General features: G+C 42.8%; 2 protein-coding genes across 2 annotated transcripts; one reads left to right on the top strand and one right to left on the bottom strand.

The window, feature by feature from the left end:
- Nucleotides 1-707: 707 nt before the first annotated feature.
- SYAP1 (synapse associated protein 1) lies at nucleotides 708-28,758 on the top strand. The gene is made up of 9 exons (XM_077482197.1): nucleotides 708-1,056; nucleotides 10,389-10,507; nucleotides 15,485-15,551; nucleotides 18,805-18,878; nucleotides 19,864-20,003; nucleotides 21,592-21,737; nucleotides 24,379-24,437; nucleotides 24,756-24,900; nucleotides 28,049-28,758. Exons 1-9 carry the CDS (start codon nucleotides 843-845, stop codon nucleotides 28,174-28,176), a joined length of 1,092 nt encoding a protein of 363 aa, XP_077338323.1. The 5' UTR covers nucleotides 708-842; the 3' UTR covers nucleotides 28,177-28,758.
- Nucleotides 28,759-40,248: 11,490 nt separating this feature from the next.
- LOC143982998 (ras GTPase-activating protein 4-like) lies at nucleotides 40,249-95,203 on the bottom strand (the record flags this gene model as incomplete). Its single annotated transcript, XM_077482196.1, has 13 exons — nucleotides 40,249-41,593; nucleotides 46,747-46,805; nucleotides 51,038-51,158; nucleotides 62,749-62,884; nucleotides 64,399-64,536; nucleotides 70,317-70,486; nucleotides 71,390-71,534; nucleotides 75,031-75,168; nucleotides 77,620-77,812; nucleotides 85,710-85,822; nucleotides 88,026-88,090; nucleotides 91,455-91,608; nucleotides 95,054-95,203. Coding segments are annotated over 13 exons (1,713 nt in total), but the record flags the coding sequence as incomplete, so codon positions are not given.
- Nucleotides 95,204-126,458: the final 31,255 nt, after the last annotated feature.

The raw sequence follows: 126,458 nt of genomic DNA, 5'->3' as shown, positions 1-126,458 counted from the left end.
TCATAGCATTTGATTGAGCAAAACATCTAAAATAGGGTGGAGCTCTGCTTTAAAGAAATTGTTTTCATTGGAGTGCGGCCATCCGATGCTTTTTGTTAAATTTTTGCATATTGGAGCAACGTCCCTCATTCCCCCTCATTTTTGGCTGATCTACATATATGTATATAAAATGCACTTTTTATCCATCAAAAACCTTTCACCTGATTTCTAAATTGCTGCATTTGTAAAGTCCGAAAGCCAATATAAAGGAATAAAAGTGGCAAAAAAAGCACTTGTGGGTTTAACCAATCTTGTTTTTTTTTTTGTACAATTCTCCTTTAAGGGGGCGTGGCAAGGGGTCCTACATACTTTTGCTTATGTGTCCCTCATTCCCATCCTAAAAAGTTGGGAGGTAAGGATTTTGCACTCTCCAGTTTTAGTAAACAACCCTGATATCTCAGTGCGCAGCATATTGTTTGTGGCTCAGTAGCTCCCAGTACACAAGGCAGAGGGTCAGCCTGACATTCAGGTAAACACAATAGACCTGTACTGGGAGCTCAGCTGTACGCAGCTGCCTGCTTGCGTCTTGTAGTCACGTGACACCTACCACTGCACAGCCGGGGGAAGGAGCCGGATGTTCCTGATCCCCGCCTTGTCATTGGACAGAGGGGCTGGACTTTGGCAGGCTTTAGACGATCATGTGACTTATACAGAATGTGCCATTGGTTGGCATATGTGCTGTTGACGTAAGGCTCATAGACGAGGAAGTTTTGACACTCCGGACAGGAAGATAAACACAACCATCGTCATTGTCGCCGAGCGGTGCTGGGACGTGTGCTGGGGGCTCGGGCCGTGCAGCCGACATGCTACGAGGGCTGGGCAGCTGGCTGGGCCTGGACCCTGAGCCGGACACAGAGTCTGCTGAGGAGAAGGAACGGCACAGAGCCGCCGAGCAGGAAGTGGTGACCGAACAGAGGGGAGAAGACAAGAGGGTCTGTGTACAGCCTGAGGAGGAAGAGGCACCCCCACACGACGAACCCGAGGATGTGCTCGTCAAACAAGCCAAAGGCTTCGGCAGTGAGTGTTCTCAGGAGAGGGAGTGACCCTGACATCTGCACTGGAGACAGCCCCTCTCTATGTAGTGTAGGGGAAGGTGTGGAGAATTGCCTTTACTTCCTGTCCTATAGACACAACAGGAAGTGAGAGATCCCCCCCAAAGTCGGTTGAAGAAGGCTTCCCTTCTGTTTTGGTGACCACTCAGAATGCAGGAATTTTCCATCATCGGTAAGGATGAGCTCAGGCGTGTTCGCATGCTCCACGTGCAGAGCCCGCCATGAAGTCGGTGCAGCACTGTGCTAATCACAGGCAGTGAGACATTGCCCCGATGTGCGGCTGCAGAGATCGGCAATGTCTCACTGCCTGTGATTAGTGCAGCGCTGCACCAACTTCATGGCGGGCTCTGCATGTGGAGCATGCAAACACGCCGGAGCTCATCCTTAATCATCAGTCACCAGGAGAAAAGGAATCTCCCTAGTAGGGGACACAGACTCAGTATATGTACCGGTCAATGTTCATATCGCACACATTCCTAGAAAAGGCCCAATAGTAATGGACATCAGGCATGACAAAGAGGTTCTGCACAGCTCTGACTTCTTTGCTCTGATTCTCTCTCTCTCGCTCTCTCTGCAATGAAAAAGTTCTGACTTTAAATGAAGATCTGTGTTGTGCTGGCAGATATTTACACAGACTCAGTATAAACCCAACAGGGGCTCGGAGTCCTCTTCTCTTGTCGTGATGTGCGATTTATTCCTCAATTACTATTTCCAGGTCTCGCGTCATCTCTCTTCAGCTATTGGGTGTCCATGGATGATGTCATCGCTACATATGTACACGGGAGTGACATCTTCTCTGGCACTCAAATCCATTCCGGACATCCCAGCTCCTGTTGGGTTTATACCGAGTCTGTGTAAATATCTGCCAGCACATCACAGATCTTCAGATAAAGCCAAAACTTTTTCACTGGAGAGAGAAGACATCACAGCAAAGAAGTCAGAGTGGTGCAGAACCCATTTGTCATGCCTGATGCCCATTACTATTGGGCCTTCTCCAGAAATGCATGCGATAGGAATATTGACTGGACATCTGACAGATTCCATAGATCAGTGGTCATCAGTCCTGTCCTCAGGGCCCACTAACAGGCCAGGTTAGCAAGATAACTGAAATATATCACAGGTGATATCATTTGCTGCTCAGTGATTGCAGTCTTCTAGTCTGCATCTCCCCAAGACAATACATAAAACCTGGCCTGTTAGTGGGCCCTGAGGACAGGGTTGATGATCACTGCCATAGATGATCTGGGAGTGTGCAGTGCACTGTTGATGTATGCTATATGAAGAATTGCCAGGAATAAAGGAAAGCATAGGCTTGCTTCTTCATTCAATACCGTATCACTGCTGGAGAAATGTATCAGTGCAGAATTAAAGCTGAACGCCAGCAAAAAATGTTTAATCCATAACAACTTATTATAAATAAATCTATAGCAAGGAACACACATTCCACATTAATAGTTCTGCTACCAAAATGAGTGTGTACTGTAAATTGCCTCCAGCATTGCTCCTGTTTCTTCATGCTGGAGGCTGCCATTTTCCCCAGGGCCTCTGAACAGCAGTAAATAATAAAACAGAACTAAACCCATCAATGAAACTGTTTAAAAAATGCAGAGTTTGCCAACTGTCATATGTGCTTGTGTCCTCAACCAAACTGTCAAATCATTAAAGCTGAGTTTCGCCCAAAAGTGGAACTTCCGCTGATCTGATTCCCCCTCTGGTGCCACATTTGGCACTTTTTTTGAGGGGGGGGGGGGGAGGAGGTTTAGCCTCCTTCCCCTTCCCCCAGGCCAATTAGAAAGTGCAGAGAGCTTCTCACATGCACAGCAGGGAATTGGCTGTGAAGCCAAAAGGCTTCACTGCCAGTTTCCCTTACGACGAATGGCGTTCCCCAAGCGGAACACTGCTTAACCCCCCTAGCGGTAATCCCGAGTCTGGCTCGGGTTAGGAATTTGCTGATAGAAGCGGTAACCCCGAGCCAGACTCGGGATGGCTTCGCTGGATGCAGGGGAGGACACAGGGAGTTACTTACCTTGTCCCCTGGATCCAGCGATGTCCCCCGCGCTGTGTGATCGAGCTGTCCTCCGCTCGATTCACAGTGCCGAATGCCGCCGAGCTCCGTTCCCTGCAACGTTACGGCGCACGGGAGCGGAGAACGGCGGCAAATTCAAAAAAGTAAAAATACACAAAACACACACAGCACTATAATCTTACAGATTACAGTGCTGTATTAAAAAATACACACCCCCTTTGTCCCTAGTGGTCTGTGCAGTGCCCTGCATGCACTTTTATATTATAAATACTGTTTTTTTCTGCCTGGAATTTGGAGATTGCCCATAGCAACCAAAAAGTGTCTCTTTTTCAGTGTTTTTGGATTTGATTACATTATTGAATAATTTTTATTATCCTTTATTATATTATAAACTTTATCATACCCGGGATGTCTGCTAGACTCTGCTTTGAACAGATTTAAGAGAGTTATTCCTAAGAATTTCAGGACTACAAAATAAAACGCCAAATTCCCATGCAAAATAATTGTACCGCTTTCAGCACCTAAAACCGGACTGAATCATACCGCCAGGGAGGTTAAATGTCTGGTGTCATAACTGATCACATGTGCAGCACCATGGCAGTTGCAGATCAAACAGAAGCAGCTTCCTTGGCTGTAATGCATAGGAGGGCTTAACCACTTGCTGACCACAATACGTGCATATACATTGCGGTTTGCAAGTGGTTTACCAGGATTTTGGCTGAAGAATTTTTTTTTGTTTTTTCAGCAGATGGCCGGCTTTCTCATGAAACCGGCCTGAGCCACTGCGCTGGTTGCCGCAGCATCTGGAGGGGATGTCTCTTTGATTGACTCTAAGGTCTTGGAGGACCAGCGTGATGTCATGACGTCACTTTTGGTCCAAGCTGGAAGAAAAAAAAAAAATTAAGCAAAATTTCAAACTTTTTTTTTTCTTTCCTGTTAAAGGTAAAGGAGAGATTTGAGGTCTTTTTGACCCCCAGATCTCTCTATAAAGACGACCTGTCATCCTTATTTATATTACAAGGGACGTTTACATTACTTGTAAGAGGACAAAAAGTGAGAAGGGGGAAAAAATAAATAAATGGACAGTGTAAAAATAAAAAGTATAATAAAAAAAAAATAATAATATTGAAAGTGCCCATTCCCTCCGTACTCACGTGCAGCAGAGAACACATCTGTAAGTCACACATATGTAAACAGTATTCGAACCACACATGAGGTATTGCAGCAAACGTTAGAGTGAGAGCAATAATTCTAGCACTATACCCCCCTCAGTAATTCTAAGCAGGTAATCTGTAAAGGCCTTTAAAGCATTTCCTATAGAAGTACCATAGTTTCTCGCCATTCCACAAGCATGTGCAGTTTTAAAGTGTGACATGTTGGGTATCCATTTACTTGACACATTATATGAAAAAAATGGGGTAACTATTGTGTTTGTTTTTTTTTTTTTTTTTTTTAGTGATGCACCGAAATTTCGGCCGCCGAAACATATCGGCCGAAAATGCCCTTTTCGGCATTTTGCCGAAAGAGAAAAACGGCCGATAATGGAGCCGAAAATGGGGCGTGGCCTGGGTGGGGGGGGGGGCTCCAACCCCCGCCCCTGGTGACGCCCATCATAGCGCAGGAGAGCCACCTCCGCCGCCTTTTTGATAACAGCGTCGGGAACATCACAGCTTTCATTTCAATAGCTGTGTGTTCCCGGCCGTGCGCCGTCACACGCAGCCCCTCCCCCTTGTCCAGGCACTTAGATAGAAAGATCATCCGCAGGATTGGACGGATGCTCTGTCTATCAAAGTGCCCGGACAAGGGGGAGGGGCTGCGTGTGACGGCGCACGGCCGGGAACACACAGCAATTGAAATGAAAGCTGTGATGTTCCCGGCGCTGTTATCAAACAGGCGACGGAGGCGGCTCTCTTCCCTGCACACAGTGCACAGGCTGGCTGCAAAATGGCACACTGGCTGCAATGGGGACACACTGGCTGCAATGGGGACACACTGGCTGCAATGGGGGATGCCTCCTGTACCACGTCCTCTGTCTCTGACCATCTCCTGTACCATGTCCCCAGTCTGACCATCTTCGGTACCACGTCCCCAGTCTCTGACCATCTCCTGTACCACGTCCCCAGTCTCTGACCATCTCCTATACCGTGTCCCCAGTCTGACCATCTCCTGTACCACGTCCCCAGTCTCTGACCATCTCCTATACCGTGTCCCCAGTCTGACCATCTCCTGTACCGTGTCCCCAGTCTCTGACCATCTCCTGTACCGTGTCCCCAGTCTCTGACCATCTCCTGTACCGTGTCCCCAGTCTCTGACCACCTCCTGTACCGTGTCCCCAGTCTCTGACCACCTCCTGTACCGTGTCCCCAGTCTCTGACCACCTCCTGTACCGTGTCCCCAGTCTCTGACCACCTCCTGTACCGTGTCCCCAGTCTCTGACCACCTCCTGTACCTTGTCCCCAGTCTCTGACCACCTCCTGTACCGTGTCCCCAGTCTCTGACCACCTCCTGTACCGTGTCCCCAGTCTCTGACCACCTCCTGTACCGTGTCCCCAGTCTCTGACCACCTCCTGTACCGTGTCCCCAGTCTCTGACCACCTCCTGTACCGTGTCCCCAGTCTCTGACCACCTCCTGTACCGTGTCCCCAGTCTCTGACCACCTCCTGGTACCGTGTCCCCAGTCTCTGACCACCTCCTGGTACCGTGTCCCCAGTCTCTGACCACCTCCTGGTACCGTGTCCCCAGTCTCTGACCACCTCCTGGTACCGTGTCCCCAGTCTCTGACCACCTCCTGGTACCGTGTCCCCAGTCTCTGACCACCTCCTGGTACCGTGTCCCCAGTCTCTGACCACCTCCTGGTACCGTGTCCCCAGTCTCTGACCACCTCCTGGTACCGTGTCCCCAGTCTCTGACCACCTCCTGGTACCGTGTCCCCAGTCTCTGACCACCTCCTGGTACCGTGTCCCCAGTCTCTGACCACCTCCTGGTACCGTGTCCCCAGTCTCTGACCACCTCCTGGTACCGTGTCCCCAGTCTCTGACCACCTCCTGGTACCGTGTCCCCAGTCTCTGACCACCTCCTGGTACCGTGTCCCCAGTCTCTGACCACCTCCTGGTACCGTGTCCCCAGTCTCTGACCACCTCCTGGTACCGTGTCCCCAGTCTCTGACCACCTCCTGGTACCGTGTCCCCAGTCTCTGACCACCTCCTGGTACCGTGTCCCCAGTCTCTGACCACCTCCTGGTACCGTGTCCCCAGTCTCTGACCACCTCCTGGTACCGTGTCCCCAGTCTCTGACCACCTCCTGGTACCGTGTCCCCAGTCTCTGACCACCTCCTGGTACCGTGTCCCCAGTCTCTGACCACCTCCTGGTACCGTGTCCCCAGTCTCTGACCACCTCCTGTATAAAAATATTTTTTAAAAACAGTCATTTTCGGTATCGGTGCTGTTTCGGTATCGGTTTCGGTTTTCGGCCTAGTGTATTTTTCATTTTCGGTATCGGTTTCGGCACCAAAAAACCCATTCGGTGCATCCCTAGTTTTTTTAATTCATTAAAGTGTATTTTTTCCAAAAGAATTGCGTATGCTAAACCGCTGCACAAATACCGTGTGACATAAATAAAAAGGCAACAATTGCCATTTTATTCCCTAGGTTCTCTGCTAAAGAAAAAAAAATTTATAATGTTTGACTTTTATAAGTAATTTTCTAGCAAACCATGCTGATTTAAACTTGTAAACAAAAAGTGCCAGAAAAGCTTGGTCTTCCACTTTAACCACTGGGCACTTAAACCCCCTTAATAACCAGACCAATTTTCAGCTTTCGGTGCTCTTACATTTTGAATGACAATTACTCAGTCTTGCAACATTTACTCACATGAAATGTATGTCCTTTTTTTCACACAAATAGAGCTTTCTTTTGGTGGTATTAAATCACCGCTGTTTTTTTTTTTTTTTTTTTTGTGCTATTAAAGAAAAAAGACCGAAAATTCTGTAAAAAATAAATAAAAATAAAAATGAATTTTTCTTCGTTTCTGTTATAAAATTTAGCAGACTAGTAATTTTTCTTCATAAATTTTGGCCAAAATTTATACTACTACATATCTTTGGTAAAAATAAGTACAAATTGGTGGATATTATTTGGTCTTTGTGAAAGTTATAGAGTCCACAAGCTATGGTGCCAATATCTGAAAATTGATCACACCTGAAGTACTGACGGCCTATTTCAATTCTTGAGACCCTAACATGCCAGAAAAGTACAAATACCCCCCAAATGATCCCTTTTTGGAAAGAAGACATTCCAAGGTATTCAGTAAGAGTCATGATGAGTTTTTTTAAGTTGTAATTTTTTTTCCCACAATTCTTTGCAAAATCAAGATTTTTCTTTTGTTTTTTTTTTGTTTTTTTTTCACAATATTGTCATATTATCAGTTTATTTCTCACACACAGCATATGCATACCACAAATTACACCCCAAAACACATTCTGCTATTACTCCCGAGTACGGTGATACCACATGTGTGAGACTTTTACACAGCGTGGCCACATACAGAGGCCTAACATGCAGGGAGCGCCATCAGGCGTTCTGGAGCACCCAGGACAATTCTGACATTTCTCTCCTACATGTAAAAATCATCATTTATTTGCTAGAAAATTACATAGATTTCCAAAACATTATATACGTTTTTTTTAGCAAAGACCCTAGAGAATACAATGGTGGTCGTTGCAACTTTTTATCTCGCACGGTATTTGCGCAGCAATTTTTCAAATGCGTTTAAAAAAAAAAAAAAAAAAAAAAGCAGTTTTGTGCTTTAAAAAAATAATAAAAAAAACCCAGTAAAGTTAGCCCAATTTTTGCATAATGTGAAAGATGAAGTTATGCTGACTAAATAGATACTTAACATGTCACTCTTCAAAATTGAACACGCCCGTGGCATGGTGCCAAACGTCGCTCCTTAAAGTGGAGGGCCACCCCGAAAAACAAAAGTACATTAAAAATTAGCATAATATTAGAAAAATTATTATTATTTTTTTTTAAACTTACCAGAAATGCCTGTTGCTAGGCATATCGTCCTAATCTGCCTCTTCCTCCTCCGCCGTGATGTTCTGTCTTCTCTCCTCCGTGCAGCGTCTTCTGGGTAATGGGTTGCGCTGTGTTCTGGGAACTGTGTGTCCCAGAACACAGAGTGCCCCATTCACAAAGCGCTGCCGCAAGGCTCCACTGCCTGTTTCCCTTAGTTGAAATGGTGGCCCCGGGAGCCGAGGGACGGATCAGCCTTGGGAGGCCGACAGCGCGGGCACCCTGGACAGGTAAGTCTGCTTATTAAAAGTCAGCAGCTACAGTGTTTGCAGCTGCTGACTTTTACATTTAAAAAAAAAAAAAAAAAAAAAACTGGCTCTTCTCTTTAAAAATCCCCATAGGCGACACTTTTAAATTATTATTTTTTTTTTTTACTGGTTACATGTTTTGAGTTACAGAGGAGGTCCAGGGCTAGAATTATTGCTCTCGCTCTAACGTTCACAGCAATACCTCACATGTGTGTTTTGAACACCGTTTTCATATGTGGGCGGGACTTAGGTATGCGTTCGCTTCTGCATGCGAGCACATGGGGACAGGGGCGCTTTAAAAAAATAAAATAATTTATTGTTCATTTTACTTTATTTTAGTTTGACATTTTTTTTTTTCCCCCAAAATAATTTTTTTGATCACTTTTATTCCTATTACAAGGAATGTGAACATCCCCTGTAATAGGAATATGGCATGACAGGTCCTCTTTACAGTGAGATATGGGGTCAATAAGACCCCGCATGTCACCTCTAAGCTGGGAAGCCTGAAATAAAAACAAAAAACAAATAGGGGGCCTCTATGGCTGGGTATTGCAGGGTATCACCGCGTATGGCTGAGTATTGCAGAATATCTCCAAGTATGGTTGGGTATGGCAATTTATGGCAGTCTTGGCGGGGTATTGCAGAGTCTTGGTGGGGTATTGAGGGGTTAAATTCGGTGAGCAGCGATGTGGGCACTGCAGATGCAGCCCACAGCGCTGCTGACACCGATCTCTTCCCCCTCCACTGTACCGATCGGTACAGAGATGGGAGGGAGGAACCGGCATCATAACATGACGCCGGTTTGCTTACAAGCGATCGTGTGGTAAACGGCTGCAATGAGCGGCCTTTTACCGTGATGCGCCGGGTTCACAGGTCACGGATGCTCTCAAGTGCGTGCCATTCTGGGAGGACATATGACGGCCTCCCAGAGTTAAGAAACCACCCTGTAGCCGTCACTCGGTTAAGGTTAAGGCTGTCAGCAGATTGGCCGCTACAAATTTAACAGTGCCTAAAAATGGAGAGTAACTGTGCATGTGCAAAGCAGGAACTGTGTATTACTGGATATTAAACAGTATAGACACTTATGTTAAATGATTTACATAGCTATACCTGCAAAAGGGGGCAGCCTGAAGGGATCTTGCAGGTCTTTGACCTGGACTAATGAGCATGTTCATATCCGTGGTCTGAAACTTTAAGCGCATGTCTTTGTTATTGGAATTTCACTTCTAAAGCCCCATTCACACTATCATTTTTCCTGCAGAGTTTTTCCTTCAGGTTTACCAAAACCATGTAGTGTAGGGCCTGCCTGATTGCATAAAAATTGAAACTCCTAAGGTATCGCCTCATATAATATGGTTTTGGTAAATCTGAAGGAAAAACTCAGCAGAAAACCTGATAGTGTGTATGGGGCTTAAGTAGTAAAGTAAGGCAAGAATGAAACCTGTATTATGTACCTTTAAATGCAAGTCAAGATCCATTCCCTGCAGCTTCCATTATTCTATCCCTAGCAAAATCTAACTGCTGAAGCCTTTTGTTTACTTTGCCAGGTGGCACTTGTGTTTGTGTACACTGTGCTGTCCTAGCATTACCATTTGTGGGAGAGCACATGATGAAGAACAATAGCTACCACATCAAAACTAAACATTGTTATAGCTTTGACATAAATACTTGATTTGGCTCAATAAACCCAGGCATCCCTTTGTGGTCACCAAGCCTGTGCAGCAGCTGATATATATACTCTCCATACCATTTTTCTATTATTATAAGATTCCACACCTTGCAGTGTAACTTTCCCCAGCGGTTGCTTGTTTTCCTTATACTGTAATAGTAAACAGAGCGAGGAAATCTATAACAAATTGACAACAAGATGTTTTGTAAATCGTACCATTTTTACATGTAATTTTAGTTACTATCTTGTTTATATTTTTTACTTTTACAATATTCCTTTTAGGTTATCTCCTGAATTTTGCTTCAGTTGCCACAAAAAAATTATCTGAATCCGTTGCTGAAACTGCCCACACCATTAAGAAGTCAGTCGAAGAAGGAAAAATTGATGGCATCATTGAGAAGGTGTTGTGTTGACTTTATAAAGTATAGTGCATATCTAAAAAAAAGCTCCATTAAGGCTGGGTATAGACATAAGGTGGTGGTCAACTTTCTGAGCTATATGTCCTTTAACCACCTTCAGACCGGACCATTTTGCTGGTAAATGACCAGAGGTCTTTTTACAATTTGGCACTGCGCTGCTTTAACTGGTAATTGCGCGGTCATGCAATGTTGTACCCAAACAAAATTTGCGTCCTTTTCTTCCCACAAATAGAGCTTTCTTTTGATGGTATTTGATTGCCTCTGCGATTTTTATTTTTTGCGATATAAACGTAAAAAGACCGCAAATTTTGAAAAAAAATGAACTCAATAAACTCAATTTTAGTCATACATTTAGGCCAAAATGTATTCAGCCACATGTCTTTGGTAAAAAAAAAGTCAATAATTGTATATTTATTGGTTTGCGCAAAAGTTGTCACATCTACAAACTAAGGTACGTTTTCTGGAATTTACGCAGCTTTTAGTTTACGACTGCCTATCTCATTTCTTGAGGTGCTAAAATGGCAGGGCAGTACAAAACCCCCCCAAATGACCCCATTTTGGAAAGTAGACACCCTAAGGAAATTGATAAGTGGCATGTTGAGCCCATTGAATATTTTATTTTTTTGCCTCAAGCGATTGAATAATGACAAAAAATAATTTTTTTTTTTTTTTTTTTTTTACACAAAGTTGTCACTAAATGATATATTGCTCACACATGCTATGGGCATATGTGAAATGACACCCCAAAATAAATTCTGCTGCTTCTCCTGAGTACGGGGATACCACATATGTGGGACTTTTTGGGAGCCTAGCCACATACGGGGCCCCGAAAACCAAGAACCGCCTTCAGGTTTTCTAAGGGCGTAAATATTTGACTTCACTCCTCACTACCTATTACAGTTTTGAAGGCCATAAAATGCCAAGATGGCACAAAACCCGCCCAAATGACCCCATTTTAGAAAGTAGACACCCCAAGCTATTTGCTGAGAGGCATGTTGAGTCCATGGAATATTTTATATTTTGCCACAAGTTGCGGGAAAATTACAAACTTTTTTTTTTTTTTTTTTTTTTTTTCACAAAGTTGTCACTAAATGATATATTGCTCACGCATGCCATGGGCATATGTGAAATGACACCCCAAAATAAATTCTGCTGCTTCTCCTGAGTACGGGGATACCACATATGTGGGACTTTTTGGGAGCCTAGCCGCGTACGGGGCCCCGAAAACCAAGCACCGCCTTCAGGCTTTCTAAGGGCGTTACAGTTTTGAAGGCCATAAAATGCCAAGATGGCACAAACCCCCCCCCAAATGACCCCATTTTGGAAAGTAGACACCCCTAAATTTAGGGGTACACTAGTGAGACTAGGTAATAAATGGCGGGTGCCCTGAAACTATAAAAAAAATAACTAACCAACCAGCGTCACCTGTAACAGTTATATGGTGATCACTGGTGAAAGGGTTAACTAGGGGGCAATTAGGGGGCTTTATGCGGTAGTATATGGGGGTCCCTGCCGCTATAAAAAGCTGCGGCGAACCTAAATACCTACCTGCCTAACTAGCGTCACCTGTGACACTAATACAGTGATCAGAAAAACGATCGCTTATTAGGCTGGGTTCACACTGGAGCGATGTGGGAGCGCCACGAATGCGCGGCGGGTTCCCGCATCACATGCCTCCCGGCGGCAGTTCACACTGCCCTATGCAAACTGCTGGGAGTGTCAGTGAAATGTTAATGACACCCCCAGATCAGTTCGCATATCGCAGTGCGATCTGCAAACTCGGATCGCATGGTGTGAACACCCATGCGATCCGATTCTGCTGCGGACCAAAAAAAGGGTCCCGTGCGAGTTTGCGGCGGGTGCGGCGGGTGCGACACGAATTCAGCCATACTATCTGTATGGCTGAACTCGAATCGCACAGAGATCGGATGTGATTTGCACTGCAGTGCGGTGCGAATCACATCCGTTCTCATAAACCGCTGCAATGTGAACCCAGCCTTAGTGACACTGGCGACGGGGGGTGATCACGGGGTTAAACCTTTATTGGGGGGGTTAGGGGGGTACCTTTAGAACTAAAGGGGGCTAACCCTAACTGCCCTAACAGTTATTACAGTCACAAATGACACCCGCCGGGTGATCAGGGGGTTAAACCTTTATTAGGTAATAAATGGCGGGTGCCCTGAAACTATAAAAAAATAACTAACCAACCAGCGTCACCTGTAACAGTTATATGGTGATCACTGGTGAAAGGGTTAACTAGGGGGAAATCAGGGGGCTTTATGCGGTAGTATATGGGGGTCCCTGGCGCTATAAAAAGCTGCGGCGAACCTAAATACCTACCTGCCTAACTAGCGTCACCTGTGACACTAATACAGCGATCAGAAAAATGATCGCTTATTAGGCTGGGTTCACACTGGAGCGATGCAGGAACGCCACAAATCCGCGGCGGGTTCCCGCATCGCATGCCTCCCGGCGGCAGTTCACACTGCCCTATGCGAACTGCTGGGAGTGTCAGTGAAATGTTAATGACACCCCCAGATCAGTTCGCATATCGCAGTGCGATCTGCAAACTCGGATCGCATGGTGTGAACACCCATGCGATCCGATTCTGCTGCGGGCCAAAAAAAGGGTCCAGTGCGAATTTGCGGCGGGTGCGGTGGGTGCGACACGAATTCAGCCATACTATCTGTATGGCTGAACTCGAATCGCACAGAGATCGGATGTGATTTGCACTGCAGTGCGGTGCGAATCACATTCGTTCTCATAAACCGCTGCAATGTGAACCCAGCCTTAGTGACACTGGCGAGGGGGGGTGATCACGGGGTTAAACCTTTATTGGGGGGGGTTAGGGGGGCACATTAGAACTAAAGGGGGCTAACCCTAACTGCCCTAACAGTTATTACAGTCACAAATGACACCAATGCAAAAAAAAAAAAAAAAAAAAAAAAAAGCAATTGGTGTCACTGTGACTGGGGGGGCAGGGGTAATTGGGGGGTGATCGGGGGGTAAAGGGGGGGTGTGAGTGTGCCTGGCATGTTCTACTGTGTAGTGTAGTGCTTGTGCAACTCACCGATGCTCTCTCCTCGGTGCCGGAACGAAAAATACCGACACGGAGGAGAGAATACATCACTTCCTCTCCTGTGTTTACATTACAGGAGAGGAAGTGATGTCACGGGACATTTTCATTCGTCGGGAGCGATCGGGAGGGGGTGGCCATGAATGAATGGCCGTCCCCTCGTCCGGGATCGCTCCCGAACGAATACCGACCGCCACAGGCACCGGGCGGGGGCCCGATCGGGCCCCCGACCGGCGGGCAGGCAAGGACGTACATGTAAGCCCTTATGCCTGCCCGTGCCATTCTGTCGACGTACATCGTCGTGCGGCGGTCGGCAAGTGGTTAAAGGAGATGCTTTCATTTTATATCAGCAAACAATAGTTCTTTTTGACAATCGAGTATAAGCTAACTTTTTTAAAGTGGATGTAAACCCTGAAATTATTATTCTTTTTTTTTTGATGATATAATTTAGAGTATAAGATTTCCTATCATTTGAGCCCAGACTTGCCACAAAGAGTTAATCCAGCTCCGAGCAATCTTCTTTTATTGTTCTGTGAGATAAATCTTGACAAACAGAGAAAATCTTTTGTCAAACCCTCCCCCTTGCAGTGAGTGGCAGGCAATTTACATATCTCGTGTACTAGCCTAAGAGACATGCATTATTTTTTAATTCCCTCCCACTCCTTTCTTCAGCAGCTCTGCCAGGATTGACTGTTCTACACCTCCGCATGATTTGGCATGCTGAATTCATGTGGGGACTTTTCTGAGTTTTGACTAGCTGGATATTGGTGATCATAGCAGAAGTTCAGTGTAAGATATACACAGGAGAAAATGCATGTTAAGGGGAGTGTAGAGGTGGGCGGGGAGTCTACTGACATCACGACTCCATCCACTGAGCCCTGTAAAACGGACCCACCCACAAAATCTGCATTTTTTTCGGGGTCTCATAGCAGACAGAGGGGAGACATTTGACAGATAAGTATACATCTAGAAGGATATACATGCCTCCTACATAACCAATATTGCAGTAGTTTAGAAAGGATGAGAGTGGGTTGTGAAAAAGTTGTCTATCTGTTGGCCATCTCTTTCCACAACTTTCTGGATTCCCTGCTTGCTTTGCTGCTTCTCTTCTAATGTTTTTGTATTCAATTTCTAAGGACTACATATCCCATGCTACTTTGCTGCCTGCAAGCGGTGATTCCGGACTACTCCTGAAACTCCTCTACACCCCCTGTAGTTCAGAAGCCAGCCCCTTATATTACACCACCATGCATGCATTTGCACCTCTGAGGCTGCCCCTTTCTCATGAAAAATATTGATCGTGGGGAAAAATTCATCCTAGCCAGTCATCTTTTTCTCATGACTGGTCAGATGTTGGAGAGGAGTCTGTTTGCATTTAAAGATGTGCAGAACTAATGCCATAGTCGCTCACTTCTGGAAGCCACAGGATAGAGACAATTATCTAATCTCCACCCACCTTGTGAATAAATTGGTGAACTAGGAGGTTGTTCATATAATATAATATTTGCTTTCACGATGTCCAATCCATGTCACATGTGTTGGATGTTACAGACATAGGGGTTGATTTACTAAAGGCAAATCCACTGTGCACTACAAGTGCAGTCATTGTAGATCTGAGGGGAAGCTCTGCTGATTTCTATCATCCAATCATGTACAAGCAAAAATGCTATTTTTTTTTTCTTGGCATGCCCCCTCAGATCTACATCAACTTTACTTCCAGTGCAAAGTGGAATTGCCTTTAGTAAATAAACCCCATAGTCTTCATTACACAAGTGAGTATTTTTGAATGAATTTTTGTTGTATTTTGTGAATGGAGAATGAGAATTGTTTAACATGTGCAAACTATAAAATCATTTCATGATTTTTTATTTTTTACATTTCAGACGATTATTGGGGATTTTCAGAAGGAACAGGAAAAGTTTGTACATGAGAAGAATGTGAAAAAGACAGGTATATTATGTGGCTTGTCCTGGACTACACTCCGTGCATGCAGCCAAAAGTCACCCTACATTTTATGTTTATGTTCATATTCTATTATAATATAACAAATTAAATTATATTTGACTCTGTTTTTGGGTGGCGGGGGATGGCGTAATACAGTTGTATACTGAATGTTCTTAAAAATGACCTTTCCTTTTCAATAAGCAGCCCTGTAATCTTCTGTAATATGCAGTGCTATATGGCAACCTGGAGGTGTTCTATACACAGATGGTGCACAGAACACCCCTACCAGATGTGTGATTGGCTGACTGATTTTCTAAGAAGTATGCATTAAGAAACAGGTCAGATTTTTGGCATCCCCCTACAACAAAAATGTCATTTTTGGTGAGATACTCCCAAAGGGAATTCACATCAAATGCAGCTTTGAAATCTAGCTACTTCAGTATGATTTCAAAGCCATGATCAGTGTTTCATGTGCGGCTTGATTACATATGTGCGACTTCATGCACAGATGCCAATGCAAATCACCAAATATAGTGTAGGAACCTTTTCAAAGTCAGTGCAAGTAGGAGTTGCATCAATTTTAAGGGTTCCATAGTCATCAATATGGTGCGACTTATGAGACTTTGATCTCTCAAATCACATAAGTCGCACCGGTGTAAATGGGGGCTAAAGGGACGCAGACCTTACCACTTTCCTCATTAGAGCCCTGCAAATGCAGCAGCTGATTGAGACTTAGACTTAGACTTGAGACAGGCAGCTATTTCTTCAAAATAACAAAAGGGAGAAATCTACAACAAAGTTTGGTAAAGTCCTTGCAATGTACATAGATCACCAGAGGGTGTGTGTGTGTGTGTGTGTGTGTGTGTGTGTGTGTGTGTGTGTGTGTGTGTTTTTGTTTGTTCCCCCAGCCCCCCCCCCTTCCACACAAGTCAAGTTGAATTACTAATTTTTAATACAGGTCTCAAGTGGTGTCTATGGTAAGCTCTTCATGCTGATATGACAGTATCCAAAAGGGCTAAAGTGTTAGAAAGTGTGTGTGTTTGTACTGTGGGCAGTTATGTCTTTCTGTTAAAGAGGAACTGTAGTGCAATTTTACACTTTTTCTTTAGAATACTGGACCAGAGTAATCGCATCATTGCTAGTAAGATGTTCACTGCAAATAAATGTACCGTGGGCTCGATTGTTGTCATTCCATATAATTTGGCTCACGTTTCCCTAAATTTTGTCCCCCTGTAATGTGTCAGAACTGCAAGCAGGTGCATTATTTTTAAGGGACATTAATGCTGTGTATTGGCTGCTGCTTTGGGACCAGGGCAACCAATACACAAACCAAGAAGCATGTGAACTTGTGGAAGTTCATCTAAATGCTGGATGAGTGACCACATGTCACCTTGGCATTCAATCTTTCAAGTTCCAGCATCTGAATAATGCAGAGTGAAGAACATGTGTAGAACATTCTGGAATGACTTTGAAGAATGCTATTTTACAACTGAAAACATGTCAGGGGGCGGGGTCAGAGCAGCCCTGGCTGAGGCTATACACAGCCATAGTCCCATCTGAAGCACTGGGTTGGTTTAAGGGGCGTCTTATCCCGCATGTGTCCACGCTTCTTGATCATATAAAAGTTCAGAATTACTCTGGCAGGAAGGGAATTGAACAATTTTGTCATGATATGTTTAGTGGGTCCCCAATATTGGTGTTACTACAATAAAGGTATAATAAGAATATATATATATATTATTATACTGCTTTCTAGTTTCACAAAACCTGAAGAAGTGGGGTATTCCACCTCCTCCCACCAGAGCCATTCTGAACTCTTTATATTTTCGAATTTCAGTAATAACAAAGGAGGCAAATGTTGTTTTTATAAATGGAATACACAAATTGATTTTTAAGTGTTGTATATCCATTGTATTTTAGGCACCTTTTTAAAGTCCCACATCTAAGGAAATTTTTGTTACACATTCGTAATTTTAAGGACTATGGTACCCACCCTGGATGGAGATACACAACACACACGTACTTTTATTTTTTATTTTCCTTTCAATCATATTAGTTTACAGTAAACTTATCAAATGTAATTTATCATTTATTCCTCTGCAGGTGGCTCTAAATTGTGTATTAAGCAGCAGTTAGCCTGGCTAGTTTTCCCAGTACAGCATGCCATTGTGAACCTTGTTGACTTTTCTTTTACATTGTTTGAACTGCCCGATTTATAGTGTTAATGGCATTATTGCAATTTACCCTTTCAAGGAACACATACAGCTGATATTATAATGCAATGATGCAACAGTTGCATTTTGGTTATTAATAATCTGTTTTGCATCTTGCATATTTTAGCTAAATTGCATCAAAGTTTACCATAAGGACAAAGAGTACATGGGGAGTGAATGTGAAGAAAGCCACAGTACGTCATCTGCAGAATTTTGTGCACCATTGGATCCATTATTCCCATTAATCCCCGGTTCAGACTGGCCATACAAAGGCAGTTCAGGCATTGTCAACTTTTTTTTTTTTTTTTTTTTTTAAACCAGCATTATATTGCTGATATGATGAAAGCTACAGAAAAACAAAAACAAAGTCAACCTACTATTAAGAAATATCGAAAGCTATGATTGATTGTGCAGGTTTAAATGGATCTAATGATTTGAAAGTGTAGCTACACTCGCATAAACCTAGATTGCAAACAAGAGCCCTGACAAAAGAAGTCTGGTGGAAAATATGAACATTTTCTATCGAATTCGTTCAGGGTTTCTGGAACTTTGTTGCCCTGTAGTTGATAAACAAAGTGGATTATTCACTTTATTTCTGTGTGACTGCATTGTTCTTACATTTTTAATTCTCTATTAGCCCTGGTTATAAATCTTCAGAGGTCTGGCATGTGTGATCCTGGCTACCAAAGACAGACCCATTGTTCAACGCTTTCCTAAATATGAATGTTCAGCTTGGCTGAGAATTTCTGCTAATTTAATGAAGAGTGGAGGCAGAAGAAGAGGAAAGATGCAGGCAGATGTTGCTCACACCACTTATCCTGGTGGCAACAACTGTGTTTGGAATAGGTCTGCCTGATCCAATTATTTTACCTAAGAAGTTGTGTAGAGGTCATGCTAGGGACTAATGAGCATGAAAACGGTTGCCCTCTTAAGTCTATGGGCAGCTGTACTGCCTGACTTTCTTCATTGCTGACCATCTGAATCTCTCTAGTTTATTTTGCCCTAGTACTAGAAGCTTAAACCATATATTTGTTTTATCTTATTAGACGCAGCAGTTCCTCCTTGGGTTGGATACAGCGAAGAGGAAACCATTCAGCAGCAGATCCTGGCCCTGTCTGCAGTAAGAACTTCTTTTGTCTGTGTAGTGTTCTGGTATCTAATCTTAGTTTCCTTTATCAGCTCCTGACAAGCAACTCCTCCAATTAGTGTCTTTTTGGAGTGAATACAGGTTCGGTATTAAAGGACACTAGTGAATGTGGATTCAATATTCAAGGACACAGTACTGAATGCTGGTTCCATTTTCAAGGACACTACACTAAATGTGGGTTTTGTATTTGGGGACACTATACTAAATGCTGGAATTACTTGTATTTTAGGAATAGTCATCTCAAAAAACAAACGTTATACTTACTTGCTCTGTCCAGGCCAGAATCCTCCTCTTCTGGTGTCGCCCACCTGTGCTCCTGGCCCCTCCCTCCTGCTGAGTAGCCCCAAAACAAGCGGCTTGCTCTGGGGGCACATAAGCAAGCTCACTCCCAAGCTGCTGCTCTGCGTGTTCATTTATACACAGAGCTGCTGCTCGACCTCACCCCTCTCTCCTCATTGGTTCACTGGCTGTAATTGACAGCATGCCAATAATTCCCGCTTTTGTCTCAGCCAATAAGGAGGGAGAGTCCCCAGAGGGCTTAGCCTCTCGTTCACATTGCTTGATCGTGATGGGGCTCAGGTAAGTATTTAGGCTGGGAGTGGCTGCACAGAGGTGTTTTTTTTACCATCATGCATAGAACGCCTGAAGGTAAAAAAAACCTTGAGCCTTTACTTTAAGATTTATGTGGAATAGTCTTGTGGAATTAGGTTGGAGCTTTCCACTGTCACATGTCTGCACTGCTCAAGATAATTCCAAATAAGCTGCACAGTGTACCTGCACCAATGCAGCATAGTATAGAGTAATTTTTTTCAACTGGACATTTAGGAAGTCTTGTTCATGTGAACACTGTGTTCCAAAGTTGGAAGATTTGGAATATGCACACATTTCCGTTATCTTAGCTGTATTTAGAATTTCTGTAATTTGCTCATGTTGCAATGTTTGTGATTTGTTATCATAGGATCGAAGAAACTTCCTCAGAGATCCTCCTGCCGGTGTCCATTTTAATTTTGACTTTGAGCAGATGTACCCTGTTGCTCTTGTAATGCTCCAGGAGGATGAGCTGCTTAATCGTATGAGATTTGATCTTGTACCCAAGCTGTAAGTGATGTGATTTTTGTTGTCATTTCTCAGAACAAAAACCCAATCTGTTTTCTGCTTCACTGGGACTCCCATTGCTCTTTATTATTGGCTGTATGTACATTGCAGTATTTTTATGAAAGACCTCAATAAGACCCCTACATGTAGCTGGTAATTAGGGATGAGCCCAATGTTCGGGGCAAATTTGAAAGCTGCCGGAACACCATTAAAGTCTATGGGACACTAACATGAAAAATCAAAAGTGCTAATTTTAAAGACTTGTATGCAAGTTATTGTCATAAAAAGTGTTTGGGGACCTGGGTCCTGCCCCAGGGACATGTATCAATGCAATTATTATTATTTTTTTTTAAACGGACGTTTTTTTGGGAACAGTGATATATATAATATTATTATTTTTATTTTTGTTTATGCTTGAAGTGAAACGATAAAAATGAAATATTCCTTTAAATATTGTGCCTGGGGGGTGTCTATAGTATGCATATAAAGTGGTGCATTTTTCCCATGTTTAGAACAGTACCACAGCAAAATGACATTTCTAAAGGAAAAATGCAGATCGTGGCTGTAATGAATTGTCGGGTCTTGGAAATATAGATACAACTCATTTGAAAAAAAGAACATGTGATTCTCCCCCCCAGTCCATTACCAGGCCCTTTGGGTCTGGTATGAATATTAAGGGGAACCCCAAACCAAAACGTAAAAAAAGTGAGTACGGGTCCCCCTAAAATCCATACCAGGCCCTTCGGATCTGATATGGAAATTAAGGGGCATTCTGCGCCAAATAAAAAAATGGTGTAGGCCCCCCCCCCCCCCTCCCTCAAAATCCATACCAGACCCTTATCCGAGCACGCAACTTGGTGGACCACATGAAAGGGTGGGGGGGAACAAGAGAGTGCCCCCTCCTGAGCCGTACCAGGCCACATGCCCTCAACATGGTGAGAGTGCTTTGGGGTAGCCCCCCAAAGCACCTTGTCCCCATATTGATGGGGACAAGGGCCTCATCCCCACAACCCTTGCCCGGTGATTGTGGGGGTCTGGGGGTTAACAAGAGGACCCACAGATACCGCCCCCCCCAACGGGGTAACAAAAAAAAAGTGTCAAAATGTTTAAAAAAAGACAGCTTAGGGCAAATCCTTTATTAAAAAATAAAAATGTCCCACAATGTCCATTCATCTTTTATCACGCCACGACGGACCAAAAAAAAAATCCGCAACCGATCCACCTCCATTGCATTGATGGAGGACTCAGGTCCCCAAACACTTTTTATGACAATAACTTGCATATAAGCCTTTAAAATGATCAATTTTGATTGTTCATGTCCCATAGACTTTAACGATGTTCATGTGTTCTGATAAATTGTTTGCCTGTTGGCATGTTCTGCTGCGAACTGAACAGGAGGGTGTTCGGCTCCTCCCTACTGGTGATCATAGGAGATAAGAATCGTATTACAAAGCATATGGTGAAAATTAGTTGTGCCTGTGTACAACATCCACATGACAAATTTCAAATACATAGACCCCAAAAAGTCAAATGCATTATCAGTCTGTGGTAATCTTCTTCTTTTCTTTTTTTTTTTTTTTTTTTTTCTAAGAGTGAAAGAAGAAGTCTTTTGGAGGAACTATTTTTACAGGGTATCACTAATAAAACAATCTGCACAACTAACTGCATTAGCAGCCCAGCAATCCACAGGCAAATCTGACAAGACAAATGGCAAGCCAGATGATGGTGGTTTAGAAGGTACTAGAAATATGGCTTTTGTAACACATTAGAAGGTTGTCTGTCTGGGAAAGTTATTATCTAGGTCATAGTAGTAGTCTGCCTGTGACTAGATACTTTTACCTACTTTTAGAGTTACTTCCTTCAATGGGTTTGATTTACTGAAACTGGTGTACACAGAATCTGGTGCAGCTGTGCATAGTAACCAATCAGCTTCCAGGTTTTAGGCCGGGTTCACACTGGTACGACATATGCTCCGACTTTAGGAGCACATTGCATATGACGCGTATAAATCAATTGTCCCCTTTGAGAACCGTCTTAACTGGTCCGACTTTGAAAAAGGTTCCTGTACTACTTTGGTCTGACTTTGGTCCCTTTTTTTTTTTTTTTTTTTTTTTTTTTAGCCCATTGAAGATCATCAAAGTATCCAAGTCGGAACATCATCTTAACTGATCCGACTTTGGCATGCAACTTGTACAGAAGCTTAGAGGGGAACCCCACATCAAAATAAAAAAAACGAAAAACGGCATATGGTTCTCTATGCTCCGCCCCCCCATCTTGAGGGGAAAACCCACGCCAAAATAAAAAAAAAAATCACGACATGGGGTCCCCCTCTGGACCATACCAGGCCACATGCCCTTAACAGGGGCCACCCCAAAGCACCTTATCCCCATGCTGATGGGGACAAGAGCTTTTTCCCCGACAACCCCTGGTGGTGGTTGTTGGGATCTGCGGGCAGGGGGTTTACTGAAATCTTAACAAGGGGGCCCCCCAGATCATGCCCCCCCCACCCTATGTGAATGAGTAGGGGTTACATTGTATCCCCTACCCATTCACCCAAAAAAAGTCCTTTATTAAAAAAGCTACAGCATCTCCTCTTCCTCCGGTGATGTCTTCTTCCTCTGGTTCTTCCTCCGGTTCTTCTTGCTGCGCTGTCTTCTTCCTTTGCAGGGATCTTCTCCCATCGTTAGCTTGTGGTGTGTGCCATTATTATTATTATTACCCCTTGTGACCTCACCGCCTCATCATGCCGCGGGCAGTGACGTCACAAGGGGCTGAGTCTCCGGATGACTTAATGGATGGCAACGCCCCATGGCTATATAAGCATGGTGACCAGGTGCTTTGGGTTATGCCCCCCCCCATTCATGACCTGTCAGGCCGCATGCTCGAATAAGGGTCTGGAATGGACATTGTTGGGGGGGGTTCCCCTTAAACACCATACTAGACCGAAGGGTCGTGTATGGTCCTGGGGCTTGACCCTATGCCGTGTGTGTGTGTGTGTGTGTGTGTATATATGTGTGTGTATATATATATATATATATATATATATATATATATATACATACACACACACACACACACACACACACACACACACACACACACACACACACACACACACACACACACACACACACACTGCTTTGGCAAGGGTTTTCCTCCTCAAGATTCATACCAGACTCAAAGGGCCTGGTATTTGTCAGGATCAAAGTTGGATCCCGTTCATTGAAGAGAAATGGAAGTCAGACATTAAGTCGCAGGGCAAAGTTGGATTCAGTCTTACCACTGTCGTATCATACCAGTTTAAACCTGGCCTTATTGTGAAAGCTTAATTGAGCAAGCTGAAGTTAGAAGCTGATTACTATGCAGAGCTTCTTCCCAGCAGCAGCACAAGCAGATTCTGTGTGCACCAGTTTTAGTAAATCTCCCCTACTGTGTGTAATCATGCATACTGGTTTTACCTTCCAGAATAGTGTGGCTGAAGGTATCTGGTATACAGTTATGTAACAATTATTTTAAGCAGTGTCTGGAAATCGTATAGGAAATAATTACTAATATATTCTGATAAGGTGGGAGAATCCTACTTGCCAGTTTATCATTGTAATAAATTAATGAAAACTGGAAAATGAGTGACCTGCATTCACCAGTTGTGCACCATATGCTATAAAACCTTTTGACCATGGACGATTTAAGTACAGTTGGGACTTCTGGAGTTTCCAGTGATGGAAAGTATCTTTGCAGTAGAGCAGTGGTCTCCAAACTGTGGTGGGGGGCCAGATGCAGCCCTTTGCTTTTATCTGGCCCTTTTGAACACGTTTCCTCCAGCGAGCACCATTCCTCCCACTGACACCATTGATGGGGCACTATTCCTCCCACTCATATCAAAAATGAAGCACTATTCCTCCGTCTAAAATTAAGGATGGAGCATTTTACTCCCACTGATGTTTTGGAGCATTTCTACTCCCGCTGGTCACAGTCCGGCCCCCCTAAAGCCCGATGGACAGTAAACGGCCCTTTGTTTAGAAATTTTGGAGGCTTCTACTGTAGCATTGGAAAATAATGGAAGGTAGGGGACTAGAACCCTGAGTTGACTTATGGGAGCTGGGGTAGTTGGCAAATTGGAGCTGCATTCACTGTAACATGTTGATTGGAAAAGCTGGCACACAAAGTGGGGAGTTTTGTAGACTGGTATCTAATGGTGCTGGGCAGTCAGAAACCCAGCTCTGCTGAGGTGACGATATGAAATCAATAGTTCATTGCTGCTTAAAACACAGGAAGGACACAATGAGTGTCAAAACAAAATGTAAGGGCCTGTGTGTTCAAATAATCTGTTTCTTACTGTCAAATACTGTATAGTGATTATCCTTCTGCTCTTGTTTAGAAACTGTCAGACCAAAGACTCCACCTGTTGCCATTAAAAATCAAATGAAAACTCAGGAGGTAACTCATTTTCTACTTTGTTAATCATTATGAAATACCATGCCATCATTCAAAACCTCATTCAAAATGATTCACTCAGGCTGCAATGTTTTAGGCAGTGGTTAGAAAACTGAAGCCATCATTTGCTATTACAATCATTTATTTATTTGCTAATCTTGGTACAAATGGTTTGAGAATTTATTGTACAATCTAGTAATCGCGGTTTTATCAGCTTTATCCTCAGCTTGTACTTATTTTGTTACTGCACAAGTACACAATTTTTCATGGAATTCCAAAGATCTGTTTCTTCCACCAATGTCATAACTTTCCCTTTCCCAGGAAGAAGAGGAGATTTCTACCAGCCCAGAAGTATCTGAATTTGTGAGTGAAGCATTTGATTCCTGTGACATAAACCAAGAAGACCTACGGAAAGAAATGGAACAGCTTGTGCTGGACAAAAAGGATGAGCTTGACACACCAGAAGGTAATCGCCTGAATGTGTTTATTGTTTTGGCATTAGATGGGAATATGTTATTTATTTATTTTTTGACACTTTGCCAATGTGTTAGTCTTGCTGATTTCATTCTGCCCTAAATCGGTTAAATTATTTCGATATGCTTTTGCCACTGCAAGGTGTTTGCTTTTATTGTAGAAACCCAACACCGGCAACCTGCTTGAAGAAAGGTTAAATAAATAAAATATACTTTGCGCAAATAAATGAATGGTATGACACAATACACACCATTATTTTATTTAACAAGCCTCCACATTTTATCATTAACTGCTTCAGCCCCGGAAAATTTGGCTGCTTAATGACCAGGCCATTTTTGGTGATTCAGCCCTACATCGATTTAACTGACAATTTACGTCTTCTTCTTTTTTTTTTTTTTTTCACTCAAATAGAGCTTTCTTTTGGTGGCATTTGATCGCCTCTGCAGTTTTTATTTTTGCACTATGAACAAAAGTGCAACAACTTTGAACAAAAACACTATCTTTTACTTTTTGCTATAATAAATATCCCACAGTTTAGGCCGATATGTATTCTACATATTTTTGGTAAAAAAATCACAATAAGCGTATATTGGTTTGCGTAAAAGTTATAGCGTCTACAAAATAGGGGATAGATTTATGGCATTTTTATTATTCTTCCTTTTTTTTTTATTGGGACTGCGACATTATGGTGGACACATCAGACACTTTTGACACATTTTTGAAACCATTGACCATTATACAGCGATCAGTGCTATAAAAATGCACTGATTACTGTGTAAATGTCACTGGCAAGGAAGGAGTTAACACTAGGGGGCAATCCCTAGTGTGTGTTCTAACTGTGGGGGGATGGGACTGACTAGGAAGAGACAGATCGGTGTTCATACTTGGTATGAACACACGATCTGTCTCCTCTCCCCTGAAACACACAGATTCCGGTTCTCACTCTGTCACGAGCAATTGCGGGAGCCCAGCGGTCATTGCGTCCGCTGGACACATGCTGCAGGCGGGCGCGTGCCCCTAGTGGCCAAAAGACGAACAGACGTAACATAGCGTTTTTTCGCCCAGCCGTTCTGCTGCAGTAAAACTGCGGTGGATGGTCGGCAAGAGGTTAAATAAAAATGAGTCCTGAGCTTCAGACAAGTGACCAGACTAAAAAGTCATCAGTATACTGCAGGCAGGATGAAGCATCTCCCTCAGCGTTCAACCTGCTACATCATAACTTTAAAGCGGACCTCCAGGCTCCTTCAAAGTACAAATACAGTAGCTGCTGACTTTGAATATTGGGACATTTACCTGTCCACAAATCCAGTGGTTTCTTTACCCAAACCAACTTTTCAATCTGCTCTTGTGTGCTGCCGCCACCACCTGGGCTAAGGGAAACCAACAGTAACACCTTGCATCTTCACAGCTGTTTCCCTATTGTGCATGTGTAAATCACACTGTACTTTGTTAATAGCCCGGTAGCAGGGGAAGGAGGAGGAGGGGTCGAACTTGTGTCAAAATCAGGTACCCACCCCACCCGGAAAGGTGCCAAATGTGGCAGCGGAGAGGGGGGGGGGGCGCAAAATAACTAAATATAGCCACAATGATAAAGTTGCTGTCCTGGTTAAAGTAGACCTGCCATTCTGTTTGTTTTAGTGTTGAAAATATTTTTATTGGTGCTTTTCAAGAAAAACAGTAAACATGAGATAAATGTATGCAAAGAACAGTAACAGAAATACAGTTACGGGAGGCCAGCCAATGACTATCGTCCACAGCTGGTCCCCGTCAGTAAGCTTTGAGAATTGGGAAGAGAACCTATTCTCTGGTCCACGAGGTCATGCCAATGAGAGATGCTCATGGGTTACTACATGAGGTAATTTGTAATGAATAACATAAAGGAGACAGAAAAAGAGAGAAGAGAGGAAAGAGAAGAACAAAACAAAGAAGGAACAAGGTGGTAGGGGGGTGAACAGAACAGTAGGGAGGAAAGAGAGTAGAGGGAGGGGGAGAGGGTTATGCACAGGGGGGTAGGGTAAAAGGGAGCCCAGAGTGTCCCTATGTGTCCGAGATTTTGTTCAACAAAGTATCAGAGGAGGCGAAGCGGAGCCAGATCGACCATTGGGTTATAAATTTGGTGTATGTGTCATTGTCCAATGCCAGCATCTCCTCCATTCTCATGGTGTCATTCATAATTGATACCCACCGTGACAATGGGGGAGTATTCTTTCTCTCTCAATGAGCGGGTATCAGTTGCCTAGCAGAGGACATAAAGAAACGAAGCAATCTTTGCCTCTGCGACTTTATAGACCCGGGCAGTATGGAGAGCAGTGCAATTTTCGGAGAGATAGGAACTGGTCTAACAACTATAAGATTATAACATTCGAAAACCTGCGTCCAGAAGGGGCAGATCCTCTCACAGTCCCAACAGACATGCATATATGTTCCGACTGAGGTTTCACAACGCCAGCAAGTGGCTGGTACAGACGGGAAGATTTTTTGCAAAGTTGCAGGGTCCCTGTACCATCTGGACAGGAGCTTGTAGTTCTTTTCTTGAGAGTAGCAGGAGATGGTTGACTTATGCGTGAAATAAAAAGATTTTTGCCATTCCGGCACAGAGATGTCTTCACCCAGGTCCGCAGTCCACATTCTAGTGTAGTGCGGGAGTTGATCTTGTGCTAAAGTCTGTAGTAGGTTATATAAGGAGGAAAGGAGGTGTTTGGGAATTTCTTGAAGCGAACATAGTTCCTCAAAGCTGGTATGCTTGTAATGTATTTGAGAGGAGGAGTGTAGGTGTTTGGTAAATGTGGACATATGTAAGGCTGTGAGCCAGTCTCCAGGGCCTGCTGGAGGGACCGGAGTCCCCTCCGATGAGTGTACAAATGTGTGAGGTTGTGGCCACTCAGTGCATTTAAAGGACCCTAGGGAGGCTGCCCCTATACCTTGTGGGAGAGCGGGATGGTCAAAAAGGGACGTCAGGGGGCCTGGGTCAGAGGAGCCATTCTGTTTGTTTTAAACATATGTTACATACAATCTTTTACAGTAAGCTGACCTCTTTCATGTGTACATCTAAAATTATCCTTCATTTTACAACTAACTTTTGCGGGCTTTATTTTAAATCCTTTATAATTTTGAATTATTTATTGGTTTCTGAATTTCAGAGGAGTCAGAAGACTGGATCCAGGAATTACAACAAGTGGTTCAAGAATACGAAGTAGTCTCTGGCTCCGACAAGATGAAGGATGAGAACTGGGACAAAGAGATAGAGGAACTCCTCCAGGAGGATTAATTGCACTCACTCTAAATACAGCCTGGACTAAAAAAAAAAATCTTTTCTTTTGTGTAACATTACTACAGTCATTCCAGCACAAAGGCAGAATGGCGTTTACTTGCTCAAGTGACCTTGTCAACATCATTTTTTTTTTTTTTCTTTCCTGATCATCACCAAATGTAGGAGCTCAAGGAATATGGTTGATGAACTTGCTGTCACTTGGAGGTGCATGGACCTATGAGATGCTTTCTCTGTTATGGTTTTATACTGTATTTTTTTCATAAGGAATAATTTCATGATGTAACAAACTAAAGTGATTTAAACTGTATGTATGGTATATGGGTTTATAAGTTATTCAATATTTTTCTTTTTTCTCATCATAATATATTCAAGACTAGTTCTGTAGAAAAATAAATGACACACAAAATCTAATCGATCTCTTGCACCCCTGGCCCAGGTGCCAAACATCTGTTTTGCTACTTTATGGTAATGAATTGTCTTATGCAGTTTTCTTTCACATTTAACATTTCAGAGTATAATTGCTTGGCCTTACACAATTTGTTGGTTAAGTTATGACAGTAAAGTTTTACATAATTTTAATATTAGTAGCGTCCTTCCTTTTTCAAACTTGGTATTCATTTGATTTTGACCACTTGACCTAAGCAGTAATTGTAGCATTTGCTGGCTTCCCTATTGGAAGACTCCAAAATATGATGGCAGGGTAACATTATTTACATTTTAATGGCCATGGTTTAAATGGCAAATACAAGGACAGACATTTCAAAACCCTGCTTCCTCTATGCCTGTTGCAAATGTACAAACCAGCACCAAACATGTTCTTGGAATACAGGGATACCTAGGTTCACAAACTTAATTAGTGAAACGACTCTGGTTGCGAACTGAGGAAAAATTTCCCATAGGGTTCAATGTAAATCGGGTTAATCCGTTCTGAACTTATTTATTTTTTTGTTTTATATATAAAATTATGAAATGTATGTACAGTACAAAAAAAAGGATTTTATACATATATTACATATGGTCTTTTACAGTAAGCTGACTTCTTTCATGTGTACATCTAAAAACAAAAAAAAACAAAAAACTACAGCTCCTCTTTAATCCTTGTTTGAAACAATCCCAAATCCCAATTTAAACTACTAATCTAGGTGTCAAAAAACAGCACTATACACGTTACAAGGTCATCTGAGGGCATAACTTTGTAGAATTCATATGAACTTTTTCCATGATTCTCAATCAAGTAAGCCCACCCTCATGGTAGTAAGGGGGCAGAAACCCCTATCTGGACTTGTTCACTCCTCTTTTCAAAATGAACAGGGAAGATGACCGTGGCTCGTGTTTGTGAACCGAAGTGGAGTTCACGTACCAAAGCAAATTTTTTGTTAACTGTTTTGTTCACAAACCGAGTTGTGAACAGAGATATCAATGTATATTCTTGTTTCTCTAGTATCAGGTGTAGATTAGCTGTGTACAGATCTCTCTTTAGCCTCAAGGGGTGCTACAGGTTATGCAAGTTGAAAGACCACATTTCTATTCTGCTCCTACACTGTCCAGACAGACTGGAATCGTGGAGGTAACTAAGGGGTTGATTTACTAAAACTGCAGAGTGCAAAATCGTGTGCAGCTCTACATAGAAACCAATTGTCTTCCAGGTGCAGTGTTTTTTTTTTTTTTTTTTTGTCAAAGCTTAAGGCCTCATGCACACTGGACGTTAAAATGACATTCTAAAAACGCCAGTAGCTTTGCAGTGAGTTTTTTAACATTTTTGCAATAGCGTTTATTTGCGTTTTTTGTTTTTGTTTTTGTTTTTTAGTGTTTTTCCATGTTGGCTTTTTTTTTTGTTTTTTCAATGGATCTTATTACATTTCTCGCACGATTCTCCCATCATTGATTAGGAAATCGTTTTTCAAAAAATTTCCAACATGTCCGATTACTCAAATTTGATTGCCGCACGAAAATTGTCTGTTGCTCCAGCCCACTAATGGTGCGAAATTTGTACGAGAATTCTTAGATATGATTTTCGAAAGAAAATTCTTTCGAAATTTGAACCGTGTATGGCCGGCATAACTGCAGTAAAGAAAAGTCAGACCACTGACCTTTCTGTTTTTAATTCTATCTGACAGGGCTGTGTAGATCTCAGGACTTTTTAAACAGAATGACCAATCTTATATCCCATATATTAAAATCTCTTATATGTATTTAAATGTTTTCCCAGAGTTATACACTACAAAAGGCAACATATTTATTTTCTGTTTCTATACTGATCTTGAGCCTTTTTTTCTTTTTGGTAATGTATTGCAATTTTTTCACCTGTAAAATCTGTTTAAAAAAAACATAATCATGTTGCTGTTCCTAGTGAAGTTCTGAATCTCACCTGATCCTTGCTGAGGCTTTAGCTACGGTACCTTTTATTCTATTTGTATGTTTGCTTGTAATGTTTTACATGCTGTAATTCCTGCTTCAGTATTGTAGTACAGCAACTGCTTCCCTTATTACAGGTAAGGTCAGAGACCCATAAAGATAATTGTATACAAAAGCTGTTTCTATTTAATGATTGTAGCTCAGTATGTGTTCATCTGTTTTAATACACTACAGCCAGGGCATGACATAATAAGTTATATATGGATAAGAGCATTGTCAGAAATGACAATTGTCAGTGTAAAATCTTCAGATGACTAGCGGGCTGGTGCCATCAGCGTGTGATGTGGCTGCTTATTATATCTTCTCATGGCAGGCCTGACGGAGGCATCCACTTTAGGCACTGTGGCGTTGTTGAATTCTACCAGTGTCTGCAGGACTGAGCTATCAGTTTGGATACAAGACCCAAGCTGTTATTTACAAATGACAGCTACTATTGTAGAATTTATTCATAAATTACTGTTGTTTGTAACTAAAAGAAAATACATTTTTTAAAGGCCAATTCCACTTTATACCAAAAAATAATCGCACCCACGTTCCTTTAAATAAAATGTGCGTTAAAGCGTAGTTCCGCCCAAAAGTGTGGAAGCTCCGCTTTTCAGCCCTCCCTCCAGTGCCACGTTTGGCGGCCTTTTGGGGGGGGGCGACTGGTACCTTCCAAGAGATTGCGGTGGTTTTCCTTAGTATGAATGGTGGCAGCAGCACCCGAGAGCCAGTGGAAACATTGCTGGATTCCAGCACAGCTAAGTGTCCTAATATTAAAAGTCAGCAGCTACAGTATGTGTAGAACCCTTCTTTAATTATTTTGTTTGCATTGGAGCCTGCAAGGTGTTGCCACCTCAATTAATGGATTGCAAGGACAACAATCAGGCTCCTGCAGACTATTTCTCTAGCCAGGTCCATACTAACCTTTTGATTATGGGTCTAAAGAAAGTATCCACGGACTTTAACCCCCCCTAGCGGTAATCCCGAGTCTGGCTCGGGTTAGGAATTTACTGATAGGATCGGTAACCTCGAGCCAGACTCGAGATCGCTTTGCTCGATGCAGGGGAGGACACAGGGAGACTTACTTACCTTGTCCCCTGGATCCAGCGATGTCCTCCGCGCTGTGTGATCGAGCTGTCCTCCACTCGATTCACAGTGCCGAATGCCGCCGAGCTCCGTTCCCTGCGACGTTATGGCGCACAGGAGCGGAGAACGGCGGCAAATTCAAAAAAGTAAAAGTACACAAAACACACACAGCACTGTATAATCTTACAGATTACAGTACTGTATTACAAAATTACACACCCCCTTTGTCCCTAGTGGTCTGTGCAGTGCCCTGCATGCACTTTTATATTATAAATACTGTTTTTTTTCTGCCTGGAATTTGGAGATTGTCCATAGCAACCAGAAAGTGTCCCTTTTTCAGTGGTTTAGGATTTGATTACATTATTGAATATTTTTTATTATTCTTTATTATATTATAAACTTTATCATACCCGGGATGTCTGCTAGACTCTGGTTTGAACAGATTTAAGAGAGTTATTCCTAAGAATTACAGGACTACAATATAAGACGCCAAATTTCCATGCAAAAATAATTGTACCGCTTTCAGCACCTAAATCCAGACTGAATCATACCACCAGGGAGGTTAATGCAGTGATTGTTACACTTGTGGTTCAGTGAAATCTTCTGCAGTAGAAGATGGGACTCGCAGTCATTTCATTCACAGATTCTGTGAATGATGTGGCTGTGCAGGCAAAGTCATTCAAAATTGTGCATAATTCAAAAATAAGATGCTTAAATGAGAAGAGTCTCCCTAAACCCCCCCCTCCCAAAATTTTTTTTTTTTTTTTTCACATAAGAGGGACAAGTGGTTTTTGTGGGGGGGGCGGTTGGGGCAGTGTGCAGACTGATCATGTTCCATCCTCAATATGTAACCTGAACAGAGAGGTAAAATTTATTTTGTGTGTGGTGGTGGTTTTTTTTTTTTTTTTTTGTATTCTTGTATGTAATTATTTTAACCACTTCAGCTCCGGACCAATAAACACCTTAAGGACCAGAGGTCTTTTTGCAATTTCGCACTGCGCTGCTTTAACTGGTAATTGCGCGGTCATGCAATATTGCACCCAAACGAAATTTGCATCCTTTTCTTCCCACAAATAGAGCTTTCTTTTGATGGTATTTGATTGCCTCTGCGATTTTTTTTTTTTTTTTTTTTTTTTTTTTTGCGATATAAATGGAAAAAGAGCGAAAATTTTGAAAAAAAAAAAGATATTTTCTTCTTTTTGTTATAAGAAAAATCGAATAAACTAAATTTTAGTCATACATTGAGGGCAAAATTTATTCAGCCACATGTCTTTAGTAAAAAAAATGTCAATAAGCGTATATTTTTTGGTTTGCGCAAAAGTTATAGCGTCTACAAACTAGAGTACATTTTCTGGAATTTACACAGCTTTTAATTTATGACTGCCGATCTCATTTCTTGAGGTGCTAAAATGGCAGGGCAGTACAAATCCCCCCCAAATGACCCCATTTTGGAAAGTAGACACCCCAAGGAAATTGCTGATGGGTATGTTGAGCCCATTGAATATTTATTTTTCTTGTCCTAAGGGATTGAATAATGACAAAAAAAAAAAAAAAAAAAAATTTTTTTTACAAAAAGTTGTCACTAAATGATATATTGCTCACACATGCCATGGTTATATGTGGAATTGTACCCCAAAATATATTCTGCTACTTCTCCCGAGTATGGGGATACCACATGTGTGGGACTTTTTGGGAGTCTAGTCGCGCACGGCACCCCGAAAACCAATCACCACCTTCAGGATTTCTAAGGGTGCAAATTTTTGATTTAACTCCTCACTACCTATCACAGTTTCGAAGGCCATAAAATGCCAAAATAGCACAAAACCCCCCAAAATGACCCCATTTTGGAAAGTAGACACCCCAAGCTATTTACTGAGAGGCATGTTGAGTCCATGGAATATTTTATATTTTGCCACAAGTTGCGGGAATATTACAAACTTTTTTTTTTTTTGCACCAAGTTGTCACTAAATTATATATTGCTCACACATGCTATGGGCATATGTGAAATGACACCCCAAAATAAATTCTGCTGCTTCTCCCGAGTACGGGAATACCACATGTGGGGGACTTTTTGGGAGCCTAGCCACGTACGGGACCCCGAAAACCAAGCACTGCCTTCCGGATTTGAATATAAAATGCTACCAAAAAACCTGTTAGCGATGGCAGGGATCAGGCCTGACTCTGCGATCGCTGCAGTTATGTGTTTAGTGTTTTGTAAGTGACAGTGATCGATCGATACTGCACTTGGGTGGGCTGGGCAGAGGGGCAAAACGCAGGTGCTAGCAGGTATTTGGGCTGATCCCGCTAACAATGCGTTTTTTTGGAACCCTAAACTGCTGGGGACGCTAGTATAGATCTGATCAGATCAGATATTGATCTGTTCAGATTCTATACCACTACGGGAGGTGTATGCTTTGCGTGTGGGTGTTAGCGGTACTGGCACTAACCTAGCGCTGCCTGGGGCGACGCAGACCCTGACCCTAAAACCTAATTGATATCACCCGCCGGGTGATCAGGGGGTTAAACCTTTATTGGGTAATAAATGGTGGGTGCCCTGATGCTATAAAAAACAAACTAACCAGAGTCACCCGTAACACTTATACGGTGATCAGTGGTGAAAGGGTTAACTAGGGGCAATCAGGGGGTTCAAATTTTTATTAGGTAGTATATGGGGGTCTCTGGCGCTATATAAAAACCTGATGGGGAACCTAAATAACTAACTGGCTAACCAGCGTCACCAGTGACACTTATACTGTGATCGCTGGTGAAAGGGGGTGAAAGGGTTAACTAGCAGCAATCAGGGGTTTAAAACCATTATTGGGTAGTATATCGGGGTACCTAGCGCTATAAAAACCTGGCGGTGAACCTAAAAAAATAACTAGCTACCTAGCGACACTAGCGACACTGATGCAGCGTTCAGAAAAATTATCGCTTGGTGGCACTGGCAAAAGGGGGTGAAAGGGTTAACTAGCGGCAATCAGGGGGTTAAAACCATTATTGGGTAGTATATCGGGGTACCTAGCGATATAAAAACCTGGCGGTGAACCTAAAAAAATAACTAGCTACCTAGCGACACATGCAGCGATCAGAAAAATGATCGCTTAGTGATACTGGCAAAAGGGGGTGAAAGGGTTAACTCTAGGGGCAATCAGGGGGTTAAATCTTTATTGGGGGGTGATAGGGGGCTACCCTGGACCTAACACTAACTGTCCTGACAGTTTTTACTGTCACAACTGACACTGAATGCATTGATCAGTAAAGAAATGATCAATGCAATCAGTGACACTGTGACTGGGGGGGGAGGGGGGGCGGGGGGCGATCGGGGGGGGGGGGGTTTGTGTGCCTGTGTGTACCTACATGTCAGTGTAGTGTTGGTGCACACTTACTATTAGTCTTCTCCTCGTAGTCCGGTCAAAAAGACCGCCCCGAGGAGAATGACATCACTTCCTCCTTCCTGTGTAAACAATACATAGTGGGAGGAAGCTTCTCATTGGCCAGGAGCGATCCAAAACCAACGGCCATCCCCTCATCACGGAGCGCTCCTGGAGCGAACCGGACCGCCGTAACCAGCGGGAGGGGGTCCGATCGGACCCCCCACCCGCTGGAAGGCAATCACGTACATCTACGTGATTGTGCCTGCCTGTGCCATTGTGTTGACGTACATTGGCAATACGGCGGTCCTGAAGTGGTTAAAACTGCATGCATTTGTGTTGATGCTGCCAAATTACTAATGTCAAAAACATGATTCTGTTTCTAGATATAGTTTTCTATAAACTTACAATTTTAGTTAACCCTTATTTTTATGAACTCCTTCACTCTCTCCCTTAACTTCTAATAGAGTGGAAAAAAAAAAGGAAAACCATGCCAGACCTTAGACTGACAAGTGCCCACATTGTAAAATGCAGGCGCCAGGGAACTAATAACTGCTAAGATGCAGGAGTTGCATGTGTGAATGTAATGTTCTGGAAGATTCTCTGTCCAAAAAACAAACGCTAAGGCATGTTTGACTACTGATACACCGAGGGCCTTTATAACATACGTTTCTTGACGTTAAAACTAAAGCCTTATTCACGCTAGGCACATTATAGAGTTTGCCCATGTGAGGCCTACAGTATGTATATAAGGATGTACAGATGTTCTGTGCATCTTTGTGCAGTGTGTCCAACCCTACTTGAATGAGACTGCCTGCACAGGGATGCATGAAAACTTCTGTGCATCCTTGTGCAGGTAAACGCAGACCTGGAACAAGCATAAGCTATAGTACGCCTTAAGTGAACAAGGCTTTATTGAACCATTTGCTCCACTGTTAAAGCATAGATCTGGGTGATATCCATGGTATGTGTTTCCTTGTCAGAAATGCCAGTGTAGATATGGCTTTCTTAGTAAATTTTGATTCTTAGAGTTAACAGGAATGGCTGCAGTTGAGCACCGTAATATTCCTCTATTAAGAGTTTTACTCCAGAATACATGCAGTTAGAATGGTATTAAAGGCCAAGGTCCCCCCCCCCCCAAATTCCAGCTTCTCTATATACCATGTACCTCTGTTGCAGAAAGGAAAAGGCTTTCTCTATATTCTAGGGCAGGTATTACCTCAGCTTCCAGTTTATTCTCCATTACTTCCTGCTACCCATCCCTTAGAACAGTGATTACAAACCCCAGATGTTTTGGAGTTACATTTCCCATGATGCTCATGTACTCTGTGGTATAGTTGTGCATCATGGGAAACGTAGTTCCAAAACATCTGGAGTGCTAAGGTTCACTATCACTGCCTTAGGACATAAACTTTTCGAAGGAAGTACTTAAGCAGCTGATCTTATTAACACACACCCTGACCTGCCTTCCCCTTCACAGAGATTGCTCCTTCCCATCTCTATAGTTACATGCAGACATTGTCAGTGAGCACCGTTCTCCCAGAATTCACAGCCAGGGTCTTCCTCTGCTAATCAATCGTTGTGTACCTTACCTTCTTCACACACAGATCGTTCATTTGGCAGAGTGTGCCGAAGCTAAGTGATCACATAGCCTATGTGCAGCAGAACTCTAGTATTGAAAACAGAAGCATGTCCCCGGAAGTCTAAATTTCACTATACAATCTTCTTTAGATCTGCCATCAACTATGTAGTGCAAGGGCCTCTCTGTGATTCAGTAAGGCAGTGCATGAAGGGATATGAAGTTTCCTGGATTGTCACATGATGCCACAGGAAGTGATGGGCTCAGAATGCATTTTTTAACAAGAGGTGCAGATTCATATCTGCCATGGACTAGGTAAGTGAGAGATATGCACATTCGGATGGCTTAAGCAGAAAAGACATTAGAAAAGGCTTCTATTTATTATGAAGAGTGAAATTGTGCCTGAAAAGGTGAACTTGGCTTTAAACCCAAATACAAAAATTTAATATATGGCTTACCAATTCTTAGATGTGGTGGATATATTTGTTTTCTTTTTTTTTTCCCCCCCCTTTATTTTTACATTCATGTTTACATTCCTTGTAATAGGAATTAAAATGATTATTTAAAAAAAATGTAAAGGGAAAGTGTAAAAATATAAAACAAAAAAAAGTTTTAATGTGCCCCTGTTCCTGGGTGCTCGCACTCAAATCACACCGTGCCCACATATGTAAACGCGGTTCAAACCACACATGTGAAGTATTGCCGCGTACATTAAAGTGAGGGCAACAATTTTAGCCCAAAGCGGTACAATTATTTTGCATGGAAATTTGCCGTTTTATATTGTAGTCCTGTAATTCTTAGGAATAACTCTCTTAAATCTGTTCAAACCAGAGTCTAGCAGACATCCCGGGTATGATAAAGTTTATAATATAATAAATAATAATACAAATTATTCAATAATGTAATCAAATCCTAAAACACTGAAAAAGGGACACTTTCTGGTTGCTATGGACAATCTCCAAATTCCAGGCAGAAAAAACAGTATTTATAATATAAAAGTGCATGCAGGGCATTGCACAGACCACTAGGGACAAAGGGTGTGTGTATTTTTTTATACAGTACTGTAATCTGTAAGATTACAGTACTGTGTGTGTTTTGTGTACTTTTACTTTTTTGCAATTGCCGCCGATCTCCGCTCCCGTGCACCGTAACGTCACAGGGAACGGAGCTCGGCTGCACTCGGGCACTGTGTGAATCGAGCGGAGGACGGCTCGATCACACAGCGTGGAGGACATCGCAGGATCCAGGGGACAAGGTAAGTAACTTCTCCGTGTCCTCCCTGTATCCAGGTTACCACTTGTGGAACTAAAATCCCAACCCAAGCCAGACTCAGGATCACCGCTGGGAGGTTAATAGGGTTCTAAAGTTCACACAAAGTTTAGGTCTGTTCGCAGGTTCTGGTGCGAACCGAACCGGGGGGGGGGGGGGGTGTTCGGTTCATCCTTAATCCAGATGAACAGGATATTTTCCTCTCCAGCAGGGGCAAATGGAGTCATGTGGGCATTAAAGTAAATCTCTCTTAAGCAAGCCATAAATGAATCAATCCACTACAAGTGGAAGAAAACAAAATTGCTGTTTCCCCCATCAACACAGGCAGGGTTGATGGTGGAATATCTCCCGCCATGCTATTGTGTTCTGCTGCCGGGGAGGGGGAGCATGTGACTGGCAGAGGTACCTTGTAAAAATAAAGGGAAATGCTAAAAAAAGACAGTTATTGCAGCCACCACATCTAAGAACATTTTGGGGGTTTGGATATGCTGTTTGATGAGATATCAGCCATACAGGAAGTGTATTGCTTAAGTGAGTCAGCTAGCTGGTCATTATAAATTATTCACAGTATATAGAATCAAGATTTATAAAGCATCGATAAGCTCAATTTAATTTTTTTACACTACTTTCTCAAAATCTTTGGAAAGCCTGTACATTTCCATTTCCATTATTGCCTTTTTAAACTGTTTAATCAACCAGGGTGTGTTTTAGATGAATGGTTATATAAGAAACACAAAGCAGAAAAACAGGTTAGGTATGCATAAATAAGCAAGGGATGGATTGAAAGCCAAAATATGTTTAATGTTCATATATACAATTTACATGGAGGCTGTTTAAAATAATATAAAATAAAAATAAAAAACAGAACTTTACTCTCCAGTGTGTGGCAGCACCCATCCAGTGGTGTCTTATCTACCATACTTAAAAATGGAACCAGTCTGATAGTTCTTAGATGCGCTGTCAAGTTTGCAAAAACAAATCTTTAACGTTATAAAGGATTGTTTCCCAAACGTTTGTCAGTCATGTATCACCATCCCAACCTTTACATCCTATACCCTTATGTAACATTGATTTAGCTGTCTCCAAATCTGTCTCCCTTTGGGTTAGAGTACATGCGCCTCAGAATCAGGAGCAGAATGCTTTCAGGGATAAAAGTAATGCATGGTAAAAACAGCAAATGTAAACACTGCTTAATATGATTCAGTTCAAATTAATGCATTGCAAACACCCATATGCACTTAACCTGGCCATTTACTGTACGAGTTTTGGCCACTTTCTGAAGAATCTGCCGAAACTTGCTCAGTGGGTGATCCTGTTGCTCGTCTCTTGGCCGGCATCCCTTGTTTAAAAAAAAAAATCAAAGACGCCGGCAGGAAATTATTGTCCAAAAAGTGCCTGCATCCAAAGTCAAAATGTTAACGTTACAGCGGAGGTTTGTTCATCCACACTGAACAGCGTGAATGGAATCATTTATTATTATCCATCTATGGCCAGCTTAAGCCTTTGCCTTTCGGGCATAGAAGGGGCAATGAAAGATGTTGCAGGCAAGTGTAAGCACCTATAAGTAAATGTACTCTTATACTTGTTAACATCTCATATAATTTAGTGATAGTCCCTTTAAAGCAGTGGTCATCAGCCCTGCCCTCAGGGCCCACTAACAGGCCAAGTTTTATGTATTACCTTGGGGAAATGCAGACTAGAAGACTGCAATCACTGAGCAGTAAATGATATCACCTGTCATGTATTTCAGTTATCTTGCAAACCTGGCCTGTTAGTGGACCCTGAGGACCACTGCTTTAAAAGACCCAGCTCAACTGGCCAAATTTAGATTCATGTATGGGCAGGCTGGTTGTACACAAGTTGATCTATTGACAGTCAGTTTTTTTATTTACTTTATTTAAGTAATTATTGTATGGATAAAATAATGTACAAAACATAAAGTTCTTATATTCATGTTAAATATAAGTAAAACATGTACATAGCCTTGCTTATAATTTTTTTCATTCATTCTTGATTTTCAGAAACATAGAAACCCTGTTCTTCTGAACAAGAGAGCAGTTTTTTGTTATCTCATAATGAAAATTTTTACATAATAAAAAAACACATAGAACCCTAATAAGTATATAACCCTAATAAGTATACATATATATTTTTTACTTTCAATTTGAATTTGATTTATAAATAAAAATTACCATCTGCTTTAAATATGTTTTTGGTTAAATATGTTATTACTTTCAGGTCACCATACATGTGACAGCATATGGTGCTGTTTGGTAATAATACATCTGTAGCACAGGTACATTAAACATTGCCCTCTGTTTATTCAAGAAAGCAATTCAAAGAACTATACTAATGTGGTGATAGCCATTACAACCAATGTGATTAAGCTGGTTATAGATGGTTCAAATCTCCCTGCTGAACTGGCCCAGATTTGAACCATCTATGGGCAGGCTGAATGTACCCAAGTTGATCCATCTTTCGACTTGGGTACAAACCAGCATGTCTGATTTTTGGCATGTGATTATTGACAGCAACTATAGCCGCTAGCAATAATCAGTGTGTTCTCCCAGCAGAGACGATACAATAGCTCCACAGGAAGGGATTACCCCCACCAACACTGACTGTGTCGATTAAGGAATTGAGCGTTTTTCTGTGAGAAAATCGCACCATCTATGGCCTGCCTTAGATGAGTACTTTGATATCAGGGAAATGTGGATGCTATGGGTTACTTAAATCTATGTAAATACCACAGTGCAGGGCTGGAAAATTTCAGCCAGAGAGGCAAATACTGCCTGTTTCCCTTCCAAGCAGGTTGAGACCAGTAATATCCTGACTGGTAACAACCCCTGTGTATTGATTACATTTTAATGGCTCACTATCAAAGTTGAAAAGGCTACTACTAACATATACATACACATTTTGGCTTCTAATGCCCACTTATTCTGTTCTGAGCCTGCCATAATATAGAGTAGCAACACCACCGTGAGTGAGGAGGAAGTAGAAGAAAGATGATAGTTACCCATTCTGGTTTCCAACTTGACCAGGCAATGACCATATCCACAGGGAAGGCAATTGCCCACCAGCCAACAGCAGGATTATTGATCAGAGAAAACTTATTTTGATTGTCATTTTCCTCCTAAAAATATGCAGCACCTTCAGCTTCTAATCCTGCAAGTTTCTGGAGCACTCTGTAGTGCTCAAAAGAATTGTTGTCATAAGCGCAGCTGGGCAAGCCTGCAGCCAAAGGACTCGTATAATGAGCCTAATGTCATTATACCTTGAGCAGTCTGGTTGATGCATCCAGGACTTATCTGAATAAATATTCAATGCAACTGCTTATGTGCTGTTGGGATATATTGATTCAAACATAATTAATGTTTTTAATTTAGCTTACTTGGCAAACAATATAAAGCTGGCAGTGCCCTGAGTCAACTCAGATCTCAATAGAGATAGGCTCAGAGCAGGAAGATTCAACTGTTCCCTTTCTCTTGGTTACACCTTTTGACTCTCTGTGGAGATCAGCCATAAAAAAAATGCCATCACCACTGCAGTTCCTCCTTACATTTTACAGTGATGCTATTTACAATTCCAACAGGTATTTCTTCTCTTGATCTGCTATACTTGGAAAGTCAGATAAAAAGGAATCATGGGCAGCTTCAAGATCTTGCAGTGTCTGGAAAAGCTGTGTAACGCTGTCTGTCTTTGCATGATCTAAAAGATAAACACAATTTGTAGGAATTATCATGAGGTAATTTTTTTTTTTCAAGACTTTTTAAAAGTGACAACTGGGTTAGGTGTTCACATAAATACACACTGTAACTGTAACAGTTATCATTCAAGGCATGCCTTGACTAACTATTTTGGGAAACAGTTAAATCGGTGGTGTTTCCATTAGGGCGATTGACCCCTCTGTACTGGTGATCACTGTCACCTAGAAAGTGAGAGGAAATATTTAAAGCTGTCCCCAGAACATGAGGTAAGAGGATATCTTCAAATAGAGACACCTGTTTTTGGGACAACTGTCTAAAGGGCTTCTCTGGGACAGGAAGTGGAAGGAAATTTTGCCAATGGTTCACACAATGCCAATAATCCCACAGGGTTTTGAACTCTTTTCTGCTCTATCCAAAATTGAAATAAGTTTTGACTATATACAATGCTTAGCATAAATGAGTATACCCCAACAGATTTGTCAGAAAACCTTTACTTTGCTTTCAGAATCAACATTTTACTACAATATACAATATACTACAAAATACTCCCACAAGTGCAGGTCATTGATTGCAACCAAGATTTGTTAATTTGCACACACTAAAAAGTATTTTTCCTAACAAATTAATTCAAGACCATGTTGCAAAAATGAATACACCCCAATGAAATCTTAGCAGCAAAGCTAAATTTTAGACAAATGTATCTACAGGTGAGTCTATTTCTTAAACAGGTGTCCAGCAGACAGTTGATTATAAAAGGGTGTCACTTAAAGAAAACCCCTTCCCATTTCATGCTGTCAGCAATGGCACCGCATGGAAGAAAAATGTCACAAGGCCTGAGAAAGAAAATAATTTCTTTACACAAGAAATGTGAAGGCTACAAGAAGACCAGCAAAGCTTTACTTATCAGTCAGAATACTGTAGCAAAAATGATACAAAAATGTAACAAAGATGACATCCAGGCTGTTCACGGAAGTTAACACCTCGACAGGAGCATCCTGATGAGAAGGGTTGAAGAAAATGACCATGCAAGTTCACTGCAGTTAGCTAAAGAAGTAGAAAACCAAACTGGGATGATTGATTCCCATGACACAATATGGCGTACACTGCAGAGGAATGGCATGGGTGTCATCCACGAAGGAAGCCTCTCTCAAAGCCTATGTACAAAAAAGCCTGCCTAGAATTTGCCAGGGCCCATGCTGAAAAAGAAGACTACTGGGACTCTGTACTGTGGAGTGATAAGACCAAGATAAATGTTTTTGGAACTGATGGCTTCAAAACTGTGTGGTGTCACAAAGGTGACATGTACAAAGAAAAATGCATGGTGCCTACAGTGAAACATGGTGGTAGCAGTGCCCCTCTGTGGGGCTTTTTGGGTACTGCTGGTGTCAGGGAGCTGCATTTCATTGATGGCATCATGAATTCACAGATGTACTGCTCTATATTGAAAGAGAAGATGCTACCAATACTTCGTGCCCCTGGTTGTTGTGCACTTATACAACATGAAAATTATCCAAAACACACATCTAAGGCCACTGTTGCATTTCTGAAGAACAGGGTGAACAGGATTCAGTGGCCAAGTATGTCTCCTGATCTGAACCCAATCAAACACCTATGAGGAATTCTGAAGAGACAAGTTGAGCATTAGGCCGCGTACACACGCGGGGACTGTTCGCCCAACTTTGTCCGTCAAACAGTTTCAGCAAACAGTCCGCTCAAAATTAGCATGGACGGACATGGCCACACACGACGAATGAACAGTTTGCTGAAACCGTGCGCGATGACGTGAACGGCACGTACGACGGGACGAAAAATACGACGTCCTATACACTGCATTATAACTTTCGGCGTGTAAATCCTTTCTGAGCATGCGCGGAACTTAGTTTGACGAACAAGCCTACACACGAGGGGACTGTTCGCTGAAACAAAGTTTCAGCGGACAGTTTTTCGGAATTTCCGAAAAACCTTGTTCAGCGGACTGTTCGCTGAAACTGTCCGCTGAAAGCCCACACACGAGCGGACTGTCCGCCGAAACACTGTTCAGCGGACAAAGTTGGGCGAACAGTCCCCGCGTGTGTACGCGGCCTTACTCTCTATACAGCATCCAGGCTATAAAACAGGTCGTTCTTGAAGAATGGAAAAACATAGATGTTGCAATATGTCACCAACTCTTTTATTCCATGCCTAGAAGACTTGGTGCCGTCCTTACAAATCATGGAGGTCATAAAAAAACACTAGATGTAGTAATTTTTGTTGTGGTGTGTGATATAATTTTTGCATCCACTAATTTGAGTAAAATGTGAAGATTTTGTTATATTATTAAACATACATTCGTGTAATGAAACTAAAAATATATTCTAGAAAACTCAGTTTTGTCATGTGTTCATTGAGATATTGATTAAAATCTTACTTTTCAAAAGGGGTGTACTCATTTATGTATAGCACTGTATACACTTTAAAAATAATGACCGGCAGACACTGGCACTTGCACATTATTGTAAAGCCCACCAACTCCCAAAAGAAAAGAATGATCCTTCATCCCATATGGCCTGGTTCACATTATTGCGTCTCAGAGATGTATTTGCACGGGCATGGCAGCCAATTAATTTGAATGTGCTGCTGTGCCTGTGATTTATGCAGGAAAAAGGTTCCTGCACCATTTGTAGAAACGCAGCAGCAAGGAATTTATGTGATTTCCTGGCGGTTTCTGTACCCGCAAACACACTACGGTTTTAGATGTTTTTAAAGAGCAGAGCGTTTTGGCTGTGGGTGGTTGCAAGTGCAGAAACAAGAGCAATTTCCCCACTCACAGGCACCCGCAACAGAGTGAACCTAGGCTAAAAGGCTGAGGCTGTGAAAAGCTACAAAAAACATGGTCTGTTGTCTGTGTATAAATAAGATATTTTCTGCATCAGTACTGAGAATGTGGCTGCCATTAAGAGCACTGACCCACTGGCATCCCTAGGATAGCAGACTCTAATATTTATTTATGACAGGTACTTATAGTTATATAGTAGTTATATAGTATAGTATATAGTATTTATTGTATATAGTAGTTATATAGTACTTATACTTATAGTGCTGTAAATGTATGCAGTGCTTTACATATATAGTATACTACAGTGGTGTGAAAAAGTGTTTGCCCCCTTCCTCATTTCCTGTTCCTTTGCATGTTTGTCACACTTAAGTGTTTCGGAACATCAAACCAATTTAAACAATAGTCAAGGACAACACAAGTAAACACAAAATGCAATTTGTAAATGAAGGTGTTTATTATTAAAGGTGAAAAAAAATCCAAACCATCATGGCCCTGTGTGAAAAAGTGATTGCCCCCTAAACCTAATAACTGGTTGGGCCACCCTTAGCAGCAACAACTGCAACCAAGCGTTTGCGATAACGTGCAATGAGGCTTTTACAGCGTCCTGGAGGAATTTTGGCCCACTCATCTTTGCAGAATTGTCCTAATTCAGTTACATTAGAGGGTTTTCGAGCATGAACGGCCTTTTTAAGGTCATACCACAACATCTCAATAGGATTCAGGTCAGGACTTTGGCTAGGCCACTCCAAAGTCTTCATTTTGTTTTTCTTCAGCCATTCGGTGGTGGACTTGCTGGTGTGTTTAGGATCATTGTCCTGCTGCAGAACCCAAGTTCGTTTCAGCTTGAGTACACGAACAGATGGTCGGACATTCTCCTTCAGGATCTCTTGGTAGACAGCAGAATTCATAGTTCCTTTTATCACGGCAAGTCTTCCAGGTCCTGAAGCAGCAAAACAGCCCCAGACCATCACACTACCACCACCATATTTTACTGTTGGTATAATGTTCTTTTTATGAAATGCAGTGTTCCTTCTACGCCAGATATACTTGGACACACACCTTCCAAAGAGTTCCACTTTTGTCTCATCGGTCCACAGAATGTTGTCCCAAAAGTCTTGGGGATCATCAAGATGTGTTGTGGAGAAATTGAGACGAGCTTTGATGTTCTTTTTGCTCAGCAGTGGTTTTCTCCTTGGAACTCTGCCATGCAGGCCATTTTTGCCCAGTCTTTTCCTGATGGTGGAGGCATGAACGCTGACCTTAACTGAGGCAAGTGAGGCCTGCAGTTCCTTGGACGTTGTTGTGGGGTCTTTTGTGATCTCTTGGATGAGTCGTCGCTGTGCTCTTGGGGTAATTTTGGGCGGCCGGCCACTCCTGGGAAGGTTCACCACTGTTCCATGTCTTCGCCATTTGTGGATAATGGCTCTCACTGTGGTTCGCTGGATTCCCAAAGCTTTGGAAATGGCTTTATAACCCTTTCCAGACTGATAGATCTCAATTACTTTCTTTCTCAATTGTTCCTGAATTTCTTTGGGTCTCGGCATGATGTGTAGCTTTTAAGGATCTTCTGGTGGACCTTACTGTGTCAAGCAGCTCCTATTTAAGTGATGCCTTGATTGTGAACAGGTGTGGCAATAATCAGGCCTGGGTGTGGCTAGAGAAATTGAACTCAGGTGTGGACAACCACAGTTATAGTATGTTTTAACAAGGGGGGCAATCACTTTTTCACACAGGGCCATGATGGTTTGGATTTTTTTTCACCTTTAATAATAAACACCTTCATTTACAAATTGCATTTTGTGTTTACTTGTGTTGTCCTTGACTATTGTTTAAATTGGTTTGATGTTCCGAAACACTTAAGTGTGACAAACATGCAAAGGAACAGGAAATGAGGAAGGGGGCAAACACTTTTTCACACCACTGTATATCTATTATATCATACATTCACATTAGTCCCTGCCCTCAAGGTGCTTACAATCTAAGGTCCCTAACTCACATTCGTACATATATATATACTAGGGACAATTTAGACGGGAGCCAATTAACCTACCAGCATGTCTTTAGAACAAAAGTCCACGCATGCTTGGAATCAAGTGCGAGCTAGAAGCACTCAGTCTTGTAAAACTTGCGGTCGTAATTTAGATATCACGTACGTCTTGTACGTCACTACGTTCATAATTGTTGGTCAACATTTGTGTGACTGTGTGTATGCAAGACAAGTTGGAACTAACATCCTTAGAACAAAAATCCATGGTTTTGTTGTCGGAAAGTCCCATCGTGTGTACGGGGCATAATCGTTGCATAATACTGTAAGTTTACACGGTACCTGAAAAACTTACCTGAACTGGAATGAGATTTGCCTGTATAATCACATTCTGTCAGCTCCACATATTTCTCCCTATACATGCAAAAAATGATATTATGTAAAGGATATTCAGTAGAAAGTTATACATTAAAGTAGAATGCTATCCTCAACCTAACGAGGTTTAAAAATCCCTCCCAACACCTACGCTGACTAACATGTAAAGAAAAGATGTTTATACTTACCTATTCCCCGGCTGTGCTTGACACTGGCTGGGAATGCCTGGCAGCAATGACGTCACTCATAGACTCCCATGTCCCAACTGTTGTCAGCGCTCTCTCCTCTTCTCTGCACCCACCACTGGCTAACATAGGGTAGCCAAATTACATGACCAGACCGTGGTTATTTACACTGGTATTTACCTAAAATGGGAACAATTTATCTAAAATAGGGCCAAAGGCCAAACTGAATAATGATTACTTTAATACATCTGGGTTGATTTACTAAAGCTTAAGCGTGCAAAACCCTGCTCTCTCCCCTCTCTTTCAAGCAAGGAAGACTGTCAGCCATCTTTTATCTGTGCACAGGTACCTTATATGCGTTTTCATGTATGACTACTTAAATGATCTAATTATAATTTGGTTTACAAGTGTGGTCATGACAATACATGTAACAGGTACATAACATTGTCCTTGTAATCCCGTAGGAAGTGAAGGGGAGAACCTAACTAAGGCCTCAAGCACACTGGGCACTTAGACCCGGTGCATGATATGCTGGCGTTTTGTTGTGAGCAGAAGGCACAGGTGCACCATCCAGCCCCACTGCCGGCAGCCTGTAAAACCCTATGAGAGACTGAAAGCAACTGCTGGATGGGGCTGAACAGTGAACCAAGTGGTGCTAATGGTTATGGCATTATACACTCGGGTGAATTCACAGGGATGACTGCCAAAATGTCGGGATCTCATGCACCAGGGCTAAACATCCTGTCTGCATGAGGCCTACGGTTCCTAACCATTCCCTGATCTGAAGACCAGCCCCTCTTGAGGCCATGAGGACCTCGGTTTCACATAGTTTCCTCAGGATAGTGAGTGTATTTTCTTCAGCTCTGCTGCTTTCTGTTAATTTAGAAGCTTTTTCTGAGGCCAGATTCTGAAAGCCTACAAGTCTTTCCAGTTAGCCAACTAGAGCAGGTTTGCTTGGTTCATAAAGTATACTGATGTTCTCTCTGCGACAGCCCTGAATTCTTGAAAATTTCTACAGTCAGCTAAGAAACACAAATTTTCCAGCTCATTAAGTATACTGCTATTCAATCTGTGATGGTTCTACAGTTGGCAGTGTCTACCTGTCTGTGCCCAGTTTGGAAGACAATTTACTTTCAGTTCAGGTCTAGGGATTTCTTGTAGAGTGACTGGGCCAGAGCTGTGGCAGCATTCCTGTCCCTGGAGTACCTAGCAGGCCTAAGCTGTGTTGGGGTTTTGTTTTCTGTGGAGCCATTTGTGGCCACAGAAGCAGCAGGGGCAGCCCATCCATGAAGGGCATTCCCTTTCAGGACACCGGAAGTATAGATTCCAATGGGGGGGGGGGGGTCAGTGTTTTTTTGAAGCACCAGATTAGAGCCAAAGGCTCTAATAGGCTTCAAAATAGGGTGGGCTCTTGCAGCGCAGAGAATGCAAACCGAGCCCGCCCAAGTGTGTTTAATAGCGAATAAATTGGCTGAAAAGACAGGTGATCCTATTGGATGTCTAGGAGGAGGGGAGAAGACACACGGCGGAAGCAAGGAGAAGGAGAGGACACAAGAGCCGCTGCCCACTGCCCACCACCTAGATGGGGTAAGTGCCGGACCGACCATCAGAGAGCAAGTGGGCGGGGAGGTTGAGGTGCCGCCAGGGTGGGGATTGTTTGCCGTGCCCTCCCTCCCAAAAAAAAAAAAAAAAACACTAGCCGCCACACTAGCCAGTTGTAACTTACTGACCAAGGAGTTAAAATTAAACCTTTACTTTTCGGCTTGATTTACAGTTTTATGTGATTCACTTGCTAGCCACATTGGGGGAGCCCTCCTTTTTATTTTCTACTAGGGCTACACAAGGGAAAAGTTAACACTTGTATTTGTCTTAGACAGCCGGACTCTGTTTAGGCTGAGCTGACTAATTTTCCTGCCTCCACCTTCTTCTAGCTCTAAAAGGGAGGGAATGTAAAGATGTGTTCATGTACACAAGGAACAATGCTGTAATGCATGCACACAATGGCCATTTTTCTTTTTGAAAGTCTCTTCCAGCACACAACTCAGCAGCTCTCCTAAAGCCCCATACACACTATCAGATTGTCTGCTGATTTTTTCCATCAGATTTACCAAAACCATATAATATGAGGTCAAACCTTAGGGGTTTCAATGTGTATGCAATCAGGCAGGCCCTTGTACTACATGGTTTTGGTAAACCTGAAGGAAAAAATCAGCAGACAATCTGATAGTGTGTATGGGGCTTAAGCAGCCAGTACATGCTACAGCCAGTGCATAGTGGCCTCCTCTGTAAAAACCTGTAACCCGTATGCATGATTTGAAAATCGGATGGAAAAATTCATACGACGAGCTGTTTGCCGATTTTCGGATCATTAGTACAGTGCTTTCGACAGCCAATTTGGCTTTTTCTGTGCAGACTATAACATTTTTGGCGGATGTGAACTCAACCTCCGATTTTCGTTTCATTAGTGCAGTTTTCGTATGAAAAAAAATGTAAGAGCTAGGCTACATAAAGAATACATACAAAACTATTCAACACATTACGTCACTTCTGATGTTGTATTTTGTTGTATGAAAATTTTTGTATTGTGAGCTACCTCTTCACTTTTTACACGAGACTAGCATGCCACAAAAAATGGACGTTCAGTTGTCCCAAAATCTAAGCATGTGTACAAGGCTTAAGCCAGCGTCTGGGACATGGCAGGCACAGGCCTAGAGGTTACTGCACTTCGCCTACTTGGGTTAATCAGCCAACCTCCATGTTCCCTCTAACAAACTTTAATGTCTGCTGGTCTGATGTTACAGAGGAGGGGCTGCCCTACTGCTACAGGAATCCCACAAATATGGTCCTCCCCAATGAAATATATGTCTCTCAGTTTGCCTCTTTGATATTTCAGAACAACCTAAAATAGGTATTCTAGCTCCAGATCCACAATTTATAGGTGGTTTCAACAGGTTGCTGTGTAGGCTTGTGAGTTGTAAGATGTGTCTTTTCTCATTTAAGCACACTTCACAAGTGCAGTGAGTGGTTATGTTTTTTTCATCACCAGACCTCTGTATCTCAGATATGCAAGCCTGCAACCTAGTCTTCTATACCCATTGTCTAAAGTCTTTCGGTCAATTCCTCTGCTTCGGAAGATGCTAGTTTTGGTAGAAAGATCCCTAAAGTGGCTGTTTAACGCGTAATCCGGAAACAGAATGAGGCTGCACACACCGCTTCAGGCAAAAAATGGACAAACCTGGGTCAAGGTGCTAATCCCGGCTCATCACCATAGGCAATATCAAGAAGAGAAGCAAAGATTGATCGCACACTTGAATCAAAAAGATGCTGTAGAAATTTCTTTATTGTCATGAGCCAGATTGCAATTGCAATGATGATCAGTTGATGTGAACAAGCACGGTTATTTTATATGAAAGGCGTCAACTGAAATGCTCAGATTACAAGCTATTTAAAGGTGTATATCAAATCAAACACCTTATGCCCCGTACACATGACCGGTTTTCCCGTCGTAATAAACGCTGAAGGTTTTTCCGATGGATTTCTGACGGAATTCCGCTGAAACTGTATTGCGTACACACGATCACAAGAACGCAGTGACGTACAACACGTATGACAGGACTAGAAAAAGGAAGTTCAGTAGCCAATAGCTTCCGTCTCGTACTTGCTTCAGAGCATGTGTCGTTTTTGGTCCGTCGGAACAGCATACAGACGAGCGGTTTTCCCAATAGGAATTGGTTCAGTCGGAAGTCCATTGAGGAACTCCACTCATATGTTATTGTTTTTTCTTTTTGAACTGTTAGCTACTACTACTAGTAGGTTGTGAGGGGTTAAAGCCTCAAAGGGTGCTGGCCTTCAGTTTCTTGTGTGTTTAGTATCCATGTAGTCAGCAATATAACCCTAGGTTGCTTAATTACCTTCAGGCTGTGTCCCTCGACAAACTTCAAGAAAAGGATTTTATGGGGAGTACAAAAATCCTATTATGTGATTCTATGCTCATTATGAATTACACTACCCTTCTGAACTCTTAAACCGAGGGAACATTTCAACATATATTAGGACAGATGTATATAAGTCTTTGACCCCTCTTACTTCATCTGTTCTCTCACTCCAATGAGGTGTTTGAAGATGAGCTGAGCTTCTAGATCGGGATTCAATAGATCATTCCATTCCTGTAATGTGACTTCATGTCGTGTTTTGTCACAGCCAGCACCTGAATTACATAAAGACCATATATAAAACAAACAGATCAGTATATTGTACTAAATCATGTATTAACTTCTAATTTACCCTAAATATTTGGCATTTTACCTACACTGTTTTGCAAAATCTAACGGGCCTTTTTGCTGTAAATTAGAATATATGCAGAATACTGTATGCATTTTTTTTTTCAAAAGAAGAGGCACCGTTAAAATTGATACCATTGGAACATAATGAAAGTATGCTGTATGCAGGGCTGAAACTAGGGGGGGCCTAGGCAGGGGGGATATGTGCCCTGGACGCCAACTTCAGAGGGGCGTCGCCCGCCCTGGGAGCCAAATTGATAGAAGACTGTCAGCACTTGCCAGCTGCCAGAAAGCTTACACTAGCAGGGAATGGGATATGACTATGGCGGCCGCCAGCCGGTTGTATCGGGCTGGAGTCTGACTGACTGTCAGTCAGACAGACTCACTGACCGTGGATCTGAGTGCTGCAGGCTGCACCTGAAGAGAGCCGCTGAGCTGGGCAGGCGGCTGTGCAATGTGACAGAGTTGAGCCCCAGAGCCCACACGGCACTGATGATTGCAGGGCAAGGAGAGCTGGAATCCAGACCTGCTGGCTGCAACATGGGGGAGCGAGTGAGAATCAGCTCGGTACCGGCGACTCTTTCACTGTTTCAAATCAGGTACTGGTCTCAGTCTGCAGCACTATTTTCTACTATTGTTATTTGTTTTCCGGTGTACTGCAAGGAAGGGGGGGGGGGGGGGTGCCTATGAGATCGCCAGACACCCGTGCCATCTCCCCCGCCGGCTGCAGCTTGTCGCCTCACTGTAACAGAGCCAGGCAGCTTTCCCTAGGCTGCTCTTCGACTCTGTTTTGTCTTAGGAGCCTGGGAGGAAGAACATGTCCTGCCCGCCTGGAGCTGCGCTGTGTTTGAGGTCTGTGTATGCAGGATGGGAGGGAAACAGAAGGATTTGTTTTTCCGTTTGTACAGCTAGGGGGAATGGGGGGGGGGGGTGGCTGTTCTAAAAGAGGGATGCCAAGGATGGGGATTTGGAGGTGACAAGTGATTTGGGGGGAGTCATTTGTGGCCAGTGAGATATGCGATCACCACAATCTGTACACCGCACACTCCTAATCACGGCACTCTGTACATTGCACGCTCTGGATCATCGCACTCTGTACACTACACGCTCCTGATCACTGCACTCTGTACACCGCACGCACCTGAGCACCGCACTCTGTACACCGCACGCTCCTGATCACTGCACTCTTTCCCCTGCGCACTCCTGATCACTGCACTTTGTACAGCGCGTGCTCCTGATCACCGCACTTTGTACACAGCGCGCTCCTGATCACCGCACTCTGTACACTGCGCACTCCTGATCACCGCACTCTGTACACTCCTGATCACCGCACTCTGTACACTGCACGCTCCTGATCACCGCACTCTGTACACTGCACGCTCCTGATCACCGCACTCTGTACACTGCACACTCCTGATCACCACACTCTGTACACCGCACGCTCTGGATCACCGCACTCTGTACACCGCACGCTCCTGATCACCGCACTCTGTACACCGCACGCTCCTGACCACCACACTCTGTACACCGCACGCTCCTGATCACCACACTCTGTACACCGCACGCTCTCGATCACCGCACTCTGTACACCGCACGCTCCTGATCACTGCACTCTGTACACCGCGTGCTCCTGATCACTGCACTTTGTACAATGCTTGCTTCTGATCACCGCACTTTGTACACCTCGTGCTCCTGATCACTGCACTTTGTACAATGCTTGCTTCTGATCACCGCACTTTGTACACCTCGCGCTCCTGATCACCGCCTGCTCCTGATCACCGCACTCTGTACACCGCACGCTCCTGATCACCACACTCTGTACACTGCACGCTCCTGATCACCGCACTCTGTACACCGCACGCTCCTGATCACTGCACTCTGTACACCGCATGCTCCTGATCACCGCACTCTGTACACCGCACGCTCCTGATCACCGCACTCTGTACACCGCACGCTCCTGACCACCACACTCTGTACACCGCACGCTCCTGATCACCACACTCTGTACACCGCACGCTCTCGATCACCGCACTCTGTACACCGCACGCTCCTGATCACTGCACTCTGTACACCGCGTGCTCCTGATCACTGCACTTTGTACAATGCTTGCTTCTGATCACCACACTTTGTACACCTCGCGCTCCTGATCACCGCCTGCTCCTGATCACCGCACTCTGTACACCGCACGCTCCTGATCACCACACTCTGTACTCCGCACGCTCCTGATCACCACACTCTGTACACCGCACGCTCTGGATCACCGCACTCTGTACACCGCACGCTCCTGATCACTGCACTCTGTACACCGCGTGCTCCTGACCACTGCACTTTGTACAATGCGTGCTCCTGATCACCGCACTTTGTACACCTCGCGCTCCTGATCACCGCCTGCTCCTGATCACCGCACTCTGTACACCGCGTGCTCCTGATCACCACACACTGTACACCGCACGCTCCTGATCACCACACTCTGTACACCGCACGCTCCTGATCACCACACTCTGTACACCGCACGCTCCTGATCACCACACTCTGTACACCGCACGCTCTGGATCACCGCACTCTGCACACCGCACGCTCCTGATCACTGCACTCTGTACACCGCGTGCTCCTGATCACTGCACTTTGTACAGTGCGTGCTCCTGATCACCGCACTTTGTACAGTGCGTGCTCCTGATCACCGCACTTTGTACACCTCGCGCTCCTGATCACAGCACTCTGTACACCGTGCGCTCCTGATCACAGCACTCTGTACACTGCACGCTCCTGATCACCGCACTCTGTACATCGCACGCTCCTGATCACCGCACTCTGTACACCGCACGCTCCTGATCACCGCACTCTGTACATCGCACGCTCCTGATCACCGCACTCTATACACAGCACGCTCCTGATCACCGCACTCTGTACACCGCACGCTCCTGATCACCACACTCTGTACACCGCACGCTCCTGATCACCACACTCTGTACACCGCACGCTCCTGATCACCACATTCTGTACACCGCACACTCCTGATCACCACATTCTGTACACCGCACACTCCTGATCACCACACTCTGTACACCGCACGCTTCTGATCACTGCACTCTGTACACCGCGTGCTCCTGATCACTGCACTTTGTACAGTGCGTGCTCCTGATCACCGCACTTTGTACACCGCACACTCCTGATCACCGCACTCTGTACACCGCACACTCCTGATCACCACATTCTGTACACCGCACACTCCTGATCACCACACTCTGTACACCGCACGCTCTGGATCACCGCACTCTGTACACCGCACGCTTCTGATCACTGCACTCTGTACACCGCGTGCTCCTGATCACTGCACTTTGTACAGTGCGTGCTCCTGATCACCGCACTTTGTACACCGCACACTCCTGATCACCGCACTCTGTACACCGCACGCTCCTGATCACTGCACTCTGTACACCGCACACGCTCCTGATCACCGCACTCTGTACACCGCATGCTCCTGATCACCGCACTCTGTACACCGCACGCTCCTGATCACCACACTCTGTACACCGCACGCTCCTGATCACCACACTCTGTACACCGCACGCTCCTGATCACCACATTCTGTACACCGCACACTCCTGATCACCACATTCTGTACACCGCACACTCCTGATCACCACACTCTGTACACCGCACGCTCTGGATCACCGCACTCTGTACACCGCACGCTTCTGATCACTGCACTCTGTACACCGCGTGCTCCTGATCACTGCACTTTGTACAGTGCGTGCTCCTGATCACCGCACTTTGTACACCGCACACTCCTGATCACCGCACTCTGTACACCGCACGCTCCTGATCACTGCACTCTGTACACCGCACACGCTCCTGATCACCGCACTCTGTACACCGCATGCTCCTGATCACCGCACTCTGTACACCGCACACTCCTGATCACCGCACTCTGTACACCGTACACTCCTGATCACCGCACTCTGTACACCGTACGCTCCTAATCACCGCACTCTGTACACCGTACGCTCCTGATCACCGCACTCTGTACACCGTACGCTCCTGATCACCGCACTCTGTACACCGTACGCTCCTGATCACCGCACTCTGTACACCGTACGCTCCTGATCACCGCACTCTGTACACCACATGCTCTTGATCACCGCACTCTGTACACCGCATATTCCTAAATCACTGCATTCTATACACCATGCATTCCTAATCACCGCATTCTATACACCATGCATTCCTAATCACCGCATTCTATACACCATGCATTCCTAATCACCGCATTCTATACACCATGCATTCCTCATCACTGCAATCTGTACACTATGCATTCCTCATCACCCTATTCTATATACTGCACATTCCTGATCAGCACCCACTCTGTACACCACCACTCCTAATCACTGCATTCCATACACCATGCACTCCTGAGCCTTGCACCCTGTATGTAGCACACTCCGGGTGTAAATAGGGATTCTAATGTGAAAGGAGGGCTCCTGATGTAAGCAGGGACTCCAGTAGTAAAGGGGGTCTCTGATGGTATAGAGGGATTCCTGTTGTAAAGAGGGCCCTTGATATAGAGGGGTTCCTGATTTTAGGGGCCATTGCTGATGTTATGAGGGACTCTTGATGTAACGGTGGCTTCTGGTTTAAAGGGCTCCTGCTGATGTGAAGAGGATCTTTGATATAAAGGAGGACTCTTGATAATAAGTAGGGAGCTCCTGATTAAGGGGGATGCCAGATGTGAAGGGAACTCTGATGTGGAAGGGGACACCTGATATAAAGGATGGCTCTTGGTGTAAAGGGAGACATCTTGAATAAAGAGGGGACTCCTGATGTAAAGGAGACTCTGATTAAAAACACATCCGATTCACATATATGTGAACCGAGCTTCAGGGGGCATTCACACCAGTGGCTGCATTGGAAATTACAGTGCATCACACCGTTTACTTTTTTTTTAACAAACTTTATTGAAATGTCAAACAGCGACATCTCATTACGTTTTATTGGCTGCAGCCATGGGCGTCCGCAGAACTTTTTCCAAGGGGGGGCATCATTTCAAGGCCACTCATGCTCCGCCCCTTTTCGACAATATCATGAAAATCTTTCCACTGGTAATACATATGTGTTATATAACAGATAATTCATCTTCACTTTGTATTGGAAGTTACTCTGGCGGCTGTGTTCTATGCCCATATAGCCTAAAGAATGTACATCTTTTTACATTGCAATACATCTGTTGTGGCCATATTTTGATCTCATACTGTCACTGTATAGGCTGTTTTCATCAAGATAAAAATATGGCAACAACGGATGTATTGCAATGTAAAAAGATGTACATTCTCTAGGCTATATGGGCATGGTACACAGCCACCTGAGTAACCTTGCGGACGCCCACGCTTTCAAAAACCAGCCCTGGAAAAAATTTCATACCAGCCTCACAGCATTATTATACCAGCCCAACAGCATAACGTAATTTTCTTGTTCATGAAAGGGAAAACCATACATTTTAAAGCACATTTGATGAAGAGAGTATTAGATATAGATATGAAATCACATAGGGCTTTATATATATATATATATATATATATATATATATATATTCAAATTCCAGTTAATAGTGGTAAGTGATCAATCATCAAGGAGGACCCCAGAAAATCAGAACGTGGGGGGGGGGGACCACCTTCTGCAGAAAGAATACTCTAAGGTAAGGGGGGTGGGTTACTAATATAAGGAGGAAACATTTTATATAAGTGCCCCTTACATTATCGCATTCACTCCCCCCTTACATCAGTGACCCCCGACTGGCCTGGCGGTGCTTTCACTGACCTCCTCTCAGGTGCACTGTGCAGGGCTCAGTCAGTCGGCTCCAGCTTGGAGGTTTTATCTTATACTCTCCTGTCCACAGTCCACACAAGTCTGACTTCTCCCATGACCCCCATCCCGGCGGTGCTCCCACTCTTGACTCCTCTCCAGACTCCCTCAGAGACTGCAGACATGCTACAGGAGATGGTCAGAGACTGCAGACTTGATGCAAGAGCTCAATGCAGCCTGACCAGTGCCCATCAAATTCAGCCTCACTGTGTCCACCAATGCAGCCTCACTTTGCCCACCAAATGCAGCCTCACTGTGCCCATCAAATGCAGCCTCACTGTGCCCACCAAATGCAGCCTCACTGTGCCCATCAAATGCAGCCTCACTGTGTCCATCAAATGCAGCCTCACTGTGCCCATCAAATTCAGCCTCACTGTGCCCACCAAATGCAGCCTCACTGTGCCCATAAAATGCAGCCTCACTGTGTCCATCAAATGCAAACTCACTGTGTCCATCAAATGCAGCCTCACTGTGTCCATCAAATGCAGCCTCACTGTGCCCATCAAATGCAGCCTCACTGTGCCCACCAAATTCAGCTTCACTGTGCCCATCAAATGCAGCCTCACTGTGCCCATAAAATGCAGCCTCACTGAGTCCATCAAATGCAGCCTCACTGTGTCCATCAAATGCAGCTTTACTGTGCCGTGAATGCAGTCTCACTGTGCCCATCATTGCAGCCCCTCCTGTGCCCCATGTCCCAGTCTGCAGTCCCTGTCTGTGGGAAGGTTTGTTGTTGATGCTCGGTATGGTACCTTGCATGCCAGCAGGATATCCATGACGGGCAGCAGCAGGCAGGGTCTGTTCTCGTTTTGGATGGGGACGGTGCTCCTTCCAGAGGATCTGTCTACTGTGAGATGGAGTGGTCCCTGGCCACCTGCACCTTCAGCCGTCCTAATTTTCCGGCCCCAGTCAGCCTGCCCTCTGGTCCTGGGGAAGTGGAGAGCACTGAGTGGGAGTTGGAGAGAAGGGGGAGTAAAGAGTACTGGCGGGGTTGGAGAACACATGGGTGGGGGCAAAGAGCGAGGGGGAGTGAAGATCACAGTGGTGGGGAGCGGAGAGCGCTGGGGGGGACTTGAGAGTACTGGGGGGGACTTGAGAGTACTGGGGGGGCCAACAAGAACAGGGGTAGAGAGCACGGTAGGCTGAGAGCACTGGGTGGGCTAAGAGTGTGGGGTGGTGGAGAGCACTGGGGGGCGGCTAAGAGTGTGGGGTGATTAAGAGCACTGGGGGGGGGCAGAAAAACAGGGGCGGAGAGCACTGGGGCTGGAGAGTACTGGGGGGGTACAAAGAGCAGGGGGGAGTGGAGAGCAATGGGGGGGAGCTTGAGAGCACCAGAAAGAACAGGGGTGGAAAGCACAGGGGACTGGAGAGCACATGGATGGGGGTAAAATGCAGGGGGGGTGGGAAGTGGAGAGTGCTGGGGGGGGAGCCAAAAAGAACAGGGGTGGATGGCACGGAGGGTAGAGAGCACTGGGGGGGGGGGCTGGAGAGCACCAGGGGGGCAGAAAGAACAGGAGTGGGGAGAATGGGGGGCTGGAGAGTGATGGGGAGAGCTGAAGAGCACTGGGGGGGAGAAAGAACAGAGGGGAGTGCACTGGGGGGAGTGGAGAGCACTGGGGGGGAAAGAACAGGGGGAGAGAGGAGAGTGCTGGGGGGGGGGAGGAGAGCACTGGGGGAGAGCACTGAGGGGAGTGGAGGGCACGGGGGGAGCACTGGAGGGAGTGGAGAGCACTGGGGTACGAAAGAACAGGGGGGAGAGCACTGGGGGGAGAACGGGGGGAGAGCACGGAGGGGAGAGGACTGGGGGGAGTGGAGAGCACTGAGGGGAGAGCACTGGGGGGGAAAGAACAGGGGGAGAGAGGAGAGTGCTGGGGGGGGGGGGAGGAGAGCACTGGGGGAGAGCACTGAGGGGAGTGGAGGGCACGGGGGGAGCACTGGAGGGAGTGGAGAGCACTGGGGTATGAAAGAACAGGGGGGAGAGCACTGGGGAGAACGGGGGGAGAGCACGGAGGGGAGAGGACTGGGGGGAGTGGAGAGCACTGTGGGGGGGGGGGGAGAACAGGGCGGGAGCACTGGGCGGAGTGGAGAGCACTGGGGGGGAACAGGAGGGGAGAGCACTGGTGGGGGAACAGAGGGGAGAGCACTGGGGGGGAGAGCACTTGGATGGTGGCTAGAGAAGGATGGGGAGAGCTGGAGAGCAGCAAGAACAGGGGAGGAGAAAACTGGGGGGGGGGGGGGGGCAGGAGAGTGTGGTGGTGGTGGAGATCACTGGAGGGGGTGGCAGGAGAGTGTGGTGGAGGAGAACACTGGAGGGGGTGGCAGGAGAGTGTGGTGGTGGAGGAGACCACTGGGGGGGGCAGGAGAGTGTGGTGGAGGAGAGCACTGGAGGGGGTGGCAGGAGAGTGTGGTGGTGGAGGAGACCACTGGGGGGGGGGGGGCAGGAGAGTGTGGTGGTGGAGGAGACCACTGGGGGGGGGGCAGGAGAGTGCGGTTGTGGAGGAGAGCACTGTGGGGGGGGGGGGCAGGAGAGTGTGGTGGTGGAGGAGACCACTGGGGGGGCAGGAGAGTGTGGTGGTGGAGGAGAGCACTGGGGGGCAGGAGAGTGCGGTGGTGGAAGAGAGCACTGTGGGGGGGGGCAGGAGAGTGGGGTGGTGGGGGAGAGCACTGGAGGGGATGGCAGGAGAGTGTGGTGGTGGAGGGGAGCACTGGAGGGGGGGGCAGGAGAGTGTGGTGGTGGAGGAGACCACTGGGGGGGCAGGAGAGTGTGGTGGTGGAGGAGGGCACTGGGGGGGCAGGAGAGTGTGGTGGTGGGGGAGAGCACTGGAGGGGGGGCAGGAGAGTGTGGTGGTGGAGGAGAGCACTGGGGGGGGGGGCAGGAGAGTGTGGTGGTTGAGGAGAGCACTGTGGGGGAGGGGGCAGGAGAGTGTGGTGGTGGAGGAGAGCACTGGAGGGGGTGGCAGGAGAGTGTGGTGGTGGAGGAGAGCACTGGGGTGGCAGGAGAGTGTGGTGGTGGAGGAGAGCACTGCAGCCCCCCCCCCGATCCTCCTATCCAGACACTGTGGCACGGATGGGCATCTACTCCTCTGGATCACAGCGCTGGATGGCTGTGTTCGGCGGCCGCTCTGTAACACAGTCCCGCCCCCCCCAGACCGGCTCATGTGATAGGCGGAATGTGATTCTCTCTACTATCACACAAGCTCGTCTGGGGGGGCGGGACTGTGTTACAGAGTGGCCATCGAACACAGCCATCCAGCGCTGTGATCCAGAGGAGAGAGCGGAGGATGTAGCATGGTGGCGGCGGCGGCGGCAACACCTTGGGGATTCCAGGGGGGGCACTTGACCCCCCTTGCCCCCTGCTGCGGACGCCCATGGCTGCAGCATGATGGGAGGCAGTAGATTGCCTTGCAGTGCCCTGTGCTGAAATAAAGTAGTGCTTGCAGTGCTTTTTATAGTGCACAACCACTGCAGCACGTGTGTGAATTGGCCAAATAGGAGAAATTGCATTTTTCCCTGTCTTGTGGTGGCACTGCGCTACCAAACACAGTCCTACCACATTTGGTGTGAATCTACCCAACAAATTGTTGCTTTTTTTATTATTTAAAAAAGTCCCAATAGCAACTTTTAAAATGTAAAGAGCTGTGCAGTGATTTTTCTACTGGGCCCTAGATGACCCTTTCATGGCCCTGCTGACTCAATCTTCGGGGGGTGCCTAACCGAGTCTTTGCCCAGGGTGTCTAGCTTTGCCACTGGCTGTGTGGAAAGCTGTTAGGAGGTCATACAGTAGAATAATCAGTAGTAGTAGATAAACCAGTGCAAGTTTGCAAAGGATGCTGTCCTGGAAATGTTTAGAAGAGTCTGTGATGGAAGCAATCATTTCATCATTGGTTTTAGAACACTAAAGCTACTTATTGTTGGCAATTTCCATGTAATTTTATGGCTATACATACATAAGTGCAGGATCTTCATTTTATAATTTAGTTACTAGTAACACAGTATCAGGAAAAAGAGTCATACTTGATCCATATTCATAATACGTTCTCCCCATAAACCCAAAGAAAGGTAAATGCATTAGCTATTCATCTGCTTTTGGACAAGCACAGAAGCATTAAAGATCATGCTCAAACTTTTTATTCATTGCGTTTATGAACAGAAAGTCATGCAAACTATGCCATTGTAAAAAAGAAAACAACAACATACACTGTATGGTACTGAAATTGCTGTGGACCCTGGGACCCAAGTAATTGTAAAAACAACTGCTGTGGAAAAACAAAAAAACAACTGACTAGGTCATTTGCACATGTCTAATGCCCCGTACACACGATTGGACTTTCCGCCAACAAAACCGTGTTTTTTTCCCCATTGTTGGCTCAAACTTGTCTTACATACACGCGGTCACACAAATGTTGGCCCAAAACTCAGAACGGTTTCCGAGAAAAAGGAAATTCAATAGCCAGTGTCCCTCCTTCTGCTTGATTCCAAGCATGCGTGAACTTTTGTGCAACGGACTTGTGTACACACGATCGGAAATTCCGACAACAAGCTTGTTGGTGGAAAATTTGAGAACCTGCTCTCAAACATTTGTGTGTGGAAATTCTGACAGCAAATGTCCGATGGGGCATGCACACGATCGGACATTCTGACAACAAGCTCACATCGAACATTTCCCGTCAGAAAGTCCGTGTGTACGTGGCATCAGATAGGTAGGTTTCCTTGATCCATTCAGATGTTTTTATGATTAAAAACCTGAAATCTGTTTTGGAAGTGTTTTAATATGCCCAAAAAATTCCCACATGTATGGCTTTGACTTTTCTTCCTCTGTCTTCTCTCAGCAGCATTGGTAAGTTACTGAGCTCTTTGGTGGGAATGGTGAAGTTGGTGAGTGTTTCTGGAACATATCACAGGTGTCTGCAGCTCTCAGCACCACAGTTCAACAACTCCATAATACTTTGAGCATTACAATTTGGGCATTACATTTTGTCCAAAAATAAATGGAGCAAGATTGTTAGATACCAGTATATTGGGAGCATCTAAAGAAATTCATAACTGTGGTAGTTCACGGCTCTTATTTCTGTATTATCATAAGAATTTGCACTCGCTTAAACAAAAGAAAGTGACAAGTTTGCTTAAACTCTAATGCCGCGTACACACACGAGAGGACTTTTTTCGACGCACTAGGTCCGACGGTCTTTCCAACGGACTTTCGGGCAGAGTTCCGATGGACTTTCCGAATGAACGGACTTGGCCACACACTATCACACCAAAGTTCGATGGATTCTAACGTGATGACGTACAACCGGACTAGAATAAGGAAGTTCATAGCCAGTAGCCAATAGCTGCCCTAGCGTCAGTTTTTGTCTGTCGGACTAGCATACACACGAGAGGATTTCTCAATAGGAACTGGGTACGGCGGAGTTCCGGTGAAAAAAAGTGAAACATGTTATATTTCTAAAGTCTGTCAGATTTTTGGACAGCAAAGGTCCGATGGAGCCCACACACGATCGAATTGTCCGCCGGATTCGTTCCGTCGGATCTTTGCTGTCAAAAATTCCGGTCGTGTGTACGCGACATAAAACTAGATGCAAATGCAGTGAGAACTAAAACATTATTATTGATCAAAACCATTTCTTGTAAAATGCCATAAAGTGTGTGCAATACCCCCTTTGTCCTTCTGGTGGCAGCAGCTCCATTTCTCTCCTTTAAACACTCCAGGATGATATGAGCACAGCATGTTGGCGTTGTTGACACAGACCTTTCGCAATGCTGACAACCATTGATTCAGTTCATTAACACACTAAAATAGATCAATACATTTATTTTACTTTTTAAACATACAGGTTTTAGTTAACTTTTCTGTTAAAAAAAAAAACATACAGGTTTTACAAGATTGGTTCTTAGCAAGCATTTTTTTAAATCTGCAAGTGGCCACCAAAAGCTGAATATGAAAGAATGCACTGTGTTTTTAGCTCACTACACCTGTCCACGATTGACGTGCATGCCTTCAGGTTGTGTGGACCTGAACTTCACATGTAACATTTGGGCCACACCAAATATAGATGATCATTCATTTCCAATAATGCTGCCACCTGGCTTGTATCATGGTTAGTCTGGCCTGTAAAAATAGGACTGGGGGCTCCTGTACATACAACTATAAAGACAGCCATTTTCCCACATAGCTGTAATTGCACTGATGTTAATTATGGACTATCAATAAAAATGTCAGTAACTGGGAATACTTTTGCAGATTGCAATAATTATTCTTTTCTTTCTGTAAAATAGTTGCCCCCCCCCCCAAAAAAAAAAAAATCAGCAGTCAGACATTGATTAAATAAATGATTCTGCAAACCTTGACTATTTAAAAAAATCAGTAGGAGCCTCTGCTTATAACATTCACCATATAATAAATACGGATAAATATGGAAAATGTTAAAAGGAGTTGCATTTACTGTATTATTCGCACCATAATTCGCACTTTTTTCCCCCCAAAAAATGAGGGGAAATGCCTGTGCGTTTTATGGAGCGAATATAGACCAGCTTCCGCTGCCGAATACCAGGCTGGCCACTCGGCTCCTCAGCTGTGGGTTACCTGCTTTTCCCTGTCAGGACTGGAGCGTCTGTAAGTCTGTGACAGGGAATGTGTTCCCCCCTCCTTCTCCGGGCAGAGCGGGCTCTCTGTGCCCCCCCCCTTTCTGCGGACAGCAGCATGAGCCAAGCAGGAGATCAAAGACACGGGCTGTGTGTGCATTGAACTCTTCTTCTGTCAGCAGCGGGTGGGGGGATTAATAAAGCAGCAGCAGGACTGAGCAGCTTGCAGAGGGGGACACTGAGTTGCAGGCAATTAGTGTGCAGTAACCTCTAGCAACTGAATGGTAAGTGGCAATTTGTAGTAACCTCTAGCAACCAGTCAGCGAGCATTAATGTCTAGTAACCTCTAATGGTAAAGTGTACTAACCTCCTCAGAATATTTTTTTCTTGTTTTCCTCTTCTAAAACCTATTTGCGTCTTATTGTCAGGTGTGTCTTATGGAGCACAAAATACGGTCCCTACTAAACAATGGGAACTACACATGCTACGCAATCCAGCAAACACACAGTTTGATAAGTATTGGCCAGAAAATGGTCAAAAAATTATTCATAGCCCTATTTTTAAGTATCTCATACTAACAAATAGTAATAACATAATGTAACTAAACAAATCATGTGCTAATGTATAGGTACATTGCTTGATGCTATTTATACACTAATAATAGAGTCTCTACCATCTTACATTAGTGACATTGTTTGTTCTGAAAATACAAATTATCAGTACCTTACACTGCAAATATAACGCTTCCAGGCTGCCTGTTTCATCTGTATAAATGATCTGCATTACATTGGAATTCCCAAAACTCTTTTCTTCTACCTTTTCCAAGGCTCGAATTCTTGATAGAGGTATAAATGAACTTGTCTGTAAAAAAATAAATAAACAAAAACCCTTACTTAAAGCAGAACCATAGGCAATTTTGTTTTCCTTTTAGATACATTTTAGAGTAAGGGAGGGTTATAGGTCTCATTGGTAAGATTTCCCTTCACTTCCTGTCCAATAGCCATAACAGGAAGTGAGAGGAAATCCCTCCAAAGTTAGGGAATACCTGGTTATCGCCAGGGTCACCAGGTCCAGTGTCCTTATTGGAAGATTTCCCCTCTATTACGGTTCTAGAGAAAACATAACATTTGGGATTTTCTTTTACTTTTGATTATACAATGCATCCAGAAAGTATTCACAGCGCTTCACTATTTCTACAGTTTATTATGTTACATCCTTATTCCAAAATGAATTAAATTAAATTATTTCCTGAAAATTTTCCAACAATACCCCATAATGACAACATGATAGAAGTTTGTTTGAAACCTTTGCCAATTTATTAAAAATAAAAAAATTACATGTACATAAGTATTCACAGCCTTTTGGTCAATACTTTGTTGAAGCGTTGACACGCAAAATTGAGCTCAGGTCTGTTTCCACTGATCATCCTTGAGATGTTTCTACAACTTGATTGGAGTCCACCTGTGGTAAATTCAGTTGATTGGTCATGATTTGGAAAGGCACACACCTGTCTATTAAACCCACAGTTAACAGTGCATGCCAGAGCACAAACCAAGCCATGAAATAAAAAGAATTGTCTGTAGACCTCCGAGACAGGATTGTATGAAGGCACAGACCTGGAGAAGGGTACAGAAAAAGTTCTGCAGAATTGAAGGCCCCAATGAGCACAGTGGCCTCCATCATCCATAATCCATAAATGGAAAAAGTTTGGAACCACCAGCACTCTTCCTAGAGTGGGCCGCCCACCCAAACTGAGCGATCGGGGAAGAAGGGCCTTAGGGATGTGACCAAGAACCCGAGCTCCAGTGTTTCTCTGTGGAGAGAGGAGAATCTTCCAGAAAAACAACCATCTCTGCAGCACTCCACCGATCAGGACTGTATGGTAGAGTGGCCAGACAGAAGCCCCTTCTCAGCCCACCTGGAGTTTGCCAAAAGGCACCTGAAGGACTCTCAGACTGCTGTGGGGATGCTTTTCAGCGACAGGAACTGGGAGACTAGTTAGGATCAAGGGAAAGATGAATGCAGCAATGTACAGAGACATTCTTGATGAAAACCTGCTCCAGAGCACTCTGGACCTGGGGCAAACGTTCATCTTCCAACAGGGCAATGACCCTAAGCACACAGCCAAGATAACAAAGGAGTGGCTACAAGACAACTCTGTGAATGTCCTTGAGTGGCCCGGCCAGAGCCCAGACTTGAACGCGATTGAAGATCGCTGGTGAGATCTGAAAATGGCTGTGCACCAACGCTCCCCATCCAACTTGATGGAGCTTGAGAGGTTCTGCAAAGAAGAATGGGAGAAACTGCCCAAAAATAAGTGTGCCAAGCTTGTAGCATCTTACTCAAAAAGACTTGAGGCTGAAATTGGTGCCAAAGTTGCTTCAACAAAGTATTGACCAAAAGGCTGAGAAAAAACTTATAAAACATAGTTGCAAACAAACTTCTTTCACGTTGTCATTATAGTGTATTGTTTGTAGAATTTTGAAGAAAATAAATAATTTAATCCATTTTGGAATAAGGCTGTAACATAATAAAACATGGAAAATGTTTTGTTATGTTACTTTCCGCATGCACTGTAAGCCCTTGTACACACGGTCGGACATTCCGACGGAAAACATCCGATCGGACCGTGTTGTCGGATAATCTGACCGCGTGTGGGCTTCATCTGACTTTTTCCGTTGCAATGTCCGACCAACAAAGTTTGAGAGCTGGATATAAGAATTTTCCGACAACATGATCCGATCAGACTTTGTCCGATCGTTTGTAGAGAATTTTGATCGGACAAAGTGCCACGCATACTCAGATCAAATTCCTAGACCAAAGCTATCGGCTACTAGCCTGAAAGTAGTCCCGTCGTAACTAAATAACGTCATCACGTTCCGAACGATATGATTTTCCGACAACTTTGTCTGACCGTGTGTATGTAACACCAGTTTCGGACAAAATCCATCGAATAAATTCGACGGATTTTGTTGTCGGAATGCCTGACCGTGTGTACAAGGGCTAACATTAAAAACAGAGGAAAACAGAGAGGGTGAATCTCCCTAACAGGGCAGAGACAGCAATAAATATCTGATAGGTGTTTTGGCATTATGTATACTTTATCCCTGACAGGTGCCTAAAGGTAATCAATGGGCTGTACACAAAACAATGGTCAACAAGTTGTTAAATCCCCTGCTAACAAGAGAAAAACCTCTCCTTTGCCCCTTTTTCTTTCAGCAGATTTACAGTGATAACAGATAAACTGAAAAAAAAAACACTTCTTAGCAATTACATTATACACCGATCAGTAATAACTTTATGACCACTGACAGGTTAAGTGAATAACGCTGATTATCTTGTTACAATGACATCTGAAAGTCGAAAGGATATATTAGACAGCAAGTTAACATGTTGTTCCCTATAAATAAATGGGGGGGGACAACACGCGCCAGAACTCTCTAACATCACAAACATGCAGATCTGAACCGCGAACACTATTAAAGTCTATGGGACTTGAACTTGAAAAAACTCCCAGAGCCTTATATGCAAGTTATTGTCCATAAAAGGGTATGGGGGCCTGTGTACTGCCCTGGGGGACGTGTACCAATGCAAAAAAAGTAAAAAAAAGATTGTTTTTAAAGGAGCAGTGAATTTAATGATGCTTAAAGTGAAACAATAAAAATGAAACATTCCTTTAACCATTTCCAGACCACCCTGCCGCACATATACTGCGGCAGGGCGGCCCAGCTTCACAAAACGATGCACCTCGTTTCGTGCATGAGTTACTGTGGTCACGTGCACGCTGCTGGCTGCACGCCAGGGGAGCATGCGTGTAAGTCCCGTGGACCTGATGTCCACCAGCAAGGCCGATCCCCGTTCTGACAGGGGTCAACACAGTAAGCCCATCCCCCACACAGATAGAACACACCCAGGGAACACAGTTAATCCTTTGACGCCCCTAGTGTTAACCTCTTCCCTGCTAGTGTCATTTATACATTGATCAGTCCATTTTATTGGTGTCACTGGTCCCAAAAAAGTGTCACTTAGGGTCAGATTTGTCCGCCGCAGTTTCGCAGTGCAATGTGGCCTAAACTGATGAATACATTTTTTTTGGGGATATGTATTATAGCAGAAAGTAAAAATTTTTTTTTTCTTTTTCAAAATTGTTGCTATTTTTATGTTTATAGTGCAAAAAATAAAAACCACAGAAGTGATCAAATACCACCAAAAGAAAGCTCTATTTGTGGGAAAAAAGGACCTTAATTTTGTTTGGGTACAGCGTCGCACAACCGCGCAATTTGCAGTGAAAGCGACTAAGTGCTGTATCGCAAAAAATGGCCTGATCATTAAGGGCGTAAATCCTTCCGGAGCTGAAGTGGGTAAATATAGGGGGTACCCTTAGGCCGCGTACACACGGGCGGACTGTTCGCCCAACTTTATCCGTCCAACAGTTTCGGCAAACAGTCCGCTCAAAATTAGCATGGACGGACATGGCCACACACGACGAACGAACAGTTTGCTGAAACCGTGCGCGATGACGTGAACGGCACGTACGACGGGACGAAAAATACGACGTCCTATACACTGCATTATAACTTTCGGCGTGAAAATCCTTTCTGAGCATGCGCGCAACTTTGTTTGACGAACAAGCCTACACACGAGCGGACTGTTCGCTGAAACAAGGTTTCAGCGGACAGTTTTTCGGAAATTCCGTAAAACCTTGTTCGTCAAACTGTCCGCTGAAACTGTCCGCTGAAAGCCCACACACGAGCGGACTGTCCGCCCAAACACTGTTCAGCGGACAAAGTTGGGCGAACAGTCCGCCCGTGTGTACGCGGCCTAAGTCTGCCTGTAAAGTGGCGCATCTGTACCGTGTATAGAACCTGATGCAGCAAAACTGACATTTCATTTTAAAAAAAATACATTTAAATAGATTTTCCCTGCAAGCTTTTTTTATTTGGACACGCTGGAATTTAGACACTGGGCATGTGGGTGGCAAGTCATGTATTTTTTTTTTTTTTTCGATGAAGCAGCTGAAGCAGATAAATTTGCCTGCTATACTCTATAGCTGGTGGTGTGCTGCTGGCAGACATGTTGCAACCCTTGTTGTGACACCCTTTGCTATACTATCATCCCTGTCAGTGGAGGCTGCTGAGAGGTCATGAGATATAGCGAGGGTAGACATGGAAGGTGAAGAGTGGAGGAGAAGAATTGTGTCCCTTGGCTTTCTGGTGTTCTTGCCAACGGGCTGAGTGGTGGCAGGTTAAATGCCTTGTCAAGCATGTGATACCCAAATGGCTGGTGTTTTTGCCACACTTTATCTGCAAATTGCAACAGTGCAATCGGCTGCACGTGCTAAAAAAGGCCCACACAGCTGAGCTGTGGGAAGTGGGCTGGGAGATAAAAGCTCCACAATCTGAAATAGGGTGGTTGCTCTCTACTCTTCCATGGTGGCTTCCTCTGGAGGACATCCTGCCTCGTTGGGGTTGTGCCTCCCCCTCACTTTCCTCTGCTCTATCCAGCACCCAAGTCGCTTCAGTGACCTCATCATAAGCAGAGGCAGATGTTTCCATGCTCCTATGAAGGGGCCAGCAGCGTCTGTGTCCACAGGCAAAGGTGGTCCGTCCATAGGCAGGGCACATTTATCTGTTTAATAATGTTACCCATGCTATCCAGCCACAGCATGCAGAGGAGGTGGCGGACTGGTTTACTAAACCATCACCCTCCTCTATCACCCAAGCTGACACTAGTGACAACAGTCCACCACAGCTGCCAGAGCAGCTTATTCTGCCCCTTTGTCCACAGCTACCTTGCCATAGCCCCAGCATCATGCATGAAGGAGTCAGCTGAATTATTTGAACACAGTGTTAGCCACTTGCTTCTTGAGGTTGCACAGGCTTTACTTGATTCTAATGTTCATTCTGAGGTAGAGGAAGGGAGTAACATAAGCTTACAGAGAGGAGAAAACACTGATAAACAACAAATTGGCAGTCATGTTCCCTCAGTCGCGGCGTATTGCCAAGTTTGCTCCAGCGATGATGAGGATGAAAGGAAAGATGATGATAGCCACTGGCAATAATCACTGTGTTCGTCTGGCAGGCATGGCCCATTGCACCCCTGTCCTCAGTCAGCCGAACACAATAGCTCCAGGGGAGGGATTCCCCCATCAACACTGGCTGTGGTGATGGTAAAATTTATGTTTTTTTTTTAGTGGTTAGTTAGTGTTTAGTTTTCTTTAATGCAAACCCGTGGTTTGAGTATTTTGTGCACATGAGAGAGTGACATATGGTGTGAGCAGTTGTGATTACTGAAGTTATATTTTCCTACACATAAGAAGATTTTTTTTCAAATTTTTGGAGTGAAACTGGTATATTTCATAAAATTCTCATGTCTACTATTTCAGTAAGCAGTGTTGTGGTTTTTGTGAAAATGTAATTCATGGAGATCACTAAGTTCTTTTGCACTGCTCCAGTGAAAACTGGTGCAGTGCAAAAAAAAGTGGTAAGTTCCGCAGCAGAGACTTTTGCAGTGGGTAAAGTCAGATGGAAAATGTAATTGGTATGTACTTTCCGGTAAAAATGCAGTAACTGGGTTTACAAAAGGTTTGAACATTACAAGGGAATAAAGAATATGAACGGTGATATTGTATATTTTTTTACCTTTGAAAACTGAGTCTTGGCAAAATTTAAGGCATCAGCAGTTAGTGAGAGGAAAAGCTTTTTGAAAGATGAACTCAGTAGGTATCCTTTGCATTTAGTTTTGTAGACCATTAATTGACCTTCTTTGACAGTAAGGTTCTGAAGATTTAGTGACTTCTGTAGATCTAGTTCTGCAAGATAAAAGACAATATAATAAATGTAATCAAATTACCACTTCTTTGAATTTTAGCATATTTAGTAGCATTCAACCCTGGGCAATTTCAGTGCTCATTTTCAGCAAATTCAAAGAATGGTGGAGATAACCCAACAAATTTTGTTCTGTAGATAATGTCACCTACATAGAACATTTCATCAATAATTCCTGTTAGCCTAAACCAGATATTATCTATTATTATTACTTTGACTGTAAAGTCTTGTTAAAAAAAAAAAAAAAATATATATATATATATATTATAAAAAATGATATAAACTTATATAAAATTATACTTACATGCTCTGTTGCAGGGAATTTGCACAGAGCAGCCTGGATCCTCCTCTTCTCGTGTCCCTCTTCTGTGCTCTTGCCCCCCCCCCCACAGTAAGCAGCTGCTTTTTGGTCCGCCCCCTCTCCCTCTCTCCTGATTGGCTAACTGACTTTGATTGACAGCCGTGGGAGCCAATGCTGCCATTGCTGTGTCTCAGCCAATCAGGAGGGAAAGTCTCAGATGGCCAAGGGACTTGTGGACATTGCTGGACAGAGGTGGGGCTCAGGTAAGTATCAGGGGGGGGCTGAGGAGGACTTCTGCACACAGAAGGCTTTTTATCTTAATGCATTAAGATGAAAAAACCTTCCGACTTTACAACGCCTTTAAACTAGACTTTTAGGGGCTGGTATATGGTAGCCAATCAGCTTCTAACTTCTAAAAAAAAAAGAAAAAAAAAAGCAAGAAGCTGATTGGTTTCTATGCACAGCTGCGCCAGATTTTATATTGTCCAGTTTTAGTAAATCTACCCCTTACTGTCTTGAATTTATTGTGTTTTCTCACTTTTTTAGTTTTTTTTTTGATAAAATTATTGTTATACAGCAATATTACCTTCCTTCTCTTCAATATCTATAAGTTTGATAATGAATTCCTTCAACTGTGAAACTCCTTGCTGAATGCTTGGCTGTAGTGGCGCCATCCATGATTCCTTGGCTCTACTTGCTGGAGCATCCATGTTGCCAACATTCTGTATTGCCTAAAATAAACAAAACATTAATTTTGAACTTGTATTATATGAAAATCTATTTTTATAGCTGCATTCTCTTGAAATAGTTACTGATTATTTGGCGAGGTTCGTGGAATTGCATGTAGATATTAGGAATATCAAAGCAATAAATATATCTACTTGCAATTCCATGAACATTACCCAATAATCAGTAACTATAACAAATTAAGAGAATTAGAATTTACTTATATGTTTACTTACAATGGAACTTTAGTCAGAAAATGAAGTCCTGCAAGATCACTTCATGCTGGCCCCTTTTGCAGGTATAGCTATGTAAAACATTAAAAAGAAGTGTCTATACTGCTTAAATTCCAGCAATACACTGTCTCACCCTGCTCTGCGCATGCTCAGTTGCTCTCCATTTTTAGGCACTGCTGAGTTTGTAGAGGCTGATCTGCTGACAGCCTTAAGGCCGGGTTCACACCGCTGCGATGCGGGAACGCCGCGAATCCGCGACATTTTCCCGCATCGCATTACTCCCGCCGGCAGTTCACACTGCCCTATGCGGACGGCTGGGAGTGTCAATGATATGTTAATGACACCCCCAGATCCGTCCGCATATCGCAGTGCGATCTGCCGACTCGCACAGGAATCGGATCGCATGGTATGAACCCCCATGCGATCCGATTCTGTTGCGGACCAAAAAAAGGGTCCCGTGCGAGTTTGCTGCGGGAGCGATGCGAATTCAGCCATACTATCTGTATGGCTGTACTCGCATCGCTACGGAGATCGGATGTGATTTGCGGTGCGAATCACATCCGGATCTCCCCCCGCAGCAGTGTGAACCCGGCCTTAAGCAGAATTAAACCCTCCTATCCTTTACAGCCAAGGAAGCTGCTCCTGTTTGATCTGCACCTGCCTGCAAATGTGACAGTTAACAAACCTGGCATTCCAGACATATAACTGTTTTTTGAAACCGTTAAATCAATGGGTTTATTTCCACTTTATGATTTACTGCTATTCAGGGGCTCTGAGCACCAGCAAACTGGCAGCCTCCAGCAAGAAGCAACAGCAGCATTGCTGGAAGCAATTTACAGTACACACTCATTTTGGTAGCATAATTGTTAATGTGGGATGTATGTTCCTTGCTAAAGAACGTTATTTTTTATCAAGTTGTTATGAGTAAAGTTCTGCTTTAAATACCGTTAAACAAATTTTCTGTAAAGGGAATGGGTGGAGAAAATAGATACTGCCCTGTGAGGCGTGTCCCAAACCCAAGTACCAAAATAACAATCTGGCACCTGTTATTCTTTATGCTCATGCATTCTGTATGAGGTATCAGGTAACCACAACTGGAGGCCTGACTTTAGGGGAGGACAGGGCAATGGTGAAGTATGGCATCTAAGGTCTTTACATTTGACAAGCTTGATCAGGAGGGCTAGGTTATGTCCCAATTTATTTTAAAGGTGCCACTATAATTTAAGCCCTGTCATCTGTAGCAATCTAGATCATCACACCCTTACCACACCTGTACTGCACATACAATATATTGTATATGGAAACTGTGCAAAGGTACCAAAGGTACAAAAACAGGCGGTGTTAATCATTACGTGAGTTATCTCATTCTATGTGTGTCCTCCAAAACTGACTAGAATGCTAGCAAATCATTGCAAAAACCCCAAGTTTTTCATCTTGTCACACCTGTAAACAGCACACACACTCTACAATTCCACCACCATGAGTCAAAGTAATCAGGCCCAAAAAGTACCTTACTAACAAGAATAAAAACCTTCTTTGGGAAGATATAACCAACTCTGATACCATATTCACTTGACCTCTGGAAGGTTACTCCCCTTCATGACCAGGCCATTTTTTGAGATACAGCACTGCGTACCTGGGCGGTCGTGTGACACTGTAGCTGAATAAAATGTTTGTCCTTTTTATCCCCCACAAATAGAGCTTTCTTTTGGTGGTATTTGATCACCTCTGTGTTTTTTTTTTACACTATAAACTAAAAAAGACCGACAATTTTGAAAAAAAAACCTCAATATTTTATTAAAACATATCCAATAAAAAAAATGTAAAAAATCAATCAATTTAGGCCAATATGTATTCTGCTACATATTTCTGATAAAAAAGAAACGAATAAGTGTATATTGAGTGGTTTGCGCAAAAATTATAGCGTCTATGAATTATCGGATATTTTTATTTAAATTTTTTTTTTTACTAGTAATGTTGATAATCAGCAATAGCGGGACTGCGATATTGTGCTGGACAAAATCGGTCACCTGACACTTTTTGGGGAGCAGTGACACTAATACAGTGAACAGTGTTAAAAAAAAATGCAGTCACTGTATTGATGGCACTGGCTGGGAAGGGGTTAACATCAGTGGTGATCAAAGAGTTAACTGTGTGCCTAGGTTGTGCTCACTCACTGTGGGATAGGTGTTTTGACTAGGGGAAGGCAAAGATCCTGCCTTAGTAGAAAAATGGGATCAATGCCTTCCCTTCTGACAGAACGACAATCTGCTTTGTTAACATAGGCAGCTTGTCATTCTGCCTGTGTCCTGTGTAATCGGTGGGTGCCAGCGGACATCGAGTTCACGGTACCTGCCGCTGGGCTCCCACTGTGTATAATCACACAGCGCACCTCAGTCCCGGAAGTGTCAGATCATGTACTAGGTACGTGATCTGACACAGGGCGGCCGCCCTGCTGCAGTATATCTGTGTTGGGCAGTCGTTAAGTGGTTAATATTGCTGGCCACTATTAAAGGGACTGTGCCCAGACTAAAGAAATTTTATTATTTTCATATTCTGAACTTACAGTAAAAGATCTTAAGTCATTAATGACCTAACTAAATATAGGCACCCTGTAGTAGTTCATGCTCAAAGCTCACAGCAAAGACTAAAATTGGGTTTCAGTCCAGCATGTGCTGTTTGATTGCGTTAGAAGGCTGCAACAAGAAAAAAATCAGGGAAAAGGAGCTGCAATTTCTGTGCCTCTGTCATGAATTTTGAAGATACATTTCTCCACGCTGTAGATACATTTCTCCAAAACTCCAGAGGATAGTAGGGGATTATTTTAAAGTTAGTTTACTGCTTGCTAAAATTAATAATAAATAATAAATTCATATACTTAGTCTGACTATAACACTGACTTATTTTTGACTATATACCAAAATCTTTATTACACATATTTTTTCTTCCTCATTGTGCATATAAAACAAAGAATCAGACAGTGATAAGTTGACATTTTATATCGATTGATTCCTACACTTGTCTGTCTTTGAATAAAATCTTTCAAAAATATAGTACAACCTTTATTCACTATTAGAACAAGGATAAATCCAGCACAAGACACATTTGCTAACAGATTATATGTGTTGCTTAATATCACAATTTTATTGGTGTACATTTAAATTGTCCCAGTTTTTTTTTTTTTTTACAGTTGGATTTGTATGGCACTGCAATATGAAAGTAATCTCTGTACATTCTCTACATGACATGTAATATAAACAGATGTTACCTTAGCTAAGAGCAGCAGTGTCCGACTGGTCCGAGCATCTGCGTGTTTTTCTCTGAGATGGAAAAGCTTAGGAGACATGATAGCAGGAGAGAAAAACCGAAGACACAGGAAACTGGTAACTGCAATAAACTTCACATTCTGGAAAACAAAAAAGACCAACCAAATTACCAATAGTATTAAACCAAGGCCTTTTTAGTATAAACAGAAACAAGTACAACACATAAATGATAACAGTGTTGAGCTGTATTCACAAGAATATATACACCATGTAAAAAGTCAACAAAAATACTGCAGCACCAATAATCAGAAATTATACAATAATCTTGTCAATATCTTTCCAGCCCTTGAAATTGTTTTTTTTTTGTCCCTAGTAGATTCCAGAAATATTGAAAAAATATATATATATTTTATACTTTTTTTTTTTTAATGGGATTTTAGATTTTTGCCAGCTCGGTCCATTAGAATTTTGCTTGGTGATTCTGAAATTGTGCGTAGGGAAAATAATGCATGTAATTGGATTGGTTATTCCGGTGCAAAACTCTTTTTCGTTTTCATAGTTGAAGAAATAAACTGTTCTTGCTGTCCTTGTTGCTGTGTGAAAAAAATCTATTTTTGTTGCTTCATTCTATTTCATCCCCAGGGGTTTTTCTGTGCATTTTAAGAAAAAGTGTATTCTTGCTTGTTATACTGCTTTCAACAAGGGCAAAAACAGTATCACAAGTGAAGTAACCTTTGTCAATCAATGAGGATAAATTTTTCCCTGCTCTATCAGTAAAGTGAAATCTGACAGTTTTTTTCTGAATACTACACTTTGTATGCCGTCATTGGCTTTTCCACTACTTTACTGGAAAGGCCATTTCTATGTGCAGGTGTTCTACACAATGCTAGAGACTAGCTAACATTCATCACCAACATACAGCCAAAATGAAAAGCTTAACCGGATAAGCTGACAGTTTTAAATGAACCCCCGTGCCCAAATTACACTTTCAAAATGGTGGACAACAACAAATAAATATCTCTTTCCAAAATATTAGAAAACAAAGATTGGATATCCTCTTTTCACATTTTTCTTGAAACTATATAACTAAATCAGCCTTTCATAACCTTTTTAAATTGAAATAACAGAGATCCTCTGCTAAAAATATTATGTTACAGTAGAATTATCAGTAAGTTGTACATATATTATTAAAGGAATAAGTAATAAGGCGTACTTAGCATATTTGACACCCAGAGCAGATCATTTTTAACATTCCGTTATACAACTGTTTTACTTTTAGCAATCATCATTTATTTAAAATCTAAAAAGAAAAAAAAAAAAAGAAAAAACAATGGATTCCTCTATCCATATAAGCAAGGTAGAAGGAGTAATGCCCAATAAAACATTGTATTCTGACAGCAGCGACTGATCGAGGGAAAACATTCCCAATATTCCATTTGACAGAAGACGATCGTTAGAGCACAAGTGGCCACACATGGATGAAAATTCAGCTGGTCCCTGCTGAACTGGCCAAATTTCAAAACATCTATGGCCAACTTAAAAATTATATTATTATAATGTCAGGACAGTAAATGTAGTAGTATCCCTTTACATTGGGAGTAGTGAAAAAATGCCATCCAGATAAAGGCATGGAGGAATATCAGAATTTCCTTTGGTGAACTGTCTCTGGATGGGTACTTTTTTTATTTGCACTGTCCTTTTTACTCCCTTAGTGTTTGTTGTTTGAGTTCTTCTTTTTGAAGAGCTGCATGCATGATTGGTGTGGGTTTGTTTCTTGACCTTTGTTTCTTGACCTTAATGTCTGGTGTAGTGGTATGATTTTTAAGATTTATTTTCCTCCCAGTAATGACATACTGGGTTGATTTACTAAAACTGGAGCATGCAAAATTTGGTGCAGCTGTGCATGGTAGCCAATAAACTTCTAACGTCAGCTTGTTCAGTTAAGCTTTGACAAAAAAAAGCTTGGAAGCTGATTGGTTTCTAAGCAGAACTGCGCCAGATTTTGTACTCTCTCGTTTTAGTAAATCAACCCCAGTGTATTAATTGATGCGATTTTTTTTTTTTTGGCATAAAACCATCTTTTGTTTTCAGAGCAGAATTTGTTGTGCTTAAATTGTTTTGGTAATATGTATTTATTTATTTTTTAATGTGCATTAGTGGTCAGTGGAGTCCCTCTTTACATTGAGTATTAGTATAAAAGTGCACCCCATTACACTGAAAATCCTAGCAAAAGCTTCTCTTTAAAATGGTGATAAAGAGAAGATGTGCAACCTTACACTGGTGGTCAATAGGAGAGGTGAGTCCTGACATTGTTGGTCAGTGGAAGAAATCCTATTGTTACACTTCTCACCACTCAAAGGACCCCTAGAAATCTCCAGAAGAAACCCAAAGTTCCACTGGACTCTGCTTAAGAAAGGCTGCTCTTGGTGCTTAGCTGATTAAAAGAGGCATCAAATGTGTTTTAAGATGACAGTTAAATATGACAAATATAAATACTCATTATTACAATTCCTAATGATGAAGAGGGCAAGTCTGTTGGAAAAGTATGCAATTCAAACAGATTCATGCCCTGATAAATTGTCTTTACAAACCATATGTTTATTTTCTGGAAAACACTCTTCCACCCGTCTGTAGAGTTGCCGGAATGTAGCTCGTATGGTAACTGGACAAGTGTTAACTGACTTGGCTATTGCTATAAGAAGATCAGTCAGGTAAGACTGGAGACACTGAGCACTCTGCAGAATTATTTCACTCTCAGTCTGGATCCGGTGTAACCCTGAGCACCTGGGAAGGGAAACAGGGTGAAAATGTAAAAACTATAATAAGGATTTGAACTTTCATGTAAGAAAACAGTACATTTATAAGGACATGTTTCCAGGATGCTAGGGGCACAGGGATTTTTCTATTTTTAAACGGAACTCCATGGAGATGGAAGATAATGCATTAATGCAACTATACTGAATCTGCCAATTTCCCTTTCTAGTCTGACACATTCTCTTTCACTGCCAATAGTTCAAAAGTTGCCTTAACAGGGTCCTAGCATGCAAACTAAGTCGGCTGAATATATTTCTACCGCTGCAGCTGCTCTGTCCATGGCGGACATTTACAGACTACATTGATTGATCGGTGGGATATTTTGAGACATATATCTAATTGAGTGGGCTCTGTATAAGGTCTAGAAATCCCCTGAAGAAGGGCAGGATCTGCCTGAAACGATTGTCGGGTTGGACGCGTGCTAGAGCCATTTTATGTATCATATTGTGCTGCTTGTGATGATGCATTTTTCTAAATGCTTTACATGCATATTTAAAGATAATTTTTGTATTTAATAAAATATTGTAATACTATCCGTTACTTGTGTTTTCAGTCACTTATAAAGTCCAGTTTTATTGGGGGTTTTTCTCCTTTCTGTACATTCATTTTCAATGGATCACAGGACAATGAACAGGAAAGGGGGGGGGGGGGGGGGGGCGCTAGCGCTACATGGAAAATTCCCTGTATAAAGATCTGTATTGCACAAAAAGCTCAATTCTGGTCTGGACCCAGCTGCAGGAAGGAGAGGATTTGTCCCACAAAGTGTGGACACCGCAAGACTCCCACCAAATGAATTATGCCATCTATGTCTAAAGATAGACCTTGCAAGAAGTAGGATTTTAGCATTTAGCACTGGAGTTATATATTCAGATATGCCCTTTTCGCTCAGACCCTGGGCTTCAACCAGCATATCGTTAAAGCCACTGACTGTAAAGCAGGATGGCAAATTTGTCCTTGAGACAAAAGATCTTGATGATGTGGCAAAGCCTACGCAGTATCTGCCAGGATTTTACTAAAAAAAACAATCCTCCTTGGCCTGGGCAATGAGCAATGAAGATCACCAAAATGCCCTCAGTCTTGATGCTGCACAGCAGATAAGGAAGAGGTTTTAGAGCAGGAGGGGCATACATCAGGATGTACTGATCCTATGAGCCACCAGAGCATCCACATTCCACTAGAGTATCCCTGCATCTAGACACAAACCTGTCCGATGAATCTGAAGGCAAGAAGATCCACATTCAATGCCCCCCCCCCACCTGTGGCAAAGGTCCTTGAACAACTCATGGAGTAGGAAATATACCTGCCTATGCATGGAATGTAAAATTGGTTGACATGGAATGTAAAATCCAATGGTTGATGTAGGCAACTTCCAGCAGAATGATCCAATGCTGCATAGACAGCCAAATAATCCAAAGTTCCAGGATGTTGATGAGACTCCTCTGAAGAGCAAATCTCCTGCACCAACAGGGTGCTCCTCCCCAGTCTGACAGACTAGTATCTGTTGAGAGGGTATTGCAGGATACAGGAAGGATAGACTTTCTCCATTCCAGAGCTAGATTCCTGAGCCACCAGGCCAAGGACAACCTGGTCCTTGGTGCCAAACATATCAATTTGTCTATGGATTTTCAAAAAGACAAATGTTGCATTGTGGAGGTCTAGAGTGAAACTGCACAAAAAGGACTGCCACGACAAAGGCTACTATCAGGCCCAAGACCCATGCAAATGTGGAGAGTTGGGTAACACATGAACTGGAGACTTTAATTTGATATTGGAAAGTCTCCTGTAGAAGAAACACTCTGGACTGAGCTGTTGACCCAAACTATACCATAATACTCCAACCAAAGTGTTGGTTTCCGGTGACAATTTCCAAATGTTCAGGATCCATCTGAACCACTGTAATGTCTGGACAGGCAAAGACACTTTATCAGATTGACTCTGCTCTGACTATTCTCTTAACAGGTTGTTTAAGTATCCCACAACAGAGATGCCACAAGAGCAAAGTAAGGCTAATACTGGGGCCAGCACCTTGGTTAACACCCAAAGTGCTGATGAAAGGCCCAAGGTCAGGGCCACAAACTTGTAGTGTAGAGGCCCCACAGTAAGGTGTAGGAAACACTGATGTGCTGGTAAAATGGGTAAGTACATAGGTATACATCCTTGATGTTCACAGAAGCCAGAAATGCTCCCTAGTAAAGGGATGCAATGCCAGACCTGGTGGATTCCATGCAGAAATTCTGAGCTCAAATAAAGACATTCAGTGCTCTTAGATCCAAAATAGCAGGAATAGTCTAGGAATGATGAACAGGTTGGAGTAAAGTTCTTGAAACCATTCCGACAAAGACCACCTTGATCCAGAAGACCCCAGAGGGCTCTATTGATATCTGCTAATTTGTGCCATGACATAGAAAGGTTGGAGGTGAGAATACAAGGAGGAGGCAGGGAGCAAAACTTCAGTTTATACCCCAGAGATACCACCTCCTACACCCAAGCATCTAAGATGTAATCTTTCCAAGTGTCCCCAAAGGTTAATAAACAACCCCAACCTGGAATGTGGGAATACACGTTCATTTGTTGAAGGATTTGGCAGACCGAGTTCCAGACTGGGAGTAAAGTTTTGGAGGTCTTGATGTGGAGGGTGCAGGAGTGGAGAAATAAAAGGCACATTTCTTAACAGATAAAAGAGGGAAGACTTTGTTTCCAAGTCTTATGCTTAGAAATAAGGGTGTTTTGGCCATAAGTAGCATCCTTGATAATGGTATCAAGAGTAGATCCGAACAATTGTTGCCCCTCAAAGGTCATCAGGAAAGAAGATTCTGCAGTTCAGCACTTTAACCCACACAGGAGAAAAATCTGAAAGCTTTCTGCTGACCGTCACAACTAAAGTTGAAAGCTATAGCCATTGAATCCATGTGTTCTATAATCAAGGGATCTACCACAGTAGTAATAAAAACATCACTTTTAAGATAATTTCATCAGTCAGCCATGGTTTGGCACAGTTAAATCAGCCAAGATGGGGTGAACAGCAGGATCAACCAGTGAAAGCGAGTTCTAGAGAGTGCTTTAAACCAATTATCAGTTGGCTCTTTAACCAGTTGCCACCTGCCCACCATCAAATGATGGAGGGGCGGTGTGGCTCTCGTTCTGCACGGACATATGACGTCGGCCCATTCGAACAGGGCATGCGTGCAATCGGGTGCGTGCAGCCCTGCACTGTCGGTGGCGGTGTCCCTGAGGCACAGCTTGGCAATAACAGGGGTGAACAGCCAATGGGCATGGCTGTTTTTCATGTGATTGGCCATGATCCAGTCACGGCCGATCACAGATGGTACTTCCCCCTTGGACATGGCGCATGCACATGATTGGGAGCAAGCTGCACGGGGATGTCAGTGGCGGTGTGTTCCCAGGAACACAAGCCATCACTGAGAATGGTAAACAGCCAATGGCTGTTTACCACGTGATCAGCTGTGATCCATTCACGGCCGATCACAAAATGTAAACACAGACTGGTAACTGGCTGTTACTGGCTCTTCTCTCCTCACACACCATTTCTAGTGTGAGGAGAGAAGAGCTAGGATCAGCGAGTTACCAATCTGTGTGTGTATTCTACAAAAGCACCACACAATAAAGAAAACCTGTCACATCACTCCTACCCCTTCATTGCACCTGTCACCCAACAGTCACCACATCAGTGCCCATAAAGTCCACCTGTTACCCATCAGTGCCCATAAAGTGCACCTGTCACCATCAGCGACAGTCAGTGGTGCACATGTCACCCATCAATGACTGTCGCCTGTCTCCCATCAGTGACCGTCACCAGTGATCATCATCAGTCACCTATCAGTGACCACCACCTGTCACCTATCAGTCCCATAAAGTGCACTGGTCACCATCAGAGACTGCCATCAGTGACCGTCACCTGTCACCCATCAGTGACCGTCACCTGTCATCTATTGTGAACGTCACCTGCCAACCATCTGTCACCAGTCACACAGCCCATCAGTGACTGTCACTTGCCACCCATCGCACAGCCTATCAGCAGCATGTCCAAAAAAGTTTATAGCAGTGAGGAGGCATTCCAGATCCTCTCCATGACTGATGAGAGCAGCGGGGAGTTCTCATTAGATTCCAATGCCAATTTGCCGATTTGAACCTATTGATAGCACTGGATCAGCAAATGAATTGGAGGAAGAATGGGTCCCTCTTAAATGGGCAAGAGGCTCTGGAAACCAGGCAGCCGCCCAGGATCAAATGCCCAGGCCCAGTACCAGCGCTTCTGCGAGCGATAAAACCCAGGATCAAATTCCCAGGCCCAGCACGAGAGCTGCAGCATCACCCCCAAGTACAGGAATTTCAAATCCTCCAAATACCAGCACTATATTGTCACATCCCCCAAGAGTCAGGGCCACTACATACCTCCCAGATGCTCTTGCCAACCCAACATGGCTGCCTTCCGACTCAGAATCAGCAAGTATTGCCCCTTTCACCACACAGCCAGGCCAATACCCAAGAAACCCTCAGAAATTGATTGTTTTTATCTATTTTTGCCCAACACTTTGCTGCAATTTATCATGGACCAGACCAATCTATATGCCCAGCAGCATATTGCCAACAACCCCCAATCATCATATGCCGTTTGTTTGAGTGGAGAGATCTTACTTTGGAGGGAGTTCAAATTGTTTATGGGCCCCACAATAAACATGGGGCTTACAAAAAAAATGAAGGACATGTCTACTGGTCCACCAACCCCATCCACCATATGCCCATTTATTCTGCTGTAATGCCCAGGTCCCGATATGAGATGATTATGCGCTTCCTTCACTTCAGCGACAACACCCAGTGCCCTCCCCGAAATCATCCAAATTATGACAGATTCAGATACAATCTCTACATGGGGGTCGATTTCAATGACCAAATACTTCAGCCCTTTTTGACAATAAGGAGGTCCCGTTTCTGGTACAAGAAAGTAGAAATTTATCTCATTAATTTGGCCATTTATAATGCATACATAATCTACACCAAATCCACAGAAAGCCACACCACCTTCCTGAAATTCATCGAAGATGTTGTCACATCCATAATCTATCAACAAACCCCCCGCCCAAAACTTGGTCTGAAATCAGACCTGAAATGGTGAACAAGGACGCACCGGACTCCTGCTGTTAGCTGCTGCATGCTCATATGTGAATCCAGCCTAAATCCAGCCCAAATTTTGGCCAAAAATTGTGAAGAAAAAATGACTAATTTGCAAAATTTTATGACAGAAACAAAGACAAAGGCATTTTTTCACCAAATGTTCAGTCTTTTTTTATTTATAGCACAAAAAATAAAAAACCCAGTGGTGAATAAATACCACCAAAAGAAAGCTCAATTTGTGTGAAAAAAAAATGATAAAATTTTTTTTTGGGTACAGTGTGGGTACAGTGTAGCATGACTAATTTTCATTTAAAATGCCCTGTACTGAAGTGGTTAAAGACAGGTACACCCTTCACTGGTATAGTAGTCAATTTGTAAATGCGGAACACTGCTGGATTCACAGTGGGGGTAGACTGTTTTTGTGCAAAATGCTCTTCAAAAGGGTAGAAGTTTAATTAGCCATGGGGGAAATAAAGAGCTTTCATGGTGTTTCCCATCTCTGAAAGTGAAAGAGTTAGAACAGCAGATGCAATAGGAAAGTCTTTGTGACTTTGGGGGTATTAAAGCACCGAAGACTAGAAACAGCATTGGGGGAATCAACAGGCTCATCCTCTAGTTTCAGAGTGAAACACTCTCTTTTTACTCCATTAGCCCGGCTGAGGACATGCACACCTGATAGCTACAGTGCAAGAGACAAGTTCTAGCAGCAATATAGAAGAGAGCCTTGTCTGAAGAAAAAAAAATATTGAAGAGTTAAAAAATAAAGGTGCTAGAAAGAAATATGCTAGCCTTGCACAGCAGAGCTGATGAGAAGTCATACATTATCCTAGGACACTAGCAAACAACGGAATCATGCTTCTAGTAGGAGGGGTTACCCTGGGCCTACAGTTTTCTTGTTTTCCAGTGTTCTTCCCCATTGTAGCCATAGAACCTGAAGAGGAAAGACTTCCTGTGCCTCTCAATGGAAGAGAGAACAAAATACATGTTTACGCAACATAAAGTCATGCACTTAAAAAGGATGTGAAAATCATTAGTTATGGGTATTTACTTCCTCCTCTCTCCGATTTACAGGCAAATCCTTCTTTCTGACATCCTAGTTCTTATGCAATACACTTCTGTTTCATTTGGACAAAAGGAACACCGGAAGGTCAGATGTTCAGCCTCTGGTCAGTGTAACATTTATATGAACACTGTATCATTATTATTCCTTGGGGAAAAAAAAAACCTGCAATAAGCTGAATTTTAGTTAAAGCAGAACGCCACCCAAACCCCATTTTTATTTTATTTTTTGTGTAAAGGAGCAGGTTTTAACCTCTTGCCTGGCCTGTGCTTCTGTCAGTAACCATGGAGCTTTCCCTCAACTCTATTGATAGTTGTGGCTCAGCAGTAAACCTCCTGGCTCGGCCATATTTTTCAGATTGGGAATACACAAGGGAAACATGGAAATTCTGAAGTTTGTAAAGTGCAATGCTTGCATGCAGCTGCTCTTTGTTTAAAAATGCTGTAATGTACAAGACTGCCTATATAAATCGCCTGCTTTCAGGATTTAGATAAATATTTTGTCTTCATTAACCTCCCTGGCGGTAATCCCGAGTCTGGCTCGGGTTGGGATTTTACTATCATAAGCGGTAACCCCGAACCAGACTCGGGATCGCATCGCTAGATACAGGGAGGGCACAGAGAAGTCCCCTGGATACAGCGATGTCCTCCGCGCTGTGTGATGGAGCTGTCCTCCGCTCGATTCACACAGTGCCGAATGCCGCCGATCTCTGTTCCCTGCAATGTTACGGCGCACGGGAGCGAAGACTGGCGCCAAATTCAAAAAAGTAAAAGTACACAAAACACACACAGTACTGTATAAAAAAATTACACACCCTCTTTGTCCCTAGTGGTCTGCGCAGTGTCCTGCATGCACTTTTATATTATAAATACTGTTTTTTCTGCCTGGAATTTGGAGATTGTCCATAGCAACCAGAAAGTGTCCCTTTTTCAGTGTTTTAGGATTTGATTACATTATTGAATAATTTTTATTATTATTTATTATATTATAAACTTTATCATAAACCGGGATGTCTGCTAGACTCTGGTTTGAACAGATTTAAGAGAGTTATCCTTAAGAATTACAGGACTACAATATAAAATGCCAAATTTCCATGCAAAATAATTGTACCGCTTTCAGCACCTAAAACCAGAACTAATCATACCACCAGGGAGGTTAAACTATATTCACACTGCATAATATAATTCATTATAACACATATTACTAAAGCCTATCTCTAGGGAAAAGAAAAATCCTTCCTGCAGTGAGGCTGCTTGTAAGGCTTAAATGCTGATTTACATCTGAGATACCAGAAAAAGCAGTTTTATATACCTAATCCCTTGGTTACCCAGCAGGCACCACTCTCCTCTGCTACCTTACGCTCCAGCAGTAGACTGTCCCTAGGCATCCTTAAGTCCAATATAGGGCTAAGGGCCTTGCATTAAATTCGATGATGTCAACTGCCGAAGCATGGGGAGAAGAGGCTAGGGGGTGCTGGTCTGGTGTGTGTAGGGAACCTCCTGGAGCAGATGAGAGGGTCTGTAAACATGCTTTTACCAATACTCTAGACCTAAATGAGCATTTAACCCTTGCACTTTGAGGAAGCCCCACTGCAAGGGAGAACTTTTGTTTTCTCTGGAGTTCAGTTTAAACTTACTAGATAATATTAGATATTAATACAGTATCCACACTTACCCAGCTTCTTTAATCTCTAATTTACTAGGATCCAGTTCAATATATTTTTTCTCTTCAAAGATACGATTGATCGTTGGTCCAACAACACTGTGTAAATACTGGGTTCCTGCTACCTGCAGCATAAACAATATTTGCATCATAAACATGAAGAATATGAAAAATAAAACTATTGAATTTTTTTAATAAGCTGGCTGAAGGTTCAAGCTGTGATTCACTACCAATCTTTACAGATTTCTGGAGCCATATTATATAGATTTTCCCATGAGCAAGACAGAGAAAAGTCAAGTTGCGCTTTAAATCTGCATCCTGGAGCCACCTGCTTTAGACAGTTTTCTGTGTATTCTTATGAACATTCCACTTCTGGAAGCAGAGGTGATATATCATCTGGCCTCTAAAAGATTCTCTTTAGGAATATAAGAGGAGGCCATCTGGCTCAAAGAATAGCTTAAAAACTGAGCTTGGTGTAGCATTTGCTTGCTGTACAAAAGTTGGTGGCAAGTTTGCTTGTCAAGGTCTTAAAGACAACCACGATCATATTTCCCGTGTTTTACCCCTGACAGAGGATATTTCTTTAAATGAGTACTAAAGTCAAGTTTAATTCATAATAATACATCACATTAATCACTAACTCATAATTGCTGTATTTACCAGGAAAAAGCTGTTTGTTTTACAGTTTTTAGTTCACATCGATTTAATCCGCCCGTTGGCGTTCTTAAAAAACAGGATTCATCCCTACTGTCATAGGGATTCCCCACTGACAGTAACATGTAAACAAAAGAGCTGACCTTTGGGCCTGTAATGGATTTTGCGGGAAGACCACATAATGAAATAAAAAACAAAAAATGGCTGCCCACCGAACCCAACTGCTCCCACAACTTGCCGTCACCAAATTACATTGCCAGCTTTTCCTGCCTGCTTATGATATCAATGAGCATTGACTAGATATGGACATGTCCATATCTGGTCAATGATGTCATAAGTAGGCTGGGTACTCAATGATGTCACTAGGTGACGCCTGCCCCCTTGTTTACTTCAGCAGTGGGGACAATTGATGTTGCCAGTTCTGCACTAAACAAAGGGACATCACTGGGTGACCCCGCCCACTTATGACATCATTGACAATATATGAACATTCCCTTTTATTTACTTTAGTAGTGGGAAGAACCGGAAATGTAATTTGGCTTTGGCAACAGGAGCAGTCAGGTTCAGCAAAAGCCATTTTTTTTACTGTCTGGGTTGGCAGCTATCATTTTTCATGACTGACGTAACCCTACATCACTGAACGATGTGACTGACCATGTATCTACACTGCAGGACTTGTCAAAAACGGTGTTGTGTTTATTTTGTCATTTTTTTGGTGAATGATTATGTACCCCATACTAACATAGGAGTGCTTCCAGATTCTAATAGGTGACCTCCTGCACCCCACAACCATTGGGCCAGGGGTATGGGGAAGAGGCCCTTGTCCTCATTAACATGACATGGGGACAAAATGCTTTGCCCCCTCGGACAAAGTTCCCCCCTTATTGAGGGCATGTGGCCTGGTATAGTTCAGAAGGGGGGGGGGGGCGCAAGCTGCTAATCGACCCCTTTCCTGGTCTACAAGGCTGAATGCTCAGATAGGTGTCTGGTATGGATTTTGGGGGTGGACCTCACACCAATATTTTTTGGCAAAGGATTCCCCCCCCCCCCAGAGCCATACCAGACCCAAAGGGCCTAGTATGGATTGGGTGTGGCCTCATGCTGGGTTTTTTTTCAATTTTTTTTTAAATTTTTGGCTCTTATGTTTACATTCTACTCTTAGCAGGTACTCACAGTCACTGCTTTTTCATTTGAACCAGAGTGAAGGAACACATCCTCAGGCACCCTTTAGATGTGTATGTTCCAGGGGAGGGAGGGGGAGAGGGTCACTTGATGATGTAGAATCTAGCTATGTAGTCTGCCCAGCAGTTGCTTCATAACATTCTATCAGCACTGCTAAAGTCTCATCACTGGGTGGCCAGCAGGGAGAAAAATGCTTATCTAAAGGGATTTCAGGGATGTGTTTTTTCATTCCAGCTCATCACTTACACTTGTAGTTTTTGTTTTCAGTGCATCTGAATGGGTCGCCTCAAAGGGACATATTGTGAGGGCAGACTGAATTATAGTCACAGGCATAAGGGAAACTGAAGGCAGTTGAGGATATTTGTAATGATTTATAAGCTATTTAAATATATATACCATTAAACAATTGGGAATTCATCAAATAAAGCCTTCACACGTAAACATTTGACAAGACTGAGAATTAAGGTGATAAATTAAAAATATATTGTTTACCTTAAGAAAGGATTCCATTGACTTGGAAGCCAAAGAATTACTTCTGAATAATGTGTTTGGTTCATCTGTGATAATAATATATTTGATTTACAATTCAAACATCAATATATAAAATAAGGAAATATTATTTATCAACCATAAACTGAACAGTATAGAAAAGAGCACAAGTGCAGACTAAATGCTTATCTTTTTAAAAATCATAATTTTACCAACATCGCACAATTTCCAATACATGCATGTTAATACAAGTATTACTTTTGATGGTCGTCGCCTAGCAGGGTATTATACTTGCTCTGCAATGTGGGGTTATGAGTTCAATCCCCAACAGTACTATCTACATGGTGCTTGCATGACATGTCCCCATCAATACTGATAGATTAACTGGTTTACATCCAAACTAGCCTTTGGTCTAGTTCACACTAATGCAATTTGAGTTGCACAGAATCGCATGACAATGGAAATCACATTTTTTAATGATGCCCATTCACATCAATGTAACAACGTATGGAACAATATTGGAAAAGGATCCTGTACTACTTTGGTGTGACTCCAGTGAGATTTTGGCTCCATAGAACATACAAACCACATCTAAAACAAACCAAGTTGCACTGCTTAATTGCACTGAAAATCGGATCTGATCGCAGTAGTGTGAATCTATCCTTACTGTGAGTACAGTGCCTTGAAAAAGTATTCCTACCCCTTGAAATTTTCCACATTTTGTCACGTTACAACAAAAAAAAACGTAAATGTATTTTATTGGGAATTTATGTGCTAGACCAACACAAAGTTGTACATAATTGTGAAGTGGAAGGAAATGATAAATGGTTTTCCAAATTTTTTACAAATAAATATATGAAAAGCGTGGCATGTATTTGTATTCAGCCCCCCTGTACTCTGATACCCCTAACTAAAATCTAGTGGAACCAATTGTCTTCAGAAGTCAGCTAATTAGCAAATAGAGTCCACCTGTGTGTAATTTAATCTCAGTATAAATGCAGCTGTTCTGTGAAGCCCTCAGAGGCTTGTTAGAGAACATTAGTGAACAAACAGCATCATGAAGGCCAAGGAACACACCAGACGGGTCAGGGATAAAGTTGTGAAAAAGTTTAAAACAGAGTTAGGTTATAAAAAAAATCCCAAGCTTTGAACATCTCATGGAGCATTGTTCAATCCATCATCCGAAAAAAGAGTATGGCACAACTGCAAACCTACCAAGACATGGCCGTCCACCTAAACTGACAAGCTGGGCAAAGAAAGCATTAATCAGAGAAGCAGCCAAGAGGCCCATGCTAACTGGGGAGGCGCTGCAGACATCCACAGCTCAAGTGGGAGAATTTGTCCACAGGAGAACTATTAGTTGTGCACTCCACAAATCTGGCCTTTATGGAAGAGTGGCAAGAAGAAAGCCATTGTTGAAAGAAAGCTAAAAGAAGTCCCGTTTGCAGTTTGCGAGAAACTATGTGGGGGACACAGCAAACATGTGGAAAAAGGTGCTCTGTGTTGAGACCAAAATTTAACTTTTTCGCCCAAAAGCAAAACGCTATGTGTGGCGGAAAACTAACACTGCACATCACCCTGAACACACCATCCCCACCGTGAAACATGGTGGTGGCAGCATCATGTTGTGGGGATGATTTTCTTCAGCAGGGACAGATTTGATGGGAAGATGGAGCCAAATACAGGGGAATCTTAGAATCTTTGGGGCCAAATACAGGGGAATCTTAGAAGAAAACCTGTTAGAGTCTGCAAAAGACTTGAGACTGGGGCAGAGGTTCACCTTCCAGCAGGACAACGACCCTAAACATACAGCCAGAGCTACAATGGAATGGTTCAGATAAAGCATATTCATGTGTTAGTATAGCCTAGTCAAAGTCCAGACCTAAATTTAATTGAGAATCTGTGGCAGGACTTGAAAATTGCTGTTCACAGACGCTCTTTAGCCAATCTGACAGAGCTTGAGCTATTTTGCAAAAACAGAATGGGCAAAAATGTCACTCCCTAGCTGTGCAAAGTTGGTAGAGACACCCCAAAAAGACGTGCAGCTGTAATTGCAGAGAAAGGTGGTTCTACAAAGTATTGACTCAGGGGAGCTGAATACAAATGCACACCACACTTTTCACGTATTTATTTGCAAAAAATGTTAAAAACCATTTATCATTTTCCTTCCACTTCACAATTATGTGCCACTTTGTGTTGGTCTATCACATAAAATCCCAATAAAATACATTTACCTTTTTGGTTGTAACATGACAAAATGTGGAAATTGTGTGGGTAAGGGTGTGAATACTTTTTCAAGGCACTCCCTCAAGTTTAAATAAAATTAGGCAGAAGTAAATGCCAACGGGAAATGCAAGTCTATAGTATATGTAGTAGCAGATGTTGATATTTTAAAATAGCCTTTAATGGGCAATTCTAAAAAAATATTACTTCTGCTGTGGGTGAATATTTGTAATTTGAATGACCTTCAGTCTTCTTACATCTCTTATAGACTTCCATGGTGATTTTGTGTCTCTATTTTCAGCCGGATTCGATAGTTGTTTGTTACATTATAATGAGTCCCAGGGAAACCACTATTTCACTTTTAGTAAAGGTCATGACAGATGGGACTTTGCGTTCTGATGCGGGGTACTGCATAACTGGATTCAAGTAATTCAAACTGCCAGCAGCAAAACAAAACTTAAAGAGGAACTTTACCCATAACAACTTAATATAAAATAATGTTGTTTAGCAGGTAACATACATTCCACTTTAATAATTATGCTACCAAATTAGTGTGTGCTGTAAAATTGCATCCAGCATTGCTCCTGTTTCTTCTTGATAGAGGCTGCCATTTTGCTGAAGCCCAGAGCCCCTGAACAGCAGCAGATCATAAAGTGGAACTAAACCCATCGATTTAACATTTTCAAAAAACAGTTACATTCCTGGAATGCTGGGATTGTCCTCAACCAAACTGTCAAACCATCAAATGGCAAGTGTCATAACTTGTCGCATGTGCAGCACCATTGCAGTTGCAGATCAAACAGAAGCAGCTTCCTTGGCTGTAAAGGATAGGAGGGTTTAATTCCACTTTAAGGCTGTCAGCAGATCGACTTCTACAAACTCAGCAGTGCCTAAAAAATTAAGAGCAACTAAGTGTACGCACAGCAGGGTGAGACAGTGTATTACTGGATTTTAAACAGTATAGGCACTTATTTTTAAAGCTATACCTGAAAAAAGGGCCAGCCTGAAGTGATCTAGCAGGACTTAATTTTCTAACTAAAGTTCCACTTTAAATATCAGCTATGGGTGTGGTTAGCCTCTCTAAAAGAGTCACTTAATTTTGCAACTTAATGCCCATAATTAATAAAAGATGAAATGCAACAATGGCACCTCTTCTGAGAAATGTTACTTTTGCTCCCGCAATGGAAAACATGCACAGATGTCACTTACTCGTTTTTTCCAGCTCAAGCCTAAAGAGTAGATCAAGGAATTCCTTTGCTAGCCCTTGTCCTAAGAAAATCTTTACAAGGTTGGTGGCCACTTCCTGTCTGCATTCAGCAGATGTGGTGTCATCTATCAGTGTTATTAAAGGTCCACACTTTTCCTGTTGAAACACAAACATAATTCACAGGACTATAGTTTTAATGTCCATGGCCTTCTCAAAAAAAATCGAATTTCCACTGATACATGTTGCACACTTTAAAGCTGGTTTAAATAGTTAATTTAAAAAAAAGCTGGTTCAAATGTACTATTTACTTCACTAACAGGTGCAGTAGCTATGTGCTCTGTATAAACTATGTAGCCTCAACTACATACAGTATACAGCTCTGTGTTTCAGCAGTGGGACAGGAACTTCCTGCCCAGCTCCTGGAACAACATTGAGCTGGGCCGAGGGCTGATCAGCCATTCACAGGGAGCTTTGTATTATATGAATTAATACAAAACTTCTGATTGGCCAAGGCAGATAAGTGGTAGCATAACATCACATCTCCAACTCAGCAATCAGAGGAAGCTTTGCATACATTCATAGAATACAAAGCTGCCTGTGAAGTTCTGGGCAGTGCTCAGCCTGACTTTATATAGCTTAGATACAGTTTATACAGCTCACACATCCACTGCATCTGTTAGTGAGAGAATTAGTTGTTTGGACCACCTTGGACTAAACCATGGAGATCAGCTTTGAAAGCACTACATTGTTTAAGTATTACTATCTATGCTTATATGTACACATTACTATTGAGAGTCTGGGAATGTATGATATATGATAAGCAATGGCTTATATAATTGTGCTGGAGCACTGGTTTGCTATAGTCTATGGAAAGCAAATTGAATCTTTATAAGCGCATTATTAAACCTGCTTATTTTAGCTACCAAGATAGTCACTGTCACTTAAGGCTGGTTTCTAATTAGTCTCTGTGGGTTACTTGCTATCTCTGCCCTCTGTACTCTATTATAAATCTCTAAAGTGTCCTTCAGTAATATTATACCTTAACGCTAGAACTAGGAGTAGCTAGGGAAGGCAGTGGCCTTAGTCATTAGACACTATTATTGGGTGTGTGTTTATATTCTATCTACAGTCCAAGTGCTTTGTAATCTTATACAGGTAAGAACACAACTAATTTGAACCGATCAATCATACCAGCAACAGGAATGCCACACAACGAGAGGCAAAATAATATTCTTGCATTACTAAAACAGCCATGTGGAAAAAGTTCTACTCTTCACGCTAGGCTCATTGCTTTCTCAAAGAACAACAAAGCCCCTATCGACACGCTATTATACAGAAACATGAATTGATCCCACATGATCATTAACCCCTTCATTATTTAAACATATTCCTTCATAATGTATTGTGTAATGCATAATTGTATATATAACAAATTAAAACATTTTTATAATTTAATTTTCACTGATGTTAAAATAAATAAAGTATAAATGAATTAAAGTTAAAATAAATAAAATATCTAAGATATAATCTTACTCTTCTACTTCATATTACCCTTAGACTGGGTTCACAATGCTGTGTGGAGCAGCTCACAGCAGGGGTCCGGTGCGTCGCTGTTCTCCATTTCATGGAGGAATCAGGCCGAATGTTTGGCTGGATTCGAACCTGAAATGGACCAGAAGATGCACAGGACTCTTCTGCAAACTGCTCCGCAGCTGTCCCAGGGCTGTGTGATTCGGCTCCATTGAGAGCGAGTCACAGTCTCCTGACAAGAAAATTGGAATGCGTGAAAATCTACATCCAATTCACACTAGTGTGAATTCAACCTTAAAGTGATTGTAAAGCTAAAACATTTTTTTTTATAATAAACATGTTATACTTACCTGCTCTGTTCAATGGTTTTGCACAGAGCACCCCCGTACCATCTTTTCGGATCCCTTGCTGGTGTTCCTGGCACCTCTACCCTGCTGAGTGCCCCCATAGCAAGCTGCTTGCTATGGGGGCACTCATGCAGGCTTGCTCCCGAGCTGCACTCTGCATGACCATTGACAAGCCACAGTGCTTCTTGGACCCACCCCCTGCTCCCTCCTCAATAGCCTGCTGCTGTGTCTGAGCCACAGAAAAGAGAGAGAGCAGCAATGCTGCTCTAATGCACAACGCTGGATCTTTAATCTATCAATGCTACTTTGCTATTAGGAAATTAAAGTTGCAAGACACATCATATTTCTTACAGCTGAAGTCTTGGTATCATTTTTATTGCATAGTTACATTACTCCAGCTTTGACCAACATAAGTATACCTGAGGGAAGTTCCGTGGAAGGTGACAATCACTGTAGTAGTTGCAATCATATGGGTTCTGTGTCAAGCGGCTTCTGCCTGTGCCTTCTGCATAGAGACCACAGGGGGGTTCCTTGCTTGTGATGATTGGAACGATACCACCCCACCTTTCCACCTCATGCAATCAGGGAAAGCCTTGTATTCGTTTAAAAATATAAGGCATTTTGTGAATGGCTGTGGACAGTGGTGGCTGCTGGTAATTAATGGGGGGGGGGGGGGGTTAAGGCAGTAAACAGTGCACCCACAGCCAACCTTCCTGGTTGGTTAACCTGCAACACCCCCCTCCCCCGGTTCTGGTTTCGGCGGGTCCGGAGCACTATGATGGGCAGCGCTTCACCCAGGCGACAGACAGCAGGCATCACTGGTGGCTTCCCTTAGCCCTGCTCTGCTCTCCTCAGCGGGCATCACAGCAGCTTAAAAAAAAAAACTCCCCTCCCTATTGGAATTCATGCATCCGGCGTCTTGCATGGCGGCCAGATGCATGGATATGGGGGGCAGCGCCAGTGTGCCCCTAATGAATGGGTTGCCCCTGGCTGAGGGGCTGAGTGTTGGTCACTATACTAGCTGAAAGAAAAAACAAACAGATTCCTCCATCCACACAAGCAAAGTGGATGGAGGAGTACCCTTTGCTGTGTCATTGTATTCTGACAGTAGGATCTCCTCCACTATTAGAACATCCTGATCAGCACTGCAGCCAATTAGCTGCAGCAAGCTGATCGAGAAAAAATTTCCAACATTTCATTCAACAAAAGTAACGGCCACACATGGATCAAAATTTGGTTGGCATCTGCTGAATTTATATGTCAAGCTTTACAATGGTCCAAGCTGAACAAATGTAAGGTTGCATTTGCATGGGGATTATCTACTGATTCCCTTTGATGTTTTTTCCACCTTGGAGTTGGTAGCTGCAGTGGCCAAGCCCTGTAAACTTCAATGACAGGTCCCTGGTGACTGCAGCTATCCATTACTTTCCACGCAGCCAGTGATCACCTGCGGCGATCATTGCTGGATGCACACAAAGTGATCACTGCAGGTAATTGCTGGCTGTGCAGACAGCTATGGCCACTGTCGACCTGTCATTGAAATGTACAGGGCTCAGCCGCTGCTCACAGGTGGCAAAAAACAGCAGCAGGAATCAGCAGATCCTTGCTTTTGTCATTTGCACTGTGCTAGTTGCTGGGGTGAATTTAGCCTAACTTTTCAAAAAAGATCATACATGGAGTTCAACTTTAATACAGCCAAGCAACCTTTGATTTGCATATGTTACCTTGTAAGAAGCTTTTACTTCCTGGCACAGTAGTTCCACTAAAGGCTTGTAGTAATCCGATGGCAAAACAGTCTCATCACGGAGCCTCACCTGCAGCTGAAGAGAACCAAGGTTTCCCCTAGGTAAAAAAAAGGAACAACTAAATGTAACAATTCAATTCATAAAAGGGAATCTGTCACAAGGGATGTATACTGCATAGTTGGCTTCTATAAAAAAAAAAAAATTCTAATAGGCTTTTACGCTGATAATCCGTTCCTTAGTAAGTTTAACTCAGAATGACAATGCGACTTTTGAAGTTAGAACTCTGCATGACAGTTAGGTAACAGTCATTTTCAATAGGGATTGCACAATAACATTGCACATATTTCCCTTATGATATGTTCTATTTAAAGTGGTTGTAAATATAAAAAAACATGTTTATACTTATCTGCTCTGTGCAATGAAATTGAACAAAGCAGCCCCAAACCTCCTCTTCTTGAGTCCCCCACCTGCGTTTCTGGCTCTTCCTCTCTGGCAAGCGCCCCCATAGAAAGTCTCTTTCAATTGGGGTATTTGTGCAGGCTCCCTTTTGAGCCTTGCTGTCTGTGTATATAGACACACACACAGCAGGACACAGCCCCGCCCCATCACTGATTTCATTGACAGTAGCCAATGGCTCCTGTTGCCTCAGCAATGCCCTATGAGGCAGGAAGTGAGGGGAGAAAAAAGCTGCAGAAGTGCAGAGCTCTGGATAGAATGAGGGCTCAGGAAAGTACAAAGGGGGGTGAGGGGGGATACTAATACCTAAATATGTTTTTTCTTAATGCAAAGAATGCATTAAGGTAAAACCTTTTTTAGGCTTTATAACCACTTAAAATAAAATCAGGCACATTTATTAAAGGTGTTGAAAGTTTTCAGAAAATAAATTATATTAATATGCACTTCAATTTTCGATTACATGAAAGGCAAATTCCTGTTTCGTTATTTAAAAGTAAACAGTACTCTGCTTTTCACATTACTGAATAATAAAGTAAATATTCACACAATTGATTGAACTCCTTTAGTAAATCAGTCTCAATCTATACAACAGTTTTCAGGTCTTTTGTGGAATGTATAGTTAAATAAATGGGCATTTTAGAAATATAAACATATTTTCCTGATTTGTCTGTATAAATATTCCACTTGACATTTCCTATAACAATAAAACTTAGTAAATGTTACTATCTTTCTGTGTACTAGGTATGCTTGCTTCTTGTGCAGTCAGTTTATTGTGCTTTAATTGTAACCTACACTAAAATGTCTATGAACCCAAAAGTGATATTGCTGCTGAAGATGAATTTTTGGTGAGACAACTGCTTACTTCTGAAATCTCATCTGAGATGTGACCAGCAAGATGTCGCTCCCGTAGTTCTAGGCATTTTTGGGTTTAAAACTGCTTTAAATCACATTTTACCTGAAATACCAGTCATACAGTTAAGGCTATCCATAGTTATGAGATCACTGCTAAATGAAGCAATATTGCAACCACTGAAGACAACCTAGGCCACTTTTAGTTGCCTAGGTTTAGTTTAGTAGCTGATATCAGGTATGTTTAGAAAAGTCTTTTTTCATTGAGTATTTGTGTTTTGTAAATTATTTTTTAAACAAAACCACAAATATACATACAGAAAAAGCAGCAGCAAAATGTATCAAAGCATACAGTGTACTGAAGTGTGACATAGGGGCAAGCGGTTCACGGAGTTCTGCAAAGAGACAGAGGAGTCCCATGGCAATCTACTACTGAGTCCTCAGAATATAAATTTTTACTCTGAAGGAAGTACAGAATATATGTGCATTTTGCAGTCATATCCAAACGCAGCAGTCTTATCACATACAATAAACATTACATTAAGGCTCCGTGCATACTAGCTCCTAAGCTCCTAGAAGATGTTATTAGCATTTTTTTCTCCTGCTCCTAGAAGCCAAATAGTGTTATGTGTCCATGCACACTACTTTAGGCTATTAGCGGTTTATATATTTCAGCGTCTAGAAGCAGAAAAAAGTTTATTGGAGCCATTTTTCCAGCATAAATATATAAGAAGTAGTGTTGCGCAGTACTGGGTTGGGTGATATTATCCTGAGAGGTTAGTAAATTCTGTCCACATCACAATAATTAAAGTTAGATGTGTTATCGCCCAGACTAAAAGGGGATATATGGGCGGCTAAAATTGGCGAAATAATATGAAAAAAATGATGCTCAAGTGTGAACGAATATGAGTGGGTGACTTCTACGTCACAATGTGAATAGCAAAGTATATCCAATGGTAAGCAAAATAAATAGTGATTCTTAATGCGATTAACAAAATCGCATAAGAAGTGCCAGTGCTAGATAGTGAATAAATCTATAGAAATATCAACTACACCATAAATAAAAACCAATGTGCATAAAAAAGTCATTAAAAAACACAAGAATTATGTGAAACAGGTTTGCTAGTGGCTAGGAAATCGCATAAAGTGCCAGTGCCGAAAATTATTGTAAATAAATGCGTATAAATATCTTTATACCATGTGCTAAATTGTGTAAATACGGTGAACACGTAAGATCATGTGACATACACAAAATCGTGTCAAAGAAAACGACACATAAGAAAAGGATCTCTGTAAAAATATTCTCAGTAAGTGTGTACAGTGATTTAAAAAACTATATCAACCAATAGATAAAAAGATTGCACAATCACATATATCAGGTTTGTGTCCATTCAAGATGTGCGATAACTGGTGGCGATTATATTCAAAATCGCATGCAACAAAAAACGCATGAGGTGCTGGTATCAGATTTTTTTGTGCACTGTAAAGTAACGTTGCAAACAGTGATGGTATTAGTAATGGTGACTATATCCCGCGTGGTCCTGTGTACTCAGGGTATGGATGTCCCCTTACCTTACAGCTGTAAGGTAACAGCGTTTGACATGTATATCCTCAGGCTTCCTGGTGGTCTTTTATCCCTCGAGGTCCTATCCTTATGGCCCCGGAAACTGGCGTCTCCTGCCTATTACACCGTGTTGGTCTCCTTAAGTGGACGTTCAGCGGTACTCAGCATAGGGGGGGGGGGGGGTTGTTAGGTTGCCTCAGCGGTGGTTGTTATGTGAGGGTTAAACAGATAAAAAAGGGGGAGCCCCATAGTGTAGTAATTTTGAACAAGATTTAAGTTTTATTTAAATATAGTGGATAAAATACTCACAAACATATAGAGATTTCTTTGCAATGTAAAAACGAGCCTCGAGCTCGATTACGTCACTTCCGGTAGCGTCCCAGGGACGCTACCGGAAGTGACGTAATCGAGCTCGAGGCTCGTTTTTACATTGCAAAGAAATCTCTATATGTTTGTGAGTATTTTATCCACTATATTTAAATAAAACTTAAATCTTGTTCAAAATTACTACACTATGGGGCTCCCCCTTTTTTATCTGTTTAACCCTCACATAACAACCACCGCTGAGGCAACCTAACAACCCCCCCCCCCCCCTATGCTGAGTACCGCTGAACGTCCACTTAAGGAGACCAACACGGTGTAATAGGCAGGAGACGCCAGTTTCCGGGGCCATAAGGATAGGACCTCGAGGGATAAAAGACCACCAGGAAGCCTGAGGATATACATGTCAAACGCTGTTACCTTACAGCTGTAAGGTAAGGGGACATCCATACCCTGAGTACACAGGACCACGCGGGATATAGTCACCATTACTAATACCATCACTGTTTGCAACGTTACTTTACAGTGCACAAAAAAATCTGATACCAGCACCTCATGCGTTTTTTGTTGCATGCGATTTTGAATATAATCGCCACCAGTTATCGCACATCTTGAATGGACACAAACCTGATATATGTGATTGTGCAATCTTTTTATCTATTGGTTGATATAGTTTTTTAAATCACTGTGCACACTTACTGAGAATATTTTTACAGAGATCCTTTTCTTATGTGTCGTTTTCTTTGACACGATTTTGTGTATGTCACATGATCTTACGTGTTCACCGTATTTACACAATTTAGCACATGGTATAAAGATATTTATACGCATTTATTTACAATAATTTTCGGCACTGGCACTTTATGCGATTTCCTAGCCACTAGCAAACCTGTTTCACATAATTCTTGTGTTTTTTAATGACTTTTTTATGCACATTGGTTTTTATTTATGGTGTAGTTGATATTTCTATAGATTTATTCACTATCTAGCACTGGCACTTCTTATGCGATTTTGTTAATCGCATTAAGAATCACTATTTATTTTGCTTACCATTGGATATACTTTGCTATTCACATTGTGACGTAGAAGTCACCCACTCATATTCGTTCACACTTGAGCATCATTTTTTTCATATTATTTCGCCAATTTTAGCCGCCCATATATCCCCTTTTAGTCTGGGCGATAACACATCTAACTTTAATTATTGTGATGTGGACAGAATTTACTAACCTCTCAGGATAATATCACCCAACCCAGTACTGCGCAACACTACTTCTTATATATTTTTCCTGTAAAAAGGGTTCAAGTACCCCACTTCCAGTGTATGCAGCAGTACAAAATTAGATCCTTGTTCTCTTCCCTGATTAGGCGCAGGAATAACCCCTTAATAATTTTTCCAGCATAAATGATCTTAAGCACGGCTAAACTCTCCTAATAGCATTGTTTGAGTTTTTTTCCCTTTTACTGCAAAAATGCTAATAGAATTCTTACGCTCCTAAACGCTCTTAAAATGCTACTATAAAAAGCTATTACCAGCATTTTTTATCCACTGTTTTTTTTCCAGCGTTTTTGTTAGCTTAAAAAAAAAAACACTAGTGTGCATGGAGCCTTAGCATACTTAATAATCAGTGTGTATGTTTATAATCAGCCCCTTTGTCAACTATTAGGACACCTGTTCCAAACATGAGTGCCTATAATTGCCTTCAAACCATATAGGCCAAGGGACAGTAACTAGGGATCAGACTAAATGAACGTAGGTTTCAGTTTGTCTATACAGCAAGCCCATATTTTCTGGAACCTCAGTGGACAATACCTTTTAATACATGTATCAAAAGATAATATGGACTATCTCTTTCGGCCACTCTCCAACAGAAGACAGAGATGGAGAGACCTGTTTTCTAGCCGTAAACAGTACTATGTCAAGAGCATCTATAGCTTACCAATCCAAATTTATGGATCAAGTATATCCCAGAATGCAAGTATTTACAGGGAAGGAGAGAGAACTCTATTCAAAGTTTTGATCACTTAGTTACAGTACCTAATGGGTTTGTGTCATCTCCAAGAATGGGTGTCCTATGACAAGCAGCTGAGAGATAGTTGGAACTTCTGCTTTAAGTGTTGGTGACCCCTTGCCAAGCCACATTTGGTATGTTATTTTTTTGGGGGAGGAGCAGGTACCCTGTTTTTAAAGGCACCCAGCTCCTACTTCCTCCCCTGGCTCCGTGGCGCCGGAAGGAAGATCACCTCTCCCCCCTCCCTCCCTGCAATCTCCTGGGACACATCACAGGTCCCAGAAGATTGCCCGGCCATTCACAGCATGCAGCGTGGCTCGCGCATACATAGTGCACGCCCGGCTGTGAAGCCACAGCCGGGCACCCAAAGTTGAAATTCCGGTGCCTGGGAGAGGAGGAAGGCCTCCTTCATCTGCATCGCTGGACCATGGAACAGGTGAGTGTCTGATTATTAAAAGTCAGCAGCTACACTTTTTGTAGCTGCTGACTTTTAAATGGGTGGAACTCTGCTTTAAGCCAGAGCTTCCAGTGGTTGCATCTTCTGAATGCCCCTCATATCCATTGGCTAGGCTTCTAGATTTTCATTTGGATAACTGATTAACTTTCTGATTCATAAAGCTTAATCTGCTCTATAGTGACTTTTCTAAGCTAGATTGCAAACATTACAATACAGAACATGATTCTTTTGACAATAGTCAACTGAGATATAAACCAAAGCTGAAGCTCGGTCAAACATGTTAAGTACTCTAAGTACAGTAAACAATGTTATTTGTTATATGCTAATCTTTTGCTTAAGCAAACACAATATAAAGTTTCAACATGAAGGCAAGGGTTTCCACTGTATAACAGTCTGGGACGCATGCCTGAAATTGGTTGGTTTCGATTTAGAGTGAAGAACATAAAAAGTTTAGGGATGGCAAAAATATATACTTTTTCATTTATTGAAAAAGTAGGAGATACACTGGTTACATTCCAGATGAACATTAAGAGAAAACTGCATTCAGCAAGTGTAAAGAAAAACTCCACTAACAATATGTGCATACTTACCATCTTGATTAGCATCTTAAAGTTTTTTTTTTTCATTTGGATAGTGTAAGGAAGGGTTATAACCCTTGTCAGTTTTTGTGTGTCATATGTGTCCCACTGGGGAGATTTCCCTTAGCTAAAACAGAATATAAGAAGAAATCCTCCACAAAACACAGGTCGTCAACAAACCAATTCCCCCCATTGGAAGATTTCCCTTCTATTACTGTACTGGTGACAACCCAAAATTTTGGATTTTTTTTTACTTTTGCTCTCGGTGATAATGGTAAACAGGACAAATAGAGAAGATGAATCTCCCTAAGGAGGGTACAGATATCAAATAAAACCTGACAGGTGTGTTCTAGTCCAGTTTCACTCTATCCAAATCGAAAAAGAAAGTCTTTAGTTATACTATTAAGTATGCAATAATGGCCTCACGATTTTATCATAAGTTATTCTAGCATGTCTTATGTGCTTCATGAATCAGGGTTTTTTATTTCTACTAGAACAGGTTTTCTTGCAGGAAGAAACTATCTCCAAACTACGGGGCTGGAGTGTGCAATGGAATAAATGATATTCAATCCAAATCCAGAGATCTACATCCCCATCTTCAAAGTGCCAGTTCCAGAACCTGTGTGCCCTCTGCCTGCAGGGAACTTTTGGGAGACATCTCCCTGGAGTTCTCTATAACATCACTAAGCTAAGACCATATTTGTACTAATATGGTGAACACATTGTGGTGCTAGAATGCTTCACATTGAAAGCTGAGACACAGCTGGCTTTCCGGCGTGAAGCCGCAAGGCTACACTGCTGGGTTCCCTTACTCGCAATGGAAGCGGCATGCACGTGACAGCTGATGGAAACTGCTGGACTCCAGGACAGGTAAGTGTCCGATTATTAAAAATCAGCAGCTGCAGTATGTGCAGCTGCTAGCTTTTAATTTTTGCAGTGGTGGGCGGACCTCTGCTTTAAGAGTAAGGGACACTTCAGGTGGATAGGGACCTGTGGCGCACTTGGTTAAAAAGTCCGCGTGGCTAAAAGGTGAATAAATAATGATGGCACTGTGAAAAAATAATGATGGCCATGAGTTCCAGCCATGCAGGGTGGCAATCGAGCATCTCAAATGCTACACCCTTTAGCTGCAGAGGCATGAATTATACCCCCTGTTGAACTCTGCAAGCGCCCCGCAATTGCGTGCAATGCTTTTTTTTTTTTAACAGGCCTGTTGGGGGGCTTTGGTAAAATATCAGGGGTCTAAACCCCTGATGTCTCCCTTTTGAGACCAAGAAAGGGTCTGAGGAAGAGATTCCTCAGGTTCCTTTCCCTGCAGTCTCAGCTAGATCTATAAATGATGGAGATGCCCCTCTGTGGTCCGCGAGTGGAAACTATTTGCATAGAATAAAGATCACAGCTACCACTGTGTGTAGCGCCAGCTACTACAATGATTTACAGCATCACTACCAGCCCCCTGGATATCAGATATGCATGCTTTCATCAAGTCATGCTGGCTCAATGTAAATATGCAAATAAAATAATCCACCATTCGCCACAGCACATGCTGCATTATTGAATTCTTCAGGGAGCCCCAGACCTTTCAAGTCCAAGCCCTAATCCTCATCTTCCACTTTCATTAATTAGTGATTCACTGACCCTTAACAATATTAGTGAGTCACTGAACCCTTAACACTGACCCTTAACTGATCCAAACAGGGATGAGTGGCAATAATACTCCACAGTTTCTTAAATGTCAATAAATAATTTCAAGATTCTCAACACATCTGCCACGGCAATACAGTGACATTGAATCAGGATGTTACACACAAATTCTCTAAGAAACTGTGAAATAACCAACATGTGAAGAATAAGGGGACTTGGTGTCTATTTTACTTGAACAACCCACCAAACTGCTCCCACTAGGCCGATTTATAAAAAAAAAAAAAGGATTGAAAGTGAAACGGCTTTTCATACCAACCAATCAGGTTTCATTTTTAAATCTCTGGAAATGTAAACAGATTGTTTTCTAGGGGCAATAGTTCAATTTGTTGCCCTATTCGCAAAATGTGTACAGTGTAAATAAACAGCATTTTATTGTTTTATTTTATTTCCATGGCAGTAAAATAAACAATAGGCAGCTCAATTTTTCCATTACCCTTGAACCATTTATTAAACACAAAGTTTACCATTAATTAGTATAAACACTGTAGTGTCATTATTTCCTGTGACATAGAACCATATTTGCTACAAGATGGAAAAGGGAAGCGCTAATTATAAAAATATGTCATATACACGCTATCAGATATTAAACATCCCTTCTGACTCAAAAGAGCCATAATTTGCATTTTCTAGTTTTAATGCTGAAATCTCCGTTTTTTTCACTCTAAGAAAATATTCGTGGAAGAGACTGTTAACCAGTTAACTAATACAGAAAGCCGATTGGCTTTCTGTAAAATAATGTGATATCAACCTGAATAATAGAAACAGGACACTGGGGTTAAAATTTAAAATTAGGCTTTAATAGATGCCTATTTATCTCCTAGACTTCTATCTGTGGTCTCCAAACAACAGCCTTTTGATTGCCCTATACTTCCCACCAATACAAGGCACTATTCCTCCCATTGATACAAAGATTGGCATATAATTGTGCCAGCTGATACAAACATTGAGGCATAATTTCTCCCATTGACACCAACAATGAGGCACTACTCCTTCCAGTGACACCAATGTTGGGGCCCTATTCCTCCTATTGACACCAACAATGGGCACTATTCCTCCCACTGACACAAACGATGGGGCACTATTCCGCCCACTGACACCAATGATAGGGCACTATTCCTCCCACTATGACATCAATGATGGGGCATTATTCTTCCCACTGACACCAATGATGGGGCACTATTCCTCCCACTTTTTTGGTCCCACTGAACACCAAGTCTGAGACATTTTCTACTTCCATAGGTCACAGTCAAAGCTGAAGATCCGTATATTGGCACTTTGTTTATAAGGTTTGGAGACACCTGTACTAGAGCACCCTGGGAGCCCTAAACCCAGGGTGCTCAGCAAACAATGGCTGTTCTGAGGTTGTAGTTGTGCCATGCCATTCCTTCCTTTCCCCTGCTTCTCTCTATGCATGTTCAGCACAACCAACAAAGACAAAGAAGTTGACTTACTAAGGGATTTCAGGATGTTCACACAATAAAATGTGTAAAGGTTTTACTGCAATCGTGAAAAGAAAATCCCTGTTTACTTATTCCACTTGCACACGATTGAATTGAATATTTACCCAATTTACTGTGTGAACATTTCCAAATTCTTTAGAAAAGCAGCACCAATGACTAAAGATTAGAACTGCTTATACACATTTTGAAATAAAATACATATTTTCAAGCTACTGTCTCAAAATGTCCATATAATGCAAGGGATGGGTTTCTGTTAGAGGGGATGTAAACCCTTACATATACCCAGTGAAGTGACCAACCTCAGATGATACACTGAGATGAAACAAATCTTCCTACACAAGTTATACATGTATATCTGCTGTCTTCAGCTTTATATATTCTTTAGAATGTTCAAATTGTGTTAGGAGATTTTCTCTTCCTGGTTAACACTGCAGTGAAGCCTGGACATACAGCCAAGATAGCTGGCAAACAACCCCTCTCCTCATAGGTAGAGACTTTCAGATCTGTTTGTTAAATAGTTCAGCTCTGCGCTAATCTATTTATAGCATCCTCCCCAAAATCTGAGGGCTTTTCCTGCATCAGAGAGCTTGGTAGATGTTCTCATGCTGATAACAGAAGAACAGAGCAGGAGAAAGCTATGGGACATGGTGCTTTGAAGAGATATAAGAAAGCACTGCAGATATGTGCCCAGCTCAAATTTCATGAATCAGGTTTACATCTACTTTAAAGCTGATATTCAGGAATTCAGCCACTTTGATAAATGTGCAGGCACACTATGAGTTAAGTCCAACAAGTTTTATGCCACCTCGTGAACTTACATCTGACAATTTTATGGAGCTCCAGGATAGCTATGGCTATAGTTCCTGAGGTCCAATACGGGACCTTCTGGTCTCAGCTACTTCAACTGCAGAGTCACATGCAGTTGCTGTGTTAACCCATCTCCTCTGCTGCCCATTTAAAGAAGCCTATTTATTTTTTTACTTATTCGCATGTGACTGGAGTAGGTTAAGAAGTAGGTGGGTGCTGCAGCAATTGCCAGCTGGCTACTGGTAACATCACAGATTAAAAAATGCTAGCACACCAGGGATCTTAAAAAAACATCCAAATATTTTATTTTCAAACTAATCACATGTCAGGGTGCTGTTCCAAATCACAGGGCCCCATTCAGCCTACTTTTTGAAGGTAACTTCTTTTTAGAATTGTATTTTTTTTAACTGACCTGTTGGGGGAGCCCTGGTAAAATATCAGGCATCTAAATTCCTTAGTTCCTTGCTCTGCATCCTCAGCTGCACCAGACATGAATAAATATAGGAAATGCTCTGAGACTTCTTTTTCATTTACAAACTAAAGCATATTAAACATAGTACCAGTACTGATCGCTCACTTTATTCATTCAGGAAAGGGAAGGGCTGTAAAATGTTTACTCTCCTTTCCCTGTGACACTCCATGGTGAATCCCCCTGTGTGCCCAACACAAGTTTTAGCAGGCAGGAGGGAGAGGTGGAGTAGCCAGTAGCTTGAGGGGGAGCATGCAGGGAGGTCTGGACAGCAAGAGGAAGGGGGTGTTTAGAGCAGGTGTGAGAGGAGAAAAAGACATTTGCACTGCAGGGGAAGCCACAGGAGGATATGTTTCAGTGATAAAGACAGTAAAGCTGGTTCTCCTGCTTGGCAGGTGCCTGGGTACCCCTGTGAAACTGATGGGGCCCAGACCCAGTACAGGAGAGTCGGCTATACCCTCTTATTGGCAGCCCTGCATATGACAGCAGAAAAGTGCAACATTTTGGTGCCATGCAGGACCTCTTCAATAGGCAAAGACTATTGAACACTGCAGCCCACTTTACCTATAGCATTCACCATTTGAGGATTTTTAATATGTGTGCACTGTACTTAGGGTGTCCCAGGTCATAAACCATTTGGGAATAAGTCCTACAAAAATTTGTCAATAAGTCTAGAGAGGAACATTTACTAATATATATATTATGCTCAGTAAACAGGCCACAGACGACATGTCGCACCAGGAGGGGGCCCAAAAAACACGCTCAGCGAAAGAGAAAGCGAACCAGGTCTCTGCGGCAGCAGCCGCAGCAGCAAAGCTTGAACGCTTTGCCCATACAACTTCACATGTGACCTCACAGTCACCGACCAAGGGAGTTCATCAACAGGTAGCGAGGCAGTTGAAAACCCAGGGATCGGCATCAGACAGCAGAAGCCACAGCCAACCAGCCTCAAACCCTACAAATCCATCTACCAGTAAAACTGTGAGTAATAAGGGGCCAGGTGAGGGTAAAGTGGCTCATACTACAAAAAGTTCTGCAGCGTGCCCCACAGCAAGGAGTGAGGAACCTACGTTAAGGGATATATTTCAAGCTATTAATGCCTGCTAGGATTCTATATTTGGTCTTGATAGCCAGTTGAACAGTATTAAAGATGAATTATTTTCAATATGACAAATGCGCCATCTACAAGATAGGCAGTATTCTTGTTTCTCAAGCTCTCATCGTACTCTTTCTAGAATTAATATGGTTTGGGGGAATGGGGAGGCAACCCCGTTAGTCAGTGATATAGAATATGGCCCAAGAGGAGTCTCGGACCACTCTCCACTGGCACTTACCATAAGTGCCGGGGTAGAGTCTGTTCTAGGGAATGGAAGGTCAATCCTTGTTGGTTGGAGCTGATCGACAACCCTAGTGAATTGACTGCTAAGATAAGTGAATTTATGCAAATTAATGTAGGTACAGTACTGCCTGGGGTAGTCTGGGACTCCTTAAAGGCCTAGCTTAGAGGTCTATTAATTCAACAGGTGGCAATAATTAAGAGGAAGACGAGGGAGCGGGAGAGGGAAATCAGGAATGAGGAAGCTCAAGCCGAGAGGTGCTATGTTGAAGGTCCGACACCTGACAGGCAGAGGGAATGGCTAGACAAACAGCAAGCCTATATCTCCCTTCTGGTTAAAACTATCAACACCCCTTCTGTGATTCTGGCAATTAGGATGTTAAACGGGGATCTCACCACTGATCCAACAGAGATAATGAATGTATTTGGCGATTATTATAAGTCCTTATATTAATCTACCAGAGGGGGTGGGTCAACAGTGGTTGATTTTCTACAACAAATAACAATCCCAACCCTGTCAGAAAATGACAAAATGGATATGGAGGTGCCAGTGACTGTAGAAGAGCTAAAATGGGCAGTGGCAGCAATGCCCAATAAAAAATCTCCATGTCCCGATGGGCTTCCAATGGAAATATACAAGCGCTATGGAGAAGTATTGCTACCAGAGTTGCTGGAAACACTGAGATGGGCACTAGAGAGCAGTAAACTTCCCACCTCAATGTTGGAAGCCAATATTACATTAATACTTAAAGAGGGGAAAGATCAACAGGAAGTATCCTCGTATCGCCCAATTTCATTGCTATGCTCTGATGTTAAAATCCTGGCCAAAGTCCTGACGACCCGTTTAAATAAATGCATACACAAGTTAATACATCCTGACTAGTCAGGTTTCATCTCCAACAGATCAACTAGCACCAACATTAGAAGAGTTTTTTTAAACATGCAAATTCCAACTGATAATGTAAGCTCCAAGGGGCTATCTATGGTTGGTGCTGGAGCGATTTGGCTTTGGTCCCTTTTTTATTAAATGGGTAAAATTGCTCTATAATGAGCCTAGAGCAAAAAATTAGGATTGGGAGTGAATATCCTGAGACATTCCAGTTGGAGAGAGGGACGAGACATGGATGTCCCCCGTCTCTCCTCTTTTTTGTTCTGGCAATGGAACCACTGGCGATCATGACGAGATCACGTTCGGATATCCAGGGATTATGGCGCCAGTTAAAAGAAGACAAAATTGCCCTGTTTGCTGATGACGACTTGTTTTTCATTGGAGATATTAATTCTTCACTTAATACTGTGATACGTATGGTGGGGGAGTTCGGACAACACTCTGGCCTGGTTATTAATTGGAACAAGTCAGCCATTGCTTATAATCCCCTCCTTGGATGTGGTAACCAAGTTAAAATATTTGGGTGTTTGGATCTCTAGCGATGTAAATTGCTATATCAATGATAATTTAGTACCAACATTGTTGAAATAGAAACAAAAGTTAGATATTTGGTGTCGCCTCCCTCTTTCTGTGGCAGGGTGCTGCAATCTAATTAAGATGATTTGGCTCCCACAAATGCTGTATATTCTCCATAACTCTCCAATCTGGATTAGCCAGAAATGGTTTAAGAAGATTGAATCCCTATTTAGGGATTTAATTTGGAAGAAGGGCCAAGCCCGGATTAGTTTGCAAACAATGCAGCTCCCTGTTAGGGAGGGAGGGCTGGTGATACCACATCCAAGACTATTTTTCTTGTCAGCCCAGCTCCAGCACTTGATGGGTGGTGGAATTCTAGGGGGGGAGAGCCCCTGTAATAGAATGGTGTTAATGGGAGCCCCCCCATAATTTATTAGTAGAGGTGTTGGAAGCAGACTCATTTATCCATAGGTGTCCGACGATTGATTTAATGAGTAGAGCATGGTAGGCAACAAAGGCGCTAATGGGATATAATGGGGTAACTCTATGGAATAATAAAAACTTAGCTGAAATAACAGGTATAGAAAGACCTCGAGAATGGGAAAGACAGGGAATCAAGGAAGGCGTTCTATAAATATCTACAGATTAGACATGGAATTCAAGCCCAATTTAGGTCCTTAACCATTGAATGGGTAAAGACTCCTTTTCTCCAAAAAATAATTAAACTTGGTCCAATGAAAGGTGTAATTTCCAAGCTATATGTTAGTCTGGGAGATAGAATTATGAGCGGAAAGGGACTCTATAAGAGCAGAATGGAGTGGGTGCGAGATATAGGGCCAATAACCCTAGAACAGTGGGATAAGATACTAGAACAGGGAAGCCTGGTTTCGATATCACCCTCACAGAGGGTTTCCCATTTGTTTCTTATTTATAGAGCTTATTACACCCTCCAAAAATGTTTAAATTTGGTAGGAAGTCTAATGATGAATGCCCTAGATGTAAGGCGACAGGAGATCTTATCCATATGGTGTGGAAATGTCCAAAGTTATTTAGATATTGGATAGAAATAGTGGAGAGGATAAATAAAATCTTTAAGACTACATTGAAACCCGAGGCTAAGATTTGCCTTCTAGGAAGCCTTGAGGAAGGTAGAATTCCCCCACCGTTGTCACCCCACCCGCTCTTTTCCCACCTATACCTCGGGGTAAAATTTGGGCCTTTTCTGTCTCTGTCTTTTTTTTTTCTTTGGTATTAACCAACGAGTAACTTGACTGGCATAATTTGAGACTAGAAGGTGTGTAGTAGGGTAATGGATTTGGGAGGGTTAAGCGGGTAGAAAGGAAGGTATGTAAATAATAAAAGCTTTTTTCTAATTTGTACTACCTGTTGTATAACATTTTAATAATGTATCTTGTTCAGTTTGTCAATTTGAAATTTAATAAAAAGTAAAGGATTAAAAAAAAAAAAAGAGAGGAACATTTACACACAGCACCCACTGCAAATACCAACAATTTTCAGCTATAAAAATGACAGCCAGGGCTATGCATCACATAGCAAGAGTGGCTGTCAAAATTCAGCCACTATAGTGTTGGTTATTATTTTTTTAATAAAATGTATTTCTTTTTAACCACCTAATTAACACTTTGTTATCTATAATTAGCCCTAATCTACATGCTCCCCTTCTCACCTTAGCTTTTATTTCTATTTCTATTCCTTTCTACCATTAATATCAAAAGGTTTTTGGTTTTCATTCATTTTGTTTATTTTATTCAGTATTGCACTGAAGATTGGTTAAAGATTGGTGCAAATTGTGAAAAAAAGTAATTTTTTTTTAAATTTTGCAAATAACTTTGCCATGCTTTATACTAGAAAAATCATTTTAATTTCATTATAAAGGAAAAGCATTATAGAATAAAATGTATACATTTATCTACTACAACAAATGTATGTGAGCTTGTTGGCGGAAAGTCCAACCGTGTGTATGCTCCATCAAACATTTGCTGTCAGACTTTCCACCAACAAATGTTGGCTAGCAGGTTCTCAAATTTTCCGCCAACAATTTTTTGTTGTCGGACTTTATGATCGTGTGTACACAAGTCCATCGCCCCAAAAGTCCCTGCATGCTTGGAATCAAGTACAAGCCGGAAGCACTCGGTCTTGTAAAACTAGCATTCGTAATAGAGAGATAACATGACTATTGAACTTCCTTTTTATCGGCTCGCCGTATGTCTTGTGCATCACTACGTTTGTAATTGTTGGCCAACATTTGTGTGACCGTGTGTATTCAAGACAAGTTGGAGCCAAAACAAAATTCCACGGTTTTGTTGTCGGATAGTCCGATCGTGTGTACAGGGCATTACACTACTTATTTTAAAACACTGATGAAAAAAAAACTATTGCTGCAAATGTCCATAAATCACATCAAAAATAAAAATATTTTTGCAAGAAATGTAAAATGAATGCCAAAGACAACACCCCTCCAACCCAATAAAATAAAAAATAAAAACAAATCATTGTATGTATTGAAAAAATAAATAAAACCGCGCTGAGAACAGAAAAAAAGGGGGGATTTTCTTTTTTCTACTTATCAGGCAATAAAAAATATATTATCAAATGAATATCCCAAAAATTAATTCTAGAATTAAACACAACTAAAAAACTATTTTTTTCTTACAAATGAATATACGAAAAATGTGTAAGGCTGCTGTTCCACTGTGGGATACACACACAAAAAAAGTAGAAAAAAAATTGAAAAAAGAGCTGCGCCAAATAATAAAAAATAATAAAAAAGTGGTTTGGGATCATAAACGCTCCTGTGCTTTTACCGTCTGGTAAGCGCACTCTTTTGTCGGTGGCTGGGCACAATAGTAATAAGGAAGTGTGAATCACCGTGGTGCGACTGCTTTGCCTTCTTGAATAACAATATACTCTTCATGGACTTTACTTTATAGTTTTAGTTTATTGATGTGTTTTTATAATTTGGCGCAGCTCTTTTTTCAATTCATTGTATGTATTACTGCATTATCTTAATTGTAAAACTTCATCAGGTCCATAAGGGGTAAAGAAGTGCAAGAGCTAAAGTGGTTGAGTGGCAGGTTATTAGACTTTCACATGTCACCATTCTCCATTTAAAGCCAGCAACAAAGTATGTGGTCGAGTGGTCAAGAAGAGCTGCCAGGGATAGAAATACACAAATATCCAACACAGTGTGTGAGGCAGGGACATAGTCAGTAATAAAGCCATCAGATCAGGAGGCATTCTATAAAGGTCAAGTTAAGGCTCCATTAATACCTGCGCATTCCAGGAACATGCACAGAAATGTGTGTTTTTGCAGGTGTTCCAGGAACATGCGTGCCACTCCTGCAGTACCAGTAACTGTTATTGGCACCCCAAACATGGTAAGAAAACACACGGTAAAAAAACATTCCCCTCCCAAAAGGATGCAGGAGCTTCTTTCGCAAATTTGACATGAGTTGGGCAGCCCATTCAAGTAAATGTTGTAAACAAGCAGATATCGCACTGGCAGATTTAAAAGAAGTAGCTGGCAAAAGCAATCAGAAAAAATTACAAACAAATATATAAAACAATCTTTACTGCTCTAAAAAAATGAGTGCAATAAATCAACACAAGTATAACATATTAAATGAATAAAAGAAAGAAAAAACTAAAATAAATAGATGTAATAATATTCATAAAGAAGTCCAAAATGGTGAAGAAATCAGATGTGGAAAAATCACTCCAATCCTAAATATAGGACACCCAGGTGTGCATCCACCTTTAGACAGAATGGACTCTTACCAAAACATGTGGACCCTTTACTTGTAAAGAGTCAAAAAGGCTGTATCGGTTGATAGGCAATTTGTAAAAGGAACCAGTTTCTCCAACATGGCTCTACCAATGGTCACTAGAGTCTCCCAATCAGCAACATAAGGTGTTCCATCATGATATACAAAAGAAAAGAACTGAGAACCCACATGTCGTAAAACTGTATACCGTATATACTCGAGTATAAGCCGAGATTTTCAGCCTCTTTTTTGAGGCTGAAAGTGCCCCCCTCGGCTTATACTCGAGTCATCGCCGTCTGACTGCTCGATCAGCGTATCGAGCAGACAGACGGCGGACATACTACAATTCGAAAGCCGCGCCTCCGCCTCCGCCTGTGATAGGCGGAACACTGAATTTCCCAGCAGCCTGTGTTCCGCCTATCACGGACATCGTCTCATCCTCATCCGTAGTACGAGGATGAGACGATGTCCGTGATAGGCGGAACACAGGCTGCTGGGAAATTCAGTGTTCCGCCTATCACAGGCGAAGGCGGAGGCGCGGCTTTCGAATTGTAGTATGTCCGCCGAGGCGCCGACGAAGAGCGGCGATCCTGGCAAGGCACGGGACGGAGGCAAGGCAAGGCACGGCACGGGACGGGACGGAGGCAAGGCACGACACGGGACGGAGGCAAGGCACGGCACGGGACGGAGGCAAGGAGGCAAGGCACGGCACGGGACGGAGGCAAGGAGGCAAGGCACGGGACGGAGGCTCGGGACACAGGTAGGCTGGACACACACACACACACACACACACACACACACACACACACACACACACACACACACGGACACACACACACAGGGATGGATGGATGGAGACACACACACACAGGGATGGATGGATGGATGGAGACACACACACACACAGGGATGGATGGATGGATGGATGGAGACACACACACACACAGGGATGGATGGAGACACACACACACACAGGGATGGATGGATGGATGGAGACACACACACACACAGGGATGGATGGATGGATGGATGGAGACACACACACACAGGGATGGATGGATGGATGGACACACACACACACAGGGATGGATGGATGGATGGACACACACACACACAGGGATGGACGGACACACAGGGACGGACACACACACAGGGATGGACAGGCATGTCTCACCCTCGGCTTATACACGAGTCAATAAGTTTGCCAGTTTTTTTGGGGGTAAATTGGGGGCCTCGGCTTATATTCGGGTCGGCCTATACTCGAGTATATACGGTACCAATTTTTTAATAAATAAAAAGCTAGCCACTCACAATGTTGAAAGCACAAATATAAAAAGTACCGATCCCAGGATTAGATCCGACTGTATCCTGGTATGGGCATGCATGGTGATGCCACGAGCATAAGCTCCGCCTAGGGCGTGCGTGGTGACGTCCCAACCGTAAGCTCCGCCTAGGGTTAAGCTTACGCTGGTTACGTCACTACATAAGCCCAAACGAGGATACACTTTTATATATTTACTTTTTATCTTTAAGCGCTTATTTGAACTTTTAACTTTGTGACTGGCTAGCATTTTATTTATTAATAAATAGATATGTTCTTGCACTCAGCCAAAGAAAATAATATGATCTGCTGCAAATTAAGGAACCCGAATACTGGGCCAATAAATAATATGAGAAAACAATTGGTGCACTATGCCTTTAAATCTCAAAAACAATAAGTGACCATTTCATGAAAAAGTGCAAGTGTAAAAACAAATATGTATGTGCTGACACTTAAATCATACATAATTCAATGCAAACACAAATTTATGAATAAAACAACAAAAAATTGCTGATGCTTTTAAATCAAATGTGAAAAGTGCAAATAAAAAAAAATATTGGATAGAATATATATATATATATATATATATATATATGATAAAAGTCCATCAAAAAAAGTTACTCAAAAAAAAGTCCATATGTAATTGATAGTGACAAAGTGCTCAGTGCTTAAGGAAATTTCCATTCAAGGTGCTTCAGTGCTCAAGGTGCTCCTTATATGTGGAGTGAACTGGTCCTAACAATGGAGGCACACCGGAGTGTCCTGTATTTTGGATTGGAGGGGTTTTTCTACATCTGATTTCTTCAGCAGTTTGGATTTATGAGGGACTATTATTACTTTTTTTTTTTTGATTTTCTTTCTTTTCTTCATTTAATATGCTATACTTGTGTTGATTCATTGCACTCATTTGAAAAGATTGCTTTTATACATTTAAGTAAATTGACTTCCTTATACTGTCGCATGAAAAACGTGCTGAAAAAACGCACATTAGCAAGATGCACAGGTAAGATTGGGGCCTTAGCGATTAAATCCAAGGAGTACAACCGGTCAGAGTTAATTATAAGTAGTATCAGGGATTTTAGGAAAAGGAAAGTAACAGGGTCTAGACAGACTGAGAACAAACAGGATCCAGGAGTGAAACAAACTATAAGACAGAGTCAAGAATACACAAACAGGAACTAGATTAGTGACTGAGAAATTGAGAACACTCTAGGGATAGGATAATAAGCAAAAAACAAGAACAGGATATGAGATACATCAAGGATCGCACAGACACACACCCTAGCGACAGCAAATTAAACGCTACAATGGCAGCTAGAGTACGGACACTGGGATTCCGTGATAGAGTATAGTCTAATGAAGACATATGCTCCTGTCTGCGCACAGCTCACCTAAACAGATAACTAGAGTTAATCCTTGATCTATGAATGCTATATTCACCTTTGACCATTACTGGCTGTGAATGAGCTCACTTCTTGGGGGTGGGGGGGTCTTGGGTGCTAGTTTGCCTGAGCTCCAAGTTGAAGTTAAGCCATAAGCCTGGTACACACGATCGGATTTTTGGAAGGGAATTCTGTGATGACAGACTGTTTGCCTAAAATCCTAAAGTACACTCCATCAGACAATTGTTGTTCAACAAATGTTGGATGGCAGTAGGGCCGAAACAGCTAATCGATTATGAAATTAATCGATTACTATTTTCATAATCGATTAATCGGCCACTAACATAATAGGGTTAGAAAAAAACTAAAATTAGCCCTTTATAGTACAAAAAGAGCAAATAGCTACTGTAAATATTACTTTCACTGTCCCATAGTAAAACATGAACCCCTTACAGTAGCGATTATTTGCTCTTTTTGCACTAATTTTAGTTTTTTTAACCCCATTATGTTACTAAACATCTCAGGCCTGGGTCACACCTCTTTGTTTTTTGGTGCTTTTTGCAGAAACACACTACTGTTCATTTACATGGTTACCTATGGGCCACGTTCACATGCATGATCTTTTCAGCTGCTGCGTATTTGGAAAAGACAAGGACTTTTTTTTTAACGCAAAACTGTGCTATTTTGTTTTTTTGGTTCAATATACTTCAATGGAGAAGCTGCAGAAAGGCATACAATAATGCGCTTTTGCTGCAATTTGTGTTTTTTTAGTCTGCCCAACAAATTGGGCCAAAAAATATGTAAAAATGCAGCAAAATTAATTTTTAAGGTTATTAACGGATTAAAAGAAACAATAAACGGCCAACTAATCGATTATAAAAATAATCGTTAGTTGCAGCCCTAGATGGTAGGCTAGTAAATTTTCGTGGACAACGGTCTGTTGTCAGATTTTCCTCTCAGAATCAATGCTCACTAAACACAACATTAGTAAAAGGTGCCCAAAGGGTGGCACTCAAGAGCTGAAATTCCTCGTAGTACGTCACTACGTTCGTGTTTGTTGGCAGACAATTGTGTACCGTTGTATGCAAGACAAGTTCCTGGCACACGCCCTTCAGACAAAAGTCTGACACTTTGTTGGCCAACAATCCGATAGTGTGTACGAGACTTTACATGCAAAAAATTCTCTGAACAAGAAAAATCTTATACATTCCTCCATCAAAGCTAAGCAACTTGAATGAATGAATCTTCCCTGTCAGCTACCGTATTCAGCAGCTGGTGATGTCTGTGGCTACTGAATACAACCACAGTGACAGCATCTGATTGGGTGCAGTCATTGTTCAAATGGCAATTTTTCACCAGGCACAAGCAACAGAAGTTGATTCAAATTTTGTTTAGCTGGGTGGTGCTGACAAGGTCACTTTTTACAAACTAGGCAGGTAATTGGGATACAGGGACAGACTGTTGTCTTCCTTTAACAGGAAGTGTGTGAACAGGATCATCCATTACTATTTAATGAATGTTTTAGATTTAAACATATTGGAAATTACTTTTTAAATTATACTTATATGTTTAAAGTGGTACTAAATCCAAAAGCAAACATTTATTATATTGAAGCTTAACAATTCCTACATGTGATGGCTGTATTCGTTTTCTGTTTTTAGGCTCTCTTTTATTTTCATTTAGTAATCCAATCAGTAAGTCTGTTTTAAAAAAAAAAAAAAAAGTACAAGCTCTCCACCAGAATATATCAGTTACAAACCACCTAACACTGACAGGGTACTTAACCACTTCCAGGCCAGCGGCTGCAGTTATACTTTGGCAGGTTGGCGCAGGGGCGAGCCATCGTAGCTGTCTATTGGCTCTTTAAGATGCTGGGAGGCACGCGCGCCTGAAGCATGTCCCCGAAGCCAATGCGAGTGCTCAGCAGGCACGATGACCATAGGGCACCCACGATTGCTTGTGACAGAGTGAGAACAAGGATCTGTGTGTGTAAACACACAAATCTCACTTATGTCAGAGGAGAGGAGACAGATCATGTGTTCCTACTAAGTAGGAACAACGATCTCTCTTCTCCTCTAGTCAACCACATTCCACTTCACAGTTAGAACACACCTAGGTAACACGGTTAACCCCTTGATTGCCCCCTAGTGTTAACCCCTTCACTGCCAGTGGCATTTATACAATAATCAGTGCATTTTTATAGCACGGATCGCTGTATAAATGTCACTGGTCCCAAAAAAGTGTCAAAAGTGTCAGATGAGTCTGTTGCAATGTTGCAGTCCCCGATAAAAATCGCAGATCACCTACATTACTAGTAAAAAAAAAAAATACCATAAATCTATCTCCTATTTTGAAGATGCTATAACTTTTGCCTAAACCAATCAATATACGTTTATTGCAATTTTTTACCAAAAATATGTAGAAGAATATATATCAGCCTAAACTGAGGAAGACATTTTTTTTTATTGGGATAGTTATTATAGCAAAAAGTAAAAAATGTTGTGTTTTTATTTTTAAAATTGTTGCTTTTTTGGGATATAGAGCAAAAAATAAAAAGCGCAGAGGTGATCAAATACCACCAAAAGAAATCTCTATTTGTGGGAAAAAGGGACATCAATTTTGTTTGGGTACAACATCGCATGATCGTGCAATTGCCAGTTAAAATGACGCAGTGCCGTATGTCAAAAAATTGCCCAGTCATTAAGCAGGAAAATCTTCTGGGTCTGAAGCGGTTATAATGATACATTTTTATTTATTTGTGTAAAAAAAAAAAGTTTTCTGTAGCTGCTTATAGTGTGAGCTGGAGGTTGACTTTTGTTAGTGCATTCAAATCTGCTAGTATATCTAACACTCCCCTCCCCGCAGACTGACAATGCTGCTGTCCAAAGGTGCCCCTTTGTTCCTTCTTTCAGAGTGGGGGGCACTCTAATACAGGAGGTGTATTACTGACCAGATCAAATGTAAGAAAGGAATAAACAATACAGCCATCACACCTAATGTTTGGCAAGCTTCAATATAGTACATTTTGGATTTTGTATTTAATACCACTTTAAACTTTTGTAAGATTGTAGTGATTGAGTTTACATATACTGGGGAAGTAAATCAGCAAGGGAATAGTTAAACATTAGCAACTGCTTCTTGCAACATAGTATCAAGCACTGCAGGAAAGAATAATGCCCTGTACACACGGTCGGACATTCCGATGACAAAATCCGTTTGATTTTTTTCTGACAGATTTTAGCCCAAACTTGTCTTGAATACACACGGTCGCACCAAGTTGTCGGAAAATCTGATCGTTCAGAACAAGGTGCCGTAAACCACGTACGACGGGACTATAAAGAGGCCAGTAGCCAATAGCTTTTGTCTCGTAATTTATTCTGAGCATGCGTGGCACTTTGTCCGTCGGAATTGTCTACACACGATCGGAATTTAAACGATCGGATTTTGTTGTCGGAAAATTTTCGATCCAGCTCTCAAACTTTGTGTGTCGGAAATTCCGATGGAAAAAGTCAGATGGAGCCCACACACGGTCGGATTTTCCGACAACACGATCCGATCACGCATTTTCCATCAGAAAATCCGACCGTGTGTACAGGGCATTACACATTTTAAGTAACAACAGAGTCATTACCATATACCACAAAGTACACTGACACCTAGTGAGAGTGTTGAGCATTGCAGCCAATAATGCAATCAGCTATGCCTCATGAGACTTGTAGTTTTGCAACAGCTGGAGGTCCACTAATTGCATATCCCTGCAATATGCAGTTTATTATGTCCCCATATACTGGGCTGAATTACCCAACTTCTAGCTCTGTTCCAGACTCCTTTGTGCCTAATTTTATCTGCCCTATTCTCCAAAATATAAATTAACCTAACTTTAGTAAGTAGGTAACCTGGGAATTTACAGAGATCTGGTCACCGAAGTTGCGATAACACACAATGGTTGAGTCTGCAAATATTAGTTTTAGCTAAAATGAATTTTAGCAGAAACAACATTCTAACTTTTTCCAATAAATTGTGCCAGAAGCAAAGTGCAGCAACTTGTTGCAAGCAATCAGTATTTACTTTACCAGACCAGTAAAGTTTCTGATTGATTGCTGTGAGTACTGAATTTGTATCTTTTTACAAATGTCACAACCTTGAGAGACAACATATATCAATAATGTGTTGTTCCAAAGTAGCAAATGTTGACATTTAAAACTCCGTGGGGATATCTCCATTTCCCATTACACAATACTTTCTCTCTCTCTTTTTTTTTTCAAATTCACAAACTGTTGAATTAGTGTAGGCAGCACTTTAGAATCATTCTCTTCTATTCTAAATATCTCTTATATAACAAGTTTACAGATATACTAAAAATAGACCTGAATGTATAGATTTTGCAAGCTTCCTGTGCAGTTTAAGTATTACTTAAAGTAATCAAAAGGTTTGACATTTTCATGGCTGAGGAAACTTTCCAAAGACTTAGTGACTCATGAAGCAGTACACTTTTTCCAAAACGGAAGACTGGGCAAACACTCAGGATTATAATACAATCAGCCTAATTGTATAAAACAGAGGATCAAGTAACTAAAATATCTAATGCATGTTGCATGCAGCGTCTTTACACAAGAGAATACAGCATATACAGGTGCTAATTTTTGCAGGTTAAAATACAAAGCTGGGTGCTATTGTGTGTTCTTTGCTAGTGACTGATTTTATATTGGATAGAATCCAATATGTATTTGGCAGCAGTGATAAAGCAATAGAGGTTGCAGAGGGCATAGTTAGAACTTGATGCAGGTCTAGATATGGCCTGAAATAAAGACTGCTGCTCAACAAATGTACAGGGAACCGATCAGAAGGTTATAGGTCAGTATGAGTTCTATATACAAAACCAGTATGCTCCTCTAAAATCTCATTTTGTTTTTAATGTTTATAACAATAATCACGCAGTATAATTAGGAAGCCAGAGAGGCTGAACCTATACCTCATTCACATGTGCATGGGACAGTATCTAAATCAGAGTTTCTCAACCGAGGTGCCATGGCAAAATTACCAACATTTCCCCAACTGAGGCAGGCATCCTAGTAAAGCCTACTTCTATACCAGCCATTAAGCCATTTTTTTTATTGCAGCAGTGCCGTCCGGTCTGTCAAGCTTGCATGAAGCCACTGCTTCCTGCCAACCGATGATAACATCAGTTGCTAAGGACAAGTCGGGCCCACGCAGCTGTCTGGGATACGCTCTAGTGGTTTTTGGGATGTGTTGGTTGGTCCTCTTCTGTCCGTGTAGATAGGGAGGCATATGCAAGTGTGTGAAGGAGGTGGTAAAAAGAAGAGAAACTGTTCAGTGGGCTTCATATGAGCTCCTGGAGGTACAAAAATGTTTGTGATGATAGAAATTTAATTTTAGCACAATTGGATATTGACATTTAATCCCACTAATTGCAGGCATGGTGATTTTACCACATTTGTACGTAGTATTTGAATTCATTGATTTTAATTACATTATATTATATATACTTTCATTAATATGTTTCACATGATTATACCATATACGTGGTATTGATGGGCCTTGGCCACACTGTGGGTGCTGCTCAGGGTACCTGTGGTTTTCATGCACGTTATATGTGGTTTCCCATAGACTTCTATTATGTTCTGCTTTTTTGCTGCATTTACTGAAAACTCACCAAAAATGCAGTATGTAGGACTTTTGGCGAGCTTTCGGAAAAAGCACCAAAAAAGCAAGACCTAAAAGAACCCTATTGGAAACTGCATGTAACGTGCATGAAAACCATGGGTACCCTGCGCTGCAGCCAAGCTGCAGTGGGTCAATGTGAAAGTACCCTAGTTGTCAATAAGTGTTATGCAAGCTAGTGTTTTTCAACTGGGGTGCCACAAAGAGTTATCAAGGGTGCTGTGGTAACATCCCAGTCTGAGCATGACCCTATGTTAATACCCGTGCACAGAGGGCAAAGAAAGCACAACCCAGACCTCCTTCCAGCTCTCTCCTCCCCACCTGCACTATCAGTACTATTGTTGGCAAAACAGAAAGCTGTGTGGGCCACCCGCTCGTGTGCTACCAACCGATAATGTCTGTTTTGTTTACTACTGATAGCAGCAGGGGGGCTGCCAGGGCATATCTGTGCATTGGAGTTAACACAGAGTCTTTCTCACAGCTCAGTGTGCAGGGTTTGGTTACTGCCCACATCTCCTCCTCTCACTGCTCCTGTACAAGCAGTAGGAGGGGGGATTTGTGCTAGGAGGGGGGATCTGGGGGTTGTGCTTGGAGGAGGGGGGCAGGGTTTGTGTTAGAAGAGGGGATTTGTGCTAGGTGGAGGAATTTGTAGGGGGGGGTGTGCTAGCAGGGGGTATTTGGGGGGAGAAGAGTTGAAATCTAAGCTCACTGAACTCTGCTTCAAAGACATTTTAAGACTTGTTCACACCAGGTGCAGTGCGCTAACACATGCAAAAGTGCATGTTTTCCCATACCACACAAAAATGTGCTGCCTTATGCAGTCATGCGTGGGTGCCTTTAATTCTTAACGACACTCCCACACATTTAGCAAATATGTGTATGCTTGCATCCAGCGCGGCTGAATGGAAGCCTGAGCCTGTAGCTCGTCTACACAGTCGAGGATTAGCACGGACAGAGGCGGCGAACCGGCGACCCAAAGCCAAATACTCCACCCGACAGCTGCGGAGATCACCCCGGGATGGGAAGGAGGAGGCGAGACACGGTCAGTACGGGGAAGCTCCCCCATTTCTTCCCCCCTCGCCGCCACACATGCGGCCAAGATGGCGCCGGCGGATCTTCCCCGGGAGGCTCCAGCGCATCGTCCCCAGCGCATCCCAGCTCCGGATCTGCGGGGAAGTCTCCTAGCCCGAGGCAAGGATCTCCAGGTCCTGCAACTCCACTCTCCCAGAGCCCAGCCAAGAGCAAGCCCAGGTTGTCGGATGACTCCATACAGGCAGAGGTAAGCCCTGAACGCAACCCTGCTTTAGCTCTCACTGACCTGCCTGACTCATTCCATACCTTACCTGCCTCGAACCAGCCTGTCTCAGAAACAGTGTTAAAAGATATGTTATCCTCTCTGCAAGCTTCTCTTAATACTGACATTTTACAATGTGTGGCTAAAGTTCAAGCTGATGTGACTGATCTAGGTAACAGAGTGGATCATATAGAAAGCAGAATGGGCGAATATGCTTCTTCACACAACATGCTTATTGACGCTCATAACGACCGGGATGACCAAATAGAATCGCTCACTGCTAAAATCGCAGACCTTGAGGACCGCGCTAGACGCAATAACCTTAAGATCAGAGGTGTCCCTGAATCAGTCTCAGTCAGCCAACTGAATCAATATGCTTGTGATCTGATCCGCACAGCTATCCCTAATGTATCTGACACAGAAGTAATCATTGACAGGATACATAGACTGCCTAAGCCCTCTTTCATTCATGATGATGTCCCCGGGACGTGATAATGAGAGTCCACTTCTTTCACATCAAAGAGCAGCTTGCGGCATGTTTCCGTAAAAAAGAACAACTGCCTGAGCGTTTCTCAAACCTCCAACTGTTTGCTGACTTATCCCAATACACATTGCAGAAGAGGAAGTCACTCCCGACAATCACAAAAGCCTTGCGGAACCATGACATTTTATATCGTTGGGGTTATCCTACTCGTCTGGTCATCTCCAGAAATAACACTTTGTCAGTGGTCAATACACTCGAAGAAGGGCTGGCTCTCCTCCGTAAATGGGATATCCTCCCTGCACAGTTACCGATTCCCCGACAGCAACACTCCACACAGCAGTCCCAAGAAGATTGGCAAGTGGTTTTGCATAAGAGGAAACACCAAATCCATCGAGACCCCGCCGCCTCTGGTCCACTAATCTGATCTTACTTTTCCTGCACCATCCCCCGGCTTACTGGAGCCTCTCCACGTGAATCCCTTCCTCCCTCATGGATATTGTGCAGTATACCTGCAATCAGACCCCTTTTGCGGTCGCTCCTTCCTTTTTACCACAAAGATTAGACTTGGTTCTCTTTTTGTGTTTCTTTTTTTTCCTTTCCTTTTTTTCCCTCTTTAGCTTCCTGAGCCGGATGTACAGCCTCCTATCACCTGTCGCCTCACACAGTCTTACGGTCATAGCCTGGCACAACGACGCTCACAACACCAACAAGTTTCGAAGGTCTCAGATCTACATGTCCCCAAGTTTGGATCGCAACAAACATAAGGTACTCTACACCCTCTCATGCCTATTACTATAACATCTTTTAATGTACGAGGACTAAATCATCCGGCAAAACGTGCCTCCCTTTGGAAAGAGGCCCTTACGTTGGGGAGCGATCTGGAATGCACACAGGAAACTCATTTTCAGGCTTTAGCCTCCCCAACGTTCACGCACAAGAAATTCCCCCATGTCTTCACGGCTTCGGCCTCCTGTAAGCGGAAAGGAGTCCTTATAGCCTTTAAACTCCATGACACTATTCAGGATGCAGATGGTAGATTTTTGATTCTCATTTGTGATATCAATGGTAGACTTTTTACACTTGTCAATGCTTATGCACCAAATGAACGTCAATATAGGTTTGCAAGAAGGTTGTTCTCGACAATTTCTAAATGTAAAAAGGGGGCATTGATTATTTCTGGGGACTTTAACCTGACAGCCGACCCAGATGTAGATACTACAGGGAAACATCCACGTTCACTTAAAGCACTCCAACCCCTATTTCACTTAGAGGATGTGTACAATGTGTGGAGATGCCAACATGCTGAAGAAAGAGACTTTACCTTCCACTCAGCGCGCCACAACTCGTACTCACGGTTGGATATGATCCTGGTGGATAGGGTTTTATTACAGGCGGTGTCCTCCTCCAGTATTCACGACATTACGTGGTCGGATCACGCACCTGTCTCTGTGTCTATCCTGGAGGAGCACATGCCAAACCCTGCATACCTCTGGAGAGTTGACTCTCAGATTTTTAGCTCCCCACAACAAGTGGCGACCATTGAGAAACACCTCCAGGGATATTTCAGGCTGAACTCGCCATCTGTATCAGATCCCTTTGTGCTGTGGTGTGCCCATAAGGCCTTTATCAGGGGTATCTTTATTCAAATGTGTTCACGTATGAAGAGGCAGAGGCTTCAGCTGCTTGATGAGGTACTGAGAGAGATTCGCATGACGGAGGCCAACAATAAATCTAATCCCTCCACGCCCCTAGCTACAAAACTGTCTAAACTTCGTACGACACTGAGAACAATGCTTTTAGAACAGCATGACAAAAATGTTAAAGCCCTCAAACTGACCAACTACTCCTCGGGTAACAAAGCAGGTAAATTCCTAGCACGTAGATTGAAAGCCAAGAAATTACATTCCAAAATAGAGCATCTAATAGACCCCTGCTCCAACACCAAAACATTAGACTCGAAGGGCATTGCCAATGCCTTTGCGGCTTACTACAGCAAGCTATATAACTTAGGAGAAGACCCTGAGACTGTGCAGCCAAGGCCAGAGGAGATATTGTCTTTTCTGTCCTCTCTCCAACTTCCTGAACTAACTAACGACCAATTACTGGATCTAAATGCTCCAATTTCCCCTTCCGAAATTTGTAAAGCAATTAAGTCACTACCCTTAGGGAAGTTCCCAGGACCTGATGGTCTATCGAATGATTACTATAAACAGTTTTATGAGACACTCAGTGCGAATCTCTCTCCGGTGTTTGCGGCGGCTGCAGCCTCGGCCTCCTTCCCAGCAGAAATGCTACAGGCTCATGTTGTAACCATCCCTAAACCTGGCAAGGACCCAGCCTGTCTAGCTAACTACAGGCCTATATCCTTGCTGAATACCGATATAAAGTTATATGCAAAAATCATCGCACATAGGTTATCGTCTATATTACCCACCCTCATTAACCCTGATCAAACGGGTTTTCTGAAGGGGCGTCAAGCCTCTGACGCAACTAGAAGAGTCATTAATTTGTTACAATATGCTGGGTCCGGTCGGGTGCCTTCTCTGCTCCTCTCTTTAGATGCGGAGAAGGCATTCGACCGTATCCACTGGGGTTATATGAGAGCTACGCTCGAAAAGTTTGGTTTTAAAGGTTCTATCTTGACGGCCATACTGGCGCTGTACTCCGCTCCCTCGGCACGGGTCTACACATCCAACACGTTGTCCTCCCCCTTCCTGATTACAAATGGAACCCGCCAGGGCTGCCCGTTATCCCCAAGTATCTTCAATCTGTTGATAGAACCCCTGGCACAGGCAATAAGATCTACGCCCGAGATTACAGTTCGCGGACGACATAATCATCTTTCTGACAGAACCAAAAACGTCCCTAGCCGGAACACACCAATTTCTTAATATCTTCAGCAGAATCTCTTACTACAAAGTTAACTGTAACAAATCACTTATCCTCAATATAGGTGTTGAACCAGATTTATGTAAAAGCTTTTGCACACACATGGAGTGCAGGAGAGATCCCTTATTTAGGGATTCAACTGACTGCCGATGTTACTCAGTTAGCTGAAATTAACTATTACTCCCTGATTAAAAAACTTTCCAGAGAAATCCACAGTTCCACCAGATATGAACTTTCTTGGATGGGCCGCCTTGCGGCTTTTAAAATGTTTACACTTCCACAAATCCTATACCTGTTCAGAACATTTCCCATTCTCCCAAACCTTCCCATTTCATGGCGCTCAACAGATTGATGAGGGCCCAGATATGGAAAGGCATGAAACCTAGAAGTTCCCATGCCCAGCTGTTAAAACACAAATTTGCTGGTGGTATGGGTATGGTTGACCTAAAAGACTATTGGACAGCCTCGCAGCTGGCCCAACTTAGAAGCTGGTTCCGACCAGAGGTAACCAATATATGGACCACTATTGAATTAGCTGCTACTTCCACCTCGGCCCTGGTAAACCTACTGATAGCCGATTCATGGAAACCTGGCCTGATTAACAAACCGCTTCTCTCTATCCAGGCCTCTTTGGAAGCCTGGAAAAGCTTTATATCAACTAGCCCACCTCCGACGCAACAACACCTTATCTCAACCCCGACGGAGGTTTTAGAGCTACTAATCCCTAACTTGTCTCTTCAAAAATGGAGGGATCAAGGCATTTTAGCTTTGGATCAACTACTCCTAAACAACTCCCCTAAAACATTCCAATCACTCCAAGCGGAATTTGGCATACCTAACATGGATCACTATAAATACATCCGCATCCTACATTGTATCACTTCTTTGAGCTCGACAACACTGCCAGTATTTGCCCCTGGTTGGCAATACTTCACGAATCCAGAACATCCCAAAGCAAAGGGAACTTCATTGTTTTACAACTTTTTACAAAACAAACTTGTTTTTCAAAAGGCTACTCCACACTTAAAATGGGAGTCGGAGTTGGGGTCCTCGTTTACCAGGGCCCAATGGGTTGCAGCCTTGAAATCGGTGTATCAGGCCTCAAAGTGTGCTAATCACTGGGAACTAT

Source organism: Lithobates pipiens, unplaced genomic scaffold (genome assembly GCF_037356315.1).
Source record: "Lithobates pipiens isolate NorthernLeopardFrog02 unplaced genomic scaffold, aLitPip1_a1.2 Scaffold_16, whole genome shotgun sequence".
In the NCBI taxonomy this organism is placed as follows: domain Eukaryota; kingdom Metazoa; phylum Chordata; class Amphibia; order Anura; family Ranidae; genus Lithobates; species Lithobates pipiens.
This window is presented reverse-complemented; position numbering and strand designations above follow the sequence as displayed.

Coding starts and splice junctions, on each gene's coding strand:
- SYAP1 (XM_077482197.1), top strand. CDS start 843: ATGCTACGAGGGCTGGGCAGCTGGCTGGGCCTGGACCCTGAGCCGGAC. Junction 10,508..15,484: donor TTGATGGCATCATTGAGAAG/GTGTTGTGTTGA, acceptor TTTACATTTCAG/ACGATTATTGGGGATTTTCA. Junction 15,552..18,804: donor GAAGAATGTGAAAAAGACAG/GTATATTATGTG, acceptor TTATCTTATTAG/ACGCAGCAGTTCCTCCTTGG.